The 144,179-nt window shown below is 41.8% G+C and overlaps 3 protein-coding genes across 6 annotated transcripts; all 3 read right to left on the bottom strand.

Moving 5' to 3' along the window:
- Positions 1-13,261: 13,261 nt before the first annotated feature.
- On the bottom strand, positions 13,262-31,133 carry Spetex2el3 (Spetex-2E protein like 3). 2 transcript variants are annotated; one of them, XM_063268028.1, is made up of 5 exons: positions 26,538-31,133; positions 20,561-20,720; positions 19,441-19,572; positions 18,590-18,773; positions 13,262-14,306 (listed from the first exon to the last, which is right to left on the bottom strand). In XM_063268028.1, exons 1-5 carry the CDS (start codon positions 26,626-26,628, stop codon positions 14,301-14,303), a joined length of 573 nt encoding a protein of 190 aa, XP_063124098.1. In that variant the 5' UTR covers positions 26,629-31,133; the 3' UTR covers positions 13,262-14,300. The 2 variants fall into 2 exon arrangements, with proteins under 2 accessions (XP_063124098.1, XP_038940370.2); XM_039084442.2 differs by lacking the exon at positions 26,538-31,133 and adding an exon at positions 21,543-22,934.
- Positions 31,134-46,035: 14,902 nt separating this feature from the next.
- On the bottom strand, positions 46,036-108,384 carry LOC134480522 (uncharacterized). Of its 3 annotated transcripts, none has more exons than XM_063268041.1 (5): positions 99,749-102,403; positions 98,861-99,020; positions 97,893-98,024; positions 51,298-51,481; positions 46,036-47,183 (listed from the first exon to the last, which is right to left on the bottom strand). In XM_063268041.1, exons 1-5 carry the CDS (start codon positions 99,876-99,878, stop codon positions 47,178-47,180), a joined length of 612 nt encoding a protein of 203 aa, XP_063124111.1. In that variant the 5' UTR covers positions 99,879-102,403; the 3' UTR covers positions 46,036-47,177. The 3 variants fall into 3 exon arrangements, with proteins under 3 accessions (XP_063124111.1, XP_063124113.1, XP_063124112.1); XM_063268043.1 differs by lacking the exons at positions 46,036-47,183; positions 51,298-51,481; positions 99,749-102,403 and adding exons at positions 92,146-92,933; positions 97,040-97,223; positions 103,118-108,384; XM_063268042.1 differs by lacking the exons at positions 46,036-47,183; positions 51,298-51,481 and adding exons at positions 92,146-92,933; positions 97,040-97,223 and having other exon boundaries at positions 99,749-102,412.
- A 3,746-nt stretch (positions 108,385-112,130) lies between these two features.
- LOC134480523 (uncharacterized) lies at positions 112,131-143,638 on the bottom strand. Its single transcript, XM_063268044.1, has 5 exons — positions 140,859-143,638; positions 139,985-140,144; positions 138,514-138,645; positions 137,662-137,845; positions 112,131-122,303 (listed from the first exon to the last, which is right to left on the bottom strand). The coding sequence occupies exons 1-5, from the start codon at positions 140,986-140,988 to the stop codon at positions 122,298-122,300; spliced, it is 612 nt and encodes a 203-aa protein (XP_063124114.1). The 5' UTR covers positions 140,989-143,638; the 3' UTR covers positions 112,131-122,297.
- Positions 143,639-144,179: the final 541 nt, after the last annotated feature.

Below are 144,179 nucleotides of genomic sequence, written 5' to 3'. Positions count from 1 at the left end.
AGAAGAGAGGGGTGGAGATTGTGGAGGCCTTAGAAGTTGAGGATCTTTTCTGATTAAGGCACATATTTTTTCCTGTATAATTTTTCCCTTGCTCTTTCACTAATGATGGTTGACTTCATTCCTGGCCTGAAGTAAACTGGATTCTAAGGTTTGGATTAGGGAAGCCCCTCTTTTTGAGATGATAGGCCCAGCAAGGGATCCCACTGCATACAGGTTCCTATTCCCAAGGAAGTTGTTGCTGCAGAATCACAGCATGGGGGCACCAGCACAGGATGTCTCCCAGCTTTCTCTCCTGCACTTGCTGCAAGTGTAATAAGGCTGTTTGTTTGTTTGTTTGTTTGTTTTTTTATTGGAAATTCCTACAAAGCTGGTCAGAATTAATACATGCCTTTAATACCAGCACCCACAAGGTATTTTTGTTTTTGCTTTTGTTTTTGTTTTATTTGATTTCATTATTTCTGTAATTGTTGTTAGGATTTTTATTGTTTTCTTTGGTAATTCCCTCTAGCTCTTCACTCTGTACCTAGAATGTGAAGCCTATGCTCTGCATGGTCCTATTATTCATGTTAAGAATTTTATTCTTACCACCAACACCACAGATGATCACATTATATACTTTCAAATCAGGAAAACAGGCATAAAGAAGAGAGCTATGTTGTTTGGTCTCAGGTAACCAGCCAATCAGGAGGGTAGGATGGCTTCCCATTGTTTTGGGTTAGGTAAGCTTCTGTTATTGAGATGAAAGGCCTCTGTTGAAACCTCCAGTTGAGTAACAGAGAGCCTGGAAAGACTGAAAGAGTGGTTGCACCTTGAAGGTGAAGGCTGGCCCTTCAGTGCCTCTGCAGCCTGAGGCAGAGTTCTGTTGTGAACACAAGAGCACTTGGCCAGAGATCATAGGGGACTGCATTTTGGTTGAGCCCTGAGACCTGGATGAGCAGAGGCCTCCACAGTCCTGATAAAGGGAAGCAGAGCCACATAGATGTGAAGGAACAATGGATCTTTGAACTGCATGTTCTCCACCTCATTTATCTTGTATACATAATATATGTAAATGACAAGGGCATCCTACTTTATCACATCTAGTCTCTCTATCTGTTAAAGCATGTGCAAATGTAAATACAGTAGAGTTAGTTCAGCAATACATTGTATCCCATTTTGTTAAAGAACTTTGTTTTATTTCTATTTATATATTTTTTCTTTTTCACTTTATGTTCTGCTCACTGACTACTGATACCTAATTACTCTCCCACAATCCTTCCCCAATTCTCCTGGCACAGTCTTCTCTGAGTGTATGAGGGCCAACTGTCTCAGTACCTCCCTTCTTTAACCAAAGCCTTTCCTGGGGGCATTGGTGAGGATGCTCGTTTTGAATGCCTTGGACTTGGCTTTCTTCATGTTCCAATTTGCTGGCTTTCGGAAGTTTGTGAAGAAATGTCTGTGAACTTGGCCCTTCATCCAGATGGTACACAAGAGGCAATGGTTTTGTTAATATTTTTGAGAGTATATTTCAGTCAAACCTATCCTACTAATATCCTAACAATGACAAAGGTAATGGGAGGCTACACATCTATTCCCTTAGTTTTCAGTTCTTCTCAGAGCAGCAGTGTGGAAGCCCACAAAGCTGGCAAAGTGAAGTGAGGTCAGGCAGGGGTCCTAAGAGCTCAGTCCTACATTCTTAGAGTAACTCCTAGGGATTTACCATATCCATACACCCGTAGCTCCATATGCACTGGACCCCAGGGAAGTGCTCAACATTCATTGCTTTTGCCACTCAGTTTGCCACAAACGTTAGAAATCTGAAAAGTTCAGGAAAATTGAAGGTGTGAATAAGTCCCAGTGACTGGAGTAAGCTCAAACAGTCTGTGACAACAAAGAACTGATTGAGCATCTAAGAGACAAGACCCTCACCAGGACCATAGTTTTATCCCAGTAAGAAAATTTGAATAATAAGTCTTCAGGTGAAAAGATAAATTAGGAGGTCATAGACCTAAAAGTTTTATCCTTTGCCCTCAGGGGAGCAGCCATTCTGTCAGCCTTTGCTGGCCCTCACACAGGATCAGAGTTCTCACCTGGAAGCAGGGTTATCTGGAAGGCACATAATACATATCCACAGACTCCTCTTTGGGTACAAACTGATAGGCAACTTCAAGGCTTAAAGTCATTCTCTCTCTCTCTCTCTCTCTCTCTCTCTCTCTCTCTCTCTCAGCTTGAGGCTGCACACACGCTGCATTCTTTTGTGCACTCCACTTTTTTTATTGCAGTTTTCTTTTCTCAAACTCCCACAATCATGCACACGTCTGTTCATTACCCTTTCATTCTCACACACACTCTTTATACACACCTCACACATATCTCACACACACCACATGCACTCTCCTGTCACGTACACACACAGTCTTCATACACACCTCATACATATCTCACACACACCACATGCACTCTCCTGTCATGCACACACACAATCTTCACACACACCTCACACATATCTCACACACACCACATGCACTCTCCTGTCATGCACACACACAGTCTTCACACACACCTCACATTTTCTCCTCACTCATTCTCAAATGCTCTCCTCATGCTCTCTCCCTGGCTCTCACATTTGTTCTCAGACTCGCTCCCTCATTAGCTCCCTCATTCCTTCTTCACATTCTCTTTCCACTCACTCTTCACATGCTCTTGTCATGCTCTCTCATTCGCTCTCACATTTGTTCTTACATTAGCTCTGTCATTTACTCTCTCATTCACTCCCTCATGCTCTCTCATTTAGTCTTCACATATTCTGTAGCCTTTCTCTTGCCCCAGTCCTTTATTAATAATCCAAAAGTGGGTAGAAAAAAGATATTTATAATCATTGCCAAATCAAATGCAAAGAATGACTACATTTCATCAAGAACTAAGAATTACAACTGTTCTCCAAAGTTTCAGGCTTGCCCTATACCCAGGCCTGTGGCCAATATAATAATAATAATTGTAAACTTATCATTATTTAAACTTTAACTCTTTACTTTTATACTTCAGAGTCCAAAGCTCTGTGTAGAGGGCTGCAATACGTTCGCCACCACTAGTTGGCGCTGTCTTCCACTGCGCCCCACGTGGTAGGTCAGGATAGACTCTGCCATTGCAAGATGGCTCCAACCTTCGCTGCGCCAGCCGGCCCCCCCTTTCAGGTAGTTAACTGTGCGCATGTGCAAGAGTGCCTTCCTGCCAGGTCTTTGCCCATTCCGGGGCGTGCCTGATGAGATCATGAGTAAGCAACCAATCAGGTGTGGATGCGTGCTCGAGGGTTAAATAGGCGTGCCTGGCCGGCGCGCGGGGCTTCTCCATGAGATAGGAATAAAGTATCACTCATAGCAAGAATTTCTATGTCTCGCGTGCTTCTTGCCGGCGGAAAGTCTCGCGTGGGACATTTGGTGCCGAGAAACCCGGGACAAAAACATCGCTGGTGCTACGAGAGGCCTCCGTTTCACGGAAGAAATTCAGAAGCTATGGAATACAGGTAAAAAACTCTGAGAGACCATGGCTAGCCTTGATCTGCTCCAACTCAGTCCCCTGCCGGACGCGGCAGGTGCCGCTGTGGTTGCTCTGGCAACCCTCGGGCTTTTTCTATTGACCTTTGAGTTTCTAGCTACCACCAAACGGCGTCAGAGGTCGCGTGGGAACTGCCCAGCTGTAACAGCAAAGCGGAGAGCGTTGGGGACAGGGAGAGACAGTGCGTCAGAAACAGAGTTAGAGAACGAATTAAAGAGTTTTAAGGGAAAAAGTGCACTTAAGAAAAGAGACCCTCTCGAGGACTTTAGATCCGAGGGAGAGAGAGAGTGGGGAAAAAACGCCCCGGGAGAGAACAAGGAAGGAGATAAACAGAACACAGTATTTTGGGAGAAAAACTTTGTCTTAGTGCTTATGAAATGTGTAATTAGGCTCCCGCGCCGACTCTGGGGACGCTGCGGCGTCCGGGCGCTGACGCGACAGCTTTACAGAGTCATACTGATCAGATTTGATAGAGGCAGACCGCCTGAAAATTTATTCAGGAGAATCAAACAAAAGGACATCTCAGTGCCCGTGCACAGCCTGATAGAGTTAATGTAATTGGGTTGTGAGTAAAGATACTCAGGGCTGTGTTTCACTTCCATACCATTGGCGAATATCGGTCGTACTGCTCAGATATCTCTCAGTGTCTTACAGAATTGGGTTTCAACACGTTGGTGGACTAGTCCAGGAATTGAGACAATCCATCGCCCATATCAGCTCCACTCGATGGATAGTCACCGTGAACACCATCTGGCTTTTTCCCCTCTTTCTCTATTGTTTGTCTCTGGTACACCAGGATGTCCCCATGTCTGTCAGTGTATGTATGTGGTTTTTGTTTCTCGTTGTCTAAAAGTTTTATGTTTCATGTTCAAAAGAAAAAAATGGTAAAAACTTTATCTGCTGGTCGTGCGCACCTTGACTTGATTTTAACTAGCTTCAAGAAGGGAACAATGAATAAAAAACAGTTTTAATCAGGTCTTTGAAGCCCTGTGCCTAGAGCCAGGTGTCTAGATTAGCTAGAGAAGCTGACCAGAAGCTAAGCGTCTACAGGAGCTGATCTTAAAAGCGCCAACAGCTTCTTCATACAAGAGTTGATAGCTGTTTCTCTTAGAAAAATCCCTGACTGATTAATTGACTCAACAGGTGACAAGGTGCTTCTCTTAAAATCATAACAAAAGGGTAAAAATGGTGTTTGGTCTATATATTAAAGATAGGTGTAGCCACTTCAATTTTGTTTCTCATTGGTTTTAAATGTATAAATATGTTCTACTTGCCTTGGTTATGGACTATTGGCTTTCAAGTTATTGGATACGGTTAAAAAGGTATAATATTGGTAACAGAAAGTTGACATAAAGCTGGTAATCTGGATGGAGTCATTCTAGATAACATGTGACATGAGCCAACCTAGGGAAACAGGTCTAAATTGAGGTAATATTTTTATGGAACTCTTATCCTAGAAACCAGGCTTCTAAAAGAATTTAGGACATTGTCCCTTGAGGTATTGGAGACCGCACCATTGTGCGTCCAAATGTAAGAATTGACAGTCAAACGTTGTAACATAATAGATAGACCTGGGGTGCCTTGGAGACTAGATTGTTTGTTGGAGGTTGAGTTTTGCTTTCCAAAGTTGTGGCTTGCCCTGAAGTTATCCGTATTCTAATGCTAATTTCCACTGCCCAGAGAACAGCTGCCTAGTCCCGTACTCAGAACTCAGGTGACCTCCTGGCTGTGTTCTGGTGTTACAAAGAGAACTTAAAGATTGTGATTTAAGATTGCCAGTGTTACATTGACTAACTCAAACATATTTTTAATTAAGGAAAAATCATACAGGTAGAGATTGTTACAAGATTTACGAAGGACTGATGAGGTTTTGGAACTTGTGAGAGCATTACAGCCAGTTTACTTACTCCAACTGCCATTTCAGGATAGATTTAGAGGATTGCTAACAGCCTCATGTTAGATAATTTTGTTGCTTCTTCAGTGTAAGAAGTTAGAACTTAAATCTTTCAATGTATATAGAAATTTTTACTACAAACCTTTGCTCTTAAAATGAGCTTTAATATTTGGGGAGTAGCTGTCACACTACTCCAGATAAGAATATTTGAAGCTAATTTTAAGCTTCTAAAGATATGTTAATTGGCTAAGTACCTCACCTTACCAGAGGACTTCGGTCTTTGTTATGCACATTGGAGATAAAGCTTCAGCTGTGTTAGTACAGAGTTGTGGAGAGTCATGGAAGTATTTTGAATAGAAACCTGGTAAAACATATCTTATTCCAAACAACAGTTAATTGGTTACTACTAAATACTGATATTTGGCCTATTACATATACAACTTTTTCAGGCAAAATTGATAATTTTACTCTTTACATGCTTTTGTACTTCCTGCATATTTGTGCGTACAACACATAGGAAATGCGCTTAGTGCATTTATAGGTGGTTCATCTAATGAAAAGGCTACATATATGATTAGATCACTTGTTTATTCTCTTGAGTTTCTGCTGCTTCAGCAAAGATTATTAAATTCCATGCTTTAGCCGCTGTTTTTAAAATGTTAAAAAATCAAGCTTTCAATTCATATACTGATAGCCAATGTGTGGTTTGTGGTTTACAATTGATTTCAATTACTTAATGCTTTATTAGAGACAAGTTTTCTACATGAAATCAGTGAGTGATTTCAGTGTAAATGTCTGACAACTCACTGTCCCTTCAGTGCTCTGGCTCAGACAACTAAACAAAACCATAGACCCAGCTCTTTAAAAATGGTAATAGAGTTGCTAACACACCCTCACGAAAAGAGGAAGACTACATTTGCTTACTTTCAACTCCCAGCTTCACCCTGCCAGCTCAGGGATTTCTAGTAAGACTGAATCTGGACAATATTTACAAGATTTGACATTTCTAATTAATGCTTATGTTTAGGTAAATAAAGTTTGTGAGGTGCTAGAGAAATGGCTTAGTGGTTAAGAGCACTAAATACTGTTCCTTTATAGGACATTTAAGAACTCAAACTGGATTGCCTGGGCTCTTTAGCAAGGGAGGACAGATACCAGACAGATTATAGTCCTTACATAAGAACAATTAGTAAAAAAATCTCATTCTTTATATATCCAATACAATTATGCTGGAGACAATAATTTGGTATACAGGTCAATTTATAAATACAAGTGCTCAGTGTCCTCAATTTAATCCTCGAGGACTTACCTTAATAAATAATATCTTTACTATATCTTAATAAATAAAAGAAGGAGTTATCCCTGTATGCTAAATAATGCTCCTTTTATTTCAATTTTAAAATTTTGGATGCCAAAGTTTATGGCACCCTACAACTAGGCATACTTCTGCCTAGGTGAAATAGAGAGATCCACTTATTGACATGTTCCTGTCCAGATATTTTATATGGGGAAGAGGGAATGTTTGTGTTTTTTCTACAGGATGCTACAAGAGTGTGCCAGCTGCCTGAGTGGTTGCTGAGACTTGCTGATCCTGGTTATTCAGGTCTCCTGGTTCGGGTCCCTGGAGTCATTCCTCTGCCCTGAGAGGAAGATAGAAGATTCCCCTTCATCCTTTGTCATCACAGAGATTTTGCCGTTGCTGCAGTCAGTGTTACCGCTGCGTGTGTTCCCGTCCCACTGTGGCCTACGCTCAGACTCTGTACACTGCTGCTTGCTGACTCCAACTGTTACCCCTGTCCCTTCATTTCTCTGGTGACTCTTGCTGCCTTAACTGGTAACTGGTGTTGTCATTTTACAGATTGTAGCTTCACAGAAAGCCACCTGTGTAAAGCTACAGTGACTGGAGAACTCTGTCCTGGAAAAGACCTTGACACTTTCGCTGCTATTGTAGCAGCCTTTACTGCTGCAGACATTGTGTCTGCAGTGTCTGGAGTTATCCTCCCCCAATCTATTGTTAGACAAGTACAGTGGGTGAACTTTCTGGAGTAGTTACTAACAATTGGGAGTTCTAAATTTTATAGGAGTGGCTTGACTACGGTCCTTGTTGGTAACAGCTGAGGAGGACCATATGAGGTGCCCACTACTTATCGGGAGTGGCTCTGTTTGATGCAGCCCTATGCTGTGGATCAGTATTCATACCATGGTTGGTTTGCAAACTCAGATCTCAACAGTAACGTGACAAGGCCGTTATCACTCAAGCACTTGTGGCCATTGTACAAAGGGCCTCACCTGGAATTTGGTTATCTTGTTCAGGATTTACTCTGTATCTGAGTTCCCTGCTCCTGCACCCCATGGATCTGTGGGTCCATTGCACTGGGAGAAGAGGGACTCTCACTGTATCTGAGTTCTCTGCTCCTGCACCCCATGGATCTGTGGATCCATTGCACTGGGATTGAGAGAGACTCAGTGTTCCTTTGATCAGCCCTTGCACATCGCTGAGGTTTCCTCATTGCACGCGATAGGGTGATCATGACTGCTATAAATTATATAAATTATAAGGGTGAGATGTAGAGGGCTGCAATAACATTCGCCAGCACTAGATGGCGCTGGCTTCCACTGCGCCCCACGTGGTAGGCTAGGATAGACTCTGCCATTGCAAGACGGCGCCAGCCTTCGCCGCACCAGCCGGCCCCCTTTCAGGAAGTTAACTGTGCGCATGTGCAAGAGTGCCTTTGTGCCAGGTCTTTGCCCACTCGGGGCGTGCCTTATGAGATCATGGGTAACAACCAACCAGGTGTGGGTGCGCCGCACTAGGGTTTTATAAGCGCGCCATGTTGGCGCGGCATGGTTTTTCCTCTTCTAAGATTAATAAAGTGGTCACAGTAAGGATTTCTAAATGTCCGCGTGCTCCTTGCTGGCGAAAAGTCGCACGCAGGACAGGTCCTAATAGCACAGTCCTACTTTCCTAGAGTAACTCATAGGGACTTACTATATCCATACACCCATAGCTCCATATGCACTGGACCCCAGCGAAGTGCTCAACATTCATTGCATTTGTCACTCAGTTTGCCACAAATGTTAGATATCTGAAAAGTTCACCAAATTTGAAGGTGTGAATAAGTCCCAGTGACTGGAGTAAGCTCAAACAGTCTGTGACAACAAATAACTGCTTGAGCATCCAAGAGACAAGACGCTCACCAGGATCATAGTCTTTTCCCAGTAAGAAAATTTTAATATTAAGGCTTCAGATGAAAAGATAAATTAGGAGGTCTAGGCCAAAAAGTTTTATCCTCTGGCCTCAGGGTTGCAGCCATTCTTTCAGCCCTTCCTGGCCTCTCACAGGATCAGATGTTCTCACCTGGAAGCAGGAATATCTGGAAGGCACATAATACATATCCACAGACTACTCTTTGGGTACAAAATGACAGGCAACTTCAAGGCTTAAAGTCATTCTCTCTCTCTCTCTGTTTCTGTCTCTCTCTCTGTCTCTCTGTCTTTCTCTCTGTCTCTCTCTCTGTCTCTCTCTCTCTCTCTCTCTCTCTCACACACACACACACACACACATTTTGTGGCTACACACACTTAACATTCTTTTGTGCACTCTGCCTTTTTAATTGCAATTTTCTTTTCTCATACTCCCACGATCATGCACACGTCTGTTCATTACCCTTTCATTCTCACACACACTCTTCATACACACCTCATACATATCTCACACATACCACATGCACTCTCCTGTCACGCACACACACAATCTTCATACACACCTCATACATATCTCACACACACCACATGCACTCTCCTGTCACGCACACACACAGTCTTCATACACACCTCACACATATCGCACACACACCACATGCACTCTCCTGTCACGCACACACACAATCTTCATACACACCTCATACATATCTCACACACACCACATGCACTCTCCTGTCACTTACACAAACACTCTTCATGCACACCTCATACATATCTCACACACACCACATGCACTCTCCTGTCACGCACACACAGAATCTTCATACACACCTCATACATATCTCACACACACCACATGCACTCTCCTGTCACGCACACACACAGTCTTCATACACACCTCACACATATCGCACACACACCACATGCACTCTCCTGTCACGCACACACACAATCTTCATACACACCTCATACATATCTCACACACACCACATGCACTCTCCTGTCACTTACACAAACACTCTTCATGCACACCTCATACATATCTCACACACACCACATGCACTCTCCTGTCACGCACACACAGAATCTTCATACACACCTCATACATATCTCACACACACCACATGCACTCTCCTGTCACGCACACACACAATCTTCACACACACCTCATACATATCTCACACATACCACATGCACTCTCCTGTCACGCACATACACAGTCTTCATACACACCTCACACATATCTCACACACACCACATGCACTCTCCTGTCACGCACACACACAATCTTCATACACACCTCATACATATCTCACACACAGCACATGCACTCTCCTGTCACGCACACACACAATCTTCATACACACCTCACACATATCTCACACACACCACATGCACTCTCCTGTCACGCACACACACAATCTTCATACACACCTCACATTCTCTCCTCACTCATTCTCACATGCTCTCCTCATGCTCTCTCCCTGGCTCTCACACTTGTTCTCAGACTTGCTCCCTCATTAGCTCCCTCATTAGCTCCCTCATTCACTCTTCACATTCTCACTCCACTCACTCTTCACATGCTCTTCTCATGCTCTCTCATTCGCTCTCACATTTGTTCTTACATTTGCTCTGTCATTTACTCTCTCATTCACTCCCGCATGCTCTCTCTCATTTACTCTTCACATGTTCTGTAGCCTTTCTCTTGCCCCAGTCCTTTATTCATGATGCAAAAGCGGGTAGAAAAATGACATTTTTTAATCATTGCCAAATCAGATGCAAAGAATGACTACATCCCACCAAGATCTAAGAATTGCAACTGTTCCCCAAAGTTTCAGGCTTCCCCTATACCCAGGCCTGTGGCCAATATAATAATAATTGTAAACTTATCATTATTTAAACTTTAATTCTTTACTTTTATACTTCAGAGTCCAAAGCTCCGAGGTCAGCTAATTGCATTTTCCTGAGACTCTCTAATGATAAATGACATGGGCAAAACTGCCAGGCAGTGGCCAGAAAGAATCAAGGTAACCCTTAGCACAGTAATTCCACTAGCTTTCTGTTCCTTGCACACAATGACTCTCATAAGAGTTCCAGTAGTTTGACTTAGTTTACTAGTATATAATTTTATATATTCTATATTTCCTTAACTAGTCTGTAATATTATATAAGACTTATTTCCTAACTTCAATAACCTTTTCCTTTCCTAGCGCCCGATTGTTGACTCTAATTCATTTTCTCTTATTTCCTTCAAGCTGTCTTTGCAAGTCAAACCTTAATCTGGAACTTCAATTGTGCAGTTATTACATATTTTCCAAGATGAGAATACACAATATGCACCTGGGCCGCTAGGGATATGCTGTGCTGTGCCCCTATGCATCAATTTCCAATTGTCTAAGAATCATAACCTCAAGAAACATCTAGTTTCACAGAATTCACCAGAGCAGAAGTAGAAAGACGTAGGAAAGTCAGACATAATAGAATAATTGTGCACACCAAGGCCACCTGATAGGCAGTCACACACAAATGAAATCTATACAGCCCTTGTCCAGGGATAAGGTTTGGAGAAATGGAAACAACCAGTTTTTAAAAAGAGCTACTGCGGGCTACTGAGATGTCTCCATCCCGGACTGCTGCAGGCAGCCTCTTATTTCAGATGGTGGGTTCATGGAGAGATGTGTCTCCTGCTTCTCAGGGTTCCAGAAGCCACCCTACTTTACAAGGAGCTGCTGCAGGCTTCTGAGATGTCTCCATCCCGGCCTACTGCCTGCAGTCCCTGTCATTGTATGTTGTCCCCAGCATTAGCTAGAGCAATCAGACAACAAGAGGAGGTCAAAGAGATACAGATTGGAAAGGAAGATGTCAAAATATCACTATTGCGGACGACAGAAGAGTACAATTGATTCACCCCAAAAGTTACACCAGAGAAATCCTAAGCCTGATAAACAACTTCAGCAAGTGCCTGGGTATAAAATTAACTCAAACAAATCAGTAGCCTTCCTCTACACAAAAGATAAAGAAGCTGAGAAAGAAATTAGGGAAATGACACTTTTCATAACAGTCCCAAATAATATAAAAATACCACAGTGTGACTTTTATCAAACAAGTGAAAGATCTGTGTGACAAGAACTTCATGATCTGAAGAAAGAAATTGAAGAAGATCTCAGAAAATGGAAAGATCTCCCATGCTGGATTGGCAGGATGAAAATGGAAAGATCAACCCATGCTGGGTTGGCAGGATGAAGATAGTAAAAATGGCCATTTTACCCAAAGTGACCTACAGATTCAATGCAATCCCCATCAAAATTCCAATCCAATTCTTCATAGGGTTAGACAGAACAATTTACAAATTCACTTGGAATAACAAAAGAACACAGGATCACTAAAACCATCCCCAACAATAAAGGACTTCCCTGGGAATCACCATCCCTGAACTCAAGCAGTTTACAGAGCATTAGTGATAAAAACTGTATGGTGTTGGTACAGAGACAGGAAGATAGACCAGTGGAATAGAATTGCAGACCCAGAAATGAACCCACACAGCTATGGGCACTTGATTTTCGACAAAGGAGACAAAACCATCCAGTAGAAAAAAGATAGCTTTTTCAGCAAATGGTGCTGGTTCCACTGGAGGTCAGCATATGGAGGAGTACAAATCATCATCTGTTCAGAACAGAGCCTGGAGGAATGGCCATTCAGAGTCTACTCCACGAGTGGCCTATACACATACAGTCTTCAAACTAGATAAGGTGGATGAAGCTGAGAGGTGCAGGCTGACAGGAACTGGATATAGATGTCTCCTGAGAGGCACAGCCAGAGCATGTCAAATACAGTGGAGAATGCTAGCAGCAAACCATTGAACTGAGAACTGGACCTCAGTTGGAGGAATTACAGAAAGATTGGAAGAGCTGAAGGGACTAACCACCCCATAAGAACAACCATGCCTGCCAAGCAGAGTTCCCAGAGACTAAACCACTACCCAATCACTATACAGGGACTGTGCCATGGCTCTATCTGCATGTGTATCAGAGGATGGTCCTCTTGGGCACAAATGGAATGAGCAGCCCTTGGTCCTGCCTAGGCTGGGAAAGTGGATGGATGGTGAACGGAACACCTTTATAGAAGAGGGGGAGGGCGATGGTATTCAGACTTATTTCTGGAAAACAAGGAAGGAATAACATTTGAATTCAAAATGAAAAATATCCAATTAAAATTCAAAAACAACAAAATGGTGTTTAGAACTTCAAATAAAAAAAAGCCACAATCAGGAAACAGAATTGTATGCCTCTGGTTTTCTTCAAATATGCTCAGGGCCTGGGTTGGTTCTGGGCCCAGGCTGAACCAAGCAGGTTCCTGCCACTGACTGCTCCTATATTCCTGTTTCCAGAGGCATCATGCAGATTAATATTGGGCAAGAGATGTGGGCAAAGTTGGGCAGAAATGGCTTTCTGTCCTGTGGCATCAGGAGTATCTGCATTCCTGGGTGTTCAGCACTCTCCACCACGGGATTTGGGTGCAGGCTTCCTGATTGCTTTAAACTCCCTTATGCCACGTTTATATGTCCTGGGAGATATTACAGAGAAATTAATGTTTATCCCATTAATTTGTTCAACACTCTCATCCACAGAGTATAATTTAGAGGTAACTATATATTTGACAGTAAGCATACACAGTGGGTAATATATGCAATATGAAGTTGAAATTCACAGAGTTTGGAACACAGTGAACAGTGACTGTATAATTGCCTTTGAATCTCAGTCTGACTGGGAAGTGATTTTGATGCCCAGTCCCCATGAGAATGCAGAGATCCATCCCTCCCTGATAGCTGTGGGACTTCAGATGTTGACACTAATGATCAATAAAGAAGGTTCTTAAGAGTGAAGAGTTTGAGATTACTCTTTTTTTTCACCAGGATACATCCAATTTACATGATAGTAACCAGATGCAGGTAGTCAATATATACAGTCTATATCCTTATCAAAATAGAAAACCAAATGAACAAAACAACAACACATAAATAACAAAACTTCAAATGAATAGGAGGAAAACCAAATAACCAAAATAATCAAAACTCAGCCACACTTTAAATAGAGGAATTGCGCTAAGCATTTTTTGCTGCTCCTTCTGCAGAATAGATTTATAGCCTGTGTCTTTCCTTGGAGACACAGTAGACAAGCAGTTACTGATGGTAATAATCTTTTCAAGAGGAGTGGAAGTAGGTCTGTTTTGTTGGAGTGGGGGTATTAAGAACAAAGCCATCCAATACTGAGTAGAAATGATATTACAGACTTTATCTCAAAGTCTTTCCAATGTTGTGAACTGATCTCCATGAAACTCTTCTGGATGACCCACCAGGACAAGTACACATTTACACGTGCACAGTCTTTCTGGATGACCAGCACCTCTTGATTGATGTGCATCAGCACTTCTCTGAGTCCCTCCAAAAGTTTACACTTGCTGGAGGGTGGGGAGGTGAAAGTACGGCCTATTCAATCCAAAGAAATAAAACTAAAGGAGGAAAATGCAGTCCACAATTGCTATGGACATTACAGATGAGATGCAATAGTGGTGTATTTGCTGTGCACACTTAGTTCTCCTCCTGTAGCACTTCTCTCCAAGGGAGATCTTGCCCTGGTTTGTGTCTTGTTCGAGTTTCTCCTGGAGAATTTCAGACCTAGCAGAGCAAGGGAATAAAGGTTTAGTGAGTGGTTTTCAATTCAGCTCTCCCTCTTTTTTTTTTTTTTTTATTAACTTGAGTATTTCTTATATACATTTCGAGTGTTATTCCCTTTCCCGGTTTCCGGGCAAACATCCCCCTCCCCCATCCCATTCCTTATGGGTGTTCCCCTCCCAACCCTCCCCCCATTGCTGCCCTCCCCCCCCACAGTCTAGTTCACTGGGGGTTCAGTCTTTCAACTCTCCCTCTTACATCAGCTCTATTCAGTTGGACAATCCAGCATGACCTGTCAGCTGAGGTCAGTCCCTGCATCCCCAAGTGTCATAGAGTACCTGCTCTTGGATTTGTATCTCAGCTTTTAAAACTGCTAGAATTTGAACTGTGGACTATACACTGTATTGGAATTTAGAGAAAAATGAGCGTATTTTTCCACTGGTCCAGATATATTATGTTGAATAATAACATTGTACCTATGTCTGAATCTGAGTTCAAGAGAGGGATGAGCAACCTAGAATACCATGTGGATGCCTTCTGGAGAAGATGCCTAGAATTGAGGTGAAAGTTCTGATTATGTTTGCAGTGAAGGAACCTGCCTAGGTTCCATTTTAAGCACTGTACCTGCAAATGCACAGAGAAGCCATCTCACATCAAATCCATGGGAATTGCATGGATCCTGTAATCACTGAGAATGTGCTCCATGCAAATCTTCCCAGCGTATACACGGACATTAAAGGTGATTGTGATGTAGAAACACACCAGCACCCCTGTAAGTCTATGGCTAGTGTAAGGCAATTTGTGAGAGGACAGAAGAGAAAATGTCCTCAATTTTTCCAGAGAGATCACAGGAAGAAAGAAGTAGAACATAGCAAGAAATCCAGAGGATCATATATATTGTTTCATGGGCAAAATTCACATGAACTGTACCAGAACTATACTCTGAGTAGCTCTTTAGCTGCCTGAGGCTGAAATCCATGTAGGTGGTCATTCACCCAAAACGGGTATTTATATAGGGAAGGATATTCAAATGGCTTCTTCCAGCCTGTGTTCCTACCTGAACATTAATGCTTAATGTAAAGACTCCCCAGTATACGCTGGAGGCATAAAAACAAATGTTGAGTGGGATATGTACATAGTGAATAGAGCCTATAGATAGCTCAGTCAGTGATGTGCTGTCCTCTCATTAACCAACATAGACTCAGGGTTCTTTCCCTATTAACAATCTTGCTTTGCAAGTTCCCAGGGCTGTGTAGAGCAGTCTTGTTCCCCAGCAAAGGATCATATGTTGGTGGTGTACTAGACTCTTGTTCTTGTTCACTGTTTCAGACTTTCCCCAAAGTGTGCAGCTTCTTCTAATCTGAGCTGTCTTTACCATAGCCTGAGTGACTTCATGCCCAAAGCTTGAATCATAGGAAATCTCCATAACCAGGATCCAAATCAACAATTTTTCTCCCCGTAATGTGATTGTGCCACAGATATTTTGAGTAAGTACGTAAAAGCTTGCATGGATTTTCTAAGACTGAATCAGAATCTATGCAAGGGCTCCACCCTATGGTACACTTTCACTCCTTGGCTGATGGATGTCTGGATAGATTCTCCTTCAGGGCTACTCTGGGACCACTACAACACTGATGCTCCCTAGTTGCAATGGCAACACCTACTCCTTGTTGTGGAATCACTGGGTTAACTAAACCTTCTGTTCCACTTTCTGAACATGGCTTCTCATAGGGCTACCTGTTCTTACACTCCCAGACCCATCTGAAATTCATCATTTCTCCTAACTCCATTGAGGCTGAAATTAAGGGAGAGAAAATGATGTTGATTGACAGCACTTGCAGAATGCTACACAGATAACATAGGGGAGCGCTTTAGATTATCTGTGCACCTAAAGGGGCTCCTGACACTGCCCTGTTCTTGCACCACAGCATAGCTATGGGGCTTTTGCTGGATGACAATACAACTCCAAGCAACTCAAATTCTCAATGAATAAAATCCAAGCCAAACTCCCAGCGGAAGCTGTAGTGTGCCAAGGTAGCTGGAGAGAAATGGTAGCAGGCCATGTGGAAAGCAACCTTGGAGAAGACACAGTGAGTGACACAGCCTTCCAGTGGGCTTTCACCATTCACAAAGAACAGAGAAGCCACATAAACTCATGGATTTTAGAGAGAAGCCCCCCTTACCTCCCTGTACTCCTTTCCTTTGATGTGCTCCAAAGGATTTCAATGCAGACCAGTAGTTTTACCCCTAATCACTTGAAAATCTAACTTTACAGGTGTTTTTGTGTCCTCTTTTTGGGGGGTTGCATTTCTACAGGACTTTATTGTCCTTCTTTTACACCATAACTAAAAGGGACCTGAAAGCTCCAGGCCTGTACCATTTGTTACCACTGTGAAACACGACTCACTTAAACATATTTCCCACTCCTCCCCCAGACTTCACGAGATAATTCTGTTACGGTATTTTTGAAAACAGAATAAATTAATACCTTAAGTGTCCTTTTGCTGTACAGAGCTGGATGGAGATGCCAAATGACTGGGCAGCTGTATTTCATGTTTCATGGATGTAACGTGAACTCTTAGAGTACTTTTCTCATGAAACTTGGAAATAGAGGGAAACACATTCACTACTGCAAACACAAACACACACAAACACACAGAAATACACAGATACTCACTTGCACGCACAAATGAAAACTTTGATCTTGTGCAGCACATTTCCTGTTGAGTGAGGAATTAGTGGGAGCTATGCTGTGTACAAGTCTCTTAGACTCAAGCAGGCTGTGCTGCCCTGGCCTGTACTCATTTCCACTTCAGGAAACCTTTCTATGCAGATACTTGTTGGTTTTACTAGTAAGTTACATGTTCTGCACAGATAGCCTAAACAATACAACATCAAATTCCCAAGAGAGAGATTCTAGGAAAAGACTCCATCAAGCTCTATGTTGACTCATCATAGGCCCCTCACTAAAACTACCCTGTTTCCTTCATAGAAGACCTTGGAACCATCAGAGAAGACAGGGACTCATGGTCATTTACCAGGAACTTTTCATCACATTAGAGTTCATGTGATGTTAAAACAACCTCAATGTCAGTCAGAAGGAGGCTAAAGAAATAACATACCCTGACTTTTCTGAAATGCAGCACTGTGTACAGTATTGAGAGGGAATCTATCCTTAAAGAATGCCATGCCCATGATATAGTCAGCAAAGCAATGTCAGCAGAGGGATGCACTCTAGGATTCCATGCAAGATCATGGTGAAGCCAATAAGACAATCAAGAATCTTCCCGGGGGATACCTCTGTTCAGGTAAAGTGAAGAAATCTAATCCTTATTTTGAAAATAGTTGAATGGTTTAAGAATGTGTTGAGACAAATAAGAGACAGGGCTCCACCTGGAACTGGACCGGTGATGCAAAGACTGCTGGACAGCACAAAAAAAGGAAGCTTCATGTTTGTTGAGAGACCTAGGCTTAAAGGACGAAGTTGGATAATGACTGGACAAAATTGCTTGTCATTAACTGGCCTCCCCACATGCTTCCTAAGATGCAGATCAGCACAGCAATGCACCTTTCTTGGTGAGAATTGGGGGTATATATGGGTAACTTTGTTCTTGAAGTCTCAAATCTCTCATGCCAACCCTCAGCCTTTGAGAAACCTTTTCCACATCCTTGGTCTTCTATCCAGCTTCAGATTGTAAGGCCCACATATGAACTCTCCAGGAGCACTCAAATAAGACAGGACTGACATGCTGCTCCTCAGGCTCTGTAGTTACCCAAGATCTATGAAGCATGAAGACACCATCTTCATATACAGGGAGAAGAGGGGAGGAAGAACAAAAGCCACCACAAATGACAATGAGAACCGGTTCTTTGCCATTTCCACCAGCCTCTCCTCCTTGAAAACTACTTACTTCCTGAGTCTCACAAGATCCCTGTAACGAAAATGAGCTCCAGGCTTTTGCTTCATCCCTCAAAGCCCTGTTCTAGTCTAAAGAGGGGCTCCCACATAGCACCCTCCACACACATGGCATGTAGTGCTGTGATATGTGATCAACCCATCTCCCTTAATAAACTGCAGATTCTCGAAGAGCAGGAACATTCGCTTTCCAAACATGCAGTTTCCTGAAGAGGGGCTATCTCCACAGAAAGCCTTGTAAACCATCACATGAATGAACACTTGGATGAGACCTAGGTCAGGACATGGATCAGTCAATAGACAGTTACATTGGTTTGTCTATGTTTATGGAAAGACCTGAGGACAACCTGACCTGGAGGCCTAATCCTACCTGCTGTTCCTTTGCACTGGGGACACAGATGTTCATTCCGGCCTCTTCACAGAGCCTCTTTGCCTCCACAGAGGATGCTGGCTGTTCAGTCTGCTCCACCAGCAGTTCTCTCTTCTCATTCAGCAAAATCTGTATATTGTTCTTCAATTGAGTTTGCTCACGCAGAAGCTGGGAGTTCCTGATGCTGAACCACAAACAAAAAATGGTAAACCCAGCCAGCTTCTATTTGCCTGTCACTCTTGCAAGTCAAATCATCCCTTAAAGGGTCCTCATCCCCAGACATCCCCAGAACAGAGCCACACTATACAAGTTAGCACCAATTAGAGGAGGTCAAATCCAGAATCCACATTCAACATGAATCAAAGTACTTCTGATAATCCTGACACTAAGACGGTTTATATAAATCCAGGAAGAAGAAATGGTCCATATGGGTGCTTATATGTCCATGATATGCTAAAACCATCTTCACGTAGTGGGTAAATCCCCTCTGAGGGGTAATTGAAGTCCCAATAGCTATACAATCTTTCCATGTGTTTCTCATGGATCACAGATCTTTAAATCTTCTGTCAGAGTCCTAGAGATTCAGAGTTGATTGATATTCCCATCACGGTACAAAACTTTCTATCTAGAGGATCCTTAATGGGGAAAATAACAATTGGAGGGTCTTCTATACCCTTCACATGTAGGACAACTGAGTCCAAGAGCTACAAACATAAGACCCTTGCCAGGAGGCAGGCTTCTTGTTAAAAGTCAGACACTACAGAACCAGTGCCCTGACTTTGGTTCAATGTCATACAGGACAGGAGCATTCCCTGCCTAGTGCTGGGTTCTCATCTCTGTCAGCGACTCACCGGTAGGAACTGTTCACTTGTATGAGCTCCTTGTACCTCTCCATGGCCTCACTTATTGAACTGGTCATCATTTGCATAGCCATCATTCTCATCTCATGTTCGGATTGAAGTATTGGCAATTCGACATCCAGCCTGTTGTGGGGCATGGCCCAAGAAAAATTAACCATCTGAACTCAGGATTTCAGAATTAAGTGAATTGTAAATTAAAAAAACCCAATAAAAAATTGAAATTTAAGAAATGTGGGGGGAGGGAAGAATGTGGCAAACACAAAGACCAGAGCAAAAACACAACAGTGAGACTCCAACAACAATTCTTTCAAGGAAATATTTCTACGCAAATCAGCAAAGAGTTATTTTGAAATATGGACATTTTCTAAGACTGTGGAGATATGGTTCCCCCAAGACCAACTGTACTGCAGTGGCTTGGGTCTAACAGATAGTTGTGATGATATTTCTTTTGTTTTGAAAACAGGGATTCTCAAACCTTGTTTCCTATTGTTCCATGAATTCCCAGAGGGAATAACTACTTTGACAGGGTAGAGGATTTGTAACCCCTCCTTCCCTCAGGAGGGTCCTATCTACCACCTAAGTAAACAGAAGATGCAAAGTGCTCAGTTGATCAATGTGGGCATCCCCACTATCATGACCTGCAAACTGTCCATCAGACATATCCTAAGATCCCATGAAACTCCCCAGACTCCCTGACCGAGAGCTTAATACCCACAAACACTTTCACATACTTACATACCAATCAATATACAAACACAAGCAGAATCCCAACTACATGCATGGAGGTGCCATAGAATCAGTGTATAATGAAAAAAATTAGAGGAAAAGAGGGATGACGTGCAGGCATTTCATCCCCTCACTTAGAGGCAGCAAGTGTGACCAGGTCCTTCTAGCTGTTGACAGAACCAATGCTAATCCAAGGAGCTCAGGGTCAAGTACAAAAGAGGTTGACCCTAAACACACAGCACCTAGCTTGTCTCACAAGCAAATGCCTTCCAAATCTCCTTAAAATCCAGGATGAGAGGTAAACCTCTCTTGTGCTAAGAGGAAATCTTGGGTTAGCAGACAGAAAGCACAAGACAGTGAACAGGTTACTGGCCATAATGACTACCTGTGGTCCCAATCATCATAGATATAAAGGTCCAGGATTTGATAAAATTCATCCCTCTCGAATTGACACTTCTGGATTTCAAATTTGAGTTCCTCCAGTTCCTTTAAACACTCCTCTTGCTTACTGATGACATTTTGGGATGATGCCTTCCTACCAAAACCTGTAAATAGATAAACCCAAGTGAATTTGCATATTTGGTGGCCCATGGGCAGAAAAGATCATTCTGAATCCGAAAAGGAGGTGAGGAAGGGGAAATGGTAGAGACTGGGTGAATCCCTTAAAGAACAGAAAAGCTTTCTTAAAGGTGGATTCTTTTTTTTTTTTTTTTTGGAGCTGGGGACCGAACCCAGGGCCTTGCGCTTCCTAGGCAAGCACTCTACCACTGAGCTAAATCCCCAACCCCCTTATAGGTGGATTCTTAAGCTATGTCCCTCTTCCCAACCTCTAATGGCATACACGTGCCACATTCACTATTACAGGACCCCTCACCCTGAATAGTATAACCTGACTGATACATAAACATCTGGGACGTTGTTATCTCATATCAGATGTGTTTCAGTTAATCCTGGAGTTCATACTGCTTAGCACCATCAGGCTCTAATCATGTGTGTTCCACCCAAAGTGTCTGAGAACTCAATTCATTTCTCGGGGTGCATCCTTCCTTGTTCTCACCATCAGAGACTTATGTAACCTACAGTAATCTAGAGGAAGAAATGCTTCAACTCCCACCATGGATGGTCACATTTTTAATCTCACTGTGCCTCCTCCTGCCATGCATTGACACTCACAATTAAAAAGCTTCCAGAAAAGAAACTGAAGGCTTACAACTTTATGGCTTTCTCTCAAATTAAAGATCAGGAACTCCTGACTCTTGGTTTGCCTTTGAGAAATCCCAAGGCTCCTGCTTGTAAGGCCTAATCTTAGAAGGCACATCTCAAACATACCTCCTTGAGGATGTTCCCCAACTCTGCCCAGGACTCACCAAGCCTTCCCCAGAATGATTTCCTTCCTTCCAAGGAAGATGAGAGGAGGTCATCTTCCTTCAGCCTTGGTGTGGTCTCTCCTTGATCAATACTTTCCTTCTGAAATAGCCTGAGCGGCTGGCGAAACATGCCTGTTTGTGAACCCAAAGGGAACTGAAGGAATATCCCAAAGGCAGTTGGTGTCACCACAACACTGGTGACATCACAGAAGATTCTAGGGATCTCTTAGATACAATAGATTGTCCAGTGAAGGGCTTACTGATGATGCCACTGGGAAGTTCTATGACCTACCTGCTAACTAGCTCTCCAAAAATTGATCAATTTCTGTGCGGACCCTTTCCTCCAGTCTCTCATACATCACTGGGAATAGCATTTGGCAACCTCTATTGCTAAGCTAGATGTTTCTCTGTGCATCATTAGAACTCAACAGTGCTTTTGCTGGGGAGGGCTGCTTACAACCTGAATGAGAGATCAGATTTTTCTTAGCACCCAAATCTCTAGGGACCAAGGAAGAGGGAGTTTTTTCTTAAAAGTAAATCTACTACTCGAGACAATGCATGTGACACACATTTCGATTCCTAAGGTTTTCCTTTTAATGGAGGCCAATATGTTTCTTCTAGACCTCTGAGTGTATAAAACCTGGAAATATTTGCTTACTGTGCAGTCCTTGACAGTTGACATTGTTTTTATTTACATATCCATGTATTTCACAAAATCAATGGTCTATTATCTTATTTTTTTAGAATAAAAACTCCTTTTTTCTTGAAACATAGGGATCAACTACAGGGCATATATAAAATAATAAATTTCTGTACCTTTTATATATTAAGTTGGACATCCTCCCTTTCTCAAATATAACAAGACAGTGAAATCGGACATCAGCGAGCAAACGTCAACCTGGACCTTGTGTTACCACATTGTAACCACATAGCCATCCCTTCTCCAATATCGTTCTTCCTGAATTTCCAAGTCCAATCCTGAGGATATTTGGGGCTACACGCTGATCTTTTACTCAGAGCAAACATAAAAATCAGGCGGATGGGCAGGGAGTGGAATGGCCTAAGGTTAGGCTAAACCTCAATTTTAATGGGTCCATACGTTCAGGAGGGAGTCCATTTGGCATTGTCATCTGTGGCTTCTGTGTCCTTATCCTGGGTGTGCTGACTCTGTGATATGATGCCACCTCACCTCACAGATGTCAGGGTGAAAATCATATATGAGTTTTCTGGGAAGAACTCTGCCTTTTACTACCATCTGGAGTTATACAACATCACTATGCACAGCTCAGAAGAGAGGGGTGGAGATTGTGGAGGCCTTAGAAGTTGAGGATCTTTTCTGATTAAGGCACATATTTTTTCCTATGTAATTTTTCCCTTGCTCTTTCCCTAATGATGGTTGACTTCATTCCTGGCCTGAAGTCAACTGGATTCCAAGGTTTGGATTAGGGAAGCCCCTCTTTTTGAGATGACAGGCCCAGCAAGGGATCCCACTGCATACAGGTTCCTATTCCCAAGGAAGTTGTTGCTGCAGAATCACAGCATGGGGGCAGCAGCACAGGACATCTCCCAGCTTTCTCTCCTGCACCTGCAGCACTTTTAAAGGCTGTTTGTTTGTTTGTTTGCTTTTTATTGGAAATACCTACAAAGCTGGTCAAAATTAATACGTGCCTTAAATTCCAGCACCCACAAAGTATTGTTGTTTTTGCTTTTGTTTTTGTTTTATTTCATTTCATTATTTCTGTAATTGTTGTTAGGATTCTTATTGTTTTCTTTGGTAATTCCATCTAGCTATTCAATTTGTACATAGAATGTAAAGCCATGCTCTGCATGGTCCTGTTATTCATGTTAAGGATTTTTTCTTACCACCAACACCACAGATGAACACAATATTTACTTTCAAATCAGGAAAACAGGCATACAGAAGAGAGCTATGTTGTTTGGTCTCAGGTAACCAGCCAATCAGGAGTGTAGGATGGCTTCCCAATGTTTTGGATCAGGTAAACTTCTGTTATTGAGATGAAAGGCCTCTGCTGAAGCCTCCAGTTGAGTAACAGAGAGCCTGGAAAGACTGAAAGAGTGGTTGTACCTTGAAGGTGAACCCTTCAGTGCCTCTGCAGCCTGAGGCAGAGTTCTACTGGGAACACAAGAGCACTTGGCCAGAGATCATAGGGGACTGCATTTTGGTTGAGCCCTGAGACCTGGATGAGCAGAGGCCTCCATAGTCCTGATAAAGGGAAGCAGAGCCACATAGATGTGAGGGAACAATGGATCTTTGATCTGCCTGTTCTCTGCTACATTAATCTTTGCTGTATACATAGTATATGTAAATGACTGTAGATGTTAAAGCATGTGCAAGTGTAAACAGAGTAGAGTTAGTTCAGCAATACATTATGTCCCATTTTGTTAAAGACCTTTATTTTATTTCTATTTATATTTTTTTCTTTTTCTTGACTACTGATACCTGATTACTCTCCCACAATCCTTCCCCAATTCTCCTGGCACAGTCCTCTCTGAGTGTATGAGGGCCAACTGTCTCAGTACCTCCCGTCTTTTACCAAAGCCTTTCCTGGGGGCATTGGTGAGGATGCTGGTTTTGAATGCCTTGGACTTGGCTTTCTTCGTACTCCAGTTTGCTGGCTTTTAGAAGTTTGTGAAGAACTGTCTGTGAACTTGGTACTTCATCCAGATGGTACACAAGAGGCAGTGGTTTTGTCAATGGGTCCATAAGTTCAGGAGGGTGTCCATTTGGCACTGTGATATGTGGATTCTGTCTTCTTATCCTAGGTGTTATAATTCCACCTGAATGTGTGCTATAATGCCACCCAACCTCACAGATGTAAGAGTGAAAATCATGTCTGACCTTTCTGGGAAGAACTCTGCCTTTTACTACCATCTGGAGTTATACAACATCACTATACAAAGCTCAGAAGAGAGGGGTGCAGATGTGCGGGCCTTAGAAGTTGAGGATCTTTTCTTCTGATTAGGGCACTTGTTTTTCCTATGTAATTTTTCCCTTGCTCTTTTACTAATGGTGGCTGACTTCTTTCCTAGCCTGAGGTAAACTGGAGTCCAATCTTTTGGATTACCGAACCTTCTAATTTTGAGATGACAGGCCCATCAAGGGTCCTACTGCATACAGAAGGTATGAGTAAGTCTCAGGGGCTGGAGTAAGTTAAAAAGGTCTGTGACAACAAAGAACTTATTAAGAAAACAAGAGCCCAGCTGCTCATCAAGATCACAGTTGTATGATAGTAAGAAAATGTGAATAGGCATCAGGTGAGAAGATAAATTAATTAGGAGTTCATAGGCCTAGAAGGGTTATCCTTTGCTCTCAGTGGAGCTGCCATTCTTTCTGCCATTCCTCGCCCTCTGCCACAGGACCAGAGACTTCCCCAAACAACTGGCTGGCCTTGCCAAAGACCTGGCAGGGTCTCCCTGTAGAATAAGACACTTAGAGTCCTTGAGGACTCACCAAGAGGTCTCCTCCACACAGGTTCCTTGTTGTCAAAGGGAAATGTTCCTGCAGAATCCTGCCATTGCATCAGGAATTTCAACCTGGCTGCTCTTGGTCCAGCTCACTGGGTGCAGGCCTGAGGCCCAGGGGTATCTGGGGAAAGAAGCAGCACGCACTACCTCACAGCTCTCTCTTTGTTGGATGCAACTGCTAGGACTGTGATGGGATTTTTGTTTCTTTGTGTGTTTATTAGAAATACCTACAAAGCTGATTAAAGTTGTAACATGCCTTCATACCCAGCATGCAGAATGTTTTTAAATCGTTGTGGTTCCTGTTTTATGTTTGGATTTTGTTTTTTAATCCCCTCAGGAAATTTCCCTGTGCTTAGAATGTTAAGCATATGCTCGGGAGGGATCGATTATTCAAGTTAGCCAAAGCTTTTGTTCTCACCATCCACTCCACAGATGATGCCATTTCTTACTTTGAAATAAGAAAAGTTATAGAGAAGTAAATTAACCTGTAAGCTATCACAGAATAAACACATCATGATTGTGGAATGGCACCCCAGCATTTTGTATTTCCTAAGTTATTTTTATTTTAAACTTTTTTATTGGATTTTTTGGGTACATTTCATTTTTTTTTAAATCCTTAAAGATATCTTTTATTCCTCTCCTCCCATTTACAAGGTGGAATTTCACCTGTGATTGTTAGTCCAGATAGTTTGGTCAATGGCTTAGATATCATCTTGGCCTAGTTTCCTTGGCATGAGCTGTGTTAGAAGCAGGCTCAAAGGTTCAGGACTCAACAAATAATGAATTCCACTACATCTGGATACCTAGACTCACACCCAGGAAGGGACTGGATTTCCATTCACTATTTAAAAAAAGATGCAGTTCATTAACATGTAAAAAATTACTCAAGTATATTAAAGTGTTTACCGTGGTCATACAGTTTTTCAAATACCTGGCATTCATCTTTTTCCAAATCCTAAAATTTCTTTCTTATTCACATTTTCTTTTTTTGATTATTTCTTAGTAGTATTATCATATTTTTAAATTTTAATAGATATATACTTTTTATTTACATTTCAAACCTTATTCCCTTTCCCAGCTTTTGGTCCATAAGCCCCCCTCACGTGCCCTCTCCCATATGTATGGTCCCCCAATCCATGCCCCTTAGAACCCCCTTCCCGGACATTCCCCTGCACTGAGTGTCCAACCTTGTTAAGAACAAGGGCTTCCCCTTCCACAGGTGCCCCAACAAGGATATTTTCTCCTACATATGCAGTTGGACGCCTGCGTCAGTCCATGTATAGTCTTTTGCTAGTGGTTTATTTGGTTGGCATGACTGTTCTTATGGGGTTGCAAGCCCTTCAGCTCTTTGAATCCTTCCTCTAATTCCCATAAAGGGGGTCCTGTTCTCAGTTCAGTAGTTTACTGCTAGCACTGACCTCTTTATTTGACATGCTCTGGATGTGTCTCTCAGGGGAGATGTATATCCGGTCCCTTTCAGTAAGCACTTTTTAGCTTCATCAATCTTACCTAGTTTTGGTGGCTGTATATATATGGGCCACATGTGGGGCAGGCTCTGAATGGCTGTTCCTTCAGTCTCTGCTTTAGATTTGGCCTCCATATCCCCTCTTATGGATATTTTTGTTCCCCATTTTAAGAAGGAGTGGGGGCATCTGCACTTTGGTCATCCTTTTCTTGAGTTTCCTGAGATCTGCAGATTGCATTGGGTAATTTGAGGTTTTGGTCAATATCCACTTATCAATGAGTGCATACTGTCAATGAGGGGTGCTGAGTACCTGGAAGAGAAAGGGGGACAAGAGTTGTGAAGAAGGACTCCAAGACAAGAGTCTGATCAAGGCGACAATTTTATTTTTCCCCAAGGCTGAATTTGTACCATAAAAAGGGTAACAGAGAGAGGAGGGAATTAAGACACATTTACGCAATCCAAGGACACAATATTCATGTGGTCAGGGAATCGGCTGATGGTGACAGGATGTCAGAAAGGTCACAGGTTTGTCATATCTATTAGAAAGCAGGATGTTGGTTTTTCAGAAAGGTTACAGGTCATGACATTGGGTATCTTAACGTCACACGTTATCATATGGTTATTCATATTGACCACCACATTTGTATTAGTCTTCTGCAGCTGGCTGGGGATTTTCCATGAACCCAGTCATACTTAATGCTAACCATAATAATAACATCAATAATGGAGGGCTTCAAGGCCATCGCTCCCAATAGCATACCAAGTGTGTTTTTCTGTGATTGGATTACCTCACTGTGTATGATATTTTCTAGTTCTTTCCATTTGCCTATGAATTGAACGTAGTCATTGTTTTTGATAGCTGAGTGGTGCTCCATTGTGTAGATGTACCACATTTTTCAAATCAATTCCTCTGTTGAAGGGCATCTGGGTTCATTCCAGCTTCTGGCTATTATGAATAAGGCTGCTATGAACTTAGTGCAGCATGTGTGTTGTTGTATGTTGGAGAATCTTTTGGGTACATGCCCAGGACAGGTATACCTGTGTGCTCAGGTAGTGGAATGTCCAATTTTCTGAGGAACCTTCAGACTGATTTCCAGAGTGCTTGTACCAGTTTGCCATCCCAGCAACAATGGACGAGTGTTCCTCTTTCTCCACATCCTCGCCAGCCTCTGTTGTCGCCTGAGTTTTTGATCTTAGCCATCCTGACTGGTCTGAGGTGAATTCTTAGGGTTGTTTTGATTTGCATTTCCCAGATGACTAAGGATGTTGAGCATTTCTTTAGGTGCTTTTCAGCTGTTCGATATTCCTCAGCTGAGAATGTTTGCTTTAGCTCCTTACCCCATTTATTAACAGGGGTGTTTGGCTCTCTGTACTCTAACTTCTTGTGTTTTGTGTATACTTTGGATATTAGCCCTCCATCAGATGCAGGATTGGGAAAGATTCTTTCCCAATCTGTTGGTTGCCTTTTTGTCTGAATGACACTGTCCTTTGCCTTACAGAAGCTTTTCAGTTTTATGAGGTTCCCCCATTTGTCGATTCTTGATCTTAAAGCATAAGCTATTGGTGTTTTGTTTAGGAAATTTCCTTAGTGCTCATGTCTTCGAGACTCTTCCCTACATTTTTTCTATTAATTTTAGTGTATCTGGTTTGATGTGGAGGCCCTTGATCCACTTGGACTTAAGCTTTGTACAGGGTAATAAGAATTGGTCAACTTGCATGCTTCTACTTGCTGACCTCCAGTTGAACTATTTGTTAAAACTGCTATCTTTCTTCCATTGGATGTTTTAACTCCTTTGTCAAAGATCAAATGACCATAGGTGTGTGGGTTCATTTCTGTGTCTTCAATTATGTTCCACTGATCTGCCTGTTTGTATGCCAATACCATACAGACTATTGCTCTGTAATACTGCTTGAGGTCAGAGATGGTGATTCCCCCAGAAGGTCTTTTATTGTTGAGTATAGTTTTGCTGTCCTGGGTTTTATGTTATACCAAATGACGGCAAATTGCACTTTATAAAGAATTGAGTAGGAATACTGATGGTGATGGCATTGAATCTGTAGATTGCTTTTTGCAAAATGGCCATTTTTTACCATATTCATCCTGCCAATCTATGAGCATGGGAGATCTTTCCATCTTCTGAGATCTTCTACAATTTCTTCAGAGATTTGAAGTTCTTGTCATACAGATTTTTTACTTGCTTGGTTCAAGTAACAGCAAGTTATTTTATATTATTTGGGACTATTGTGAAGGATGTCATTTCCTTAATTTCTTTCTCAGCCTGTTTACCCTTTGAGTAGAGGAAGGCTACTGAATTGTTTGAGTTAATTTTATACTCGGCCAGTTTGCTGAAGTTGTTGATCAGGTTAAGTAGTTCTCTGGTGGAATTTTGGTGTTGCTTAAGTAGACTATCATATCATCTTCAAATATTACTATTTTGACTTCATCCCTTCTAATTTTTATCGCTTTGACCTACTATCATTGTTTGATTGCTATGGCTAGGACCTTAAGTACCATATTGAAAAAGTAGGGAAAGAGTGGGCAGCCTTGTCTAGTCCCTGATTTTAGTGGGATTCCTTCAATTTTCTCAGTTTAGTTTGATGATACCTACTGGTTTGATGTATTTTGCATTTTCCTATATTTAGATATGGGCCTTGAATTCCTGATCTTTCCAGGACTTTATTAATGAAAGGGTATTGAATTTTGTCAAATGATTTCTCAGCATCTAATGAAGTGATCATGTGTTTTTTTTCCTTTGAGTTTGTTTATACGGTGAATTTCGTTCATGGATTTCTGTATATTAAACCATCCCTGCAGCCTTGCCATGAATCCTACTTGATCATGATGGATGATTGTTTGGATGTGTTCTTGGATTCAGTTTGCAAGAATTTTGCATCAATATTCATAAATCAAATAGGTCTGAATTACTCTTTCTTTGTTGTATCTTTGTGTGGCTTTGTGAATAATTTGTGAATAATTTGTGAATAATTGTGGCTTCATAGAAGGAATTTGGTAGTGCTCTCTCTGTTTCTATAACTGGTAAGCCTAAAACCCCTTGTTCCTGAAACTAACAGAACTTATAGAAAATACATACTTTCTTATCATTCCTCCTCCCCGATGGTCAGTGATTTATTGAGCACCTACTACGATCCTAGCACTGTGTATCTAAGGGTGTAATGGTGAATAAAAAACTTAATAAAAAGCTTCATTAAGGAATAAAGAAAAATGAAACATAATTTTGAAACTCAGAGTTAAATATAAGCAATACCACCATTTCTTTAACTCGTGATTTCTGAAAAACTCATCATTTTTTCCATGGGCTCCTACAGTAATGACACTAAGCCTTGATTTTGTAAGACACAAATAGGCAACTCACACTTCATTATTGGCTCTCAAAACTGTCAAAGGGAACAACACTGTTGCTGTCCATTGTGCTTCCCTATCAATCCTGCTATGGATGGTAAAACATTCCAGTCTTTTTAATGTGTAAACAGGCCACCACTTGAGGGGAAAGGTTATTACAATTACCCAAACCGGTATATTCTCTAAAATTTTCACATAGCATTTTACTGATATCACAATGCAAATTCACCACAGATATTTAACCAATGAAAACAGAAATATTGAATAGCTCTGCAAATAGGATCAATGATCATATACACTTGAAAACAACTATTATGGAAACAAATGATGTTATAGGAGAAAAGATACATCATTAAAAGGTACAGAAGCAGCAAAAAAGACACTACATTTCTTGGTTTAAAAGTTAGGTGATACACTTGATCTTTAAAGACAGGCAATGTACTTGATCTTTAAGCCCTTCAACTGTGCCCTGTCCACATAGAAAGTGCAGTAGATGACAATCTTTTGTAAGATTTATTTATTTATATGTGAGACAATGCAGCTGTCTTCAGACACACCAGAAGAGGGCATCAGTATTCCTTACAGATGGTTGTGAGCCATCATGTGGTTGCTGGCATTTGAACTCAGGACCTCTGGAAGAACACTTGGTGCTCTTACCCACTGAGCCATCTCTCCAGCCCTCACAATGGCCTCTTACACAGCATCACAGTGGTCTATTTCACTAGATGGCTCCAGGGTGATAACAGAGAAACTTTCACAGTTCCTGAGCACTTCTGAGTTCAAACACCACCAGTGCCAACTCTGTGCTGTTGGCACATTCTGACCTTCTCCTAAGGGTTGTCAGTCACAAAAGGGACTGGTTAGCACCAGACAGCATTCACTGCCCAACCCTAAAAACCCCTCGATTCTGAAAAAGCCACATTCCATGCTTGCTCCATATTTGAGGAAGCCAAATAGTTAATCTGTATCCAGGCTCTACTTTTCTTAGCTCATCAACTTTCTTTTTCCACTTCTTGTCACAAGAAGCATTTTTTTATGCTGCAACTACACTGCAGTGTTTGAAGGAAACCACCATAAACTCTGGATGTCACCCCTTGAAATTTAAAATTCACAAAACAATTCTTGGCTTTCTCATCAGCACCATGGAAAATAAACGAAAACAAGCAAAACCATTCCAAAGGAACTTGCTGATCTGGAGGCCTGCTCATAGCAGGCAGGAAAGAATTAAATTATGCAGAACTGTAATCTCTCAGAGCTTTGGAGGCTAAAAAAGAGGAAATCTCTGTTTATGTTCCCTTTCTCTGAGTAACTGAAGGAGGATATTTTACATCCTCCAAATACAATCTCTTGCAAGGGGCAACCAATTACAAAGTAGATCAGAAGAAATCTATTAAATAATACATTCATTGCCTGAGGTTTTAAGAAAATATTTTCCCATGATCCCCGTCCTTTAGCATACAATGGAAACATTACAGGGAGTGTGCCACCAGACTAAGCTGCCTCTGAAAAGCCTGTCCTGCCCTGGCAGGTACAGGCCATTTAATTCCAAGTCATCTGGAGAGAGGTGAGAGCCCCAAGTTGCTCTGGGGATGTCAGAGCACAGCTCTCATGCACACTCCAAAGCACCTCTACACTCTTTCCCAATGCCATAGGCTTTCCAATCCCTGCTTCAGCTCTCCATACATCTGTGAACACTCCCTTCCCCTACCCAATGGGCTCACTTTGCATTGCCTCCTTCTGCCACTGCTGTCCCTTGGCGTGGGAGGGGGGCCAGAAGGAGCCTAAGGAGGGACGCGGGTCTCCTACCTACCTTGATAATGCTGCTCTTAAGGTGCAGCCCGCCCTGCTTGAGGCTTGCTGTCCCTGGGGAGCAGACCGGAGGTCGGGCTAGGGGTCCGCGCGGGCGCCAGGCCTCCAGGTCCCCTGGCAGGACTAGCGTAGGCTTCTTCCCTGGAAACTGCAGGGTGGAGTCGCGGTTGGAAACCCCGCCGCTGTCTTAGCGCGCCCTCCCGTGGCCGAGGTGACCCCCAACGCCGTTACCGCCCCCTTCTCTGTCAGCTTCTTCTGATTTTTCTTTTCATTTTTTTCTTTTCTCTTTTTGTTCGCGACGTGGCGCCTGCGAAGAGCTCGTCTCCAGGAAGGAGGACATCGTGCAGGCAGAATCACCTCTGGGCCCTGCCGGGGTCGGAGAGGGAGAGAGAGGAGTCAGCTTGGGCGGCGGCGCCCTGACTGCCGGCACCCGCGGAAGGAAAACCCGCCAGGCACACGCGCTGCTGCGGGCGCCAAATATAACGCGCGCTCCCCGTCCCCTCAGGCCCCGCGCTCACCCACGAGCTCCGCGTGCCCTGAGGCCCGGCTCGGGCGCGGTCGAGCGGCGGGGTGGGAAGGACACGTGTGCCCACTCCGTGGCGCAGACAACACCGGGAGGCAGGACACGGGGAGGCGTGTGGTGCGGAACTCCGGGCTCCGCTCAGGTCCGTCAGTCCCCTCTCAGGGCTCGGCTGAGGCCGGGGCGGCTTCTTCGGGCCTCCAGGCCCACCGTGACCAACCCGCGGCCATCACCTCTGGAGCTTCCAGGTGCCCCAGGCTGGAGGCTTGGGCATGGCGATTGTGGTTGCCACTCTCCTAGGCTGGCTCAGCAGGGCACAAGCCACCACCTGCTGTCCTCCCCTGAAGGCATCTTGATGGGGCTGAGAGCCCACATCCAGCAGGCGAGCCTCAGGGCACGGGCCATGGTCTTGGCTCTGCACCTTGTTGCCAGCCCCTCGACACATATGGCAGCATCACACATATGGCTCCTTCTACCAACCGCCACTAATTACCATTTGGACATTCCATTACAGTGTTGTCAAGAAGAAAGATTGCAAACAAACACGAAAAGAATGAAATTTAAAATCTTTTTTATCAGGCTGGAGAGATGGCTTGGTGGTTAAGAGCGCTGCTTCTCCATTGCTCCCAAGTTCAATTCCCAGCAACCACATGGTGACCCACAACTATCTGTAGCGGGATCCAATGCCCTCTTCTGTCTGAAGCTCTCTTCTGACATGCAGGCACACTCTCAGAGTGCTCATGTACATAAATAAATAAATCTTTAAAAATAAAACCTTCTAATCAAATTAATGTATCTACCTCTAGAAGCTAGAAAATGGTCACAGCAATATTAAAAATAATTCAGAAATGGTAAAGGGATGTATGAGAGTCACAAAATTCACTGGGCAACATGGTGTATGCCTGGAATCCCAACACTCACAAGGCTGAGGTAGGTGGATTGCCTTGATTTCAAGACTAAAGTGTGAGACCTTATATTAGAAAACAAAACAGTTGTGGAGGGGATGAAGAGAGAGACAGAGAGACAGAAGAGACAGAGAGGGAGACAGAGACAGAGAGACAGAGATAGAGAGAGACAGAAACAGAGAGAGAGAGAGACCTCGATGTCATTTCCTGCACTGATGACAAGCTACTGAAGAATGTGAATGTCTCCTACCAAGCACAGAGAGTGCTAATGACAGAATGGGTTTCTTATTAAGATATCATAAACTATAGATGGAAAAGTAAAGGAATGTATAATAATTAAAAGAGAAATCAGACATTGGAAATCCTAAATTTAGAAGACTGTATATGTTGAAGTCATAGGGGAGGGGATGAGACGATGTGGGGGAGAAAATAATCAGAATAAATTATATATGCGTATAAAAATGTTAACTAAGAGCAACCAATTAAATAGAAAAGCAGGTTTATTTTACAATGAAATTGAGTTCCCATATGACACTATGTAACATTTTGTAAATTGATTATATGAATTATCTGCAATAAAAAATCAATTGTTATTAAAGATGTGGTTGTGTTCATATTAATTAGAAATGTTTTAAATTCTTTTTATTTATTTGCTTATTTATTGATTGATTTTTTTTTAAGATAGGGTTTTCCTATATAGACCAGGTTGACCTCAAAAAACAGATCCACCTGCTTATGCCTTCAAAGTGTTAGGATCAAAAGTGTATACTCACACATGAAAGTTACATTCTTAAAGTGATAAAAAAGAAAGTACAGTTATCAACTTGGTACAATTATTGAACAGTGATCAAGTGAATGGAAATATCAGAAACACATTTAAGGCAATAGGTCACTGTTGTTAAAAGGATCTTGAGCAGCATATATAACACATTTCAAAACAAAACAAGAAACTGGGTAAAGATGATTTAAATTTTTTAATCTATTAAAAATTTTAAAGTGCATTCGATATGAAAGTGTAAGTGATATACTTCATATTTTTGCTTATATACCATCTTCAATTTTATGTGCATTCTGCAAATATTGTCCATGTTTATTCAGGCTCTTAATATTTCCCCGTGACTGATAACATTCACAGAAATCATATTGAGCAAACTGTATATGTTGATGTATAATAGAATTGTATTCTACACAGTATAGCATAGAAATATGTATACATAACTTCCCATATATGTGTGTATATACATATGTAAATGGCTCAAGAAAATGAGTATCACTTTATCATTGTAGTATTATTTTCATCAAAATCCTGAGAACATTGAAATGGCATCAAATACTGACCAGATTGGCAAAAAAAAAAAAAAAAAAACCAAAAAACAAAAAGAAAAAAAACTCCAAAAAATAAAACTCTTATAAAGAATCTAACCGTACTAGCAAAAGATGCAAAAATATTAAAGTCTCAATGAAAAAAAAAAGCCCAGATGAAATACTGTATATTTTCTCAACTCTAGGATAATGTATTTTTGTACAACTATCAATAAAAGGCCTGAATTTTGAAGAATTCAAAAGTAGTGCAGTATAATTATGCAGTGGTCAATACTGTTGCATACCATTTTACATAACTGCATACACTCTCGTTCTTTTGTTCCATGGTCTAGCGACGAACTCGGGTAGATTTATGGGGAACTCGGGTAGATTTATGGGGAATCATTGCACTGTAGACTTAAACTGGATTAATTTGGGGATGAGTAAGTCGTATTTTGTTAAAATCGCTTTAAAAATAAACCTTTGGATATTAGTACAGCAAGTAATTCTCCCTGAAGGAAAAACCAGACACCAAGAACCTAGACCACTGCTATCCAGGAGAAATTTCTAGATGATAGAAATATTCTATATCTGCTGGGTTTCTGGCTATGGATTCTGGCTGGCTGTTTGCCTCCTGGTTTGCCTGCTGTGACTAAAGAGGCAGATTTTAGTTCTAAGTTCAGTTCATCTCAATTAGCCATGTGTGACCAGTGGGTGCCATTTGGACAGTGTAGCCACAGAAAACTGAAGCAGTGTAACCAAAGACTCACCTAGGAGTCAGTTGACCTCCTAGAAGTGACTTGGGAAAACGTTGGCAATGATAGCCTCTTGGGGAGCTCACCTTCACCAAAAGCAAACTGTGAATCCTTTACTCTTCTGCAATAGTCATAATGCAACTGGTCTCACACCCACCCCAACTCTCACCAAAGACACTTGAGAGGGAGTTGAACCCACTGTGTGCTTTAGATTTCAGTTTAGAAAGTACTTCCTTCAAAGTGGAGCAGACTGAGATTGCCAAGTCCTTTGTGTGGCTCCAGGGACTTGGGCCTGACCAGGGATGAGGAGGAAATGAAGAATGACATTGGACACACATACATGGGGAAGGCTGGGTCTGTGGGCTGGAGAAAATACAGCATCCCAGAAGCTCAGCATGTTTATTATATAGAGTTGGCCAGGAAGCAGGGCTGTTGCTCCAGGCAGCAAGGAGGTGGGCATTACATGCAGATAAACAAGGAGGGGAGGACTATGCATATGTAACTGACAAGGGGCAGATTTAGCTAATCTCAGTAGGAGCAGTCTCTGCAGGGAGCAGTCTTCAGGATGTAAATATCCAAATGGGGCCAGGGAGAAAGGTAGAGTAGACTTTTTCTGCACACACTATCAATGCCATCCTGAGAAGACTTTGTCATGTCACTGAGCCTCAAGGGGCATGGGGGCCTTTGCCATTTCCCCATGGATAAATGGCTTTGGTTCCATTGCATGGTTATATCATGTTTACAACACACATCCACTTAGGGCTGCAGTTCCTCAGGACTTCCTCTGTTCCCACAGTGAGATCTCAAAAGAAAAACAGAAACCAAACAAACAAAAAATGTGCTCAGTGAACTGGCTAATTCCCTAAAGTATACAGATCCAGTGTCCTAAGTCTAGGACTTCCTCAAATGCTACAGAAAATCCTGTGGACCTAAAATAAGCAAGAAAAAAAGAAAAAAAAAAAACAAAACAAAGACCCTTATCCCCAACACAAAAAATGAATGGGAGAAAAAATTATTAAAGGTTTTCATAGAAAATTGTTTAAGAAAAACACCCGGGAATTGTACTTAATAGAATTAGTGTGCTGAGATGTGAGGCCCACTCACAGCATGCAGCATTTGGAAGTCTCAGACAACTTATCAGAAGAGGACTCCTAATTATTCTTTGTGACCACTCTCCACATACTACTCACAGCTTAATACTAACCTTCATAATTGAGTTGGGTATACTATTCACCATAGCAGATAATTGAAGCATTTGTGCACACAGACACACACACACACACACACACACACACACATGCACACAAAACACATACATTCACACACACACTCACACACATACACACAGACACACACACATGCACACAAAACACACATACTCACACACACATTCACACACATACACACAGACATACACACATGCACACAAAACATACACTCACACACACACACTCACACATACACACACACTCACACATACACACACACAAAACACACACAAACACAAACAAACACACACACTCAGGAGCACACACAAGAGAAATGCATATTCTATGAAGTTTCTTGGCATATTTTTATTTGTAAGCCTCAATGCTGGAGTATTCTTGGTTTTGCATAAAGTGGGGGGAAAAGTGTGGCTTCATTTTCCCCCTTTGGAAATGACAGATATCTGTGTGCTAAACATACTCTGATGGCTGTCCAGGCTGCCTCGGCCTATTTGACACCATCCAGGTCACCTTGGTCAGGACACTGGTTGCTCTTCTTATTGGCAGCTGGTTTGCATCACAAGAGATTTTCACATCCTTACCAATGTTAGAAGTTTGGTGACACAAGCAGCTTGAGAAACAGTAAAATTATTGTGGTTTTGCCTTTCTGGAGGACATTAAAATTTACAAGTTTTGCATATGGCTTTTTTTCTTAGCATTTAGTCCTGCTTTAGTGCTGTTCAAATGTGGCCATGCAGCCAGCATCCCTTTGCTCCAGGCTCTCAGCACCCCATTCCTGTCACTGATCTGATGCATACTTGGTCCCAGAGATGGACAGCAGAGGGATTTGACACACAGCGTCCACTCTGCTCCACTGCTTTGCTTTTTGTAAATTCTTTACAATGGCTATTTCTTGATTTATTATTCCTACGAACATGACTTGTCTTGATATTTTGAGATACGATCTTATTATGCAGCCCAGGCTGGCCTTGATTTCCCAATTCTCTGGCCTTAGTCTTCCACCATTCCCTGATTCTCAATTTGTTATTAGATGTAGTTGTATGGCCCCATTTCCAAATCAAATGTTCTTCTGGCTTTATGACTTTGCCCTTTCCACAGACTTTTATTATTTTATGCAATTTAGATGATGTTTAATGTTTAAATACTAGATATATTAACTCATCAGTCCCCAAGACAACTCTGTGAGTTAACACTCGTTATCATCCTCACTGTGCAGATAAGGGAATTGAGTCACACAAAGGTAAAATAACTTCTCCATGGTTGAACATCCAATGGGTGTGAGAGCCAAGCTTTGAGTCCAACTACAAAGTAGATCGGCCTATAATGTGTCTACTTCTGCTGTACATTCAAATGGTAAATTCTGTACCCTAAGGTCTGGTTGCTCCAAGACAAGGAGATCCTCATGTATACCAGATTTTCTTTCTTTCTTTCTTTCTTTCTTTCTTTCTTTCTTTCTTTCTTTCTTTCTTTCTTTCTTTTTTTTCCCTCCTAAGTTATCCCTGATTGGTTAATAAAATCCCTACAACATGGGCTGGGCAGAAGAGAGGGGACAGAGCAAAGTTTCCCTGGGCCTGGGGACTCAGGCAGGGTCCACAAGGAGAGGGAAAAGACATGGAGGAGAAGGAAGGAGACAGCACCCCATAGGGTAGGTGGATTGTGAGTGTATTACCATGAGGGGCAGCCTGTCAGAACAGGAGTGACCCAGGCAGAGTATGGCAAGCAATACCTCGGGGTTATGGACAGGGAAGCAGAAAAAATGGCACAGAGGGTTGATGTCTGTCCAGCTCTAGTACTTTAAGGCTTATTCTAAATCTAAAAGTTTTGTGTCTTTTATTTGGGAACTAAATGATCTATGGTGGGGTAGAAACCCCCTAATAATATTTACTGTATCAATGGCCACTCAATTATTGTGGTATTTTAAATATAAAACACATTGAATTTCACAATTCAGATGTAAGGCTTTTTATCTTTCCAATGTGACTGTACACCTGAGGTCATGTCTAGGTATAGAGACAGAACATGGCAGAAATGCCTAGAATATTTTAAGGTCATCACACTGACCACATGAAAGCCACAGGCTATACAGACTATGATGGATGAGGAGAAGGCTTAGTGCTCTCTGGAGTCCCCTTCCCTAGTCTTGGGATAAGACTACCAGTAAGCCAAGACATATTCCTCTTTCATTTCTCAAGGAGCCAGGGGTAGACCCACATGTATGATTTCTTTGCCTGCAGGGTTTTTTTTCCAAGTGCTGCCCTGTTTGAGAACTTGGCAAAGGTAAGCACCATCAGAGGAAGGCCAGCATATGAATTCTGTATAACTCTGCTCTGACAGCATGTACCTATCAAGTACTGGAAGCCTTGCTGGAAATATTAATCAACCTCTAGGATCAAAAGGAAACAACCCGAGGGCCATATGGCTGTAAAGCAAGACTGAAACCATAGCCCAGTATGGAAGTTCAGGCTTGGATCTTACATCAAACAGCGATAGCATCCAAAAGAAAAACGAAACTGAAATGGCAAGGTGACTGGTAATGACCTCATGGCAAGGATATCTAAGTCATGTGGAAAGATCCCAGTGCAAAGACACATGTCCACGAAGCTTTCACCAAGAATCCCTATTCTGTGTTCTACAACATTATATATACACACACACAAAGAATACTCATTTATGGTCAGCTATGGGGATTGATTCTCTGGTAATCTGACTTTGAGATTGACATAGATGTATAAAGGTGTTTGACAAGTGCTCTTGCGGACCATGGCTGTGACAAAGAGGAGAGAAAAGGATGGGGCAGAGAACACTCTGGCTCTAATGCAGTCAGAAGGGTATGCAGGCAGCCCTGTGTGGGGCTCAGGAGGTGGCCTGACCCTGAAGTCTTAGCCTGCACTGGAACAAGCAGGAGGCCCGGCCTTAAAGTCTCCATTGGCTAAGGACGAGGTTCCTGGTCAGAACCCAGTTACCACATTGTAACCACATAGCCATCCCTTCTCCATTATCATTCTTCCTGAATTTCCAAGTCCTATCATGAGGATATTTGGGGCTCCACTCTGATCTTTTACTCATAGCAAACATAAAAATCAGGTGGATGGGCAGGGAGTGCAATTGCCTAAAGTTAGGCTAAACCTCAATTTTAATGTGTCCATAAGTTGAGGAGGGAGTCCATTGGCATTGTCATCTGTGGCTTCTGTGTCCTTATCCCCGGTGAGCTGACTCTGTGATACGATGCCACCTCACCTCACAGATGTCAGGGTGAAAATCATGTATGACTTTTCTGGGAAGAACTCTGCCTTTTCCTACCATCTGGAGTTATACAACATCTCTATGCACAGCTCAGAAGAGAGGGGTGGAGATTGTGGAGGCCTTAGAAGTTGAGGATCTTTTCTGATTAAGACACATATTTTTTCCTATGTAATTTTCCCCTTGGTCTTTCCCTAATGATGGTTGACTTCATTCCTGGCCTGAAGTAAACTGGATTCCAAGGTTTTGGATTAGGGAAGTCCCTATTTTTGAGATGACAGGCCCAGCAAGGGATCCCACTGCATACAGGTTCCTATTCCCAAGGAAGTTGTTGCTGCAGAATCATAGCATGGGGGCAGCAGCACAGGATATCTCCCAGCTTTCTCTCCTACACCTGCTGCAACTGTAATAAGGCTGTTTGTTTGTTTGTTTGTTTGCTTTTTATTGGAAATACCTAAAAGCTGGTCAGAGTTAATACATGCCTTTAATACCAGCACCCACAAGGTATTTTTGTTTTTGCTTTTGTTTTTGTTTTATTTCATTTCATAATTTCTGTAATTGTTGTTAGGATTCTTATTGTTTTCTTTGGTAATTCCCTCTAGCTATTCACTCTGTACCTAGAATGTGAAGCCCATGCTCTGCATGGTCTTGTTATTCATGTTAAGGATTTTATTCTTACCACCGATGCCACAGATGAATACAATATTTTCTTTCAAATCAGGGAAACAGGCATAAAGAGGAGAGCTATGTAGTTTGGTCTCAGGTAAGCAGGCAATCAGGAGTGTAGGATGGCTTCCCAATGTTTTGGATTAGGTAAGCATCTGTTATTGAGATGAAAGGCCTCTGCTGAAACCTTCAGTTGAGTAACAGAGAGCCTGTAAAGACTGAAAGAGTGGTTGCACCTTGAAGGTGAAGGCTGGCCCTTCAGTGCCTCTGCAGCCTGAGGCAGAGTAATTTTGGGAACACAAGAGCACTTGGCCAGAGATCATAGGGGACTGCATTTTGCTTGAGCCCTGAGACCTGGATGAGAGGAGGCCTCCACAGTCCTGATAAAGGGAAGCAGAGTCACATAGATGCGAGGGAACAATGGATCTGTGATCTGCATGTTATCCACTTCATTTATCTTTGCTGTGTACATAGTATATGTAAACGACAAGGGCATCCTACTTTATCACATCTAGTCTCTCTAGATGTTAAAGCATGTGCAAGTGTAAACACAGTAGAGTTAGTTCAGCAATACATTGTGTCCCATTTCGTTAAAGACCTTTATTTTATTTCTATTTATATATTTTTTCTTTTTCACTTTACGTTCTGCTCACTGACTACTGATACTTAATTACTCTCTCCCACAATCCTTCCCCAATTCTCCTGGCACAGTCTTCTCTGAGTGTATGAGGGCCAACTGTCTCAGTACCTCCCTTCTTTAACCAAAGCCTTTCCTGGGGGCATTGGTGAGGATGCTGGTTTTGAATGCCTTGGACTTGGCTTTCTTCATGCTCCAGTTTGCTGGCTTTGAGAAGTTTGTGAAGAACTGTCTGTGAACTTGGTACTTCATCCAGATGGTACACAAGAGGCAGTGGTTTTGTTAATATTTTTGAGAGTATATTTCAATCAAACCTCTCCTACTAATATCCTAACAATGACAAAGGTAATGGGAGGCTACACATCTATTTCATTAGTTTTCAGTTCTTCTCAGAGCAGCAGTGTAGAAGCCCACAAAGCTGGCAAAGTGAAGTGAGGTCACGCAGGGGTCTTAAGAGCACAGTCCTACTTTCTTAGAGTAACTCCTAGGGACTTACCATATCCATACACCCGTAGCTCCATATGCACTGGACCCCAGTGAAGTGCTCAACATTCATTGCTTTTGTCACTCAGTTTGCCACAAATGTTAGAAATCTGAAAAGTTCAGCAAATTTGAAGGTGTGAATAACTCCCAGTGACTGGAGTAAGCTCAAACAGTCTGTGACAACAAAGAAGTGATTAAGTATCCAAGAGAGAAGACGCTCACCAGGATCGTAGTCCTATTCCAGTAAGAAAATTTAATAATAAGGCTTCAGGTGAAAAGATAAATTAGGAGGTCTAGGCCAAATATTTTATCCTCTGCCCTCAGGGTTGCAGCCATTCTGTCAGCCTTTCCTGGCCTCTCACAGGATCAGAGTTCTCACCTGGAAGCAGGAATATCTGGAAGGCACATAATACATATCCACAGACGACTCTTTGGGTACAAACTGACAGGCAACTTCAAGGCTTAAAGTTATTCTCTCTCTCTCTCTCTCTCTCTCTCTCTCTCTCTCTCTCTCTCTCTCTCTCTCAGCTTGAGGCTGCACACACTCTGCATTCTTTTGTGCACTCTGCCTTATTTATTGCAGTTTTCTTTTCTCAAACTCCCACAATCATGCACACATCTGTTCATTACCCTTTCATTCTCACACACACTCTTAATACACACCTCATACATATCTCACACACACCACATGCACTCTCCTGTCACGCACACACAGTCTTCATACACACCTCATACATATTTCACACAAAGCACATGCACTCTCCTGTCACGCACACACACAATCTTCATACACACCTCACATTATCTCCTCACTCATTTTCAAATTCTCCTCTTATGCTCTCTCCCTGGCTCTCATATTTGTTCTTAAATTGCTCTGTGATTTACTCTCTCATTCACTCCCTCATGTACTCTCTCATTTACTCTTCACATGTTCTGTAGTTATTAATAATCCAAAAGCGGGTAGAAAAAAGAGCTTTTATAATCATTGCCAAATCAAATGCAAAGAATGACTACATCCCACCAAGAACTAAGAATTACAACTGTTCCCCAAAGTTTCAGGCTTGCCCTATACCCAGGCCTGTGGCCAATATAATAATAATAATTGTAAACTTATCATTATTTAAACTTTAATTCTTTACTTTTATACTTCAGAGTCCAAAGCTCCGAGATCAGCTAATTGCATTTTCCTGTGACACTCTAATGATAAATGACATAGGCAAAACTGCCAGGCAGTGGCCAGAAAGAATCAAGGTAACCCTTAGCACACTAATTCCACTAGCGTTCTGTTCCTTGCACACAATGACTCTCATAAGGGTTCCAGTAGTTAGACTTAGTTTACTAGTATATTATTTTATATATTCTATACTTCCTTAACCAGTCTATAATATTATGTAAAACTTACTTCCTAACTTCAATAACTTTTTCCTTTCTTAGGGTCCCAATGTTGGCTCTAATTCATTTTCTCTTATTTTCTTCAAGCTGTCTTTGCAAGTCAAACCCTAATCTACAACTACAATTCTGCAGTTATTACATTTTTTCCAAGATGAGAACACACAGTATCCACCTGGGCCACTTGGGCTGTGCTGTGCCCCTATGCATCAATTTCCAATTGTCTAAGAATCATAACATCAAGCAACATCTAGTTTCACAGAATTCACCAGAGCAGAAGGAGAAAGAAGTAGGAAAGTCAGATATAATACAATAATTGTGCACACCAAGGCCAACTGATAGGCAGTCACACACAAATGAAATCTATACAGCCGTTGTCCAGGGGTAAGGTTTTGAGAAATGGAAACAACCAGTTTTTACAAAAAGCTACTGCGGGCTACTGCGATGTCTCCATTGTATGTTGTCCCCAGCATTAGCCAGAACTCAGACAACAAAGGGAGGTTAAAAGGATTCAGATTGGAAAGGAAGAAGTCAAAATATCACTGTTGCAGAGGATAGGGTAGTATACATGGGACACCCCAAAAGTTACAACAGAGAACTCCTAAGCCTGATAAACAACTTCAGCAAAGTGGCTGGGTATAAAATTAACTCAAACAAGTCAGTAGCCTTCCTCTACACAAAAGATAAACAAGCTGAGAAAGAAATTAGGGAAATGACACCTTTCATAATAGTCCCAAATCATATAAAAATACCTCAGTGTGACTTTTATCAAACCAGTGAAAGATCTGTGTGACAAGAACTTCATGATCTGAAGAAAGAAATTGAAGAAGATCTCAGAAAATGCAAAGATCTCCCATGTTCATGGCTTGGCAGCATGAAGATAGTAAAAATGGCCATTTTCCCAAAGTGACCTATAGTTGCAATGCACTGTCCATCAAAATTCGATTGCAATTCTTCATAGGGTTAGACAGAACAATTTGCAAATTCATTTGGAATAACAAGTAACGCAGGATAGCTAAAACAATCCTCAACAATAAAAGGACTTCCCTGGGAATCACCATCCCTGAACTCAAGCAGTTTACAGAGCATTAGTGATAAAACTGTATGGTATCGGTACAGAGACAGGAAGATAGACCAGTGGAATAGAACTGCAGACCCAGAAATGAACGAGCACACCTATGGTCCCTTGATTTTTGACAAAGGATACAAAAGCATCCAGTGGAAAAAGGATAGCATTTTTAGCAAAGGGTGCTGGTTCAAATGGAGGTCAGCATATGGAGGAGTACAAATCATCCTCTTCTTATTGTCCTGTGTAAAGCTTAAGTCCAGGTGGATCAAGGACCTCTACATCAAACCAGATCACTCAAACTAATAGAAGCAAAAGCGGGGAAGAATCTTGAACACAAGGACACTGGAAAAAATTTCCTGAACAAAACATGAATGGCTTATGCTCTATGATCAAGAATAGACAAATGGGACCTCATAAAGCTACAAAGCTTCTGTAAGGCAAAGGACACTGTGGTTAGGACAAACCAGCAACCAACAGATTGGGAAAAGACTTTTACTAATCCTACAACTGATAGAGGGCTAATATCCAAAATATACAAGAACTCATGAAGTTGGACTGCAGGGAGACTAATAACCCTATTAAAAATTGCAGTTCAGAGCTAAACAAAGAATTCATAGCTGAGGAATATGGAGTGGCTGAGAAGCACCAAAAGAAATGTTCAACATCTTTAGTTGTGTGGGAAATACAAATCAAAACAACCCTGAGATTCCACCTCACACCACTCTGAATGGCTAAGATCAAACACTCAGGCTATAGAAGACCCTTGCACGGATGTGAGAAAGAGGAACAATCCTCCATTGTTGGTGAGATTGCAGACTGGTACAACCATTCTGGATATCAGTCTAGAGGTTCCTCAGAAAATTAGACATTGCACTAGCGGAGGACCCAGCTATACCTCTCTTGCACATATACCCAAAAGATGCTCCAACATACAACAGGGCACATGCTCCACCATGTTCATAGCCGCCTTATTTATAATAGTCAGAAAATGAAATATCCCAGATGCCCTTCAACAGAGGAATGGAAACAGAAAGTGTGGTACATCTACACAATGGACTACTACAGATATATCAAAAACAATGACTTCATGAAATTCATAGGCAAAGAGAATGAACTAAAACATATCATCCTGAATTAGTTAACCCAATCACAGAAGCACACACATGGTATGCACTCATTGATAAGTAGATATTAGCCCAAATGCTCAAATTCTCCAAGATTCACAGACCAAATGAAACTCGGGAAGGATGACCAAAATGCTGATTCTTCACTCCTTCCTTTAAAGGAGAAGAAGAATCCCTATTGAAGGGATAGGGATGCAAAGTTTAAAACAGAGCCTAGAGGAATGTCCATTCAGAGTCTACCCCACATGTGGCCTATACATATACAGCCTTCAAACTAGATAAGGTGGATGAAGCTAAGAAGTGCAGGCTGATAGGAACTGGATATAGATGTCTCCTGAGAGGCACAGCCAGATCATGTCAAATACAGCGGTGAATGCTAGCAGCAAACCATTGAACTGAGAACTGGACCTCAGTTGGAGGAATTACAGAAAGACTGAAAGAGCTGAAGGGACTTGCAACCCCATAAGAACAACCATGGCTGCCAAGCAGAGTTCCCAGAGACTAAACCAGTACCCAACCACGATACAGGGACTGTGCCATGGCTCCATCTGCATGTGTATCAGAGGATGGTCTTCTTGGGCACAAATGGAATGAGCAGCCCTTGGTCCTGCTTAGGCTGGGAAAGTGGATGGCTGGTGAAGGGAATACTTTTATAGCAGAGGTGGAGGGCAATGGTATTCGGACTTATTTCTGGAAAACAAGGAAGGAATAACATTTGAATTCGAAATGAAAAATATCCAACTAAAAATCAACAACAACAAAATGGTATTTTGAGCTTTGAATCAAAAAAAGCCACAGTCAGGAAACAGAGAATTGTATGCCTCTGGTTTTCTTCAAATATGCTTGGGGCCCAGGTAGGTTCTGGGCCTAGGCTGAACCAAGCAGGTTCCTGCCACTGACTGCTCCTCTATTCCTGTTTCCAGAGGCACCATGCAGATTAATATTGGGCCAGAGATGTGGGAAGAGCTGGTCAGAAGTGGCTTTCTTTCCTGTGGTCTCAGGATTATCTGCATTCCAGGGTGTTCAGCATTTTCTGACCCAGGATTTGGGTGCAGGGTTCCCAATGGCTTTAAACTCCCTTATACCATGTTTATATGTCCTGGGAGGTACTACCGAAAAATTAATGTTTATCCTATTAATTTGGTCAAAACTCTCATCGACAGTGTATAATTTAGAGGTAACTATATATTTGACAGCAAGCATACACAGTGGGTAATGTATGCATGATGAAGTTGAAATTCAGAGTTGGAAACACAGTGCACACTGACTGTATAAATGCCTGTGAATCTCAGTCTGACTGGGAAGTGATTTGATGCCCAGTCCCCATGAGAAAGCAGAGATCCATCCCTCCCTGATAGCTGTGGGACTTCAGATGTTAACACTAATGATCAATAAAGAAGGTTCTTAAGAGTGAAGAGTTTGAGATTACCCCTTTATTCACCAGAATACATCCAATTTACTGGATAGTAACCAGATGCAGGTAGTCAATATATACAGTCTATATCCTTATCAAAATAGAAAAGCAAATGAATAAAACAACAACAGATAAATAACAAATCTTCAAATGAATAGAAGGAAAACCAAATAACCAAAACAATTAAAAATTAACCAAACTTTAAATAGAGGAATTGCACTAAGCATTTTTTGCTGCTCCTTTTGCAGAATAGACTTATAGACTGTGGCTTGCCTTGGAGATATAGTAGACAAGCAGTTAGTGATGGTAATAATCTTTTCAAGAGGAGTGGAAGTAGGTCTGTTTTGTTGTAGTGGGGTATTAAGGAAAAAGCCTACCAATACTGAGTATAAATGATATTACAGACTTTGTCACAAAGTCTTTCCAATATTGTGAACTGATCTCCATGAAACTCTTCTGGGTGACCCATCAGGACAAGTACAAATTTACACGTGCACGGTCTTTCTGGATGACCAGCAGCTCTTGATTGATGTGCAGCAGCACTTCTCTGAGTCCCTCAAAAAGTGCACACTTGCTGGAGAGAGGCAAGGTGAAAATACAGCGTATTCAATCCAAAGAAATCAAACTAAAGGAGGAAAATGCAGTCAACAATTGCTATGGACATTACAGATGAGATGTTATAGTGGTGTATTGCTGTGCAAACTTAGTTCTCCTCCTGTAGTTCTTCTCTCCAAGGGAGATCTTGTCCTGGACTGTGTCATGTTCGAGTTTCTGCTGGAGAATTTCAGACCTAGCAGAGCAAGGGAATAAAGATTTAGTGAGTGGTTGTCAATTCAGCTCTCCCTCTTACATCAGCTCTATTCAGTTGGATAATCCACCATGACCTGTCAGCTGAGGTCAGTCCCTGCATCCCCAAGTGTCCTAGAGTACCTGCGCTTGGATTTATATCTCACCTTTCAAACTGCTAGAATTTGAACTGTGGACTATGCACTGTACTGGGATTAAGAGAAAAATGAGCATTTTTCCCACTGGTCCAGGTATATGACATTGAATAATAACATTGTAGCTATGTCTGAATCTGAGTTCAAGAGAGGTATGAGCAACGTAGAATACCATGTGGATTCCTTCTGGAGAACATGCCCAGAATTGAGGTGAAATTTCTGATTATGTCAGCACTGAAGGAACCCGTCTAGTTTCCATTTGTAACCACTGAATTTGCAAATACACAGAGAAGCCATCTCACTTCAAATTCATGCTCACCGCACAGATCTTGTAATCACTGAGAATGTGCTCCATGCAAATCTTCCCAGCGTACACATGGACATTCAAGGTGATTGTGATGTAGAAACAGAACAGCACCCCTGTAAGTCTATGGCTAGTGTAAGGCAGTTTGTGAGAGGACAGAAGAGAAAATGTCCTCAGATCTTTCCGGAGAGATCACAGGAAGAAAGGAGTAGAACATAGCAAGAAATACAGAGGATCATATATATATTGTTTCATGGGCAAAATTCACATGAACTGTACCAGAACAATACTCTGAGTAGCTCTTTAACTGCCTGAGGCTGAAATCCATGTGGGGTGGTCATCCACCCAAAAAGGATATTTATATAGGGAAGGATATTCAAATGGCCTCTTCCAGCCTATGTTCCTACCTGAACATTAATGCTTAATGTAAAGATTCCCCAGGATTCGCTGGAGGCATAAAAACAAATGTTGAGTGGGATATGTACATAGTGGCCAGAGCCTATAGACAGCTCAGTCAGTGATGTGCTGTCCTCCCATAAACCGTCATAGACTCAGGGTTCTTTCCCCATTAACAGTCTGGCTTAGCAAGTCCCAAAGGCTGTGTAGAGCTGTCTTGTTGCTCAGCAAAGGATCATATGTTGGTGGTGGACTAGACTCTTGTTCTTGTTCACTCTTTCAGACTTTCCCCAAAGTGTGCAACTTCTTCTAATCGGAGCTGTCTTTACCATAGCCTGAGTGACTTCATGCCCAAAGCTAGAATCATAGGAAATCTCCATAACCAGGATCCAAATCAACAATTTTTCTCCCCGTAATGTGATTGTTCCACAGATAATTTGAATAAGTAAGTAAAAGCTTGCATGGATTATCTCACACTGAATCAGAATCTATGGAAGGGCTCCATCGTATGGTACACTTTTACTCCTTGGATAGTGGACGTCTGGATAGATTCTCCTTCAAGGTTACTCTGGGACCACTACGACACTGATGCTCCCTAGTTGCAATGGCAATACCTACTCCTTGTTGTGGAATCACTGGGTTAACTAAAACTTCTGTTCCACTTTCTGAACATGGCTTCTCATAGGGCTACCTGTTCTTACACTGTCAGACCCATTTGAAGCTCATCATTTCTCCTAACCCATTGAGGATGAAATTAACTGAGAGAAAATGATGTTGATCGACAGCACTTGCAGAATGCTACACAGATAACATAGAGGAGCGCTTTGGATTATCTGTGCACCTAAAGGGGTTCCTGAAACTGCCCTGTTCTTGCACCACAGCATAGCTATGGGACTTTTTCTGGATGACGATACAATTCCAAGCAACTCAAATTCTCAATGAATAAAATCCAAGCCAAACTCCCAGGGGAAGTTGTAGTGTGCCAAGGTAGCTCGAAAGAAATGGTAGCAGGCAATGTGGAAAGCAACCTTGGAGAAGACACAGTGAGTGACACAACCTTCCAGTGGGCTTTCAAAATTCACAAAGAACAGAGAAGCAACATAAACTCATGGATTTTATAGAGAAGCCTTGCCCTTACCTCCCAGTACTCCATTCCTTTGATGTGCTCCAAAGGATTTCAATGCAGATCAGTAGTTTTGCCCCTAATCACTTGAAAATCTAACTTTACAGGTGTTTTTCTGTCCTGGTTTTGGGGGCTGCATTTCTAAAGGATTTTATTGTCCTGCTTCTACACCATAACAAAAAGGGACCTGCAAGCCCTAGGCCTGTACCATTTGTTACCCCTGTGAAACAGGACTCTCTTGAACATATTTCCACTCCTCCTTCCAGACTTCACAAGATAATTCTGTTCTGAAATTTTTGGAAACAGAATAAATTAGTAATTTAAGTGTCCTTTTGCTGTACAGAGCTAGATGGAGATGCCAAATGACTGGGCAGCTCTATTTCATGTTTCACGGATGTAAAGTGAATGCTTAGAGTACTTTTCTCATGAAATTTGGAATTGAGGGAAACACACGTTCACTACTGCAAACACACACACACACACACACACATACCCACACACACACACAAACACAGACACACAGATACACACTCGCATGCACAAATGAAAACTTTGCTCTTATGCAGCTCATTTCCTGTTGAGTGATGAATTAGTGGAAACAATGCTGTGTACAAGTCTCTTAGACTCAAGCAGGCTGTGCTGCCCTGCCCTGTACTCATTTCCACTTCAGGAAACCTTTCTATGCAGATACTCGCTGGTCCGACAAGTAAGTTACATGTTCTGCACAGATAGCCTAAACAACACAACATCAAATCCCCAAGAGAGAGATTTCTAGGAAAAGACTCCATCAAGCTCTATGCTGACTCATCATAGGCCCCTCACTAAAGCTACCCTGTTTCCTTCATAGAAGACTTTGGAAGCATCAGAGAAGACAGTAACTCACGGTCAGTTACCAGGAACATTTGATCACATTAGAGTTCCTGTGATATTAAAACAACCTCAATGTCAGTCAGAAAAAGGCTAAATAAATAACATACAGTGAATTTTCTGAAATGCAGCACTGTGTACAATATTGAGAGGGAATCTATCCTGAAAGAATGCAGTGCCCATGATATAGTCAGCAAAGCAATGTCAGCAGAGAGTTGCACTCTAGGATTCCATGCAAGATCATGGTGAAGCCAATAAGACAATCCATAATCTTCCCGGGGGATAACTCTGTTCAGGTAAAGTGAAGAAATCTAATCCTTATTTTTAAAATAGCTGAATGGTTTAAGAATGTGTTGAGACAAATAAGAGAGGGGGCTCCACTTGGAACTGGACGAATGATGCAAAGACTGCTGGCCAGCACAAAACAGGAAGCTTCATGTTTGTTGAGAGACCTAGGCTTAAAGGACTAAGTTAGATAATGACTGGACAAAACTGCATGTCATGAACTGGCCTCCCCACATGCTCCCTAAGATGCAGGTCAGCACAGCAATGCAACTTTCTTGGTGAGAATTGGGGGTACATACGGATAACTTTGTTCTTGAAGTCTCAAGTCTCTCATGCCAACCCTCAGCCTTTGAGAAACCGTTTCCACATCCTTGCTCTTCTAACCAGCTTCAGACTGTAAGGCCCAGTTATGAACTCTGCAGGAGCACTCAAATAAGACAGGACTGACATGCTGATACACAGGCTCTGTAGTTACCCAAGATCTATGAAGCATGAAGTCACCATCTTCATATACAGGGACATGAGGGGAGGAAGAACAAAAGCCACCACAAATGACAATGAGAACCATTTCTTTGGCATTTCTACCAGGCTCTCCTCCTTGAAAACTACTTACTTCCTGAGTCTCACACAATCCCTGTAAAGAAAATGAGCTCCAGGCTTTTGCTTCATCCCTCAAAGCCCTGCTCTAGTCTAAAGAGGGGCTCCCACATAGCACCCTCCATACATAATGGCATGTAGTGCTGTGCTGTGTGATCAACCTATCTCCCTTAATGAAGTGCAGATCTCGAAGAGCAGGAGCATTTGCTTTCCAAACATGCAGTTTCTTGAAAAGGGGCTATCTCCACAGAAAGCCTTGTAAACCATCACATGAATGAACACTTGGATGAGACCTAGGTCAGGACATGGATCAGTCAATGGACAGTTACATTGGTTTGTCTATGTTTATGGTAAGACCTGAGGACAACCTGACCCTGAGCCCTAACCCTACCTGCTGTTGCTTGGCTCTGGGGTCACAGATGTTCATTCCGGCCTCTTCACAGAGCCTCTTTGTCTCCACAGAGGATGCTGGCAGTTCAGTCTGCTCCACCAGCAGTTCTCTCTTCTCATTCAGCAAAATCTGTATATTGTTCTTCAATTGAGCTTGTTCACGCAGGAGCTGGGAGTGCCTGATGCTGAAGCACAAACAAAAAATGGTAAATCCCAGCCAGCTTCTATTTGCCTGTCACTCCTGCAAGTCCAATCATCCCTTCAAGGGTCCTCATCCTCAGAAATCCCCAGAATAGAGCCACACTATACAGGTTAGCACCAATTAGAGGAGGTCAAATCCAGAATCCACATTCCACAAAATCAAAGTACTTCTGAAAATCCTGACACTAAGACGGTTTATATAAATCAAGGAAGAAGAGATGGTCCATAAGGGAGCTCGTATGTCCATGGTATGGTGAAACCATCTTCACGTTGTGGGGAAAGCCCCTCTGAGGGGTAGTTGAAGACCCAATAGCTATAGACTTTTTCCATGTGTTTCTCATGGATCACAGATCTTTAAATCTCCTGTCAGAGTCCTAGAGATTCAGAGTTGATTGCTATTCCCATCATGGTGCAAAACTTTTCTATCTAGAGGAACTTTAACTGGGAAAATAACAATTGGAGGGTCTTCTACACCCCTCACATGTACGACAACTGAGTCCAAGAGCTACAAATCTAAGACCCTTGCCAGGAGGCAGCCTTCTTGTTAAGAGTCAGACACTACAGAACCAGAGCCCTGACTTTTGTTCAAAGTCATACAGGACAGAAGCATTCCCTGCCTAGTGCTGGGTTCTCATCTCTGTCAGCGACTCACCGGTAGGAACTGTTCACTTGTATGAGCTCCTTGTACCTCTCCATGGCATCACTTATTGAGTTGGTCATCATTTCCATAGCCATCATTCTCATCTCATGTTCAGATTGAAGGACTGGCAATTCGACATGCAGCCTGGGTTAGGTCATGGCCAAAGGAACAAATAATGTTTTGAACTCACGATTTCAGAATTAGGTGAAATGTAAATAAAAATATATAATAAAAAATTTCAAATTCAAGGAATGGTGGAAGGGAAGAAAATGGCAAACTCAAAAACCAGACCAAAACACAACAATGAGACTCAACCACAGAAAATATTTCTATGTAAATAAGCAAACATTTGTTTTGTAATAAGGACTCCTTGGAATCCTGAGAGATATGGTTCTGCAAAGACTCACTATATAGGAGGGGGCAGAGCCTGAGAGCTCCCTGTTTGGGAATAACAACTGTCAAGACCACAGTGACCATTTCTAGGTCACAATAAACAATCCCTGGATAGTTAAAAAAATAAAAAAACTAAAGATCAAAGCAGGTGAAACAAATTAGGTGAAATCAGACTGTTCTCTCTATTACTTAAACTCAGTATGTTCCACATACTTGCTCCTTCAAAGTATTTGTACTGGTTAAGTTTATTATCCTGGGCACAGGAAAACAGAGTCACGGTACCAGTTGGCGGGACCTGACCTTCAAGAGCTGGCCAGGTGAGCATGATGGAATTGACTAGTTCAGGAAGAAGATTCCTCCAGTCTGTGCCACAGCTTTGGGCCCAAGAGAGAGCTGTGATGACATTTCTCTTGTTTTGAAAGCAGGTATACTCAATCCTTGGTTTCTATCATTACATGAATTCCCAGAGGGCATAACTAAGTTTGACAGGGAAGAGGATTTATAGCACCTCCTCCCCTCAGGAGAGTTCTGTGTGCCACCAACGTATACAGAAGGAGCAAAGTGCTCTGTTGATCAATGTGGGCTTCCATGTACTCATCACTATCATGACCTGCAAACTGTTGATCAAACAAATCCTGAGACCCAATCAAAGGTCCCAGACGTCCTGATCCAGAGTAAACCACCAACAAATACTGCCACATATATACACACCAACCCATATCCAAACACATTTAGAATGCCAACTACATCCATGGAGGTGCCATAGAATCAGTGTATAATGAACAAATTCAGAGGAAAGAGTGATAACGTGCAGGCATTTCATTCACACACACAGCTGCAGCAAGTGTGACAAGGTCCTTCTAGCTGTTGACAGAACCAATGCTAATCCAAGAGGCTCAGGGTCAAGTACAAAAGTGGTTGACCCTAAACACACAGCACCTAGCTCATCTCACAAGCAAATGCCTGCCAAATCTCCTTAAAATCCAGGATGAGAGGTGAAACTCTCTCGTGCTATGAGTAAATCTTGAGGTAGCAGAGAGAGAGCGCAAGACAGTGAACAGGTTACTGGGCATAATGACTACCTGTGGTCCCACTCATCATAGATATAAAGATCCAGGATTTGATAAAGTTCATCCCTCTCGAATTGACACTTCTGGATTTCAAATTTGAGTTCCTCCAGTTCCTTTAGACACTCCTCTTCCTTAGTGATGACATTTTGGGATGATGCCTTCCTACCAAAACCTGTAGACAGATAAACCCAAGTGAATTTGCATATTTGAACCAATGGGCAGAATAGATCATTCTGAATCCGAAAAGGAGGTGGAGGAAGGGGAAATGGTAGAGACTGGGTGAATCCCTGAAAGAGCAGAAAAGCTTTCTTAAAGGTTGATTCTTAAGCTATGTCCCTCTTCCCAACCTCTAATGCCATACACGTGCCACACTCACTATTACACAACCCCCGGCACTGAAAGTTATAATCTGACTGAGACATAAACATCTGCGACATTGTTATATCAGATGTGGTGCAGATAATCCTGGAGTTCATAATGACTTCATAATGTTTAGCACCATCAAGCTCTAACCAAGTGTGGTCCAGCCCAAAGTGTCTGAGAACTCAATTCATGACTAGGGGTGCATCCTTCCTTGTTCTCGCCATCAAGACTTATGTAACCTACAGTAATCTAGAGGATGAAGTGCTTCAACTCCCAACCATGGATGGTCACATTGTTAATCTCACAGTGCCTCCTCCTGCCAATCATTGACACTCATAGTTAAAAAGCTTCAAGAAAAGACACTGAAGTCTTACAACTTTATGGCTTTCTCTCAAATTAAAGATCAGTAACTCCTGACTCTTGGTTTGCCTTTGAAAAATCCCAAGGCTCCTGCTTGTAAGGCCTAGTCTTAGAAGGCACATCTCAAACCTACCTCCTTGAGGATGTTCCCCAACTCTGCCCACGACTCACCAAGCCTTCCCAAGAATGATTTCCTCCTTCCTGTTTCACTAGAGAGGGGGTCAGCTTCCCTCTGACCTGGTGCGGTCTCTCCTTGATCAACACTTTCCTTCCGAATTAGCCTGAGCAGCTGGCGAAACATGCCTGCTTGTGAACCCAAAGGGAACTGAAGTAATATCCCAAAGGCAGTTGGTGTCACCACAACACTGGTGACATCACAGAAGATTCTAGGGAGCTCTTAGATACAATAGAGTGTCCAGTGAACGGCTTACTGGTGATGTCACTGGAAAATTCTATGGCCTACCTACTAACCAGCTCCTCCCACACTGATGAATTTCTGTGGGGACCCTTTCCTCCAGTCTCCCATGAGTCACTGGGAATACCATTTGGCAACCTCTATTTCAAAGCTAGATATGTCTTCCTGCTTCATTAGAAGTCAACAATGCTTTTGCTGCGGAGGGTTTCTTACAACCCTGAATTGGAGAACAGATTTTTCTTAGCACCCAAATCTCTAGGGACCAAGGAGGAGGGAGATTTTTCTTAAAAGTAAATCTACTACTGGAGACAATGCATGTGACATGTATTTCGATTTCTAAGCTTTTCCCTTTTTCTGGAGGCCAATATATTTCTTCTATACCTCTGAGTGTATAAAACCTGGAAATATTTGCTTACTGTGCAGTCCTTGAAAGCCGACATTGTTTCCATTTACATATCCATGTATTTCACAAAATCAATGGTCTATAATCCTATTTTTTTGCAATAATAACTCCTTTTACTTGGGAACAGAGGGATCAACAACAGGGCATATATAAAATAATAAATTTCTGTCTGTTTTATATATTACGTAGGACATCCTCCCTTTCTCAAATATAACAAGACAATTAAATTGGACATCAGTGAGCAAATGTCAACCTGGACCTTGTGTTACTACATTGTAACTATATAGCCATCACTTCTCCAATATCCTTCTCTGTGAATAGACAAGTCTAGGCATGAGAATATTGGGGACTACAACATGATCTTTTACTTGTAGCAAACATAAGAATCAGGAGGACCGGAAGGGAGTAGAATGGCCTGAGTTCAGGTTGAACCTCAATTTTAATGGGTCCATACGTTCAGGAGGGAGTCTATTTGGCATTGTGATATATGGATTCTGTCTTCTTATCATAGGTGTTATAATAATTCAACATGAATGTGTGCTATAATGCCAGCCCACCTCAGAGATGTAAGAGTGAAAATCATGTCTGACATTTCTGGGAAGAACTCTGCCTTTTACTACCATCTGGAGTTATACAACATCACTATACAAAGCTCAGAAGAGAGGGGTGCAGATGTGCGTGCCTTAGAAATTGAGGATCTTTTCTTCTGATTAGGGCACTTGTTTTTCCTATGTAATTTTCCCTTGCTCTTTTACTACTGATGGCTGACTTCTTTCCTGGCCTGAGGTAAACTGGAGTCCAAACTTTTGGATTACCGAAGCTTCTATTTTTGAGATGACAGTCCCACCAAGGGTCCTACTGCATACAGAAGGTATGAATAAGTCTCAGGGCCTGGAGTAAGTTAAAAAGGTCTGTGACAACAAAGAACTGATTAAGAAAACAAGAGCCCAGCTGCTCATCAAGATCAAGGTTGTATGATAGTAAGAAAATGTGAATAGGGCATCAGGTGAAAAGATAAATTAATTAGGAGGTCATAGGCCTAGAAGAGGTAGCCTTTGCTCTCAGTGGAGCTGCCATTCTTTCTGCCATTCCTCACCCTCTGCCACAGAACCAGAGACTTCCCCAAACAACTGGTTGGCCTTGCCAAAGACCTGGCAGGGCTTCTCCCTGTAGAATAGGACACATAGAGTCCTTGAGGACTCACCAAGAGGTCTCCTCCACAGAGGTTCCTTGTTGTCAAAGGGAAATGTTCCTGCAGAATCCTGCCATGGCAGCAGGAATTTCAACCTGGCTGCTCTTGGTCCAGCTCACTGGGTGCAGGCATGAGGCCCAGGGGTATCTGGGGAAAGAAGCAGCAGGCACTACCTCACAGCTCTCTCTTTCTTGGATGCAAGTGCTAGGACTGTGATGTGATTTTTGTTTCTTTATGTGTTTTATCAGAAATACCTACAAAGCTGATTAAAGTTGCAACATGCCTTCATACCCAGATTGCAGAATGTTTTTACATCGTTGTTGTTCCTGTTTTATGTTTGGATTTTGTTCTTTAATCCCCTCAGGAAATTTCCCTGTGCTTAGAATGTTAAGCACATGCTCGGGAGGGATCGATTATTCAAGTTCGGCAAAGCTTTTGTTCTCACCATCACTCCACAGATGATGCCATTACTTAATTTGAAATAAGAAAACAGTTATAGAGAAGTAAATTAACCTGCAAGCTATCAAAGAAGAAACACATCATGATTGTGGAATGGTACCCCAGTATTTTGTATTTCCTAAGTTATTTTTATTTTAAACTTTTTTATTGGATTTTTTGGGTACATTTCATCGTTTTTAAATCCTTAAAGGTATCTTTTATTCCTCTCCTCCCATTTACAAGGTGGAATTTCACCTGTGATTGTTAGTCCAGATGGTTTGGTCAATGGCTTAGATATCACCTTGGCCTAGTTTCCTTGGCATAAGCTGAGTTAGAAGCCGGCTCAAAGATTCAGGACCAACAAATAATGAATTCCACTACATCTGGATACCTAGCCTCACAGCCAGGAAGGGACTGTATTTCCATTCACTATTTAAAAAAAAGATGCAGTTCATTAACATATAAAAACTTTCTCAAGTGTATTAAAGTATTTACCATCGTCATACAGTTTTTCAAATACCTGGCATTCATCTTTTTCCAAAACCTAAAATATCTTTCTTATTCACATTTTTTTGATTATTTTTGTTATTAGTATCATTTTTTAAAATTTCAGTTTTTTTCATAGATATATATGTTTTATTCAAACGTTATTCCCTTTCCCAGCTTTTGGTCCATAACCCCCCTGCCATGCCCTCTCCCATATGTATGGTCCCCCAATCCATGCCACTTAGAAACCCCTTCCCGGACATTTCCCTGCACTCAGGGTCCAACCTTGTTAAGAACAAGGGCTTCCCCTTCCACAGGTGCCCCAACAAGGATATTCTCTCCTATATATGCAGTTGGACCCCTGGGTCAGTCCACGTATAGTCTTTTGCTAGTGGTTTATTTGGTTGGCATTGCTGTTCTTATGGGGTTGCAAGCCCTTCAGCTCTTTGAATCCTTCCTCTAATTCCCATAAAGGGTTTCCTGTTCTCAGTTCAGTAGTTTACTGCCAGCACTGACCTCTTTATTTGACATGCTCTGGATGTGTCTCTCAGGGGAGATGTATATCCGGTCCCTTTCAGTAAGCACTTTTTAGCTTCATCAATCTTACCTAGTTTTGCTGGATGTATATATATGGGCCACATGTGGGGCAGATTCTGAATGGCTGTTCCTTCGGTCTCTGCCTTAGTTTTGGCCTCCATATCCCCTCCTATGGATATTTTTGTTCCCCCTTTTAAGAAGGAGTGGGAACATCTGCACTTTGGTCATCCTTCTTCTTGAGTTTCCTGAGATCTGTGGATTGCATCTTGGGTAATTTGAGGTTTTGGTCAATATCCACTTATCAATGAGTGCATACTGTCAATGAGGGGTGCTGAGTACCTGGAAGAGAATGGGGGACAAGAGACGTGAAGAAGGACGCCAAGACAAGAGTCTGATCAAGGTGACAATTTTATTTTTCCCCAAGGCTGAATTTGTACCATAAAATGGGTAACAGAGAGAGGAGAGAAGTAAGAAACATTTACCCACGCCAAGGACACAATATTCATGTGGTCAGGGAATCGGCTGATGTTGACAGGTTGTCAGAAAGGTCACAGGTTTGTCATATCTATTAGTCAGCAGGATGTTGGTTTTTCAGAAAGGTTACAGGTCATCACATTGGGTATCTTAACGTCACACGTTATCATATGATTATTCATCTTGACCACCATATTTGTATTAGTCTTCTGCAGCTGGCTGGGGATTTTCCATGAACCCCGTCATACTTAATTCTAACCATAATAATAACATCAATAATGGAGGGCTTCAAGGCCATCGCTCCCAAGAGCATACCAAGTGTGTTTTTCTGTGATTGGATTACCTCACTGTGGATGATATTTTCTAGTTCTTTCCATTTGCCTATGAATTGAACGTAGCATTGTTTTTGATAGCTGAGTGGTACTCCATTGTGTAGATGTACCACATTTTTTGAATCCATTCCTCTGTTGAAGGGCATCTGGGTTCATTCCAGCTTCTGGCTATTATGAATAAGCCTGCTATGAACTTAGTGCAGCATGTGTGTTGTTGTATGAGGGAGTATCTTTTGGGTATATGCCCAGGACAGGTATAGCTGTGTGCTCAGGTAGTGCAATGTCCAATTTTCTGAGGAACCTTCAGACTGATTTCTAGAGTGCTTGTACCAGTTTGCCATCCCAGCAACAATGGACGAGTGTTCCTCTTTCTCCACATCCTCACCAGCATTTGTTGTCACCTGAGTTTTTGATCTTAGACATCCTGACTGGTGTGAGGTGGATTCTTAGGGTTGTTTTGATTTGCATTTCCCTGATGACTAAGGATGTTGAGCATTTCTTTAGGTGCTTTTCAGCTGTTCGATATTCCTCAGCTGAGAATGTTTTCTTTACCTCTGAACCCCATTTATTAACAGGGATGTTTGGCTCTCTGTACTCTAACTTCTTGTGTTTTGTGTACACTTTGGATATTACCCTCCATCAGATGCAGGATTGGTAAAGATTCTTTCCCAATCTGTTTGTTGCCTTTTTGTCCTAATGACACTGTCCTTTGCCTTACAGAAGCTTTTCAGTTTTATGCGGTCCCCCCATTTGTCAATTTTTGATCTTAAAGCATAAGCCATTGGTATTTTGTTCAGGAAATTTTCCTTAGTGCTCATGTCTTCAAGACTCTTTCCTACTTTTTTTTTCTATTAATTTTAGTGTTCTGGTTTGATGTGGAGGCCCTTGATCCCCTTGGACTTAAGCTTTGTCCAGGGCAATAAGAATGGGTCAACTTGCATTCTTCTACATGCTGACCTCCAGTTGATCCCGCACCATTTGTTAAAAATGCTATGTTTCTACCATTGGATGTTTTAACTCCTTTGTCAAAGATCAAATGACCATAGGTGTGTGGGTTCATTTCTGTGTCTTCAATTATGTTCCACTGATCTGCCGGTCTGTATGCAAATACCATACAAACTATTGCTCTGTAATACTGCTTGAGGTCAGAGATGGTGATTCCCCCAGAAGTTCTTTTATTGTTGAGTATAGTTTTTGCTATCCTGAGTTTTATGTTATACCAAATGAGGGCAAATTGCCCTTTCTACCTTTAAAAAGAATAGAGTAGGAATACTGATGCTGATGGCATTGAATCTGTAGATTCCTTTTGGCAAAAAGGCCATTTTTTTTTACCATATTCATCCTGCCAATCTATGAGCATGAGAGATCTTTCCATCTTCTGAGATCTTCTTCAGTTTCTTCAGAGAGTTGAAGTTCGTGTCGTACAGATTTTTTTACTGGCTTGGTTCAAGTAACAGCAAGTTATATTATAGTATTTGGGAGTATTGTGAAGGGTGTCATTTCCTTAATTTCTTTCTCAGCCTTTTTACCCTTTGAGTAGAGGAAGACTACTGAATTGTTTGAGTTAGTTTTATGCTTGGACAGTTTGCTGAAGTTGTTGATCAGGTTAAGTAGTTCTCTGGTGGAATTTTGGTGTTGCTTAAGTATACTATCATATCATCTTCAAATATTAGTGTTTTGACTTCATCCCTTCTAATATTTATCCCTTTGACCTACTTTCATTGTTTGATTGCTATGGCTAGGACCTTAAGTACCATATTGAAAAAGTAGGGAAAGAGTGTGCAGCCTTGTCTAGTCCCTGATTTTAGTGGGATTCCTTCAATTTTCTCAGTTTAGTTTGATATTAGCTACTGGTTGGATATATTTTGCATTTTCCTATATTTAGATATGGGCCTTGAATTCCTGATCTTGACAGGACTTTATTAGTGAAAGGGTATTGAATTTTGTAAAATGATTTCTCAGCTTCTAAGGAAATGATCATGTGTGTCTTTTTTCCTTTGAGTTTGTTTATATGGTTATTTCATTGATGGATTTCTGTATATTAAACCATCCCTGCATCCTTGCCATGAATCCTACTTGATCATGATGGATGATTGTTTGGATGTGTTCTTGGACTCAGTTTGCAAGAATTTTATTGAGCATTTTTGCATCAATATTCATAAAGCAAATAGGTCTGAATTACGCTATCTTTGTTGTATCTTTGTGTGGTTTAGGTATAAGAGTAATTGTGGATTCGTAGAAGGAATTTGGTAGTGCTCTGTCTGTTTCCTTTTTGCGGAATAGTTTGGGCAGTATTGGTATGAAGTCTTCTATGAAGGTCTGATAGAATTCTGCACTAAATCCATCTGGTCCTGGGCTCTTTTTGGATGGGAGATGTTTAATAACAGTTTCTATTTCTTTATGAGTTATGGGGTTGTTTAGATGGTTTATTTGTTCCTGATTTAACTGTGGTACCTGGTATCTGTATAGAAAATTGTCCATTTCCTTCACATTTTACAGTTTTGTTGAATATGTTTTTGTAGTAGGATCTGATGATCTTCTTAATTTCTTCAGATTTTATTGTTATGTCTCCCTTTTATTTCTGATTTTATTAATTTGGATACACTCTCTGTGACCTCTGGTTAGTATGGCTAAGTGTTTATTTATCTTGTTGATTTTTTCAAAGAACCAACTCCGGGGTTACTGATTCTTTTGATACTTGGTTTTGTATCTTCTTGTTTGATTTCAGCCCTGAATTTGATTATTTCCTGCCTTCTACTCCTCTAGGGTTTATTTAATTTTTTCTAGAGCTTTGAGGTGTGCTGTCAAGCTCCTGTTTCTTTTTGCAGGCACTCAGAGCTATGAGTTTTCCTCTTAGCGCTGCTTTTATTGTGTCCTATAAGTTTGGGTATGTTGTATCTTCATTTTCATTAAATTCGAAGAAATCTTTAATTTCTTTCTTATGTCTCCAAAGACCAAGTTTTCATTGACTTCAACTTCCATGTATATGTGGGCTTGCTGTCTTATTTGTTGTTATTGATCAGCAGCCTTAGTCCGTGGCTTTTTTAAAGGATGCATGGGATTATTTCTATCTTCCTATACCTGTTGAGGCTTGTTTTGTGACCGATTATATGGTCAATTTTGGAGAAGGTACCATGAGATGCTGAGAAGAAGGTATATCCTTTTGTTTTAGGGTGGAATGATCTATAAATATATGTTAAATCCATTTGGTTCATAACTTCTGTTAGTCTTTCTATGTCTATGTTTAATTTCTGTTTCCCTGATCTGTCCATTGATGAAAGTGGGGTGTTTAAATCTCCTACTATTATTGTTTGGTGCAATGTATGATTTTTTTGAGCTTTAGAAAGGTTTCTCATTGTTTAGGGACACAACTGCTATATACTTGACAAATATAGCAATAACCCAGAACATCCGCAGGAAGCCTGTGACCGTTGGCCACATGAATATGAGTGTCTTTCAAAATTCATCACGATTTTGGTAAGACCTTTCGCGTAATTGGTGGCTTGGCTTCCCACAAACATGGTCCAGTTGTCTAGAATGTCCTCCTTGGTTAGCATCTCATCCTTGTTTTTCTCTTACTTATACACAAGATGCCAGGCCTCAGCCTTCACATGGTCATAGTCCTGAGGGAGGATCCAGTGGAGAATCACATCCTAGTCCAACTTCCCATCCTTGTTCAGATCTGGGAAATCACTGAACTGCTCCCCAGACAAAATCCAGTCTGTCTCAGGGCAATTGTCCTCGTGAGGAAAAGATGTCCACAATGTACTCATCCTGGTCCACAAACCCATCCCCGTTCTTGTCGATATTCTCCAGCGTTTCCAGAACTACAATCTCCTTCATATGTTCTAAATGCTCTTAGTGTAGAAAAGCAATGAACCCGTCCTGAGTAGCTGTCAGGTCACCGTCAAGGCCTTAAACCTCCTCTCATCTCGTGGAGGCATCTTTTTAAAGTTGTGATGATCAGAGCCATCTTGGAAATCAGCAAGGTTAACCAGGTAGTAGCCATAGGTGGCCTGCTTGTATTCTTCCCAGGAGATCTTTTCGTTTATGTCCCTGTCATAATCCTTCCAGAGTTTAGCCACATTATGGTAGATGTATCTTTTCTGTACATGTTTGATCCAACATTTCAGGTCCTCAGTAGTAACAGGGCCGCCTCCATCACTGTCAATTGGATCAACAATTTTCCCCAGCCTCTCCTGCTCTCGTCCAGGCTTAGCTATCAAATGTCTTGGAGTCCTCCATGCCCAGGAAGACCTCATGATCGTACAGGAAGCTGTGCTTGTCCTTTGGTGGCCATTCGCCCAGCTCTGAATCGGGACAAACCATGTGCTCCTTGCTCATCATGCTTTTGGCCCTGAACGCCAGGACCAGTGCCAGCAGCAGCCCATGGAGTGTCCCAGGCTGACACCATGCACCAGAGTTGCAATCAAAGGGAGGCATCAGGGAAGTAGGGGCTCAGAGCACCTTAGCAGCTGTCCATCCCCAGAGAGGGCTTTTGTTACATTTCAAATGTTAACCGTTTTCCTGTTTTCCCATCTACAAAACCCCTTATAAAACCACCTCATCCTTCTACTATGAGGGTGTTACCACACCCACCCCACTACCCAGGCCTACCTGCCTCCCTGTTCTGGTTTCTCCTACACTGGGGCATCAAGCCTTGACAAGACCAAGGGCTTCTCCTCCCATTTGTGCCCAAGAAGGCCATCCTCTTCTACATATGCAGCTGTAGCCATGGGTCGGTCCATGTGTACTCTTTGGATGGTGGTTTCAGCCCTGGGAGCTATGGGTGTTTCTTACTGTTTTTCTTATGGGGCTGCAAACCCCTTCAGCTCCCTCAATCCTTTCTCTTACTCCCCCATTGGGGACCATGATCTCAGCTAAATGGTTGGCTGCAAGTATCTGCCTCTGTAATTGTCATGCACTTTACCCTACTCTTTTGAGCAGATCACCACAGAGCAACGAAGATGTATTGTCTTGGCATGATGATATACAGACAAATAGATGATGTCTTAATTCCTATAATTCTTTTTTTTTATTAACTTGAGTATTTCTTTTTTTTTTATTATTAACTTGAGTATTTCTTATATACATTTCGAGTGTTATTCCCTTTCCCAGTTTCCGGGCAAACATCCCCCTCCCCCCCTCCCCTTTCTTATCGGTGTTCCCCTCCCCACCCTCCCCCCATTGTGCCCCTCCCCCCAAAAGTCTAGTTCACTGGGGGTTCAGTCTTAGCAGGACCCAGGGCTTCCCCTTCCACTGGTGCTCTTACTAGGATATTCATTGCTACCTATGGGGTCAGAGTCCAGGGTCAGTCCATGTATAGTCTTTAGGTAGTGGCTTAGTCCCTGGAAGCTCTGGTTGCTTGACATTGTTGTACTTTTGGGGTCTCGAGCCCCTTCAAGCTCTTCCAGTTCTTTCTCTGATTCCTTCAACGGGGGACCTATTCTCAGTTCAGTGGTTTGCTGCTGGCATTCGCCTCTGTATTTGCTGTATTCTGGCTGTGTCTCTCAGGAGCGATCTACATCCGGTTCCTGTAGGCCTGCACTTCTTTGCTTCGTCCATCTTCTCTAATTGGGTGGCTGTATATGTATGGGTCATATGTGGGGCAGGCTCTGAATGGGTGTTCCTTCAGTCTCTGTTTTAATCTTTGCCTCTCCCTTCCCTGCCAAGGGTATTCTTTTTCCTCATTTAAAGAAGGAGTGAAGCATTCCCATTTTGATCATCCGTCTTGAGTTTCGTTTGTTCTAGGGATCTAGGGTAATTCAAGCATTTGGGCTAATAGCCACTTATCAATGAGTGCATACCATGTATGTCTTTCTGTGAATGGGTTAGCTCACTCAGGATGATATTTTCCAGTTCCAACCATTTGCCTACGAATTTCATAAACTCGTTGTTTTTGATAGCTGAGTAATATTCCATTGTGTAGATGTACCACATTTTCTGTATCCATTCCTCTGTTGAAGGGCATCTGGGTTCTTTCCAGTTTCTGGGTATTATAAATAAGGCTGCGATGAACATAGTGGAGCACGTGTCTCTTTTGTATGTTGAGGAATCTTGTGGGTATATGCCCAAGAGAGGTATAGCTGGATCCTCAGGCAGTTCAATGTCCAATTTTCTGAGGAACCTCCAGACTGATTTCCAGAATGGTTTTACCAGTCTGCAATCCCACCAACAATGGGGGAGTGTTCCTCTTTCTCCACATCCTCGCCAGCATCTGCTGTCACCTGAGTTTTTGATCTTAGCCATTCTCACTGGTGTGAGGTGAAATCTCAGGGTTGTTTTGATTTGCATTTCCCTTATGACTAAAGATGTTGAACATTTCTTTAGTTGTTTCTCAGCCATTCGGCATTCCTCAGCTGTGAATTCTTTGTTTAGCTCTGAACCCCATTTTTTAATAGGGTTATTTGTTTCCCTGCGGTCTAACTTCTTGAGTTCTTTGTATATTTTGGATATGAGGCCTCTATCTGTTGTAGGATTGGTAAAGATCTTTTCCCAATCTGTTGGTTGCCGTTTTGTCCTAACCACAGCGTCCTTTGCCTTACAGAAGCTTTGCAGTTTTATGAGATCCCATTTGTCGATTCTTGATCTTAGAGCGTAAGCTTCATTGGTGTTTTGTTCAGGAAATTTTTTCCAGTGCCCATGTGTTGCAGATGCTTCCCTAGTTTTTCTTCTATTAGTTTGAGTGTGTCTGGTTTGATGTGGAGGTCCTTGATCCACTTGGACTTAAGCTTTGTACAGGGTGATAAGGATGGATCGATCTGCATTCTTCTACATGTTGCCCTCCAGTTGAACCAGCACCATTTGCTGAAAATGCTATCTTTTTTCCATTGGATGGTTTTGGCTCCTTTGTCAAAAATCAAGTGACCATAGGTGTGTGGGTTCATTTCTGGGTCTTCAATTCTATTCCATTGGTCTATCTGTCTGGCTCTGTACCAATACCATGCAGTTTTTATCACTATTGCTCTGTAATACTGCTTGAGTTCAGGGATAGTGATTCCCCTGAAGTCCTTTTATTGTTGAGGATAGCTTTAGCTATCCTGGGTATTTTGTTATTCCAGATGAATTTGCAAATTGTTCTGTCTAACTCTTTGAAGAATTGGATTGGTATTTTGATGGGGATTGCATTGAATCTGTAGATTGCTTTTGGTAAAATGGCCATTTTTACTATATTAATCCTGCCAATCCAAGAGCATGGGATATCTTTCCATCTTCTGAGGTCTTCTTCAATTTCTTTCCTCATGTCTTGAAGTTCTTATTGTACAGATCTTTTACTTGCTTGGTTAAAGTCACACTGAGGTACTTTATATTATTTGGGTCTATTATGAAGGGTGTCGTTTCCCTAATTTCTTTCTCGGCTTGTTTCTCTTTTGTATAGAGGAAGGCAACTGATTTAGTTGAGTTAATTTTATACCCAGCCACTTTGCTGAAGTTGTTTATCAGCTTTAGTAGTTCTCTGGTGGAACGTTTGGGATCACTTAAATATACTATCATGTCATCTGATGAATTCCACTACATCTGGATACCTAGACTCACAGCCAGGAAGGGACTGTATTTCCATTCACTATTTAAAAAAAAGATGCAGTTCATTAACATGTAAAAAATTTCTCAAGTATATTAAAGTGTTTACCATGGTCATACAGTTTTTCAAATACCTGGCATTCATCTTTTTCCAAAACCTAAAAAATCTTACTTATTCACATTTTTTTGATTATTTTTTGGTACTAGTATCATTTTTTTAAATTTCAGTTTTTTTAATAGATATATATGTTTTATTCAAACGTTATTCCCTTTCCCAGCTTTTGGTACATAAGCCCCCCTGCCGTGCCCTCTCCCATATGTATGCTCCCCCAATCCATGCCACTTAGAAACCCCTTCCCGGACATTTCCCTGCACTCAGGGTCCAACCTTGTTAAGAACAAGGGCTTCCCCTTCCACAGGTGCCCCAGCAAGGCTATTCTCTCCTACATATGCGGTTGGACCCCTGGGTCAGTCCATGTATAGTCTTTTGCTAGTGGTTTATTTGGTTGGCATTGCTGTTCTTATGGGGTTGCAAGCCCTTCAGCTCTTTGAATCCTTCCTCTAATTCCCATAAAGGGTGTCCTGTTCTCAGTTCAGCAGTTTACTGCCAGCACTGACCTCTTTATTTGACATGCCCTGTATGTGTCTCTCAGGGGAGATGTATATCCGGTCCCTTTCAGTAAGCACTTTTTAGCTTCATCAGTCTTACCTAGTTTTGGTGACTGTATATATATGGGCCACATATGGGGCAGACTCTGAATGGCTGTTCCTTTGGTCTCTGCTTTAGATTTGGCCTCCATATCCCCTCCTATGGATATTTTTGTTCCCCATTTTAAGAAGGAGTAGGAGCATCTGCACTTTGGTCATCCTTCTTCTTGAGTTTCCTGAGATCTGTTGATTGCATCTTGGGTAATTTGAGGTTTTGGTCAATATCCACTTATCAATGAGTGCATACTGTCAATGAGGGGTGCTGAGTACCTGGAAGAGAATGGGGGACAAGAGACGCGAAGAAGGACGCCAAGACAAGAGTCTTATCAAGGTGACAATTTTATTTTTCCCCAAGGCTGAATTTGTACCATAAAAAGGGTAACAGAGAGGAGAGAAGTAAGAAAATTTACCCACGCCAAGGACACAATATTCGTGTGGTCAGGGAATCGGCTGATGTTGACAGGTTGTCAGAAAACTCACAGGTTTGTAATATCTATTAGTCAACAGGATGTTGTTTTTTTCAGAAAGGTTACAGGTCATCACATTGGGTATCTTAACATCACACGTTATCATATGATTATTCATATTGACCACCACATTTGTATTAGTCTTCTGTAGCTGGCTGGGGATTTTCCATGAACCCAGTCATACTTAATGCTAACCATAATAATAACATCAATAATGGAGGGCTTCAAGGCCATCGCTCCCAAGAGCATATCATGTGTGCTTTTCTGTGATTGGATTACCTCACTGTGGATGATATTTTCTAGTTCTTTCCATTTGCCTATGAATTGAACGTAGTCATTGTTTTTGATAGCTGAGTGGTACTCCATTGTGTAGATGTACCACATTTTTCGAATAAATTCCTCTGTTGAAGGGCATCTGGGTTCATTCCAGCTTCTGGCTATTATGAATAAGGCTGCTATGAACATAGTGGATCATATGTGTTGTTGTATGTTGCAGCATCTTTTGAGTATATGCCCAGGACAGGTATAGCTGTGTGCTCAGGTAGTGCAATGTCCAATTTTCCAGGAACGTTCAGACTGATTTCCAGAGTTCTTGTACCAGTTTGCAATCCCAGCGACAATGGACGAGTGTTCCTCTTTCTCCACATCCTCGCCAGTGTCTGCTGTCACCTGAGTTTTTGATCTTAGACAACCTGACTGTTGTGAGGTGGATTCTTAGGGTTGTTTTGATTTGCATTTCTCTGATGACTAAGGATACTGAGCATTTCTTTAGGTGCTTTTCAGCTATTCTATATTCCTCAGCTGAGAATGTTTTCTTTAGCTCCGAACCCCATTTATTAACAGGGGTGTTTGGCTCTCTGTACTCTAACTTCTTCTGTTTTGTGTATACTTTGGATATTAGCCCTCCATCCGATGCAGGATTGGTAAAGAGTTTTTCCCAATCTCTGGGTTGCCTTTTTGTCCTAATGACACTGTCCTTTGCCTTACAGAAGCTTTTCAGTTTTATGAGGTCCCATTTGTCGATTCTTGATCCTAAAGCATAAGCCATTGGTATTTTGTTCAGGAAATTTTCCTTAGTGCTCATGTCTTCTAGACTCTTCCCTACTTCTTATCCATTACTTTTAGTGTATCTGGTTTGATGTGGAGGTCCTTGATCCACTTGGACTTAAGCTTTTTACAGGGTAATAAGAATGGGTCAACTTGCATTCTTCTACATGTTGACCTCCAGTTGAATCAGCACCATTTGTTAAAAATACTATCTTTCTTCCATTGGATGTTTTACCTCCTTTGTCAAAGATCAAATGACCATAGGTGTGTGGGTTCTTTTCTGTGTCTTCAATTATGTTCCACTGAGCTGCCTGTCTGTATGCCAATACCATACAAACTATTGCTCTGTAATACTGCTTGAGGTCAGAGATGGTGATTCCCCCAGAAGTTCTTTTATTGTTGAGTATAGTTTTGCTATCCTGGGTTTTATGTTAACCAAATGACGGCAAATTGCACTTTCTACCTTTATAAAGAATTATGTAAGAATATTGTTGGTGATGGCATTGAATCTGTAGATTGCCTTTGACAAAATGGTCATTTTTTACCATATTCATCCTGCCAATCTATGAGCATGGGAGATCTTTCAATCTTCTGAGACCTTCTTCAATTTCTTCAGAGATTTGAAGTTCTTGTCATACAGATTTTTTACTTGCTTGGTTCAAGTAACAGCAAGTTATTTTTTATTATTTGGGACTATTGTGAAGGGTGTCATTTCCCTAATTTCTTTCTCAGCCTGTTTACCCTTTGAATAGAGGAAGACTACTGAATTGTTTGGGTTAATTTTATACTCGGACAGTTTGCTGAAGTTGTTGATCACGTTAAGTAGTTCTCTGGTAAAATTTTGGTGTTGCTTAAGTAGACTATCATATCATCTTCAAATATTAGTGTTTTGACTTCATTCCTTCTAATTTTTTCCCTTTGACCTACTTTCACTGTTTGATTGCTATGGCTAGGACGTTAAGTACCATATTGTACTTAAGTAGGGAAAGAGTGGGCAGCCTAGTCTAGTCCCTGATTTTAGTGGGATTCCTTCAATACTCTAAGTTTAGTTTGATGTTAGGTACAGGTTTGATGTATTTTGCATTGTCCTATATTTAGATTCAGGCCTTCAATTCCTGATCTTTCCAGGACTTTATTAATGAAAGGGTAATGAATTTTGTCAAATGATTTCTCAGCATCTAATGAAATGATCATGTGGTTTTGACTTTGTTTATATGATGAATTTCGTTGATGGACTTCCGTATATTAAACCATCCCTGCATCCTTGCCATGAGGCCTACTTGACCATGATGGATGATTGTTTGGATGTGTTCTTGGATTCAGTTTGCAAGAATTTTATTGAGCATTTTTGATCAATATTCATAAATCAAATAGGTCTGAATTTCTCTATCTTTGTTGTATCCTTGTGTGGTTTAGGTATAAGAGTAATTGTGGCTTCATAGAGGGAGTTTGGTAGTGCTCAGTCTGTTTCCATATTGCGGAATAGTTTGGACAGTATTGGTATGAAGTCTTCTATGAAGGTCTGATAGAATTCTGCACTAAATCCATCTGGTCCTGGGCTCTTTTTGGATGGGAGATGTTTAATAGCAGTTTCTATGTCTTTATGAGTTATGGGGTTGTTTCGATGGTTTACTTGTTCCTGATTTAACTGTGGTACCTGGTATCTGTATAGAAAATTGTCCATTTCCTCCACATTTTCCAGTTTTGTTGAATATATGTTTTTGTAGTAGGATCTGATGATCTTTTTAATTTCTTCAGATTTTGTTGTTATGTCTCCCTTTTATTTCTGATTTTATTAATTTGGATACACTCTCTGTGACCTCTGGTTAATATGGCTAAGCGTTTATGTATCTTGTTGATTTTCTCAAAGAACCAGCTCCTGGGTTTGCTGATTCTTTTGATACTTGGTTTTGTTTCTTCTTATTTGATTTCAGCCCTGTGTTTCATTATTTCCTGCCTTCTACTCCTCTAGGGTTTATTTAATTTTTTCTAGAGCTTTTAGGTGTGCTGTCAAGCTGCTGACATATGCTCTCTCCTGTTTCTTTTTGCAGGCATACAGAGCTATGAGTTTTCCTCTTAGCGCTGCTTTTATGTGTCCCATAAGTTTGGGTATGTTGTATCTTCATTTTCATTAAATTCTAAGAAGTCTTTAATTTCTTTCTTATGTCTGCCATGACCAAGTTGTCATTGACTTCAACTTCCATGTATATGTGGGCTTTCTGTCCTATTTGTTGTTATTGATCAGCAGCCTTCGTCCGTGGTTTTTTGATATGAGGCATGGGATTATTTCTACCTTCCTGTATCTGTTGAGGCCGGTTTTGTGACCGATTATATGGTCAATTTTGGAGAAGGTACAATGGGATGCTGAGAAGAAGGTATATCCTTTGGTTTTAGGGTGGAGTGTTCTATAAATATATGTTAAATCCATTTGTTTCATAACCTGTTAGTCTTTCTGTGTCTCTGTTTAATCTCTATTTCCCTGATCTGTCCATTGATGAAAGTGGCGTGTTTAAATCTCCTACTATTATTGTTTGTGGTGTAATGCATGATTTTTTGAGCTTTAGAAAGGTTTCTTATTGTTTAGAGACACAACTGCTATATACTTGACAAATATAGCAATCGGCCAGAATAGAAAGCATGTGACTGTTGGCCACATGAGGATGAGTTTCTTTCAAAGATCATCATGATTTTTGGTAAGATCTTCCCTGTAATTGGTGGCATGGCTTCTCACAAACATGGTCCAGTTGTCTAGAATCTCCTCCTTGGTCAGCATCTCATCCTTCTTTTTATCTGACTCATACACCAGATGCTGGGCCTCAGCCTGTGCATGGTCATAGTCCTGAGGGAGGATCCAATGGTGAATCTCATCCTAATCCAGTTTCCCATCCTTGTTCAGATCTGGGAAATCATTGAACTGCTCCCCAGACAAAACCCAGTCGGTCTCAGGGCAATTGTCCTCGTGAGAAAAAGATGTCCACAATGTACTCATACTCGTCCACAAAACCATCCCCGTTCTTGTCGATATTCTCCAGTGTTTCCAGAACTACAATCTCCTTCATATGTTTTAAATCCTCTTAGTGCAGAAAAGCAATGAACCCGTCCTGAGTAGCTGTCAGGTCACCGTCAAGGCCTTAAACCTCCTCTCATCTCGTGGAGGCAACTTTTTAAAGTTGTGATGATCAGAGCTATCTTGGAATTCAGCAAGGTTTCCCAGGTAGTAGCCATAGGTAGCCTGCTTGTAATCTTCCCAGGAGATTTTTCATCTATGTCCCTATCATAATCCTTCCAGAGTTTTGCCACATTTTGGTTGATGTATCTTTTCTGTACCTGTTTGATCCACACTTTCAGATCCTCAGTAGTAACAAGGCTGCCTTCATCACTGTCAATTGGATCAACAATTTTCCCCAGCCTCTCCTGCTCTCGTCCAGGATTAGCTATCAAAGGTCTTGGAGTCCTCCTTGCCCAGGAAGACCTCATGATCGTACAGGAAGCTGTGCTTATTCTCTGGTGGCCACTCGCCCTGCTCTGAATCGGGACAAACCATGTGCTCCTTGCTCATCATGCTCTTGGCATGAACGCCAGGACCAGTGCCAGCAGCAGCCCATGGAGAGTCCCAGGCTGACACCATGCACCACAGTCGCGATCAAAGGGAGGCAGCAGGGAAGTAGGGGCTCAGAGCAGCTTATCCGCTGTCCCTTCCCCAGAGAGGGCTTTTGTTACATTTCGAATGTTATCCATTTTCCTGGTTTCCACAAAACCCCTTATAAAACCCCCTCCCCCTTCTACTGTGAGGGTGTTACCACACCCACCCAAACACCCAGGCCTATCTGCCTCCCTGTTCTGGTTTCCTCTACACTGGGGCATCAAGCCTTGACAAGACCAAGGGCTTCTCCTCCCATTTGTGCCCAAGAAGGCCATCCTCTTCTACATATGCAGCTGTAGCCATGGGTCTGTCCATGTGTACTCTTTGGATGGTGGTTTCGGTCCTGGGAACTCTGGGTGTTTCTTAGTGTTGTTCTTATGGCACTGTAAACCCCTTCAGCTCCCTCAATCCTTTCTCTTACTCCTCCATTGGGGACCCTGCTCTCAGCTGAATGGTTGGCTGCAAATATCTGCCTCTGTATTTGTCATCCTCTTTACCCCACTCTTTTGAGCAGATCACCACAGAGCAGCGAAGATGTATTGTCTTGGCCTGATGATGTACAGACAAAGAGATGATTTCTTAATTCTTATGATGGTTCTATAAGAATTCCTAAAATTAGATTAGTAATTTTAAGCTCCTTTATAATGGGACAGCTATTATGTTTTTTCTGGTAATCAAAATTGCATTGAGAACTCTTCCTTCTTAAACTTTCACGAGTGAATTGCTTCTGCAATACCAAGCAGGCATCTACAAATTAGAACCCAATCTAAGAGGGTATAAAGCAATTAACAAAAGTTCATTAAAAGAGAACTAATGATTTACTATAGGTGCAAGGACTGAACGTAAATAATTGACTGGATTTGCCTATAGGCAATTTCACTTATTCTTTTCTCATAAAAATTACAGCTTTTAACTCTCCATGAACATGCAGAGCCAGTGACAGATGGTGACAGTTTATCCTGATGATTACTCTTCATGGATATGCATGTAAACATTCTCTGTCGTAAACTGATTATCCAACTTATGATTTGAATTCCTGTGCAAACTTGTGGTGAACTTTTCACCATGTGATGCTGTGTTCAGAAAGATATACAAATGCTGAGGACAAAGAGAGAGAAAGCTTTTTAGACAGAACTGAACTGAAGAGAACAGAACTCAAGAAGAACTTAGAAGTAAAGGCATAGCGTTGAGAGTAAGGCATTGAGAGTAAGGGAATTATTGTGTCATAAGAGCAAGAGGAAAGGAGATAAGAAGAAGAGAGCAAGGAGAACCTTATAAGTCAAACTTTATGGCGGCAAACCTTTGCAGAAATTCTAGGAAAACGGAAGAACTTATAAATAAAGGTTAAAATCACTACTCTTCAGTCTTCAGCCTGGCTCACTGGCTAGCCTGTGCTCTTCAGTCAGGCTCACTGGCTAGCCTCTGCTCTTCAGTCAGGCTCACTGTCTAGCCTGTGCTCTTCAGCCTGGCTCACTGGCTAGCCTCTGCTCTTCAGTCAGACTCACTGGCTAGCCTCTGCTCTTCAGTCAGGGTCACTGGCTAGCCTCTGCTCTTCAGCCTGGCTCACTGGCTAACCTGTGCTCTTCAGTCAGGCTCACTGGCTACCCTCTGTTCTTCAGTCAGCCTCACTGGCTAGCCTCTGCTCTTCAGTCAGGCTCACTGGCTAGCCTGTTCTCTTCAGTCAGGCTCACTGTCTACCCTGTGCTCTTCAGTCAGGTTCCCGGCTAGCCTCTGCTCTTCAGTCAGGCTCACTGGCTAGCCTCTGCTCTTCAGTTAGGCTCACTGACTAGCCTCTGCTCTTCAGTCAGGCTCACTGGCTAGCCTCTGCTCTTCAGCCTGGCTCACTGGCTAGCCTCTGCTCTTCAGTCAGACTCACAGGCTAGCCTGTGCTCTTCAGCCTGGCTCACTGCCTAGACTCTGCTTTTCAGCTGGGATCACTGGCTAGCCTCTGCTCTTCAGTAAGGCTCACTGGCTAGCCTCTGCTCTTCAGCTAGGCTCACTGGCTAGCCTCTGCTCTTCAGCTTGGCTCACTGGCTAGCCTCTGCTCTTCAGTCAGGTTCACTGTCTAGCCTCTGCTATTCAGTTAGGCTCACTGGCTAGATTCTGCTTCTCAGCTGGGCTCACTGGCCTATGGGGCCCTAGCACATCGCTTAACCATCTGCTCATGACTGCCTGACCACACTGACCACCTGACCGGTCGCCCTGACTTCTTAAAGTCATTCTCTAGAAAGAGCACAAGAAACCAAAGAGAAACACCACAGCAAACTTTTCCCATGGGCTCCTCTTTAACCTTAAGTGCTTTCATTATTTCTTTAAAAGAGTGAAATATAATTTCGGCTATTCATATGGCCAAGAGAGCTGTGCAGTAGTCATTGCTTTAGGGAATTTGGTGGTAAATCAAAAGATTACTTTATTCTATCACGATGTTATCTGTATGCTGTAAGATGTATGTTTGAAAACACAACACCAAATTCCTAAAATCTAGATGTTTTAAGACATCAGCTCATGGAGAAACATACCTGCTTCCTATCTAGACTGGGCTTTTTTGCTATACTGCAGGTACAATCAATTTTCCACACTACTTCCATGATTTTCAAGAATGATTAAGAGAAAAATAAGTTGAACATAATGACCAGAAAGGGGGTTCTGTCAAGTTGTCTTATGTGGGACAAGATACCAAAGTATGATGGTAAACCTAAAACCACCTGTTCCCAAAACTAACAGAACTTACAGAAAATACATACTTTCTTATCATTCCTCCTCCCCAATGATCAGTGATTTAATGAGCACCTACTACCATCCTAGCACTGTGCATCTAAGTGTGTAATGGTGATTAAAAAACTTAATAAAAAGCCTCATTAAGGAATAAAGAAAAATGAAACATAACTTTGAAACTCAGAATTCAATATAAGCAAAACCACCACCATTTCTTCAACTGGTGATTTCTGAAAACTTCATCATTTTTTCCATGGGCTTCTATAGTAATGATACTGAGTCTTGATTTGGTAAATCACAAAAAGCAAGTCACACTTCTTTCTGGCTCCCACAACTGTCAAAGGGAACAACACTGTTGCTGTCCATTGTGCTTCCCTATCAATCCTTTTATGGATGGTAATGAATTCCAGTCTTTTCAATGTGAAAACAGGCCACCACTTGAGGGCAAAGGTTATTAAAATTACCCAAACCGGTATATTCTGTAAAATTTTCACATAGCATTTTACTGATATCACAATGTAAATTCACCACAAATATTTAACCAATGAAAATATTGAATAGCTCTGCAAATAGGAGCGATAATCATATATACTTGAAAACAACTATCATGGAAACAAAGGTCGTACTAGGAGAAAAGATACATCACTAAAAGCTACACAAGCAGCAAAAAAGACACTACATTTCTTGGTTTAAAAGTTAGATGATACACTTGATCTTTAAAGACAGGCAATGTACTTGATCTTTAATCCCTTCAACTGTGCCCTGTCCACATAGAAACTGCAGTAGATGAGAATCTTTTGTAAGATTTATTTATTTATATGTGAGACAATGCAGCTGTCTTCAGACACAACCGAAGAGGGCATCAGTACTCCTTACAGATGGTTGTGAGCCACCATGTGGTTGCTGGCATTTGAACTCAGGACCTCTGGAAGAACACTTGGTGCTCTTACCCACTGAGCCATCTCTGCAGCCCTCACAATGGCCTCTTACACAGCATCACAGTGGTCTATTTCACTAGATGGCTCCAGGGTGATAACAGAGAAACTTTCACAGTTCCTGAGCACTTCTGAGTTCAAACACCACCAGTGCCCACTCTGTGCTGTTGGCACATTCTGACCTTCTCCTAAGGGTTGTCAGCCACAAAAGGGAAGGTTAGCCCCAGACAGCATTCACTGCCCTATCCTAAAAACCCCCTCGATTCTGAAAAAGCCACATTGCATGCTTGCTCCATATTTGAGGAAGCCAAATGGTTGATCTGGCTCAAGGCTCTACTTTTCTTAGCTCATCAACTTTCTTTTTCCACTTCTTGTCACAAGAAGCATTTTTTTATGCTGCAACTACACTGCAATGTGTGAAGGAAACCACCATAAACTCTGGGTGCCACCTCTTGAAATTTAAAATTCACAAAACAATTCATGACTTTCTAATCAGCACCATGGAAAATAAACAAAAACAAGCAAAACCATTCCAAAGGAACTTGCTGATCTGGAGGCCTGCTCATAGCAGGTAGGAGAGAATTAAATTATGCAGAACTGTAATCTCTCAGAGCTTTGGAGGCTAAAAAAGAGGAAATCTCGGTTTATGTTCCCTTTCTCCGAGTAATTGAAGGAGGGTATTTTACATCCTCCAAATACAATCTCTTGCAAGGGGCAACCAATTACAAAGTAGAACAGAAGAAATCTATTAAATAATACATTCACTGCCTGAGGTTTTAAGGAAATATTTTCCCATGATCCCTGTCCTTTAACATACAATGGAAACATTACAGGGAGTGTGCCACCAGGCTAAGCTGCCTCTGAAATGCCTGTCCTGCCCTGGCAGGTAGAGGCCATTTAATTCCAAGTCATCTGGAGAGGTGTGACAGCCCCAAGTTGCTCTGGGGATGTCAGAGCACAGCTCTCATGCACACTCCAGAGCACCTCTCCATTCTTTCCCAATGCCATAGGCTTTCCAATCCCTGCTTCAGCTCTCCATCCATGCCTGAACCCTCCCTTCCCCTACCCAATGGGCTCACTTTGCATTGCCTCCTTCTGCCACTGCTTTCCCAGGGCGGGGGTGGGGGGCCCAGAAGGAGCCTAAGGACGGGCGCTGGTCTCCTACCTACCTTGATGATGCTGCTCTTAAGGTGCAGCCCGCCCTCCTTGAGGCTTGCTGTCTCTGGGGACCAGACCGGAGGTCGGGCAGGGGTCCGCGCGGGCGCCAGGCCTCCAGGTCCCCTGGCAGGACTAGCCTCGGCTTCTTCCCTGGAAACTGCAGGGTGGAGTCGCCCTTGGAAACACCGCCACTGTCTTAGCGCGCCCTCCCGTGGCCGAGGTGACCCCCAACGCGGTTACCGCCCCCTTCTCTGTCAGCTTCTTCTGATTTTTCTTTTCTTTTTTTTTCTTTTCTCTTTTTGTTCGCGACGTGGCGCCTGGGAAGAGCTCGTCTCCAGGAAGGAGGACATCGTGCAGGCAGAATCACCTCTGGGCCCTACCGGGGTCGGAGCGGGAGAGAGAGAGGAGTCAGCTTGGGCGGCGGCGCCCTGGCTGCCGGCACCCGCGGAAGGAAAACTCGCCCAGGCACACGCGCTGCTGCGTGCGCCAAATATAACGCGCGCGCCCGGGCCCCTCAGTCCCCGCGCTCACCCACGAGCTCCGCGTGCCCTGAGGCCGGGCTCGGGCACGGTCCTACGGCGGGGTGGGAAGGACACGTGTGCCCACTCCGCGGTGCAGGAACACCAGGAGGCGCGACACGGGGAGGCGCGTGGTGCGGACCTCCCGGCTCCGCTCAGGCCAGTCAGTCCCATCTCAGGGCTCGGCGGAGGCCAGGGCGCCGTCTGCGGCCCCCAGGCACACCGTGACCTAACCGAGGCCATCGCCTCCGGAGCTTCCAGCTGCCCCAGGCTTGAGGCTTGGACATGGCGATTGTGGTTGCCACTCTCCTAGGCCGGTTCAGCAGGGCACAAGCCACCACCTGCTGTCCTCACCTGAAGGCATCCTGATGGGGCTGAGAGCCCACATCCAGCAGGCGAGACTCAGGGCAGGGGGCCATGGTCTTGGCTCTGCACCTTGTTGCCAGCCCCTCACACATATGGCAGCATCACACATATGGCTCCTTCTACCAACTGCCACTAATTACCATTTGGACATTCCATCACAGTGTTCTCAAGAAGAAAGATTGCAAACAATCACGAAAAGAATGAAATTTAAAATCTTTTTTATCAGGCTGGAGAGATGGCTTGGTGGTTAAGAGCGCTGCTTCTCCATTGCTTCCAAGTTCAATTCCCAGCAACCACATTGTGACCGACAACTATCTGTAGTGGGATCCATTGCCCTCTTCTGTCTGAAGCTCTCTTCTGACATGCAGGCACACTCGCAAACAGAGTGCTCATGTACATAAATAAATAAATCTTTAAAAATAAAACCTTCTAATCAGTTAATGTATCTACATCTAGAAGCTAGAAAAAGGTCACCGCAATATTAAAAATAATTCAGAAATGGTAAAGGGATGTACGAGAGTCACAAAATTCACTGGGCAACATGGTGTATGCCTGGAATCCCAAAACTCACAAGGCTGAGGTAGGTTGATTGCCTTGATTTCAAGACTAAAGTGTGAGACCTTATATTAGAAAACAAAACAGTTGTGGAGGGGATGGAGAGAGAGACAGAGAGACAGAGAGACAGAAGAGACAGAGAGAGACAGAAGAGACAGTGAGACAGAGAGAGACAGAGAGGGAGACAGAGACAGAGAGAGACCTCGATGTCATTTCCTGCACTGATGACAAGCTACTGAAGAATATGAATGTCTCCTACCAACACTGAGATAATGCTAATGACAGAATGGGTTTCTTATTAAGATATCGTAAAATGTAGATGGAAAAGTAAAGGAATGTATAATAAATAAAAGAGAAATCCTAAATTTGGAAAGCCTAAATTTAGAAGACTGTATCAGTTTAAGTCATAGGGGAGGGGATGAGAAGATGTGGGGGAGAGAATAATCAGAATAAATTATATATGTGTATGAAAATGTTAACTAAGAGCAACCAATTAAAAGAGAAGAGCAGGTTTATTTTACGATGAAATTGAGTTCCCATATGATACTATATAACATTTTTAAATTGATTATATGAATTATCTGCAATAAAAAATCAATTGTTATTAAAGATGTGGTTGTGTTCATATTAATTTCAAGTGTTTTAAATTCTTTTTATTTATTTGCTTATTTATTGATTGATTTTTTTAAGATAGGGTTTTCCTATGTAGACCAGGTAGACCTCAAAGAAGAGATCCACCTGCCTATGCCTCCAAAGAGTTAGGATCAAAAGTATACATACACATGAAATTTACATTCTTAAAGTGATAAAAATTACAGCTATCAACTTGGTATAATTATTGAACAGTAATCAAGTGAATAGAAATATCAGAAACACATGTAAGGCATTAGGTTACTGTTGTTAAAAGGATCTTGAGCAGCGTATATAATTCAAATCATCCAGGAGACACATTGTGAACAAAAAAAGAAACTGGGTAAAGATGATTTAATTTTTTTTAATCTATTAAAAATTGTAAAGTACATTCGATATGAAAGCTCTAAGTGATATATTTCACAATTTTGCTTATATACCATCTTCAGTTTTATGTGCATTCTGCAAATATTGTGCATGTTTATTCAGGCTCTTAATATTTCCCCATGACTGATAACATTCACAGAAATCATATTGAGTACACTGTATATGTTGACGTATAATAGAATTGTATTCTACACAGTATAGCATAGAAATATGTATACATAACTTCCCATATGTGTGTATATACATGTGTAAATGGCTCAAGAAAATGAATATCACTTTATCATTGTGGTATTATTTTCCTCAAAATCCTGAGAACATTGAAATGGCATCAAATACTGACCAGATTGGAAGAAAAAAACAAAACTCCACAAGATAAAACTCTTACAAAGAATCTAACGATACTAGCAAAAGATGCAGAAATATTAAAGTCTCAATGAAATATAAAGCCCAGAAGAAATACTGTATAATATTTTCTCAACTCTAGGATAATGTATTTTTGTACAACTATCAATAAAAGGCCTGAATTTGAAGAATTCAAAAGTAGTGCAGTATAACTATGCAGTGGTCAATACTGTTGCATACCATTTTACATAACTGCAAACACTCTCGTTCTTTTGGTCCGTGGTCTAGAGATGAAGTAGATTTATTGGGAACCATTACATTGTAGACTTAAACTGGATTAATTTGGGGGTGAGTAAGTCATATTTTGGTAAAGTTGCTTTAAAAATAAACCTTTGGATATTAGTGTGTCAAGTAATTCTCCCTGAAGGAAAAACCAGACACCAAGAACCTAGACCACTGCTGTCCATGAGAAATTTCTAGATGATAGAAATATTCTATATCTGCAGTGTTTCTGGGTATGTATTCTGGCTGGCTGTTTGCCTCCTGGTTTGCCTGCTGTGACTAAAGAGGCAGATTTTAGGTCTAAGTTTAGTTCATCTCAAATAGCCATGTGTGACCAGTGGGTGCCATTTGGACAGTGTAGCCACAGAAAACTGAAGCAGTGTAACCAAAGACTCACCTAGGAGTCAGTTGACCTCCTAGAAGGTGACTTGGGAAGACATTGGCAATGATAGCCTCTTGGGGAGCTCACCTTCACCAAAAGCAAACTGTGAATCCTTTACTCTTCTGCAATAGTCATAATGCAACTGGTCTCACACCCACCCCAACCCTCACCAAAGACACTTGAGAGGGAGCTGAACCCACTGTGTGCTTTAGATTTCAGTTTAGAAAGCACTTCCTTCAAAGTGGAGCAGACTGAGATTGCCAAGTCCTTTGTGTGGCTCCAGGGACTTGGGCCTGACCAGGGGTGAGGAGGAAATGAAGAATGACATTGGACACACATACATGGGGAAGGCTGGGTCCCTGAGCTGGAGAAAATGCAGCATACCAGAAGCTCAACACGTTTATTATATAGAGTTGGCAGGAAGCAGGGCTGTTGCACAGGGAAGCAAGGAGGTGGGCATTACATGCAGATAAACAAGGAGGGGAGGACTATGCATATGCAACTGACAAGGGGCTGATTTAGCTAATCTCAGTAGGAGCAGTCTCTGCAGGGAGCAGTCTTCAGGCTGTAAATATCCAGATGGGGCCAGGGAGAAAGGTAGAGTAGACTTTATCTGCACACACTATCAACACCATCCTGAGAAGGCTTTGTCATGTCTCTGAGCCTCAAGGGGCATGGGCGCCTTTCCCTTTTCCCCGTGGATAAATGGCTTTGGGTCCTTGGCATAGTCATATCATGTTTACAGCACACATCCACTCAGGGCTGCACTTCCTCAGGGCTTTCTCTGTTCCCACAGTGAGATCTCAAAAGAAAAACAGAAACCAAACAAACAAAAAATGTGCTTAGTGAACTGGTTAATTCCCTAAACTGTACAGATCCAGTGTCCTAAGTCTAGGACTTCCTCAAAGGCTACAGAAAATCCTGTGGACCTAAAATAAGCAAAAACAAACAAACAAAAAAACCCAAAAAAACAAAAACCAAACAAAGACCCTTGCCCCCCACAAAAAAATGAATGGGAGAAAAAATTATTAAAGGTTTTCATAAAAATTGTTTAAGAAAAACACATGGGAATTGTACTTAATAGAGTTAGTGTGCTGAGATGTGAGGCCCACTCACAGCATGCAGCATTTGGAAGTCTCAGACAACTTAACAGAAGAGCACACCTAATTATTCTTTGTGACCACTCTCCACATACTACTCACAGCTTAATACTAACCTTCATAATTGAGTTGGGGACAGTATTCACCATAGCGGATAATTGAAGCATTAGTGCACACAGACACAGACACACAGACACACACACACACACACACACACACACACACACTCATACACACACACTCACACACACACACACAAAACACACACACTCACATGCATACACACACACACTCACACACATACACACATAGACACACACACACAAGCACACACACATACACACACACTCACACATACACACAAAACATATACAAAACACACACACTCAGTAGCACACACAAGAGAAATGTATATTCTATGAAGTTTCTTGGCATATTTTTATTTGTAAGCCTCAATGCTGGAGTATTCTTGGTTTTGCATAAAGTGGGGGGAAAAGTGAGGCTTCATTTTCCCCCTTTTGAAATGACAGATATCTGTGTGTTAAACATACTCTGATGGCTGTCCAGGCTGCCTCGGCCTGTTTGACAGCATCCAGGTCACCTTGGTCAGGACACTGGTTGCTCTTCTTATTGGCAGCTGGTTTGCATCACAAGAGATTTTCACATCCTTACAAATATTAGAAGTTTGGTGACACAAGCAGCTTGACAAACAGTAAAATTATTGTGGTTTTGCCTTTCTGGAGGACATTAAAATTTACATGTTTTGCATATGGCTTTTTTTCTTAGCATTTAGTTCTGCTTTAGCACTGTTCAAATGTGGCCATGCAGCCAGCATCCCTTTGCTCCAGGCTCTCAGCACCCCATTCCTGTCACTGATCTGATGCATACTTGGTCCTAGAGATGGACAGCAGAGGGATTTGACACACAGCATCCACTCTGCTTCACTGCTTTGCTTTTTGTAAATTCTTTACAATGGCTATTTCTTGATTTATTATTACTATGAACCTGACTTGTCTTGATATTTTGTGATAGGATCTTATTACGCAGCCCAGGCTGGCCTTGATTTCACAATTCTCTGGACTTAGTCTTCCACCATTCCCTGATTCTCAGTTTGTTATTAGAGGTAGTTGTATGGCCCCATTTCCAAATCAAATGTTCTTCTGGCTTTATTACTTTGCCCTTTCCACAGACTTTTATTAATTATGCAAAGTAGGTGGTTTTTCATGTTTAAATACTAGATATATTGACTCATCAGTTCCCAAGACAACTCTGTGAATTAAACACTCGTTATCATCCTCACTGTGCAGATAAGGGAATTGAGTCACACAAAGGTAAAATAACTTCTCCACAGTTGAACATCTGACCAGTGTGAGAGCCAAGCTTTGAGTCCAGCTACAAAGTAGATCGGCCTATAATGTGTCTGGTGCTGCTCTATATTCAAATGCTAAATTCTGTACCTTAAGGTCTGGTTGCTCCAAGACAAGGAGATCCTCAAGTATACCAGATTTTTTTTTTTTTGCCTCCTAAGTTATCCCTGATTGGTTAATAAAATCCCTACAACATGGGCTGGGCAGAAGAGAGGGGACAGAACAAAGTTTCCCTGGGCCTGGGGGCTCAGGCAGGGTCCACAAGGAGAGGGAAAGGACATGGGAGGAGAAGGAAGGAGTCACCACCCCATAGGGTAGGTGGATCGTGAGTGTATTGCCATGAGGGGCAGCCTGTCAGAACAGGAGTGACCCAGGCAGAGCATGGCAAGCAATACCTCAGGGTTATTGACAGGGAAGCAGAAAAAATAGCACAGAGGGTTGATGTCTGCCCAGCTCGAGTACTTTAAGGCTTATTATAAATCTAAAAGTTTTGTGTCTTTTATTTGGGAACTAAATGATCTATGGTGGGGTAGAAACCCCCTAATAATATTTACTGTAGCAATGGCCACTCATTTATTGTGGTATTTTAAATATAACACACATTGAATTTCACAATTCAGATGCTAGGCTTTTTATGTTTCCAATGTGACTGTACACCTGAGGTCATGTCTAGGTATAGAGACAAAACATGGCAGAAATGCCTAGAACATTTTAAGGTCATCACACTGACCACATGAAAGCCACAGGCTATACAGACTATGATGGATGAGGAGAAGGCTTAGTGCTCTCTGGGAGTCCCCTTCCCTAGTCTTGGGATAAGACTTCCAGTAAGTCAAGACCATATTCCTCTTTCATTTCTCAAGGAGCCAGGGGTAGACCCACATATATGATTTCTTTGCCTGCAGGGTTTTTTTTCCAAGAGCTGCCCTGTTTGAGGACTTGGCAAAAGTAAGCACCATCAGAGGAAGGCCAGCATATGAATTCTGTATAACTCTGCTCTGACAGCATGTAGCACAATCCTATCAAGTACTGGAAGCCTTACTGGAAAGATTAATCAACCTCTAGGTTTAAAAGGAAGCAACCCGCGGGGCACCTGGCTGTAAATCAAGTCTGAAACCATAGCCCATTATGGAAGTTTATCCTTGGATCTTACATCAAACAGCATTAGCATCCAAAAGAAAAACGAAACTGAAATGGCAAGGTGACTGGTAATGACCTCATGGCAAGCATATCTAAGTCATGTGGAAAGATCCCAGTGCAAAGATACATGTCCACGAAGCTGTCACCAAGAATCCCTATTCTGTGTTCTACAACATTATATATACACACACACAGTGAATCCTCATTTATGGTCAGTTATGGGGATTGATTCTCTGGGAACCTGACTTTGAGATTGACATAGATGTATAAAGGTGTTTGACAAGTGCTCTTGGGGACCATGGCTGTGACAAAGAGGAGAGAAGAGGATGGGGCGGAGAGCACTCTGGCTCTAATGCAGTCACAAGGGTATGCAGGCGGCCCTGTGTAGGGCTCAGGAACTGGCCTGACCCTGAAGTCTTAGCCTGCACTGGAACAAGCAGGAGGCCCGGCCTTAAAGTCCCCATTGGCTAAGGACGAAGTTCCTGGTCAGAACCCAGTTACCACATTGTAACCACATAGCCATCCCTTCTCCATTATCATTCTTCCTAAATTTCCAAGTCCTATCATGAGGATATTTGGGGCTACTCGCTGATCTTTAACTCAGAACAAACATAAAAATCAGGCAGATGGGCAGGGAGTGGAATGGCCTAAGGTTAGGCTAAACCTCAATTTTAATGGGTCCATATGTTCAGGAGGGAGTCCATTTGGCATTGTCTTCTGTGGCTTCTGTGTCCTTATCCTGGGTGTGCTGACTCTGTGATACGATGCCACCTCACCTCACAGATATCAGGGTGAAAATCATGTATGACTTTTCTGGGAAGAACTCTGCCTTTTACTACCATCTGGAGTTATACATCATCTCTATGCAATGCTCAGAAGAGAGGGGTGGAGATTGTGGATGCCTTAGAAGTTGAGGATCTTTTCTGATTAAGGCACATATTTTTTCCTATGTAATTTTTCCCTTGCTCTTTCACTAATGATGGTTGACTTCATTCCTGGCCTGAAGTCAACTGGATTCCAAGGTTTTGGATTAGGGAAGCCCATATTTTTGAGATGACAGGCCCAGCAAGGGATCCCACTGCATACAGGTTCCTATTCCCAAGGAAGTTGTTGCTGCAGAATCACAGCATGGGGGCAGCAGCACAGGATATCTCCCAGCTTTCTCTCCTGCACCTGTTGCAACTGTAATAAGGCTGTTTGTTTGTTTGTTTGTTTGCTTTTTATTGGAAATACCTAAAAGCTGGTCAGAGTTAATACATGCCTTTAATACCAGCACCCACAAGGTATTTTTGTTTTTGCTTTTGTTTTTGTTTTATTTCATTTCATAATTTCTGTAATTGTTGTTAGGATTCTTATTGTTTTCTTTGGTAATTCCCTCTAGCTATTCAATATGTATATAGAATGTAAAGCCATGCATTGCATGGTCCTGTTATTCATGTTAAGGATTTTATTCTTACCACCGATGCCACAGATGAACACAATATTTACTTTCAAATCAGGGAAACAGGCATAAAGAAGAGAGCTATGTTGTTTGGTCTCAGGTAAGCAGGCAATCAGGAGTGTAGGATGGCTTCCCAATGTTTTGGATTAGGTAAGCTTCTGTTATTGAGATGAAAGGCCTCTGCTGAAACCTTCAGTTGAGTAACAGAGGGCCTGGAAAGACTGAAAGAGTGGTTGCACCTTGAAGGTGAAGGCTGGCCCTTCAGTGCCTCTGCAGCCTGAGGCAGAGTAATTTTGGGAACACAAGAGCACTTGGCAGAGATCATAGGGGACTTCATTTTCCTTGAGCCCTGAGAACTGGATGAGCAGAGGCTTCCACAGTTTTGAAAAGGGAAGCAGAGTCACATAATGCGAGGGAACAATGGATCTGTGATCTGCATGTTATCCACTTCATTTATCTTTGCTGTGTACATAGTAAATATAAACGACAAGGGCATCCTATTTTATCACATCTAGTCTCTCTAGATGTTAAAGAATGTGCAAGTGTAAACACAGTAGAGTTAGTTCAGCAATACATTGTGTCCCATTTTGTTAAAGACCTTTATTTTATTTCTATTTATATATTTTTTTTTTCACTTTACGTTCTGCTCACTGACTACTGATACCTAATTACTCTCTCCCACAATCCTTCCCCAATCCTCCTGGCACAGTCTTCTCTGAGTGTATGAGGGCCAACTGTCTCAGTACCTCCCTTCTTTTACCAAAGCCTTTCCTGGGGGCATTGTTGAGGATGCTGGTTTTGAATGCCTTGGACTTGGCTTTCTTCATGCTCCAGTTTGCTGGCTTTGAGAAGTTTGTGAAGAACTGTCTGTGAACTTGGTACTTCCTCCAGATGGTACTCAAGAGGCAGTGATTTTGTTAATATTCCTGAGAGTATATTTCAATCAAACCGCTCCTACTAATATCCTAACAATGACAAAGGTAATGGGAGGCTACACATCTATTTCATTAGTTTTCAGTTCTTCTCAGACCAGCAGTGTAGAAGCCCACAAAGCTGGCAAAGTGAAGTGAGGTCTCGCAGGGGTCCTAAGAGCACAGTCCTACTTTCTTAGAGGAACTCCTAGGGACTTACCATATCCATACACCCGTAGCTCCATATGCACTGGACCCCAGGGAAGTGCTCAACATTCATTGCTTTTGTCACTCAGTTTGCCACAAATGGTAGAAATCTGAAAAGTTCAGCAAATTTGAAAGTGTGAATGACTCCCAGTGACTGGAGTAAGCTCAAACAGTCTGTGACAAGGAAGAACTGATTGAGCATCCAAGAGACAAGACGCTCACCAGGATCGTAGTCCTATCCCAGTAAGAAAATTTAATAACAAGTCTTCAGGTGAAAATATAAATTAGGAGGTCATAGACCTAAAAGTTTTATCCTCTGCCCTCAGGGTTGCAGCCATTCTTTCAGACTTTCCTGGCCCTCGGTCACAGGATCAGAGTTCTCACCTGGAAGCAGGAATATCTGGAAGGCGCATAATACATATCCACAGACTCCTCTTTGGGTTCAAACTGACAGGCAACTTCAAGGCTTGAAGTTATTCTCTCTCTCTCTCTATCTCTCTCTGTCTCTCTTTGTCTCTCTCTGTCTCTCTGTCTCTCTCTCTCTCTCTCTCTCTCTCTCTCTCACTCTCTCAGTTTGAGGCTGCACACACTCTGCATTCTTTTGTGCACCCTGCCTTTTTTATTGCAGTTTTCTTTTCTCAAACTCCCACAATCATGCACACGTCTGTTTATTACCCTTTCACTCACACACACAATCTTCATACCCAGCTCATACATATCTCACACACACCACATGCACTCTCCTGTCATGCACACACACAGTCTTCATACACACCTCACACATATCTCACACACACCACATGCACTCTCCTATCGCTCACACACACAGTCTTCACACACACCTCATACATATCTCACACACACACAACATGCACTCTCCTGTCACGCACACACACAGTCTTCATACACACCTCACACATATTTCACTCACACCACATGCACTCTCCTGTCACACACACACACAGTCTTCACACACACCTCACACATATCTCATACACACCACATGCACTCTCTTGTCACTCACACACACAGTCTTCATACACACCTCACACATATCTCATACACACCACATGCACTCTCCTGTCACGCACACACACAGTCTTCACACACACCTCACACATATCTCACACACAGCACAAGCACTCTCCTGTCACGCACACACACACTCTTCATACACACCTTACACATATCTCACACACACCACATGCACTCTCTTGTCACACACACACACAGTCTTCACACACACCTCACACATATCTCACACACACCACATGCACTCACCTGTCACGCACACACACAGTCTTCATATACACCTCACACATATCTCACACACACCACATGCACTCTCTTGTCACTCACACACACAGTCTTCACACACACCTCACATTCTCTCCTCACTCATTCTCACATGCTCTCCTCATGCTCTCTCCCTGGCTCTCACGTTTGTTCTCAGACTCGCTCTCTCATTAGCTCGCTCATTCACTATCACGTTCTTTCTCCACTCACTCTTCACATGCTCTCCTCATGCTGTCTCATTCGCTCTCACATTTGTCCTTACATTAGCTCTGTCATGTACTCTCTCCTTCACTCCCTCATGCTCTCTCTCATTTACTCCTCACATGTTCTGTAGCCTTTCTCTTGCCCCAGTCCTTTATTAATAATCCAAAAGCAGGTAGAAAAAAGACATTTTATAATCATTGCCAAATCAAATGCAAAGAATGACTACATCCCATCAAGAACTAAGAATTGCAATTGTTCCCCAAAGTTTCAGGCTTCCCCTATACTCAGGCCTGTGGCCAATATAATAATAATAATTGTAAACTTATCATTATTTAAACTTTAACCATTTACTTTTATACTTCAGAGTCCAAAGCTCTGAGATCAGCTAATTGCATTTTCCTGTGACACTCTAATGATAAATGACATAGGCAAAACTGCCAGGCAGTGGCCAGAAAGAATCAACGTAACCCTTAGCACACTAATTCCACTAGCGTTCTGCTCCTTGCACACAATGACACTCATAAGGGTTCCAGTAGTTAGACTTAGTTTACTAGTATATTATTTTATATATTCTATACTTCTTTAACCAGTCTATAATATTATGTAAAACTTACTTCCTAACTTCAATAACTCTTTCCTTTCTTAGGGTCCCAATGTTGGCACTAATTCATTTTCTCTTATTTTCTTCAAGCTGTCTTTGCAAGTCAAACCCTAATCTGGAACTACAATTTTGCAGTTACTACATTTTTTCCAAGATGAGAACACACAGTATGCACCTGGGCCACTAGGGCTGTGTTGTTCTGTGCCCCTATGCATCAATTTCCAATTGTCTAAGAATCATAACCTCAAGGAACATCTAGTTTCACAGAATTCACCAGAGCAGAAGGACAAAGACGTGGGAAAGTCAGACATAATAGAATACTTGTGCACACCATGGCCAACTGATAGGCAGTCACACACAAATGAAATCTATACAGCCGTTGTCCAGGGCTAAGGTTTGGAGAAATGGAAACAACCACTTTTTACAAAAAGCTACTGCGGGCTACTGAGATGTCTCCATTGTATGTTGTCCCCAGCATTAGCCAGAACTCAGACAACAAGAGGAGGTCAAGGGATACAGATTGGAAAGGAAGAAGTCAAAATATCACTGTTGCAGAGGATAGGGTAGTATACATGGGACACCCCAAAAGTTACACCAGAGAACTCCTAAGCCAGATAAACAACGTTGGCAAAGTGGCTGGGTATAAAATTAACTCAAACAAATCAGTACCCTTCCTCTACACAAAAGATAAACAATCTGAGAAAGAAATTCGGGAAATGACACCTTTCATAATAGTCCCAAATCATATAAAAATACCTCAGTGTGACTTTTGTCAAGCAAGTGAAACATCTGTGTGACAAGAACTTCAAGTGTCTGAAGAAAGAAATTGAAGAAGGTCTCAGAAGATGGAAAGATCTCCCATGCTCATGGGTCGGCAGGATGAAGAGAGTAAAAATGGCCATTTTCCCCAAAGTGACCTACAGATTCAATGCAATCCCCATCAAAATTCCAATCCAATTATTCATAAAGTTAGACAGAACAATTTGCAAATTAATTTGGAATAACAAGTAACGCAGGATAGCTAAAACTATCCTCAACAATAAAAGGACTTCCCTGGAAATCACCATCCCTGAACTCAAGCAGTTTACAGAGCATTAGTGATAAAACTGTATGGTATTGGTACAGAGACAGGAAGATAGACCAGTGGAATAGAACTGCAGACCCAGAAATGAACCCACACACCTATGGTCACTTTATTTTTGACAAAGGGCACAAAACCATCCAATGGAAAAAGGATAGCATTTTCAGCAAATGGTGCTGGTTCAACTGGAGGGCAGCATATGGAGGACTACAAATCATCTCCTTCTTATTGCCCTGTGTAAAGCTTAAGTCCAGGTGGATCAAGGACCTCTACATCAAACCAGATACTCTCAAACTAATAAAAGCAAAAGCGGGGAAGAATCTTGAACACATGGACACTGGAAAAAATTTCCTGAACAAAACACGAATGGCTTATGCTCTAAGATCAAGAATAGACAAATGGGACCTCATAAAGCTACAAAGCTTCTGTAAGACAAAGGACACTGTGGTTAGGACAAAACAGCAACCAACAGATTGGGAAAAGACCTTTACTAATCCTACAACTGATAGAGGGCTAATATCCAAAATATACAAAGAACTCATGAAGTTGGACTGCAGGGAGACTAATAATCCTATTAAAAATTGCAGAACAGAGCTAAACAAAGAATTCATAGCTGAGGAATATGGAGTGGCTGAGAAGCACCAAAAGAAATGTTTAACATCTTTAGTTATAAGGGAAATGGAAATCAAAACAACCCTGAGATTCCACCTCACAACAGTCTGAATGGCTAAGATCAAACACTCAGGCTATAGAAGATCCTTGCACAGATGTGAGAAAGAGGAACACTCCTCCATTGTTGGTGAGATTGCAGACTGGTACAACCATTCTGGATATCAGTCTGGAGGTTCCTCAGAAAATTAGACATTGCACTAGCTGAGGACCCAGCTATACCTCTCTTGCACATATACCCAAATGATGCTCCAACATACAACAGGGCACACGCTCCTCTATGTTCATAGCAGCCTTATTTATAATATTCAGAAAATGAAAATATCCCAGATGCCCTTCAAAAGAGGAATGGAAACAGAAAGTGTGGTATATCTACACAATGGAGTACTACAGAGATATAAAAAAAAATGACTTCATGAATTTCATAGGCAAATAGAATGAACTAGAAAATATCCTCCTGAGTGAGTTATCCCAATCACAAAAACACACACATGGTATGCACTCATTGATAAGTGGATATTAGCACAAATGCTCGATTCCTCCAAGATTCACAGACCAAATGAAATTGAGGAAGGATGACCAAAATGCTGATGCTTCACTCCTTCCTTTAAAGGAGAAGAAGAATCTCTATTGAAGGGATAGGGAGGCAAAATTTAGAACAGAGCCTGGAGGAATGGCCATTTAGAGTCTACCCCACGAGTGGCCTATACACATATTCAGCCTTCAAACTAGATAAGGTGGATGAAGCTAAGAGGTGCATTGCTGACAGGAACTGAAAATAGATGTCTCCTGAGAGGCACAGCCAGATCATGTCAAATATCTGGTGAATGCTAGCAGCAAACCATTGAACTGAGAACTGGACCTCAGTTGGAGGAATTAGAGAAAGATTGAAAGAGCTGAAGGGACTTGCAACCCCATAAGAACAACCATGCCTGCCAAGCAGAGTTCCCAGAGACTAAACCACTACCCAATCACTATACAGGGACTGTGCCATGGCTCCATCTGCATGTGTATCAGAGGATGGTCTTCTTGGGCACAAATGGAATGTGCAGCTCTTGGTCCTGCCTAGGCTGGGAAAGTGGATGGATGGTGAAGGGAATACTTTGATAGCAGAGGTGGAGGGCGATGGTATTTGGACTTATTTCTGGAAAACAAGGAATGAATAACATTTGAATTCGAAATGAAAAATATCCAACTAAAAATCAACAACAACAAAATGGTATTTTGAGCTTCGAATCAAAAAAAGCCACAGTCAGGAAACAGAGAATTGTATGCCTCTGGTTTTCTTCAAATATGCTCACGGCCCCGGTAGGTTCTGGGCCCAGGCTGAACCAAGCAGGTCCCTGCCACTGACTGCTCCTCTATTCCTGTTTCCAGAGGCATCATGCAGATTAATATTGGGCCAGAGATGTGGGCAGAGCTGGTCAGAAGTGGCTTTCTGTCCTGTGGTCTCAGGATTATCTGCATTCCTGGGTGTTCAGCATTTTCTGCCCCGGGATTTGGGTGCAGGATTCCCGATGGCTTTAAACTCCCTTATACCATGTTTATATGTCCTGGGAGGTATTACAGAAAAATTAATGTTTATCCTATTAATTTGGTCAAAACTCTCATCGACAGAGTATAATTTAGAGGTAACTATATATTTGACAGCAAGCATGCACCTTGGGTAATGTATGCATGGTGAAGTTGAAATTCAGAGTTGGAAACACAGTGCACAGTGACTGTATAAATGCCTGTGAATCTCAGTCTGACTGGGAAGTGATTTGATGCCCAGTCCCCATGAGAATGCAGAGATCCATCCCTCCCTGATAGCTGTGGGACTTCAGATGTTGACACTAATGATCAATAAAGAAGGTTCTTAAGAGTGAAGAGTTTGAGATTACTCCTTTATTGACCAGAATACATCCAATTTACTTGATAGTAACCAGATGCAGGTAGTCAATATATACAGTCTATATCCTTATCAAAATAGAAAAGCAAATGAACAAAACAACAACACATAAATAACAAATCTTCAAATGAATAGAAGGAAAACCAAATAACCAAAACAATTAAAAATTAACCAAACTTTAAATAGAGGAATTGCACTAAGCATTTTTTGCTGCTCCTTTTGCAGAATAGACTTATAGCCTGTGGCTTGCCTTGGAGACATAGTAGACAAGCAGTTAGTGATGGTAATGATCTTTTCAAGAGGAGTGGAAGTAGGTCTGTTTTGTTGGAGTGGGGGTATTAAGGAAAACGCCTACCAATACTGAGTATAAATGATATTACAGACTTTGTCACAAAGTCTTTCCAATATTGTGAACTGATCTCCATGAAACTCTTCTGAATGACTCATCAGGACAAGTACAAATTTAAACGTGCACAGTCTTTCTGGATGACCAGCAGCTCTTGATTGATGTGCATCAGCACTTCTCTGGGTCCCTCCAAAAGTGTACACTTGCTGGAGAGAGGCAAGGTGAAAATACAGCGTATTCAATGCAAAGAAATCAAACTAAAGGAGGAAAATGCAGTCCACAATTGCTATAGACATTACAGATGAGATGCAATAGTGGTGTATTTGCTGTGCACACTTAGTTCTCCTCCTGTAGTTCTTCTCTCCAAGGGAGATCTTGTCCTGGTCTGTGTCATGTTCGAATTTCTGCTGGAGAATTTCAGACCTAGCAGAGCAAGGGAATAAAGGTTTAGTGAGTGGTTGTCAATTCAGCTCTCCCTCTTACATCAGCTCTGTTCAGTTGGATAATCCAGCATGACCTGTCAGCTGAGGTCAGTCCCTGCATCCCCAAGTGACATAGAGTACCTGCGCTTGGATTTATATCTCACCTTTCAAACTGCTAGAATTTGAACTGTGGACTATGCACTGTGCTGGGATTAAGATAAAAATGAGCATTTTTCCCCACTGGTCCAGGTATATGACATTGAATAATAACATTGTAGCTATGTCTGAATCTGAGTTCAAGAGAGGTATGAGCAACCTAGAATACCATGTGGATTCCTTCTGGAGAACATGCCCAGAATTGAGGTGAAATTTCTGATTATGTTAGCACTGAAGGAACCCGTCTAGTTTCCATTTGTAACCACTGTATCTGCAAATACACAGAGAAGCCATCTCACTTCAAATTCATGCTTACCGCACAGATCCTGTAATCACTGAGAATGTGCTCCATGCAAATCTTCCCAGCATACACATGGACATTAAAGGTGATTGTGATGTAGAAACAGAACAGCACCCCTGTAAGTCTATGGCTAGTGTAAGGCAATTTGTGAGAGGACAGAAGAGAAAATGTCCTCAGATCTTTCCGGAGAGATCACAGGAAGAAAGGAGTAGAACATAGCAAGAAATCCAGAGGATCATATATATTGTTTCATGGGCAAAATTCACATGAACTGTACCAGAACAATACTCTGAGTAGCTCCTTAGCTGCCTGAGGCTGAAATCCAGGTGGGGTGGTCATCCACCCAAAAAGGGTATTTATATAGGGAAGGATATTCAAATGGCCTCTTCCAGCCTGTGTTCCTACCTGAACATTAATGCTTAATGTAAAGATTCCCCAGGATTCGCTGGAGGCATAAAAACAAATGTTGAGTGGGATATGTACATAGTGGCCAGAGCCAATAGACAGCTCAGTCAGTGATGTGCTGTCCTCCCATAAACCGTCATAGACTCAGGGTTCTTTCTCCATTAACAGTCTGGCTTAGCAAGTCCCAAAGGCTGTGTAGAGCTGTCTTGTTGCTCAGCAAAGGATCATATATTGGTGGTGGACTAGACTCTTGTTCTTGTTCACTCTTTCAGACTTTCCCCAAAGTGTGCAACTTCTTCTAATCGGAGCTGTCTTTACCATAGCCTGAGTGACTTCATGCCCAAAGCTAGAATCACAGGAAATCTCCATAACCAGGATCCAAATCAACAAATTTTCTCCCCGTAATGTGATTGTTCCACAGATAATTTGAATAAGTAAGTAAAAGCTTGCATGGATTATCTCACACTGAATCAGAATGCATGGAAGGGCTCCATCGTATGGTACACTTTTACTCCTTGGCTGATGGACGTCTGGATAGATTCTCCTTCAAGGTTACTCTGGGACCACTACAACACTGATGCTCCCTAGTTGCAATGGCAATACCTACTCCTTGTTGTGGAATCACTGGGTTAACTAAAACTTCTGTTGCACTTTCTGAACATGGCTTCTCATAGGGCTACCTGTTCTTACACTGTCAGACCCATTTGAAGCTCATCATTTCTCCTAACCCATTGAGGCTGAAATTAACTGAGAGAAAATGATGTTGATCGACAGCACTTGCAGAATGCTACACAGATAACATAGAGGAGCGCTTTGGATTATCTGTGCACCTAAAGCGGTTCCTGAAACTGCCTGTTCTTGCACCACAGCATAGCCATGGGACTTTTTCTGGATGACGATACAATTCCAAGCAACTCAAATTCTCAATGAATAAAATCCAAGCCAACTCCCACGGGAAGTTGTAGTGTGCCAAGGTAGCTGGAAAGAAATGGTAGCAGGCAATGTGGAAGGCAACCTTGGAGAAGACACAGTGAGTGACACAACCTTCCAGTGGGCTTTCACAATTCACAAAGAACAGAGAAGCAACATAAACTCATGGATTTTATAGAGAAGCCTTGCCCTTACCTCCCAGTACTCCATTCCTTTGATGTGCTCCAAAGGATTTCAATGCAGATCAGTAGTTTTGCCCGTAATCACTTGAATATCTAACTTTACAGGTGTTTTTGTGTCCTCTTTTTGGGGGTTGCATTTCTAAAGGATTTTATTGTCCTGCTTCTACACCATAACAAAAAGGGACCTGCAAGCTCTAGGCCTGTACCATTTGTTACCCCTGTGAAACACGACTCACTTGAACATATTTCCACTCCTCCCCCAGACTTCACAAGATAATTCTCTTCTGAAATTTTTGGAAACAGAATAAATTAGTAATTTAAGTGTCCTTTTGCTGTACAGAGCTAGATGGAGATGCCAAATGACTGGGCAGCTCTATTTCATGTTTCATGGATGTAAAGTGAACGCTTAGAGTACTTTTCTCATGAAACTTGGAAAATCAGGGAAACACACGTTCACTACTGCAAACACACACACACACACACACACACACAAACACACACACAAACACAGACACACAGATACACAATCGCATGCACAAATGAAAACTTTGCTCTTATGCAGCACATTTCCTGTTGAGTGAGGAATTAGTGGGAACAATGCTGTGTACAAGTCTCTTAGACTCAAGCAATATGTGCTGCCCTGACCTGTACTCATTTCCACTTCAGGAAACCTTTCTATGCAGATACTTGCTGGTCCGACAAGTAAGTTACATGTTCTGCACAGATAGCCTAAACAACACAACATCAAATCCCCAAGAGAGAAATTTCTAGGAAAAGACTCCATCAAGTTCTATGCTGACTCATCATAGGCCCCTCACTAAACCTACCCTGTTTCCTTCATAGAAGACTTTGGAAGCACCACAGAAGACAGTAACTCATGGTCAGTTCCGAGGAACATTTGGTCACGTTAGAGTTCCTGTGATATAAAAACAACCTCAATGTCAGTCAGAAAAAGGCTAAATAAATAACATACAGTGAATTTTCTGAAATGCAGCACTGTGTACAATATTGAGAGGGAATCTATCCTGAAAGAATGCAGTGCCCATGATATAGTCAGCAAAGCAATGTCAGCAGAGGGTTGCACTCTAGGATTCAATGCAAGATCATGGTGAAGCCAATAAGACAATCCAGAATCTTCCCGGGGGATAACTCTGTTCAGGTAAAGTGAAGAAATCTAATCCTTATTTTTAAAATAGGTGAATGGTTTAAGAATGTGTTGAGACAAATAAGAGAGGGGGCTCCACTTGGAACTGGACGAATGATGCAAAGACTGCTGGCCACCATAAAACAGGAAGCTTCATGTTTGTTGAGACCTAGGCTTAAAGGACTAAGTTAGATAATGACTGGACAAAACTGCATGTCATGAACTGGCCTCCCCGCATGCTCCCTAAGATGCAGGTCAGCACAGCAATGCACCTTTCTTGGTGAGAATTGGGGGTATATACGGATAACTTTGTTCTTGAATTCTCAAATCTCTCATGCCTACCCTCAGCCTTTGAGAAACCTTTTCCACATCCTTGCTCTTCTAACCAGCTTCAGGTTGTAAGGCCCAGTTATGAACTCTCAGGGGCACTCAAATAAGACAGGACTGACATACTGATACACAGGCTCTGTAGTTACCCAAGATCTATGAAGCATGAAGTCACCATCTTCATATACAGGGACATGAGGGGAGGAAGAACAAAAGCCACCACAAATGACAATGAGAACCATTTCTTTGGCATTTCCACCAGGCTCTCCTCCTTGAAAACTACTTACTTCCTGAGTCTCACACGATCCTGAAAATAAAATGAGCTCCAGGCTTTTGCTTCATCCCTCAAAGCCCTGTTCTAGTCTAAAGAGGGGCTCCCACATAGCACCCTACATACATAATGGCATGTAGTGCTGTGATGTGTGATCAACCTATCTCCCTTAATGAAGTGCAGATTCTCGAAGAGCAGGAGCATTTTCTTTCCAAACATGCAGTTTCTTGAAAAGGGGCTATCTCCTCAAAAAGCCTTGTAAACCATTACATGAATGAACACTTGGATGAGACCTAGGTCAGGACATGGATCAGTCAATAGACAGTTACATTGGTTTGTCTATGATTATGGTAAGACATGAGGACAACCTGACCCTGAGGCCTAACCCTACCTGCTGTTGCTTGGCTCTGGGGTCACAGATGTTCATTCCGGCCTCTTCACAGAGCTTCTTTGCCTCCACAGAGGATGCTGGCAGTTCAGTCTGCTCCACCAGCAGTTTTCTCTTCTCATTCAGCAAAATCTGTATATTGTTCTCCAATTGAGCTTGTTCACGCAGGAGCTGGGATTGCCTGATGCTGAACCACAAACAAAAAATGGTAAATCCCAGCCAGCTTCTATTTGCCTGTCACTCCTGCAAGTACAATCATCCCTTCAAGGGTCCTCATCCTCAGAAATCCCCAGAATAGAGCCACACTATTCAAGTTAGCACCAATTAGAGGAGGTCAAATCCAGAATCCACATTCCACATGAATCAACGTACTTCTGAAAATCCTGACACTAAGACGGTTTATATAAATCAAGGAAGAAGAGATGGTCCATAAGGGAGCTCGTATGTCCATGGTATGGTGAAACCATCTTCACGTTGTGGGGAAAGCCCCTCTGAGGGGTAGTTGAAGACCCAATAGCTATACAATCTTTCCATGTGTTTCTCATGGATCACAGATCTTTAAATCTCCTGTCAGAGTCCTAGAGATTCAGAGTTGATTGATATTCCCATCATGGTGCAAACCTTTTCTATCTAGAGGATCTTTAACGGGGAAAATAACAATTGGAGTGTCTTCTACACCCTTCACATGTACGACAACTGAGTCCAAGAGCTACAAATCCAAGACCCTTGACAGGAGGCAGGCTTCTTGTTAAGAGTCAGACACTACAGAACCAGAGCCCTGACTTTTGTTCAAAGTCATACAGGACAGAAGCATTCCGTGCCTAGTGCTGGGTTCTCATCTCTGTCAGCGACTCACTGGTAGGAACTGTTCACTTGTATGAGCTCCTTGTACCTCTCCATGGCATCACTTACTGAGTTGGTCATCATTTGCATAGCCATCATTCTCATCTCATGTTCGGATTGAAGGACTGGCAATTCGACATGCAGCCTGGGTTAGGTCATGGCCAAAGGAACAAATAATGTTTTGAACTCACGATTTCAGAATTAGGTGAAATGTAAATAAAAATATATAATAAAATATATAATATATAATAATATATAAATATAATATAAAAATATATAATAAAAAATTTCAAAAAGATGACATATCTCTTGTTTTGAAAGCAGGTATACTCAATCCTTGGTTTCTATCATTACATGAATTCTCAGAGGGCATAACTAAGTTTGACCAGGAAGAGGATTTATAGCACCTCCTCCCCTCGGGAGAGTCCTGGGTGCCACCAAGGTATACAGAAGGAGCAAAGTGCTCTTTTGATCAGTGTGGGCCTCCACGTACTCATCACTATCATGACCTGCAAAGTGTTGATCAAACAAATCCTCAGACCCCATCAAAGGTCCCAGACGTCCTGATCCTGAGTAAACACCACATATACTTCCACATACATACATAGCAACCCATATCCAAACACGTTTAGAATGCCAACTACATCCATGGAGGTGCCATAGAATCAGTGTATAATGAACAAATTCAGAGGAAAGAGTGATGACGTGCAGGCATTTCATTCACACACACACAGTTGCAGCAAGTGTGACCAGGTCCTTCTAGCTGATGACAGAACCAATGCTAATCCAAGAGGCTCAGGGTCAAGTACAAAAGAGGTTGACCCTAAACACACAGCACCTAGCTTATCTCACAAGCAAATGCCTGCCAAATCTCCTTAAAATCCAGGATGAGATGTGAAACTTTCTCGTGCTATGAGTAAATCTTGAGGTAGAAGAGAGAGAGCGCAAGACAGTGAACAGGTTACTGGGCATAATGACTACCTGTGGTCCCACTCATCATAGATATAAAGATCCAGGATTTGATAAAGTTCATCCCTCTCGAATTGACACTTCTGGATTTCAAATTTGAGTTCCTCCAGTTCCTTTAGACACTCCTCTTGCTTAATGATGACATTTTGGGATGATGCCTCCCTACCAAAACCTGTAGACAGATAAACCCAAGTGAATTTGCATATTTGAACCAATGGACAGAATAGATCATTCTGAATCCGAAAAGGAGGTTGAGGAAGGGGAAATGGTAGAGACTGGGTTAATCCCTGAAAGAGCAGAAAAGCTTTCTTAAAGGTTGATTCTTAAGCTATGTCCCTCTTCCCAACCTCTAATGCCATACACGTGCCACACGCACTATTACACAACCCCCGGCAGTGACAGTTATAATCTGACTGAGACATAAACATCTGCGACATTGTTATCTCATATCAGATGTGGTGCAGATAATCCTGAAGTTCATAATGACTTCATAATGCTTAGCACCATCAAGCTCTAACCAAGTGTGGTCCAGCCCAAAGTGTCTGAGTACTCAATTCATGACTAGGTGTGCATCCTTCTTTGTTCTTGCCATCAGAGACTTATGTAACCTACAGTAATCTAGAGGATGAAGTGCTTCAACTCCCAAACATGGATGGTCACATTGTTAATCTCACAGTGCCTCTTCCTGCCAATCATTGACACTCACAGTTAAAAAGCTTCAAGAAAAGACACTGAAGTCTTACAACTTTCTGGCTTTCTCTCAATTTAAAGATCAGGAACTCCTGACTCTTGGTTTGCCTTTGAAAAATCCCAAGGCTCCTGATTGTAAGGCCTAGTCTTAGAAGGCACATCTCAAACCTACCTCCTTGAGGATGTTCCCCAACTCTGCCCACGACTCACCAAGCCTTCCCCAGAATGATTTCCTCCTTCCTGTTTCACTAGAGAGGGGGTCAGCTTCCCTCTGACCTGGTGCGGTCTCTCCTTGATCAACACTTTCCTTCCGAAATAGCCTGAGCAGCTGGCGAAACATGCCTGCTTGTGAACCCAAAGGGAACTGAAGTAATATCCCAAAGGCAGTTGGTGTCACCACAACACTGGCGACATCACAGAAGATTCTAGGGATCTCTTAGATACAATAGAGTGTCCAGTGAAGGGCTTACTGGTGATGTCACTGGAAAATTCTATGGCCTACCTACTAACCAGCTCTCCCCACACTGATGAATTTATGTGGGGACCCTTTCCTCCAGTCTCCCATGTGTCACTGGGAATACCATTTGGCAACCTCTATTTCAAAGCTAGATATGTCTCTCTGCTTCATTAGAAGTCAACAATGCTTTTGCTGGGGAGGGTTGCTTACAACCCTGAATTGGAGAACAGATTTTTCTTAGCACCCAAATCTCTAGGGACCAAGGAGGAGGGAGATTTTTCTTAAAAGTAAATCTACTACTCGAGAGAATGCATGTTACACACATTTCGATTCCTAAGCTTTTCCCTTTTTCTAGAGGCCAATATATTTCTTCTATACCTCTGAGTGTATAAAACCTGGAAATATGTGCTTACTGTGCAGTCCTTGAAAGCCGACATTGTTTCCATTTACATATCCATGTATTTCACAAAATCAATGGTCTATAATCCTATTTTTTTGCAATAAAAACTCCTTTTACTTGGGAACATAGGGTCCAACTACAGGGCATATATAAAATAATAAATTTCTGTGCGTTTTATATATTATGTAGGACATCCTCCCTTTCTCAAATATAACAAGACAATTAAATTGGACATCAGTGAGCAAAGGTCAACCTGGACCTTGTGTTACTACATTGTAACTATATAGCCATCACTTCTCCAATATCATTATTCGTGAATAGACAAGTCTAGGCATGAGAATGTTGGGGACTACACCATGATCTTTTACTTGTAGCAAACATAAGAATCAGGAGGATGGGAAGGGAGTGGAATGGCCTGAGTTCAGGTTGAACCTCAATTTTAATGGGTCCATACGTTCAGGCGGGAGTCTATTTGGCATTGTGATATATGGATTCTGTCTTCTTATCATAGGTGTTATAATAATTCAACATGAATGTGTGCTATAATGCCAGCCCACCTCAGAGATGTAAGAGTGAAAATCATGTCTGACCTTTCTGGAAAGAACTCTGCCTTTTACTACCATCTGGAGTTATACAACATCACTATACAACGCTCAGAAGAGAGGGGTGCAGATGTGCAGGCCTTAGAAGTTGAGGATCTTTTCTTCTAATTAAGGCACTTGTTTTTGCTATGTAATTTTTCCCTTGCTCTTTTACTAATGGTGGCTGACTTCTTTCCTGGCCTGAGGTAAACTGGAGTCCAATCTTTGGATTACCGAACCTTCTATTTTTGAGATGACAGGCCCACCAAGGGTCCTACTGCATACAGAAGGTATGAATAAGTCTCAGGGGCTGGAGTAAGTTAAAAACGTCTGTGACAACAAAGAACTGATTAAGAAAACAAGAGCCCAGCTGCTCCTCAAGATCACAGTTGTATGATAGTAAGAAAATGTGAATAGGGCATCGGGTGAAAAGATAAATTAATTAGGAGGTCATAGGCCTAGAAGGGGTAGCCTTTGCTCTCAGTGGAGCTGCTATTCTTTCTGCCATTCCTCGCCCTCTGCCACAGGACCAGAGACTTCCCCAAACAACTGGCTGGTCTTGCCAAAGACCTGGCAGGGCTTCTCCCTGTAGAATAGGAACGTAGAGTCCTTGATGAGTCACCAAGAGGTCTCCTCCACACAGGTTCCTTGTTGTCAAAGGGAAATGTTCCTGCAGAATCCTGCCATGGCAGCAGGAATTTCAACCTGGCTGCTCTTGGTCCAGCTCACTGGGTGCAGACCTGTGGCCCAGGGGTATCTGGGGAAAGAAGCAGCACGCACTACCTCACAGCTCTCTCTTTGTTGGATGCAACTGCTAGGACTGTGATAGGATTTTTGTTTCTTTGTGTGTTTATTAGAAATACCTACAAAGCTGATTAAAGTTGCAACATGCCTTCATACCCAGAGTGCAGAATGTTTTTACATCGTTGTTGTTCCTGTTTTATGTTTGGATTTTGATTTTTAATCCCCTCAGGAAATTTCCCTGTGCTTAGAATGTTAAGCACATGCTCGGGAGGGATCGATTATTCAAGTTAGGCAAAGCTTTTGTTCTCACCATCACTCCAGAGATGATGCCATTACTTACTTTGAAATAAGAAAACAGTTATAGAGAAGTAAATTAACCTGTAAGCTATCAAAGAAGAAACACATCATGATTGTGGAATGGCACCCCAGTATTTTGTATTTCCTAAGTTATTTTTATTTTAAACTTTTTTATTGGATTTTTTTGGGTACATTTCATCTTTTTCAAATCCTCAAAGGTATCTTTTATTCCTCTCCTCCCATTTACAAGGTGGGATTTCACATGTAATTGTTAGTCCAGATAGTTTGGTCAATGGCTTAGACATCACCTTGGCCTAGTTTCCTTGGCATAAGCTGTGTTAGAAGGAGACTCAAAGATTCAGGACCAACAAATAATAAATTCCACTACATGTGGATACCTAGCCTCACAGCCAGGAAGGGACTGTATTTCCATTCACTATTTAAAAAAAAGATGCAGTTCATTAACATGTAAAAAATTTCTCAAGTATATTAAAGTGTTTACCATGGTCATACAGTTTTTCAAATACCTGGCATTCATCTTTTTCCAAAACCTAAAATTTCTGTCTTATTCACATTTTTTGATTATTTTTTGGTATTAGTATCATTTTTTTAAATTTCAGTTTTTTAATAGATATATATGTTTTATTCAAACGTTATTCCCTTTCCCAGCTTTTGGTCCATAAGCCCCCCTGCCATGCCCTCTCCCATATGTATGGTCCCCCAATCCATGCCACTTAGAAACCCCTTCCCGGACATTTCCCTGCAGTCAGCGTCCAACCTTGTTAAGAACAAGGGCTTCCCCTTCCACAGGTGCCCCAACAAGGGTATTCTCTCCTACATATGCAGTTGGACCCCTGGGTCAGTCCACGTATAGTCTTTTGCTAGTGGTTTATTTGGTTGGCATTGCTGTTCTTATGGGGTTGCAAGCCCTTCAGCTCTTTGAATCCTTCTTCTAATTCCCATAAAGGGCGTCCTGTTCTCAGGTCAGTAGTTTACTGCCAGCACTGACCTCTTTATTTGACATGCCTTGGATGTGTCTCTCAGGGGAGATGCATATTCTGTCCCTTTCAGTAAGCACTTTTTAGCTTCATCAAACTTACCTAGTTTTGGTGGATGTATATATATGGGCCCCATGTGGGGCAGACTCTGAATGGCTGTTCTTTCGGTCTCTGCTTTAGATTTGGCCTCCATATACCCTCCTATGGATATTTTTGTTCCCCATTTTAAGAAGGAGTGGGAGCATCTGCACTTTGGTCATCCTTCTTCTTGAGTTTCCTGAGATCTGTAGATTGCATCTTGGGTAATTTGAGGTTTTGGTCAATATCCACTTATCAATGAGTACATACTGTCAACGAGGGGTGCTGAGAATCTGGAAGAGAATGAGGGATAAGAGATATGAAGAAGGATGCCAAGAGAAGAGTCTGATCAAGGTGACAATTTTATTTTTCCCCAATGCTGAATTTGTACCATAAAAAGGGTAACAGAGAGGGGAGAGAAGTAAGAAACATTTACCCACGCCAAGGACACAATATTCATGTGGTCAGGGAATCCGCTGATGTTGACAGGTAGTCAAAAAGGTCACAGGTTTGTCATATCTATTAGACAGCATGATGTTGGTTTTTCAGAAAGGTTACAGGTCATGACTTTGGGTATCTTAACATCACACGTTATCATATGATTATTCATCTTGACCACCACATTTGTATTAGTCTTCTGCAGCTGGCTGGGTTTTTCCATGAACCCAGTCATACTTAATGCTAACCATAATAATAACATCAATAATGGAGTGATTCGAGGCCATTGCTCCCAAGAACATACCAAGTGTGTTTTTCTGTGATTGGATTGCCTCCCTGTGGATGATATTTTCTAGTTCTTTCCATTTGCCTATGAATTGAATGTAGTCATTGTTTTTGATAGCTGAGTGGTACTCCTTTGTGTAGATGTACCACATTTTTCGAATCCATTCCTCTGTTGAAGGGCATCTGGGTTCATTCCAGCTTCTGGCTATTATGAATAAGGCTGCTATGAACATAGTGGATCATATGTGTTTGTTGTATGTTGGAGAATCTTTTGGGTATATGCCCAGGACAGGTATAGCTGTGTGCTCAGGTAGTGCAATATCCAATTTTCTGAGGAACCTTCAGACTGATTTCCAGAGTGCTTGTACCAGTTTGCAATCCCAGCAACAATGGACAAGTGTTTCTCTTTCTCCACGTCCTCCCCAGCCTCTGTTGTCACCTGAGTTTTTGATCTTAGCCATCCTGACTGGTGTGAGGTGGATTCTTAGGGTTGTTTTGATTTGCACTTCCCTGATGACTAAGGATGTTGAGCATTTCTTTAGGTGCTTTTCAGCTATTCGATATTCCTCAGCTGAGAATGTTTTCTTTAGCTCCGTACCCCATTTATTAACAGGGGTGTTTGGCCCACTGTACTCTAACTTCTTGTGTTTTCTGTATACTTTGGATATTAGCCCTCTATCAGATGCAGGAATGGTAAAAATACTTTCCCAATCTGTTGGTTGCCTTTTTGTGTGAATGACACTCTCCTTTGCCTTACAGAAGCTTTTCAGTTTTATGAGGTTCCCCCCATTTGTCGATTCTTGATCTTAAAGCATAAGCCATTGGTATTTTGTTTAGGAAATTTTCCTTAGTCCTCATGTCTTCGAGACTCTTCCCTACTTTTTTTCTATTAATTTTAGTGTATCTGGTTTGATGTGGAGGCCCTTGATCCACTTGGACTTAAGCTTTGTACAGGGTAATAAGAATGGGTCAACTTGCATTCTTCTACATGCTGACCTCCAGTTGAACTATTTGTTAAAACTGCTACCTTTCTTCCACTGGATGTCTTAACTCCTTTGTCAAAGATCAAATGACCATAGGTGTGTGGGTTCATTTCTGTGTCTTCAATTATGTTCCACTGAGCTGCCTGTCTGTATGCCAATACCATACAAACTATTGCTCTGTAATACTGCTTGAGGTCAGAGATGGTGATTCCCCCAGAAGGTCTTTTATTGTTGAGTATAGTTTTGCTATCCTGGGTTTTATGTTATACCAAATGACGGCAAATTGCACTTTCTACCTTTATAAAGAATTGAGTAGGAATATTGTTGGTGATGGCATTGAATCTGTAGATTGTGTTTGGCAAAATGGCCATTTTTTACCATATTCATCCTGCCAATCTATGAGCATGGGAGATCTTTCCATCTTCTGAGATCTTCTTCAATTTCTTCAGAGATTTGAAGTTCTTGTCATACAGATTTTTTACTTGCTTGGTTCAAGTAACAGCAAGTTATTTTATATTATTTGGGACTGTTGTGAAGGGTGTCATTTCCCTAATTTCTTTCTCAGCCTGTTTACCCTTTGAGTAGAGGAAGACTACTGAATTGTTTGGGTTAATTTTATACTCGGCCAGTTTGCTGAAGTTGTTGATCAGGTTAAGTAGTTCTCTGGTGGAATTTTGGTGTTGCTTAAGTAGACTATCATATCATCTTCAAATATTAGTGTTTTGACTTCATCCCTTCTAATTTTTTCCCTTTGACCTACTTTCATTGTTTGATTGCTATGGCTAGGACGTTAAGTACCATATTGTACTTAAGTAGGGAAAGAGTGGGCAGCCTTGTCTAGTCCCTGATTTTAGTGGGATTCCTTCAATATTCTAAGTTTAGTTTGATGTTAGGTACAGGTTTGATGTATTTTGCATTTTCCTATATTTCGATTCAGGCCTTCAATTCCTGATCTTTCCAGGACTTTATTAATGAAAGGGTAATGAATTTTGTCAAATGATTTCTCAGCATCTAATGAAATGATCATGTGGTTTTGACTTTGTTTATATGATGAATTTCGTTGATGGACTTCCGTATATTAAACCATCCCTGCATCCTTGCCATGAGGCCTAGTTGACCATGATGGATGATTGTTTGGATGTGTTCTTGGATTCAGTTTGCAAGAATTTTATTGAGCATTTTTGCATCAATATTCATAAATAAAATAGGTCTGAATTTCTCTATCTTTGTTGTATCTTTGTGTGGTTTAGGTATAAGAGTAATTGTGGCTTCATAGAGGGAGTTTGGTAGTGCTCTGTCTGTTTCTATTTTGCGGAATAGTTTGGACAGTATTGGTATGAAGTCTTCTATGAAGGTCTGATAGAATTCTGCACTAAATCCATCTGGTCCTGGGCTCTTTTTGGATGGGAGATGTTTTTTTTTTGGTTCTTTTTTTCGGAGCTAGGGACCGAACCCAGGGCCTGCCTAGCGCTTCCTAGGTAAGCGCTCTACCACTGAGCTAAATCCCCAGCCCCTGGATGGGAGATGTTTAATAGCAGTTTCTATGTCTTTATGAGTTATGGGGTTGTTTCGATGGTTTATTTGTTCCTGATTTAACTGTGGTACCTGGTATCTGTATAGAAAATTGTCCATTTCCTCCACATTTTCCAGTTTTGTTGAATATATGTTTTTGTAGTAGGATCTGATGATCTTTTTAATTTCTTCAGATTTTGTTGTTATGTCTCCCTTTTATTTCTGACTTCATTAATTTGGATACACTCTCTGTGACCTCTGGTTAACATGGCTAAGCGTTTATGTACCTTGTTGATTTTCTCAAATAACCAGCTCCTGGGTTTGCTGATTCTTTTGATACTCGGTTTTGTTTCTTCTTGTTTGATTTCAGCCCTGAGTTTGATTATTTCCTGCCTTCTACTCCTCTAGGGTTTATTTAATTTTTTCTAGAGCTTTTAGGTGTGCTGTCAAGCTGCTGACATATGCTCTCTCCTGTTTCTTTTTGCAGGCATACAGAGCTATGAGTTTTCCTCTTAGCGCTGCTTTTATTGTGTCCCATAAGTTTGGGTATGTTGTATCTTCATTTTCATTAAATTCTAAGAAGTCTTTAATTTCTTTCTTATGTCTCCAATGACCAAGTTGTCATTGACTTCAACTTCCATGTATATGTGGGCTTTCTGTCTTATTTGTTGTTATTGATCAGCAGCCTTAGTCCGTGGTTTTTTGAAAGGATGCATGGGATTATTTCTAACTTCCTGTATCTGTTGAGGCTGGTTTTGTGACCGATTATATGGTCAATTTTGGAGAAGGTACAATGGGATGCTGAGAAGAAGGTATATCCTTTGGTTTTAGGGTGGAGTGTTCTATAAATATATGTTAAATCCATTTGTTTCATAACCTGTTAGTCTTTCTGTGTCTCTGTTTAATTTCTGTTTCCCTGATCTGTCCATTGATGAAAGTGGCGTGTTTAAGTCTCCTAATATTATTGTTTGTGGTGTAATGCATGATTTTTTTGAGCTTTAGAAAGGTTTCTTATTGTTTAGGGACACAACTGCTATATACTTGACAAATATAGCAATCAGCCAGAATAGAAAGCATGTGACTGTTGGCCACATGAGGATGAGTTTCTTTCAAAGATCATCATGATTTTTGGTAAGATCTTCCCTGTAATTGGTGGCATGGCTTCTCACAAACATGGTCCAGTTGTCTAGAATCTCCTCCTTGGTCAGCATCTCATCCTTCTTTTTATCTGACTCATACACCAGATGCTGGGCCTCAGCCTGTGCATGGTCATAGTCCTGAGGGAGGATCCAATGGTGAATCTCATCCTAATCCAGTTTCCCATCCTTGTTCAGATCTGGGAAATCATTGAACTGCTCCCCAGACAAAACCCAGTCGGTCTCAGGGCAATTGTCCTCGTGAGAAAAAGATGTCCAAAATGTACTCATACTAGTCCACAAAACCATCCCCGTTCTTGTCGATATTCTCCAGCGTTTCCAGAACTACAATCTCCTTCATATGTTTTAAATCCTCTTAGTGCAGAAAAGCAATGAACCCGTCCTGAGTAGCTGTCAGGTCACCGTCAAGGCCTTAAACCTCCTCTCATCTCGTGGAGGCAACTTTTTAAAGTTGTGATGATCAGAGCTATCTTGGAATTCAGCAAGGTTTCCCAGGTAGTAGCCATAGGTAGCCTGCTTGTATTCTTCCCAGGAGATTTTTCATCTATGTCCCTATCATAATCCTTCCAGAGTTTAGCCACATTTTGGTTGATGTATCTTTTCTGTACCTGTTTGATCCAAACTTTCAGGTCCTCAGCAGTAACAAGGCTGCCTTCATCACTGTCAATTGGATCAACAATTTTCCCCAGCCTCTCCTGCTCTCGTCCAGGATTAGCTATCAAAGGTCTTGGAGCCCTCCTTGCCCAGGAAGACCTCATGATCGGACAGGAAGCTGTGCTTATTCTCTGGGGGCCACTCGCCCTGCTCTGAATCGGGACAAACAATGTGCTCCTTGCTCATCATGCTCTTGGCATGAACGCCAGGACCAGTGCCAGCAGCAGCCCATGGAGAGTCCCAGGCTGACACCATGCACCACAGTCGCGATCAAAGGGAGGCAGCAGGGAAGTAGGGGCTCAGAGCACCTTATCCGCTGTCCCTTCCCCAGAGAGGGCTTTTGTTACATTTCGAATGTTATCCATTTTCCTGGTTTCCACAAAGCCCCTTATAAAACCCCCTCCCCCTTCTACTGTGAGGGTGTTACCACACCCACCCAAACACCCAGGCCTATCTGCCTCCCTGTTCTGGTTTCCTCTACACTGGGACATCAAGCCTTGACAAGACCAAGGGCTTCTCCTCCCATTTGTGCCCAAGAAGGCCATCCTCTTCTACATATGCAGCTGTAGCCATGGGTCTGTCCATGTGTACTCTTTGGATGGTGGTTTCGGTCCTGGGAGCTCTGGGTGTTTCTTAGTGTTGTTCTTATGGCACTGTAAACCCCTTCAGCTCCCTCAATCCTTTCTCTTACTCCTCCATTGGGGACCCTGCTCTCAGCTGAATGGTTGGCTGCAATTATCTGCCTCTGTATTTGTCATGCTCATTACCCCACTCTTTTGAGCAGATCACCACAGAGCAACGAAGATGTATTGTCTTGGCCTGATGATGTACAGACAAATAGATGATTTCTTAATTCTTATGATGGTTCTATAAGTATTCCTAAAATTAGATTAGTAATTTTAAGCTCCTTTATAATGGGACAGCTATTATGTTTTCTCTGGTAATGAAAATTGCATTGAGAACTCTTCCTTCTTAAACTTTCACGAGTGAATTGCTTCTGCAATACCAAGCAGGCATCTACAAATTAGAACCCATTCTAAGAGGGTATAAACCAATTAACAAAAGTTCATAAAAAGAGAACTAATGATTTACTATAGGTGCAAGGACTGAACGTAAATAATTGACTGGATTTGCCTATAGGCAATTTCACTTATTCTTTTCTCATAAAAATTACAGCTTTTAACTCTCCATGAACATGCAGAGCCAGTGACAGATGGTGACAGTTTATCCTGATGATTACTCTTCATGGATATGCATGTAAACATTCTCTGTCGTAAACTGATTACCCAACTTATGATTTGAATTCCTGTGCAAACTTGGGGTGAACTTTTCACCATGTGATGCTGTGTTCAGAAAGATATACAAATGCTGAGGACAAAGAGAGAGAAAGCTTTTTAGACAGAACTGAACTGAAGAGAACAGAACTCAAGAAGAACTTAGAAGTAAAGGCATAGCGTTGAGAGTAAGGCATTGAGAGTAAGGAAATTATTGTGTCATAAGAGCAAGAGGAAAGGAGATAAGAAGAAGAGAGCAAGGAGAACCTTATAAGTCAAATTTTATGGAGGCAAACCTTTGTAGAAATTCTAGGAAAATGGAAGAACTTATAAATAAAGGTTAAAATCACTACTCTTCAGTCTTCAGCCTGGCTCACTGGCTAGCCTGTGCTCTTCAGTCAGGCTCACTGGCTAGCCTCTGCTCTTCAGTCAGGCTCACTGTCTAGCCTGTGCTCTTCAGCCTGGCTTACTGGCTAGCCTCTGCTCTTCAGTCAGACTCACTGGCTAGCCTCTGCTCTTCAGTCAGGGTCACTGGCTAGCCTCTGCTCTTCAGCCTGGCTCACTGGCTAACCTGTGCTCTTCAGTCAGGCTCACTGGCTACCCTCTGTTCTTCAGTCAGCCTCCCTGGCTAGCCTCTGCTCTTCAGTCAGGCTCACTGGCTAGCCTCTGCTCTTCACTCAGGCTCACTGGCTAGCCTGTGCTCTTCAGTCAGGTTCCCTGGCTAGCCTCTGCTCTTCAGTCAGGCTCACTGGCTAGCCTCTGCTCTTAAGTTAGGCTCACTGACTAGCCTCTGCTCTTCAGTCAGGCTCACTGGCTAGCCTCTGCTCTTCAGCCTGGCTCACTGGCTAGCCTCTGCTCTTCAGTCAGACTCACAGGCTAGCCTGTGCTCTTCAGCCTGGCTCACTGCCTAGACTCTGCTTCTCAGCTGGGCTCACTGGCCTATGGGGCCCTAGCACATCGCTTAAACATCTGCTCATGACTGCCTGACCACACTGACCACCTGACCGGTCGCCCTGACTTCCTAAAGTCATTCTCTAGAAAGAGCACAAGAAACCAAAGAGAAACACCACAGCAAACTTTTCCCATGGGCTCTGCTTTAACCTTAAGTGCTTTTATTATTTCTTTAAAAGAGTGAAATATAATTTCGGCTATTCATATGGCCAAGAGAGCTGTGCAGTAGTCATTGCTTTAGGGAATTTGGTGCTAAATCAAAAGCTTCCTTTATTCTATCACGATATTATCTGTATGCTGTAAGATGTATGTTTGAAAACACAACACCAAATTCCTAAAATCTAGATGTTTTAATACATCAGCTCATGGAGAAACATAACTGCTTCCTATCTAGACTGGCCTTTTTTGAGATACTGCAGGTACAATCAATTTTCCACACTACTTCCATGATTTTCAAGAATGATTAAGAGAAAAATAAGTTGAACATAATGGCTAGAAAGGGGGTTCTGTCAAGTTGTCTTTGTGGGACAAGATACCAAAGTATGATGGTCAACCTAAAACCACCTGTTCCCAAAACTAACAGAACTTACAGAAAATACATACTTTCTTATCATTCCTCCTCCCCAATGGTCAGTGATTTAATGAGCACCTACTACGATCCTAGCACTGTGCATCTAAGTGTGTAATGGTGATTAAAAAACTTAATAAAAAGCCTCATTAAGGAATAAAGAAAAATGAAACATAACTTTGAAACTCAGAATTCAATATAAGCAAAACCACCAAGCCATCTCTCCAGCCTGATAAAAAAGATTTTAAATTTCATTCTTTTCGTGATTGTTTGCAATCTTTCTTCTTGAGAACACTGTGATGGAATGTCCAAATGGTGATTAGTGGCGGTTGGTAGAAGGAGCCATATGTGTGATGCCACCATATGTGTGAGGGGCTGGCAACAAGGTGCAGAGCCAAGACCATGGCCCTGTGCCCTGAGGCTCGCCTGCTGGATGTGGGCTCTCATTAAGATATCATAAACTATAGATGGAAAAGTAAAGGAATGTATAATAAATGAAAGAGAAATGAGACATCGGAAACCTAAATTTAGAAGACTGTATATGTTTAAGTCACAGGGGAGGGAATGGGACGATGTGGGGGAGAGAATAATCAGAATAAATTATATATGTGTATGAAAATGTTAACTAAGAGCAATCAATGAAAAGAGAAAAGCAGGTTTATTTTACGATGAAATTGAGTTCCCATATGACACTATGTAACATTTTGGATTATATGAATTATCTGCAATAAAAAAATCAATTGTTATTAAAGATGTGGTTGTGTTCATATTAATTTCAAGTGTTTTAAATTCTTTTTTTATTTGCTTATTCATTGATTGATTTTTTTAAGATAGGGTTTTCCTATGTAGACCAGGTTGACTCAAAAAAGAAATGCACCTGCCTATGCCTCCAAAGAGTTAGGATCAAAAGTATATGCACACACATGAAATTTACATTCTTAAAGTGATAAAAAATTACAGCTATCAACTTGGTACAATTATTGAACAGTGATCAAGTGAATAGAAATATCAGAAACACATTTAAGGCATTAGGTTACTGTTGTTTAAAGGATCTTGAGCAGCATATATAATTCAAATCATCCAGGAGATACATTGTGAAAAAAAATGAAACTTGGTAAAGATGATTTAAATTTTTTTAATCTATTAAAAATTGTAAAGTGCATTCGATATGAAAGCTCTAAGTGATATACTTCACACTTTTGCTTATATACCATCTTCAATTTTATGTGCATTCTGCAAATATTGTCCATGTTTATTCAGGCTCTTATTATTTCCCCATGACTGATAACATTCACAGAAATCATATTGAGCAAACTGTATATGTTGACGTATAATAGAATTGTATTCTACACAGTATAGCATAGAAATATGTATACATAACTTCCCATATGTGTGTATATACATATGTAAATGGCTCAAGAAAATGAGTATCACTTTATCATTGTGGTATTATTTTCATCAAAATCCTGAGAACATTGAAATGGCATCAAATAGTGACCAGATCGGCAAAAAAATCCACAAAATAAACTCTTACAAAGAATCTAAAGATACTGGCAAAAGATGCAAAAATATTAAAGTCTCAATGAAATATAAAGTCCAGATGAAATTCTGTATAATATTTTCTCAACTCTAGGATAATGTATTTTTGTACAACTATCAATAAAAGGCCTGAATTTTGAAGAATTCAAAAGTAGTGCACTATAATTATGCAGTGGTCAATACTGTTGCATACCATTTTACATAACTGCATACACTCTCGTTCTTTTGTTCCGTGGTCTAGCGACGAACTCGGGTAGATTTATGGGGAACCATTGCATTGTAGACTTGAACTGGATTAATTTGGGGGTGAGTAAGTCATATTTTGGTAACGTTGCTTTAAAAATAAACCGTTGGATATTAGTACAGCAAGTAATTCTCCCTGAAGGAAAAACCAGACACCAAGAACCTAGACCACTGCTGTCCATGAGAAATTTGTAGATGATAGAAATATTCTATATCTGCAGTGTTTCTGGCTATGGATTCTGGCTGGCTGTTTGCCTCCTGGTTTGCCTGATGTGACTAAAGATGCAGATTTTAGTTCTAAGTTTAGTTCATCTCAAATAGCCACGTGTGACCAGTGGGTGCCATTTGGACAGTGTAGCAACAGAAAACTGAAGCAGTGTAACCAAAGACTCACCTAGGAGTCAGTTGACCTCCTAGACGTGACTTGGGAAAACCTTGGCAATGATAGCCACTACTTAACTACTAAATATATTGACTCATCAGTCCCAAAGACAACTCTGTGAATTAAACACTCGTTATCATCCTCACTGTGCAGATAAGGGAATTGAGTCACACAAAGGTAAAATAACTTCTCCAGGGTTGAATATCTAACGGGTGTGAGAGCCAAGCTTTGAGTCCAACTACAAAGTAGATCGGCATATAATGGGTTGGTCTGTGCTGCTGTATATTCAAATGCTAAATTCTGTACCCTAACGCCTGGTTGCTCCAAGACAAGGAGATCCTCATGTATACCAGATTTTTTTTTTTGCCTCCTATGTTATCCCTGATTGGTTAATAAAATCCCTACAACATGGGCTGGGCAGAAGAGAGGGGACAGGGCAAAGTTTCCCTGGGCCTGGGGACTCAGGCAGGGTCCACGAGGAGAGAGAAAGGACATGGGAGGACAAGGAAGGAGACACCACCCCATAGGGTAGGTGGATCGTGAGTGTATTGCCATGAGGGCCAGCCTGTCAGAACAGGAGTGGTCCAGGCAGAGCATGGCAAGCAATACCTCCGGGTTATGGACAGGGAAGCAGAAAAAATAGCACAGAGGGTTGATGTCTGCCCAGTTCTAGTACTTTAAGGCTTATTCTAAATCTAAAAGTTTTGTGTCTTTTATTTGGGAACTAAATGATCTACAGTGGGGTAGATACCCCCTAATAATATTTACTGTAGCAATGGCCACTCAATTATTGTGGTATTTTAAATATAACACACATTGAATTTCACAATTCAGATGCAAGGCTTTTTATGTTTCCAATGTGACTGTACACCTGAGGTCATGTCTAGGTATAGAGACAGAACATGGCAGAATTACCTAGAACATTATGAGGTCATCACACTGACCACATGAAAGCCACAGGCTATACAGACTATGATGGATGAGGAGAAGGCTTAGTGCTCTCTGGAGTCCCCTTCCCTAGTCTTGGGATAAGACTTCCAGTAAGCCAAGACCATATTCCTCTTACATTTCTCAAGGAGCCAGGGGTAGACCCACATATATCATTTCTTAGCCTGCAGTGGTTTTTTCCAAGCGCTGCCCTGTTTGTGGACTTGGCAAAGGTAAGCACTGTCAGAGGAAGGCCAACATATGAATTCTGTATAACTCTGCTCTGACAGCATGTAGCACAATCCTATCAAGTACTGGAAGCCTTGCTGGAAAGATTAATCAACCTCTAGGATCAAAAGGAAACAACCCGAGGGCCACAGGGCTGTAAATCACGTCTGAAACCATAGCCCAGTATGGAAGTTCATCCTTGGATCTTATGTCAAAGAGCATTAGCATCCAAAAGAAAAACGAAACTGAAATGGCAAAGTGGTGGGTAATGACCTCATGTCAAGGATATCTAAGTCATGTGGAAAGATCCCAGTGCAAAGACATCTAGCAAAGCCACATGTCCACGAAGCTTTCACCAAGAATCCCCATTCTGTGTTCTAAAACATTATATATATACACACACACAGTGAATACTCATTTATGGTCAGCTATGGGGATTGATTCTCTGGGAATCTGACTTTGAGATTGACATAGATGTATAAAGGTGTTTGACAAGTGCTCTTGGGGACCATGGCTGTGACAAAGAGGAGAGAAGGGGATTGGGCAGAGAGCACTCTAGCTCTAATGCAGTCACAAGGGTATGCAGGCAGCCCTGTGTGGGGCTCAGGAGCTGGCCTGACCCTGAAGTCTTAGCCTGCACTGGAACAAGCAGGAGGCCCGGCCTTAAAGTCCCCATTGGCTAAGGACGAGGTTCCTGGTCAGAAACTAGTTACCACATTGTAACCACATAGCCATCCCTTCTCCAATATCGTTTCTCCTGAATTTCCAAGCCCAATCATGAGGATATTTGGGGCTCCACTCTGATCTTTTACTCAGAGCAAACATAAAAATCAGGCGGATGGGCAGGGAGTGGGTTGGCCTAAGGTTAGGCTAAACCTCAATTTTAATGGGTCCCTGAGATCAGGAGGGAGTCCATTTGGCATTGTCATCTGTGGCTTCTGTGTCCTTATCCTGGGTATGCTGACTCTGTGATAAGATGCCACCTCACCTCACAGATGTCAGGGTGAAAATCATGTATGACTTTTCTGGGAAGAACTCTGCCTTTTCCTACCATCTGGAGTTACACAACATCACCAAGCCAAGCTCAGAAGAGAGGGGTGGAGATTGTGGAGGCCTTAGAAGTTGAGGATCTTTTCTGATTAAGGCCCATATTTTTTCCTATGTAATTTTTCCCTTGCTCTTTCACTAATGATGGTTGACTTCATTCCTTGCCTGAAGCAAACTGGATTCCAAGGTTTGCATTAGGGAAGCCCCTCTTTTTGAGATGACAGGCCCCGCAAGGGATCCCACTGCATACAGGTTCCTATTCCCAAGGAAGTTGTTACTCCAGAATCACAGCATGCAGGCAGCAGCACAGGATATCTCCCAGCTTTCTCTCCTGCACATGCAGCACTTTTAATAAGGCTGTTTGTTTGTTTGTTTGCTTTTTATTGGAAATACCTACAAAGCTGAGCAGAGTCAATACATGCCTTTAATTCCAGCACCCACAAGGTATTTTTGTTTTTGATTTTTTTTATTTCATTTCATTATTTCTGTAATTGTTTTAGGATTCTTATTGTTTTCTTTGGTAATTCCCTCTAGCTCTTCACTCTGTACCTAGAATGTGAAGGCCATGCTCTGCATGGTCCTGTTATTCATGTTAATGATTTTATTCTTTCCACCAACACCACAGATGGTCATATTATTTACGTTCGAATCAGGAAAAAAGGCATAAAGAAGAGAGCTATGTTGTTTGGTCTCAGGTAACCAGCCAATCAGGAGTGTAGGATGGCTTCCCAACGTTTTGGATTAGGTAAGCTTCTGTTATTGAGATGAAAGGCCTCTGCTGAAACCTCCAGTTGAGTAACAGAGAGCCTGTAAAGACTGAAAGAGTGGTTGCTCCTTGAAGGTGAAGGCTGGCCCTTCAGTGCCTCTGCAGCCTGGGCAGAGCTGGCAAAGTGAAGTGATGTCACACAGGGGTCCTAATAACACAGTCCTACTTTCTTAGAGTAACTCCTAGGGACTTACCATATCCATACACCCATAGCTCCATATGCACTGGACCCCAGCCAAGTGCTCAACATTCATTGTTTTTGTCACTCAGTTTACCACAAATGTTAGAAATCTGAAAAGTTCAGGAAACTTGAAGGTGTGAATAAGTCCCAGTGACTGGAGTAAGCTCAAACAGTCTGTGACAACAAAGAACTGATTGAGCATCCAAGAGACAAGACGCTCACCAGGACCATAGTTGTATCCCAGTAAGAAAATTTGAATAATAAGGCTTCAGGTGAAAAGATAAATTAGGAGGTCTAGGCCTAAAAGTTTTATCCTTTGCCCTCAGGGTTGCAGCCATTCTTTCAGCCTTTCCTGGCCTCTGTCACAGGATCAGAGTTCTCACCTGGAAACAGTGTTATCTGGAAGGCGCATAATACATATCCACAGACTACTCTTTGGGTACAAACTGACAGGCAACTTCAACGCTTAAAGTCTCTCTCTCTCTCTCTCTCTCTCTCTCTCTCTCTCTCTCTCTCTCTCTCAGCTTGAGACTGCACACACACTGCATTTTTTTGTGCACTCTGCTTTTTTATTGCAGTTTTCTTTTCTCAAACTCCCACAATCATGCACACGTCTGTTCATTATCCTTTCATTCTCACACACACTCTTCATACACACCTCATACATATCTCACACACACCACATGCACTCTCCTGTCACACACACACACAGTCTTCATACACACCTCATACATATCTCACACACACCACATGCACTCTCCTGTCACACACACACACAGTCTTCACACACACCTCATATTCTCTCCTCACTCATTCTCACATGCTCTCCTCATGCTCTCTCCCTGGCTCTCACATTTGTTCTCAGACTCGCGCTCTCATTCGCTCCCTCATTCACTATCACATTCTCTCTCCACTCACTCTTCACATGCTCTTCTCATGCTCTCTCATTCGCTCTCACATTTTTTCTTACATTAGCTCTGTCATTTCCTCTCTCATTCACTCCCACATGCTCTGTCTCATTTACTCTTCACATGTTCTGTAGCCTTTCTCTTGCCCCAGTCCTTTATTAATAATCCAAAAGCAGGTAGAAAAAAGACATTGTGTAATCATTTCCAAATCAAATTCAGAGAATAACTACATCCCATCAAGAACTAAGAATTGCAATTGTTCCCCACAGTTTCAAGTGTTCCCTATCCCCATGCCAGTGGCCAAAATAATAATAATTGTAAACTTATCCTTATTTAAACTTTAACTCTTTACTTTTATACTTCAGAGTCCAAAGCTCCGAGGTCAGCTACTTGCATTTTCCTGTGAAGCTCTACTGATAAATGACATAGGCAAAACTGCCAGGCAGTGGCCAGAAAGAATCAAGTTAACCCTTAGCTCATTAATTCAGCTAGCTTTCTGTTCCTTGCACACAATGACACTCATAAGAGTCCGACTATTTTGACTTAGTATTCTAGTATATGATTTAATATACTTTATACTTCCTTATCCAGAAATCACTCTTATATGTTATGTAAACTTATTTCCTAACTTCAATACCTTTTTCCTTTATTATGGTCCCAATGTTGGCTCTAATTCATTTTCTAATAATGTTTAAAGGTTCTTTTCAAGTCAAACCTTAATCTGGAATTGCAATTGTGCAGTTATTACATTTTTTTCCAAGATGAGAATACACAGTATCCACCTGGGCCACTAGGGCTGTGCTGTGCTGTGCCCCTGTGCATCACTTTCCAATTGTCTAAGAATCATAACATCAAGGATCATCTAGTTTCACAGAATTCACCAGAGCAGAAGAAGAAAGAAGTAAGAAAGTCAGATATAATAGAATAATTATGCACACCAAGGCCAACTGATAGGCAGTCACACACAAATGAAATCTATACAGCCCTTGTCCAGTAATAAGGTTAGGGAAATGGAAACAACCAGTTTTTACAAAGAGATACTGCGGGCTACTGAGATGTCTCCATCCCGGACTGCTGCACGCAGCCTCTTATTTAAGATGGTGGGTCCCGTGGAGAGATGTGTCTCCTGCTTCTCAGGTTTCCAGAAGCCACCCTACTTTACAAGGAGCTGCTGCAGGCTTCAGAGATGTCTCCCTCCCGGCAGTCCCTGTCATTGTATGTTGTCCCCAGCATTAGCCAGAGCAATCAGACAACAAGAGGAGGTCAAAGGGATACAGATTGGAAAGGAAGAAGTCAAAATATCACTATCACAGAGGATAGGATAATATACATGAGACACCCCAAAATTTACACCAGAGAACTCCTAAGCCTGATAAACAACTTCAGCAAAGTGGCTGGGTATAAAATTAACTCAAACAAATCAGTTGCCTTCATCTACCCAAAAGATAAACAGGCTGAGAAAGAAATTAGGGAAATGACACCTTTCATAATAGTCTCAAATTATATAAAAATACCTCAGTGAGACTTTTATCAAACAAGTGTAAGATCTGTGTCACAAGAACATCCAGTGTCTGAAGAAAGAAATTGAAGATCTCAGAAAATGGAAAGATCTCCCATGCTCATGGCTTTGCAGGATTAAGATAGTAAAAATGGCCATTTTCTCCAAAGTGACCTAGAGATTCAATGCAATCCCCATCAAAATTCCAATCCGGTTGTTCATAGGGTTAGAAGGAATAATTTGCAAATTTATTTGGAATAACAAAAAACCCGGGATAGCTAAAATTATCCTCAACAATAAAAGGACTTCCCTGGGAATCACTATCCCTGAACTAAAGCAGTATTACAGAGCATTAGTGATAAAAACTGTATGCTATTGGTACAGAGACAGGAGGATAGACCAGTGGAATAGAATTGCAGACCCAGAAATGAACCCACACACCTATGGGCACTTGATTTTTGACAAGGGAGACAAAACCATTTGGTGGAAAAAAGATAGCATATTCAGCAAATGGTGCTGGTTCAACTGGAGATCCGCATATGGAGGAGTACAAATCATCCTCTTCTTATTGCCCTGGACAAAGCTTAAGTCCAGGTGGATCAAGGACCTATACATCAAATCAGATACTCTCAAACTAATAGAAGCAAAAGTGGGAAAGCATCTTGAACACAAGGACACTGGAAAAAATTTCCTGAACAAAACACGAATGGCTTATGCTCTAAGATCAAGAGTAGAGAAATGGGACCTCATAAAGGTACAAAGCTTCCATAACCCAAAGAACACTGGTTAGGATAAAACAGCAATCAACAGATTAGGAAAAGACCTTTACTAATCCTACAACTGATAGAGAGCTAATATCCAAAATATACAAAGAACTCATGACGTTGGACTGTAGGGAGACTAATACCCTATTAAAAATTGCAGTTCAGAGCTAAACAAAGAATTCATAGCTGAGGAATATGGAGTGGCTGAGAAGGACCAAAAGAAATGTTCAACATCTTTAGTTATAAGGGGAATGCAAATCAAAACAACTCTGAGATTCCACCTCACACCAGACTGAAAGGCTAAGATCAAATACTGAGGCGACAGAAGATGCTTGCACAGATGTGAGAAAGAGGAACACTCCTCCATTGTTGGTGAGATTGCAGACTGGTACAACTATTCTGGATATCAGTCTGGAGGTTTCTCAGAAAATTAGACATTGCACTAGCTTAGGACCCAGCTATACCTCTCTTGCACATATACCCAGTAGATGCTCCAACATACAACAAGGCACACGCTCCACCATGTTCATAGCAGCCTTATTTGTAATAGTCAGAAAATGAAAAGATCCCAGATGCCCTTCAACAGAGGAATGGAAACAGAAATTGTGGTACATCTACACAATGGAGCACTACAGAGATATAAAAAAAAATGACTTCACGACATTCATAGGCAAATAGAATGAACTAAAACATATCATCCTGAGTGACTTAATCCAATCACAAAAACACACACATGGTATGCACTCATTGATAAGTGGATATTAGCCCAAATGCTGGAATTCACCAATATTCACAGACAACATGAAACTCAAGAAAGATGACCAAAATGCTGATGCTTCACTCCTTCTTTCAAAGGGGATACCCATAGAAGGGATAGGGAGGCAAAGTTTAGAACAGAGCCTGGAGGAATGTCCATTCAGAGTCTACCCCATGAGTGGCCTATACATATACAGTCTCCAAACTAGATAAGGTGGATGAAGCTAAGAAGTTCATTGCTGACAGGAACTGGATATAGATGTCTCTTGAGAGGCACAGCCAGATCATGTCAAATACAGTGGCTAATGCTAGCAGCAAACCATTGAACTGAGAACTGGACCTCAGTTGGAGGAATTATAGAAAGACTGAAAGAGCTGAATGGACTTGCAACCCCATAAGAACAACCATGCCTGCCAAGTAGAATTCCCAGAGACTGAACCACTACCCAAACACTATACAGGGACTGTGCCATGGCTCCTTCTGCATGTGTATCAGAGGATGGTCTTCTTGGGCACAAATGGAATGAACAGCCCTTGGTCCTTCCTAGGCTGGGAAAGTGGATGGCTGGTGAAGGGAATACCTTATAGAAGAGGGGGAGGGCGATGGTATTTGGACTTCCTTCTGGAAAACAAGGAACGAAGAACATTTGAATTCAAAATGAAAAATATCCTATTAAAATTCAACAACAACAACATGGTGTTTAGAGCTTCAAATAAAAAATGCTACAATCAGGAAACAGAGAATTGTATGCCTCTGGTTTTCTTCAAATATGCTCAGGGCACGGGGCGGTTCTGGGCGCAGGCTGGACCAAGCAGGTTCCTACCGTTGAAAGCTCCTCTATTCCTGTTTCCAGAGGAATCATGCAGATTAATATTGGGCCAGAGATGTGGGCAGAGCTGGGCAGAAGTGGCTTTCTGTCCTGTGGTCTCAGGATTATCTGCATTCCTGAGTGTTCAGTACTCTCTGCCACGGGATTTGGTTGCAGGCTTCCCGATTGCTTTAAACTCAATTATACCATGTTTATATGTCCTGGGAGATATTACAGAAAAATTAATGTTTATCCCATTAATTTGTTCAACACTCTCATCCACAGCGTATAATTTAGAGGTAACTATATACTTGACAGCAAGCATACACAGTCGGTAATATATGCATGATGAAGTTGCAATTCACAGAGTTGGAAACACAGTGAACAGTGACTGTGAAACTGCCTTTGAATCTCAGTCTTACTGGGAAGTAATTTTGATGCCCAGTCCCGATGAGAATGCAGAGATCGATCCCTCCCTGATAGCTGTGGAACTTCAGATGTTGACACTGATTATCAATAAAGAAGGTTCTTAGGAGTGAAGAGTTTGAGATTATTACTCTTTTATTCAACAGAATACATCCAATTTACTGGATAGTAACCAGATGCAGGTAGTCAATATATACAGTCTATATCCTTATCAAAATATCAAAATAGAAAAGCAAATGAACAAAACAACAACACATAAATAACAAAACTTCAAATGAATAGAAGGAAAACCAAATAACCAAGATAATCAAAACTCAACGAAACTTTAAATAGAGGAATTGTGTTAAGCATTCTTTTGGTGCTCCTTTTGCAGAATGGATTCATAGCCTGTGGCTTGCCTTGGAGACATAGTAGACAAGCAGTTACTGATGATAATAATCTTTGCAAGAGGAGTGGAAGTAGGTTGTTTTGTTGGAGTGGGGCTATTAAGGAAAAAGCCATGCAATAATGAGTATAAAATACATGAATGATTTGTTTCAAAGTCCTTCCAATGTTGTGAACTGATCTCCATGAAACTCTTCTGGAAGACCTATCAGGACAAGTACAAATTTACAAATGCACACTCTTTCTGGATGACCAGCAGCTCTTGATTGATGTGCATCAGCACTTCTCTGAGTCCCTCCAAATGTATACACTTGCTGGATAGAGCCGAGATGAAAGTAAGGCCTATTCAATCCAAAGAAGTTAAACTAAAGGAGGAAAATGCAGTCCACAATTGCTATGGACATTACAGATGAGATGCAGTAGTGGTGTATTTGCTGTGCACACTTAGTCCACCTCCTGTAGCACTTCTCTCCAAGGGAGATCTTGTCCTGGTCTGTGTCATGTTCAAGTTTCTGCTGGAGAATTTCAGACCTAGCAGAGCAAGGGAATAAAGGTTTAGTGAGGGGTTGTCAATTCAGCTCTCCCCCTTACATCAGCTCTATTCAGTTGGACAATCCAGCATGACCTGTCAGCTGAGGTCAGTACCTGCATCTCCAAGTGTCCAAGTGTTGGAGAAGGTACCATGAGATGCTGAGAAGAAGGTATATCCTTTGGTTTTAGGGTGGAATGTTCTATAAATATATGTTAAATCCATTTGTTTCATAACTTCTGTTAGTCTTTCTATGTCTCTGTTTAATTTCTGTTTCCCTGATCTGTCCACTGATGAAAGTGGGGTGTTTAAATCTCCTACTATTATTGTTTGGTGCAATGTATGATTTTTTTGAGCTTTAGAAAGGTTTCTCATTGTTTAGGGACACAACTGCTATATACTTGACAAATATAGCAATAACCCAGAACATCCGCAGGAAGCTGTGACCATTGGCCACATGAGGATGAGTGTCTTTCAAAATTCATCATGATTTTTGAAAAGACCTTCCACATAATTGGTGGCTTGGCTTCCCACAAACATGTTCCATTTGTCTAGAATCTCCTCCTTGGACAGTATCTCATGCTTGTTTTGTCTGACTCATACACCAGATGCCGGGCTTCAGCCTGTGCATGGTCATAGGCCTGAGGGAGGATCCAGTGGTGAATCTCATCCTAGTCCAGCTTCCCATCCTTCTTCAGATCTGGCAAATCATTGAACTGCTCCCCAGACAAAACCCAGTCGGTCTCAGGGCAATTGTCCTCATGGGAAAAAGATGTCCACAATGTACTCATCCTAGTCCACAAAACCATCCCCGTTCTTGTCGATATCCTCCAGGGTTTCCAGAACTACAATCTCCTTCATATGTTCTAAATCCTCTTAGTGTAGAAAAGCAATGAACCCGACCTGAGTAGCTGTCAGGTCACCGTCAAGGCCTTAAACCTCCTCTCATCTCATGGAGGCATCTTTTTAAAGTTGTGATGATCAGAGCATTCTTGGAATTCAGCAAGGTTTCCCAGGTAGTAGCCATAGGTAGCCTGCTTGTATTCTTCCCAGGAGATTTTTCATCTATGTCCCTATCATAATCCTTCCAGAGTTTAGCCACATTTTGGTTGATGTATCTTTTCTGTACCAGTTTGATCCAAACTTTCAGGTCTTCAGTAGTAACAAGGCTGCCTTCATCATGGTCAAGTGGATCAACAATTTTCCCCAGCCTCTCCTGCTCTCGTCCAGGCTTAGCTATCAAAGGTCTTGGAGTCCTCCTTGCCCAGGAAGACCTCATGATTGTACAGGAAGCTGTGCTTGTCCTCTGGTGGCCACTGGCCCTGCTCTGAATCGGGACAAACCATGTGCTCCTTGCTCATCATGCTCTTGGTCCTGAACGCCAGGACCAGTGCCAGCAGCAGCCCATGGAGTGTCCCAGGCTGACACCATGCACCACAGTCCAGATCAAAGGGAGGCAGCAGGGAAGTAGGGACTCAGAGCAACTTAGCCGCTGTCCATCCAGAGAGGGCTTTTGTTACATTTCCAATGTTATCCCTTTTACTGGTTTCCCATCCAAAAAACCCCTTATAACACGCCTCCCCCTTCTACTATAAGGGTCTTACCACACCCACCCAAACATCCAGGTTTACCTGCCTCCCTGTTCTGGTTTCCCCTACACTGGGGCATCAAGCCTTGACAAGACCAAGGGCGTCTCCTCCCATTTGTACCCAAGAAGGCCATCCTCTTCTACATATGCAGCTGTAGCCAAGGGTCTGTCCATGTGTACGCTTTGGATGGTGGTTTTGGCCCTGGGAGCTCTGGGTGTTTCTTAGTGTTGTTCTGATGGGGCTGTAAACCCCTTCAGCTCCCTCAATCCTTTCTCTTACTCCTCCATTGGGGACCCTGTTCCCAGCTGAATGGTTGGCCTCAAGCATCTGCCTCTGTATTTGTCATGCTCTTTACCCCACTCTTTTGAGCAGATCACCACAGAGCAACGAAGATGTATTGTCTTGGAGTGATGATGTATAGACAAATAGATGATTTCTTAATTCCTAATGATGGTTGTATAAGAATTCTTAAAATTAGATTAGTAATTTTAAGCTTTTATAATAGGACTGCTATTATGTTCTTTCTGGTAATCAAAATTGCATTGAGAACCCTGCCATTCTTAAAGTGTCATGAGTGAATTGCTTCTGCAATACCAAGCAGGCATCTACAAATTAGAGCCCATTCTAAGAGGGTATTAACCAAATAACCAAGGTTCATAAAAAGAGAACTAATGATTTACTATAGGTGCAAGGACTGAACATAAATAATTGACTGGATTTGCCTATAGGTAATTTCACTTATTCTTTTCTCATAAAAATTACAGCTTTTACTCTCCATGAACGTGCAGAGCCAGTAACAGATGGTGACAGTTTATGCTGATGATTACTCTTCACAGATATGCATGTAAACATTCTCTGTCGTAAACTGATTATCCAACTTATGATTTGAATTCCTGTGCAAACTTGTGGTGAACTTTTCACCATGTGATGCTGTGTTCAGAAAGATATACAAATGCTGCGGACAAAGAGAGAGAAAGCTTTTTAGACAGAACTGAACAGAACAGAACAGAACTGAAGAACTACTTAGAAGTAAAGGCATAGCGTTGAGAGTAAGGCATTGAGAGTAAGGAAATCATTGTGTGGTAAGAGCAAGAGGAAAGGAGATAAGAAGAAGAGAGCAAGGAGAACCTTTAAAGCTAAACTTTATGGAGGCAAACTTTTGTAGAAATTTTAGGAAAACGGAAGAACTTAGAAATAAAGGTTAAAATCACTGCTCTTCAGCCTTCAGCCTGGCTCACTGGCTAGCCTCTGCTCTTCAGTCAGTCTCACTGGCTAGCCTCTGCTCTTCAGTCAGGCTCACTGTCTAGCCTGTCCTCTTCAGCTTGGCTCATTGGCCTATGGGGCCCTAGCACATCGCTTAACCATCTGCTCATGACTGCCTGACCACAATGACAACCTGACTGCCCTGACTTCTTAAAGTTGTCCTCTAGAAAGAGCACAAGAAACCAAAGAGAAAAACCACAGGGACCTTTTCCAATGGGCTTTTTTCAACCTTAAGTACTTTCGTTATTTCTTTAAAAAAGTGAAATATAAACTAAATGGATAGAAACTTGAAGCAATCCCACTAAAATCAGGGACTAGACAAGGCTGCCCACTCTCTCCCTACTTATTCAATATAGTTCTTGAAGTTCTAGCCAGAGCAATCAGACAACAAAAGGAGATCAAAGGGATACAGATCGGAAAAGAAGAGGTCAAAATATCACTATTTGCAGATGACATGATAGTATATTTAAGTGATCCCAAAAGTTCCACCAGAGAACTACTAAAGCTGATAAACAACTTCAGCAAAGTGGCTGGGTATAAAATTAACTCAAATAAATCAGTTGCCTTCCTCTATACAAAAGAGAAACAAGCCGAGAAAGAAATTACGGAAACGACACCCTTCATAATAGACCCAAATAATATAAAGTACCTCGGTGTGACTTTAACCAAGCAAGTAAAAGATCTGTACAATAAGAACTTCAAGACACTGAGGAAAGAAATTGAAGAAGACCTCAGAAGATGGAAAGATCTCCCATGCTCATGGATTGGCAGGATTAATATAGTAAAAATGGCCATTTTACCAAAAGCAATCTACAGATTCAATGCAATCCCCATCAAAATACCAATCCAATTCTTCAAAGAGTTAGACAGAACAATTTGCAAATTCATCTGGAATAACAAAAAACCCAGGATAGCTAAAGCTATCCTCAACAATAAAAGGACTTCAGGGGGAATCACTATCCCTGAACTCAAGCAGTATTACAGAGCAATAGTGATAAAAACTGCATGGTATTGGTACAGAGACAGACAGATAGACCAATGGAATAGAATTGAAGACCCAGAAATGAACGCACACACCTATGGTCACTTGATTTTTGACAAAGGAGCCAAAACCATCCAATGGAAAAAAGATAGCATTTTCAGCAAATGGTGCTGGTTCAACTGGAGGGCAACATGTAGAAGAATGCAGATCGATCCATGCTTATCACCCTGTACAAAGCTTAAGTCCAAGTGGATCAAGGTCCTCCACATCAAACCAGACACACTCAAACTAATAGAAGAAAAACTAGGGAAGCATCTGGAACACATGGGCACTGGAAAAAATTTCCTGAACAAAACACCAATGGCTTATGCTCTAAGATCAAGAATCGACAAATGGGATCTCATAAAACTGCAAAGCTTCTGTAAGGCAAAGGACACTGTGGTTAGGACAAAACGGCAAGCAACAGATTGGGAAAAGATCTTTACCAATCCTACAACAGATAGAGGCCTTATATCCAAAATATACAAAGAACTCAAGAAGTTAGACCGCAGGGAAACAAATAACCCTATTAAAAAATTGGCTTCAGACCTAAACAAAGAATTCACAGCTGAGGAATGCCGAATGGCTGAGAAACACCTAAAGAAATGTTCAACATCTTTAGTCATAAGGGAAATGCAAATCAAAACAACCCTGAGATTTCACCTCACACCAGTGAGAATGGCTAAGATCAAAAACTCAGATGCTGGCGAGGATGTGGAGAAAGAGGAACACTCCTCCATTGTTGGTGGGATTGCAGACTGGTAAAACCATTCTGGAAATCAGTCTGGAGGTTCCTCAGAAAATTGGACATTGAACTGCCTGAGGATCCAGCTATACCTCTCTTGGGCATATACCCAAAAGATGCCTCAACATATAAAAGAGACACGTGCTCCACTATGTTCATCGCAGCCTTATTTATAATAGCCAGAAAATGGAAAGAACCCAGATGCCCTTCAAAAGAGGAATGGATACAGAAAATGTGGTACATCTACACAATGGAATATTACTCAGCGATCAAAAACAACGAGTTTATGAAATTCGTAGGCAAATGGTTGGAACTGGAAAATATCATCCTGAGTGAGCTAACCCAATCACAGAAAGACATACATGGTATGCACTCATTGATAAGTGGCTATTAGCCCAAATGCTTGAATTACCCTAGATCCCTAGAACAAACGAAACTCAAGACGGATGATCAAAATGGGAATGCTTCACTCCTTCTTTAAATGAGGAAAAAGAATACCCTTGGCAGGAAAGGGAGAGGCAAAGATTAAAACAGAGACTGAAGGAACACCCATTCAGAGCCTGCCCCACATGTGGCCCATACATATACAGCCACCCAATTAGACAAGATGGATGAAGCAAAGAAGTGCAGACCGACAGGAGCCGGATGTAGATCGCTCCTGAGAGACACAGCCAGAATACAGCAAATACAGAGGCGAAGGCCAGCAGCAAACCACTGAACTGAGAATAGGTCCCCTATTGAAGGAATCAGAGAAGGAACTGGAAGAGCTTGAAGGGGCTCGAGACCCCAAAAGTACAACAATGCCAAGCAACCAGAGCTTCCAGGGACTAAGCCACTACCTAAAGACTATACATGGACTGACCCTGGACTCTGACCCCATAGGTAGCAATGAATATCCTAGTAAGAGCACCAGTGGAAGGGGAAGCCCTGGGTCCTGCTAAGACTGAACCCCCAGTGAACTAGTCTATGGGGGGAGGGCGGCAATGGGGGGAGGGTTGGGAGGGGAACACCCATAAGGAAGGGGAGGGGGGAGGGGGATGTTTGCCCGGAAACCGGGAAAGGGAATAACACTCGAAATGTATATAAGAAATACTCAAGTTAATAAAAAAAAAGTGAAATATAATTTCTGTAATTCATATGGCCAAGAGAGCTGTGCAGTAGTCATTGCTTTATGGAATTTGGTGCTAAATCAAAAGATTCCTTTATTCTATTACGACGTTATCTGTATGTTGTAAGATGTATCTTTGGAAAACACAACACCATATTCCTAAAATCTAGATGTTTTAAGACGTCAGCTCATGGACAAACATAACTGCTTACCTATCTAGACTGGCCTTTTTTGCTATACTGCAGGTACAATCAATTTTCCACATTACTTCCATGATTTTCAAGAATGATTAAGAGAAAAATAAGTTGAACATAATGGCCAGAAAGGGGATTCTGTCAAGTTGTCTTGTGTGGGACCAGATACCAAGCTATGACTGGTAAGCCTAAAATCACCTGTTCCCGAAACTGACAGAACTTACAGAAAATACATACTTTCTTATCATTCCTCTGCCCCGATGGTCAGAGATTTATTGAGCACCTACTACGATCCTAGCACTGTGCATCTAAGGGTGTAATGGTTAATCAAAAACTTAATAAAAAGCTTAATTAAGGAATAAAGAAAAATGAACCATAATTTTGAAACTCAGAATTTAATATAGGCAAAACCACCATTTCTTTTTTTTTTTATTAACTTGAGTATTTCTTATATACATTTTGAGTGTTATTCCCTTTCCCGGTTTCCGGGCATACTTCCCCCTCCCCCCTCCCCTTCTTAATGGGTGTTCCCCTCCCCATCCTCCCCCCTTGCTGCCCTACCCCCAACAATCTAGTTCACTGGTGGTTCAGTCTTAGCAGGACCCAGGGCTTCCCCTTCCACTGGTGCTCTTACTAGGATATTCATTGCTACCTATGAGGTCAGTGTCCAGGGTCAGTCCATGTATATAGTCTTTAGGTAGTGGCTTAGTCCCTGGAAGCTCTGGTTGCTTGGCATTGTTGTACATATGGGGTCTCGAGCCCCTTCAAGCTCTTCCACTTCTTTCTCCGATTCCTTCAACGGGCGTACTATTCTCAATTCAGTGGTTTGTTGCTGGCATTCGCCTCTGTGTTTGCTGTATTCTGGCTGTGTCTCTCGGGAGAGATCTACATCCCGCTCCTGTCGGCCTGCACTTCTTTGCTTCATCCATCTTGTCTAATTGGATGGCTGTATATGTATGGGCCACATGTGGGGCAGGCTCTTAATGGGTGTTCCTTCTGTGTCTGTTTTAATCTTTGCCTCTCTATTCCCTGCAAAGGGTATTCTTGTTCCACTTTTAAAGAAGGAGTGAAGCATTCACATTTTGATCATCCGTCTTCAGTTTCTTTGTTCTAGGCATCTAGGGTAATTCGAGCATTTGGGCTAATAGCCACTTATCAATGAGTGCATACCATGTGTGTTTTTCTGTGATTGGGTTACCTCACTCAGGATGATATTTTCCAGTTCCGAACATTTGCCTACGAATTTCATAAAGTCATTGTTTTTGATAGCTGAGTAATATTCCATTGTGTAGATGTACCACATTTTCTGTATCCATTCCTCTGTTGAAGGGCATCTGGGTTCTTTCCAGCTTCTGGCTATTATAAATAAGGCTGCTATGAACATAGTGGAGCATGTGACTTTTTTATATGTTGGGGCATCTTGTGGGTAGATGCCCAAGAGAGGTATAGCTGGATCCTCAGGCAGTTCAATGTCCAATTTTCTGAGGAACCTCCAGACTGATTTCCAGAATGGTTGTACCAGTCTGCAATCCCACCAACAATGGAGGAGTGTTCCTCTTTCTCTGCATCCTCGCCAGCATCTGCTGTCACCTGAGTTTTTGATCTTAGCCATTCTCACTGGTGTGAGGTGAAATCTCAGGGTTGTTTTGATTTGCATTTCCCTTATGACTAAAGATGTTGAACATTTCTTTAGGTGTTTCTCAGCCATTCGGCATTCCTCAGCTGTGAATTTTTGTTTAGCTCTGAACCTGCTTTTTTTGAACCGGCTTTTGAGATGTCTCCATCCCGGCCCTCTGCTGGCAATCCCTATCATTGTATGTTGTCCCCAGCATTAGGCAGAGCAATCAGACAACAAGAGGAGGTCAAAGGGATACAGATTGGAAAGGAAGAAGTCAAAATATAACTATTGCAGAGGATAGGATAGTATACATGAGACTCCCCAAAAGTTACACCAGAGAACTCCTAAGTCTGATAAACAACTTCAGCAAAGTGGCTGGGTATAAAATTAACTCAAACAAATCAGTAGACTTCCTCTACACAAAAGATAAACAAGCTGAGAAAGAAATTAGGGAAATTACACCTTTCATAATAGTCTCAAATTATATAAAAATACCTCAGTGTGACTTTTATGAAGCAAGTGAAAGATCTGTGTTACAAGAACTTCCAGTATCTGAAGAAAGAAATTGAAGGTCTCAGAAGATGGAAAGATCTCCCATGCCCATGGCTTGACAGGATGAAGATAGTAAAAATGGCCATTTTTCCAAAAGTGACCTACAGATTGAAAGCAACCCCCATCAAAATGCCAAATCAATTGTTCATAGGGTTAGAAGAAATAATTTGCAAATTCATTTCGAATAACAAGTAAGGCAGGATAGCTAAAACTATCCTCAACAATAGAGGACTTCCCTGGGAATCACCATCCATGAACTCAAGCAGTTTACAGAGCATTAGTGATAAAAACTGTATGGTATTGGTACAGAGAAAGGAAGATAGACCAGTGGAATAGAACTGCAGATACAGAAAGGAACCAGCACACCTATGGTCACTTGGTTTTCGACAAAGGAGACAAAACCATCCAGTGGAAAAAGGATAGCATTTTCAGCAAATGGTGCTGGTTCCACTGGAGGTCAGCATATGGAAGAGTCCAAATCATCCCCTTCTTATTGCCCTGGACAAAGCTTAAGTCCAGGTGGATCAAGGACCTCTAAATCAAACCAGATACACTCAATCTATAGAAGCAAAAGTGGGGAAGCATCTTGAACACAAGGACACTGGAAAAAATTTCCTGAGCAAAACATGAATGGCTTATGCTCTACGATCAAGAGTAGTCAAATGGGACCTCATAAAGGTACAAAGCTTCTGTAAGGCAAAGGACACTGTGGTTAGGACAAAACATAAACCAACAGATTGAGAAAAGACCTTTACCAATCCTACAACTGATCGAGGGTTAATATCCAAAATTTAGAAAGAAATCATGAAGTTGGACAGTTGGACTGTAGGGAGACTAATAACCCTATTAAAAATTGTGGTTCAGAGCGGAACAAAGAATTCACAGCTGAGGAATATGGAGTTGCTGAGAAGCACCAAAAGAAATGTTTAACATCTTTAGTTATAAGGGAAATGGAAATCAAAAAAACCCCGAAATTCCTCCTCACACCAGTCTGAATGGCTAAGATAAAACACTCAGGTGACAGAAGATACTTGCAGGGATTTGAGAAGGAGGAACACTCCTCCATTGTTGGTGAGATTGCAGACTGGTACAACCATTCTGGATATCAGTCTGGAGGTTCCTCAGAAAATTAGACATTGCACTAGCTGAGGCCCAGCTATACCTCTCTTGCACATATACCCAAAAGATGCTCCAACATACAACAACGCACACCCTCCACCATGTTCATAGCAGCCTTATTAATAATAGTCATAAAATGAAAAGATCCCAGATGCCCTTCAACAGAGGAATGGAAACAGAAAGTGTGGTACATCTACACAATGGAGTACTACAGAGATATCAAAAACAATGACTTCATGAAATTCATAGGCAAAGAGAATGAACTAAGACATATCATCCTGAGTGAGTTAACCCAATCACAGAAACACACACATGGTATGCACTCATTGACAAGTGGATATTAGCCCAAATGCTCAAATTCTCCAAGATTCACAGACCAAATCAAATTCAGGAAGGATGACCAAAATGCTGATTCTTCACTCCTTCCTTTAAAGGAGAAGAAGAATCCCTATTGAAGGGATAGGGATGCAAAGTTTAAAACAGAGCCTAGAGGAATGTCCATTCAGAGTCTACCCCACATGTGTCCTATATATATACAGCCTTCAAACTAGATAAGGTGGATGAAGCTAAGAGGTGCAGGTTGACAGGAACTGGATATTGATGTCTCCTGAGAGGCACAGCCAGATCATGTCAAATACAGAAGCGAATGCTAGCAGCAAACCTTTAAACTGAGAACTGGATCTCAGTTGGAGGAATTACAGAAAGATTGAAAGAGCTGAAGGGACTTGCAACCCCATAAGGACAACCATGGCTGCCAAGCAGAGTTCCCAGAGACTAAGCCAGTACCAATCACTATACAGGGACTGTGCCATGGCCTCATCTGCATGTGTATCAGAGGATGGTCTTCTTGGGCACAAATAGAATGAGCAGCCCTTGGTCCTGCCTGGGAAAGTGGATGGATGGTGAAGGGAACACCTTATAGAAGAGGGGGAGGGCGATGGTATTCAGACTTATTTCTGGAAAACAAGGAAGGAATAACATTTGACTTCGAAATGAAAGATATCCAATTAAAATTCAACAACAACAAAATGGTGTTTAGAGCTTCAAATAAAAAAAGTCACAATCAGGAAACACAGAATTGTATGCCTATGGTTTTCTTCAAATATGCTCAGGGCCCAGGTAGGTTCTGGGTCCAGGCTGAACCAAGCAGGTTCCTGCCGCTGACTGCTCCTCTATTCCTGTTTCCAGAGGCATCATGCAGATTAATATTGGGCCAGAGATGTGGGAAGAGCTAGGCAGAAGTGGCTTTCTGTCCTGTGGTCTCAGGATTATCTTCATTCCTGGGTGTTCAACACCCTCTGCCCCCGGATTTGGGTGCAGGATTTCCGATTGCTTTAAAATCCCTTATACCATGTTTATATGTCCTAGGAGATATTACAGAGAAATTAATGTTTATCCCATTAATTTGTTCAACATGCTCATCCACAGAGTATAATTTAGAGGTAACTATATATTTGACAGCAAGCATACACAGTGGGTACGATATGCATGATGAACTGGAAATTCACAGAGTTGGAAACACAGTGAACAGTGACTGTATAATTGCCTTTGAATCTCAGTAAGACTGATGCACAGTGCCCATGAGAATGCAGAGATCGATCCCTCCCTGATAGCTGTGGGACTTCAGATGTTGACATTAGTGATCAATAAAGAAGGTTCTTAAGAGTGAAGTGTTTGAGATTACTCTTTTATTCAACAGAATACATCCAATTTACTTGATAGTAACCAGATACAGGTAGTCAATATATATAGTCTAAATCCTTATCAAAATAGAAAAGCAAATGAACAAAACAACAACAACACATAAATAACAAATCTTCAAATGAATAGAATGAAAACCAAATAACCAAAATAATCAAAACTCAAGCAAACTTTAAATAGAGGAATTTCGCTAAGCATTCTTTTGCTGCTCCTTTTGCAGAACTGGCTTATAGCCTGTGGCTTGCCTTGGAGACATAGTAGACAAGCAGTTACTGATGGTAATAATGTTTTCAAGAGAAGTGGAAGTAGGTCTGTTTTGTTGGAGTGGGGGTATTAAGGAAAAAGCCTACGAATACTGAGTATAAATGATATTACAGACTTTGTTTCATAGTCTGTCCAATGTTGTGAACTGATCTCCATGAAACTCTTCTGGATGACCCATCAGGACAAGTACAAATTTACACGTGCACAGTCTTTCTGGATGACCAGCAGCTCTTGATTTTTGTGCATCAACACTTCTCTGAGTTCCTCCAAAAGTGTACACTTGCTGGAGAAAGCTGAGGTGAAAGTAAGGCCTATTCAATCCAAAGAAGTTAAACTAAAGGAGGAAAGTGCAGTCCACAATTGCTATGGACATTACAGATGAGATGCAATAGTGGTGTATTTGCTGTGCACACATAGTTCTCCTCCTGTAGCTCTTCTCTCCAAGGGAGATCTTGTCCTGGTCTGTGTCATGTTTGAGTTTCTGCTATAGAATTTCAGACCTAGCAGAGTGAGGGAATAAAGGTTTAGTGAGTGGTTGTCAATTCAGCTCTCCCTCTTACATCAGCTCTGTTCAGTTGGACAATCCAGCATGACCTGTCAGCTGAGGTCAGTCCCTGCATCCCCAAGTGTCATAGAGTACCTGGGCTTGGATTTATATCTCAGCTTTTCAAACTGCTAGAATTTGAACTGTGGAATATGCACTGTACTGGGATTAAGAGAAAAATGAGCATATTTTGTCACTGGTCCAGGTTTATTATATTGAATAATAACATTGTAGCTGGGTCTGAATCTGAGTTCAAGAATGGTATGAGCAACCTAGAATACCATGTGGATTCCTTCTGGAGAACATGTCCAGAAATGTGGTGAAAGTTCTGATTATGTTAGCACTGAAGGAACCTGCGTAGGTTCAATTTGTAACCACTGAATCTGCAAATACACAGAGAAGCCATCACACTTCAAATCCATGCTCACTGAACAGATCCTGTAATCACTGAGAATGTGCTCCATGCAAATCCTCACAGCATACACAAGGAACAGTAAAGTTTATTGTGATGGAGATACATAACAGCACCCCTGTAAGACTATGCTTATTGTAATGCAATTTGTGAGAGGACAGATGAGAAAATGTTCTCAGATCTTATCAGAGAGTTAACAGGAAGAAAGAAGTACAAAATACAAAGAAATCCTGAGGATTATACATATTGTGTCATGGACAAAATTGACATAAACTGTACCAGAACAATACTCTGGGTAGTTCTTTAGGTGACTGAAGGTGAAAACCTTGTTAGTGGTCAGCCATCCAAAAAGGATAGTTATATAGGGACAGGAAATCCAATTGGCTTCTGCCAGTCTGTGTTCCTGCCTGATCTCAAAAATATCAGAATGCTTCTACAATGTTCCTCCCATGCCACTTTCCTGGTTGATCAGTTCTTTCTGCTTCAGAATGTCCTGCATTCTTTCCTCTAATCCTTCCTTATTCTGGTCATCAGATGAGTGTACTGTCAATGGAAGCATGCAGGCATGTGTGCACACACAAACACACACACAGATACACAGACACACTAATACTAACTCGCAAACACACAAGCCATTTGTGTTTACACAATATAAACATAGTACATTGCAGTGTTTACTTTCCCTTTTAATGATTAATATAAAGATTCCCCAGGATACTCTGCAGGCCTAAAAACAAATGTTGAGTGGGTTATGAACATAGTGGTCATAGCCTATAGACAGCTCAGTCAGTGATGTGCTGTCCTCCCATAAACCGACATAGAATCAGGGTTCTTTCCCTATTACCAATCTGGCTTAGCAAGTTTCCAAGGCTGTGTAGAGCAGTCTTGTTTCCCAGCACATGATCATATGTTGGTGGTGGACTAGACTCCTGTTCTTGTTCACTGTTTCAGACTTTCCCCATAGAGTGCAGCTTCTTCTAATAGGAGCTCTCTTTACCATAGCCTGAGTGACTTCATGCCCAAAGCTATGCCCCCAGAATCATAGGAAATCTCCATAACCAGGATCCAAATGAACAATGTTTCTACCTATAATGTGATTGTGTCACAGATATTCGGAGTAAATAAACAAATGCTTACATGGATTATCTCACACTGAGTCATAATCCATTTAAAGGCTCCAACCTCTCATACAGTTTCCCTCCTTGGACCACTACAACCCAGATGTGCTCTAGTTGCACACCTATTCTTTTCTCTGGGATCTCCGGGTCAACTAAGACTTCTGTTCCACTTAAAGAACATGGCTTCTCACAGGCCTTTCTGATCGTCCACTAACAGACCCGTCTGAATTTCATCATTTCTCCTAACTCCATTATGGCTGAAATTAACTGAGAGAAAATGATGTTGATTGACAACACTTGCAGAATGCTACACAGATAACATAGAGGAGCGCTTTAGATTATCTGTGCACCTAAAGGGACTCCTGAAACTGCCCTGTTCTTGCACCACAGGATAGCTATGGGGCTTTTGCTGGATGACGATACAACTCCAAGCAACTCAAATTCTCAATGAATAAAATCCAAGCCAAACTCCCAGGGGAAGTTGTAGTGTGCCAAGGTAGCTGGAAAGAAATGGTAGCAGGCCATGTGGAAAGCAACCTTGGAGAAGACACAGTGAGTGACACAACCTTGCAGTGGCCTTTCACAATTCACAAAGAACAGAGAAGGATCATAAACTCATGGATTTTATAAAGCAGCCCCCCCTTACCTCCATGTACTCCATTCCTTTGATGTGCTCCAAAGGATTTCGATGCAGACCAGTCATTTTTCCCTAATCACTTGAAAATCTAACTTTACAAGTGTTTTGGGTTCTTTTGCTGTACAGAGATAGGTGGAGATACCAAGTGATTGGGGTGCTATATTTGATATTCATGGAGGCAAAGTGAACTCATGAAACATGGCAATAGAGACTCACTTGTGCAATTATGCACAGGGAAACACACACACACAAACACACACATTCACACACACACACACACACACACACACAAAAGAACCCATACTAGAAACACTTGGAAAATCATCCAGAATTAAACCCACAACATGAGCATAAACATGCTGAGCCACAGCTGGTACACACAAACACACACACACACACACACACACACATACACACACTCACACACACAGAGTCACATATAAACACCCTAACACACACTCACAGACACACTCACACACACTCACACACACATACACACATACACCCACTCACACACACATACTCTATCACACACCCATACAGACACACACACAAACAAGCACAAACATACATACACACACACACACACACACACACACACACACACACACACACACACCAAAAATCGCAAGTCGGCAGAAAACAATGAAGATCCCATCACACTGGAGGAACAACATAATATAGACTATTCAAAGCAGGTATTTTAAGAGAGAATCACTACTCAGCCATTTTTCCTGAGAGGAACAAAAAGGCCTAGATAGCACTCTTCTTGATGAGAATGGGGGTAGATAACTCTGTTCTTGAAGTCTCAAATCTCTCATGCCAATTGTCAGGTTTTGAGAACACCTTTCCACATCCCTGCTTTTCCAAGCATCTACAGAGTATAAGATCAAGATATGAACTCTCCAGCAACACTCGAACAAAACAGGACTGACATGCTGCTACTCTTTCTCTGTCAGGTACCATGATTTAGGAAGCATGAAGAGATGGTCTTGATATACAGGGAAAATGGTGGAGAAAGAACAAATCCACCAAAAGATGACAATGACAACCATTTCTTTGGCATTTCCACCAGGCTCTCCTCCTTCTAAACTATTTAGTTCCTGGAATCTCACAGGACCCCTGCAAAGAAAATGGGCTCTGGGCTTTTGCTTCATCCCTCAAAGCCCTGCTCTAGTCTAAAGAGGGGCTCCCACATAGCACCCTCCACACATATGGCATGTAGTGCTGTGATGTGTGATCAACCCATCTCCCTTAATAAACTGCAGATTCTCGAAGAGCAGGAGCATTTGCGTTCCAAACACGCAGTTTCTTGAAGAGGGGCTATCTCCACAGAAAGCCTTGTAAACCATCACATAAATGAACACTTGGACGAGACCTAGGTCAGGACATAGATCCCTCAATAGACAGCTACATTGGTTGTCTATGTTTATGGTAAGACATGAGGACAGCCTGACCCTGAGTCCTAACCCTACCTGCTGTTGCTTGGCACTGGGGTCACAGATGTTCATTCCGGCCTCTTCACAGAGCCTCTTTGCCTCCACAGAGGATGCTGGCAGTTCAGTCTGCTCCACCAGCAGTTTTCTCTTCTCATTCAGCAAAATTTGTATATTGTTCTTCAATTGAGCTTGTTCACGCAGGAGCTGGGAGTGCCTCACGCTGAACCACAAACAAAAAATGGTAAATCCCTGCCAGCTTCTATTTGCCTGTCACTCTTGCAAGTACAATCATCCCTTTAAGTGTCCTCATCCCCAGAAATCCCCAGACTAGAGCCACACTATACAAGTTAGCACCAATTAGAGGAGGTCAAATCCAGAGGACACATTCCCTGTGAATGAAAGTACTTCTGAAAATCCTGACACTAAGACGGTTTATATAAATCAAGGTAGAAGAAATGGTCCATAAGGGAGCTCATATTTCCATAGTATGCTGAAACCATCTGCAAGTAGAGGTCAAATCCCCTCTGAGGGAGGATAGAAGACCCAATAGCTATACAGTCTTTCCATGTGTTTCTCATGGATCACAGATCTTTAAATCTCCTGTCAGAGTGCTAGAGATTCAGAGTTGATTGATATTCCCATCATGGTGCAAACCTTTTCTATCTAGAGGATCCTTAATGGGGAAAATAACAATTGGAGGGTCTTCTACACCCTTCACATGTAGGACAACTGAGTCCAAGAGCTACAAATCTAAGACCCTTGCCAGGAGGCAGGCTTCTTGTTAAGAGTCAGACACCATGGAAACAGAGCCCTGACTTTTGTTAAAGTCATACAGGACAGAAGTATTCCCTGCCTAGTGCTGGGTTCTCATCTCTGTCAGCGACTCACCGGTAGGAACTGTTCACTTGTATGAGCTCCTTGTACCTCTCCATGGCATCACTTATTGAGTTGGTCATCATTTGCATAGCCATCATTCTCATCTCATGTTCGGATTGAAGGACTGGCAATTCGACATCCAGCCTGGGTTAGGTCAAGGCCAAAGGAACAAATAATGTTTTGAACTCACGATTTCAGAATTAGGAGAAATGTAAATAAAAAATATATAATAAAAAAGTTCAAATTCAAGGAATGGTGGAAGGGAAGAAATTGGCAAATTCAAAAACCAGACCAAAACCCAACAGTGAGACTCAATCCACAGAAAATATTTCCATGTAAATAAGCAAATTTTGTTTTGAAATAAGGACTCCTTAAAAGCTTGGGGAGAATGGTTCTGCAAAGACTTACTATATAGGAGTGGGCAGAGCCTGAGACCTGCCTGTTTGGAATAACAACTGTCAAGAATTCATTCCCACAGTGACCCTTTCTAGGTCACAATAAACCATCACTGGATAGTTAAAAAAATAAAAAACTAACGATCAAAGCAGGTAAAAAAAATTAGGTGAAATCAGACTGTTCTCTCAATTACTTAAACCCAGTATATTGCACATACTTGCTCCTTCAAAGTATTTGTACTGGTTAAGTTTATTATCCTGGGCACAGGAAAACAGAGCCACGGTACCAATTGGAGGGACCTGACCTTCAAGAGCTGGCCAGGTGAGCATGATGGAATTGACTAGTTCAGGAAGAATATTCCTCCAGTCTGTGCCACAGCTTTGGGCCCAAGAGAAAGCTGTGATGACATTTCTCTTGTTTTGAAAGCAGGTATACTCAATCCTTGGTTTCTATAGTTACATGAATTCTCAGAGGGCATAACTAAGTTTGACAGGGAAGAGGATTTATAGCACCTCCTCCCCTCGGGAGAGTCCTGGGTGCAACCAAGGTATACAGAAGGAGCAAAGTGCTCTGTTGATCAATGTGGGCCTCCACGTACTCATCACTATCATGACCTGCAGAGTGTGTATCAAACAAATCCTCAGACCCCATCAAAGGTCCCAGACGTCCTGATCCTGAGTAAAACACCACATGTACTTCCACATACATACATACCAACCCATATCCAAACACATTTAGAATGCCAACTACATTCATGGAGGTGCCATAGAATCAGTGTATAATGAACAAATTCAGAGGAAAGAGTGATGACGTGCAGGCATTTCATTCACACACACAGTTGCAGCAAGTGTGACCAGGTCCTTCTAGCTGCTGACAGAACCAATGCCTCTCCAACCACCTCAGGCTAAACTACAAAAAAGGTTAACCCGAAACACACACAGCACCTAGCTTATCTCACAAGGTAATGCCTGCCAAATCTCCTTAAAATCCAGGATGAGAGGTGAAACTCTCTCGTGCTATGAGGAAATCTCGGGTTAGCAGGAAGAGAGCACAAGAATGTGTACAGGTTACTGGGCATAATGACTACCTGTGGTCCCAATCATCATAGATATAAAGGTCCAGGATTTGATAAAGTTCATCCCTCTCGAATTGACACTTCTGGATTTCAAATTTGAATTCCTCCAGTTCCTTTAGACACTCCTCTTGCTTACTGATGACACTTTGGGATGATGCCTTCCTACCAAAACCTGTAGATAGATAAACCCAAGTGAATGTGCATATTTGATGGCCCATGGCAGAAAAGATCATTCTGAATCCCAAAAGGAGGTTGAGGAAGGGGAAATAGAAGAGACTGGGTGAATCCCTGAAAGAGCAGAAAAGCTTTCTTAAAGGTGGATTTTTAAGCTATGTCCCTCTTCCCAACCTCTAATGCCATACACGTGCCACACTCACTATTACAGGACCCCTCACCCTGAACAGTATAACCTGACTGATACATAAACGTCTGGGACATTGTTATCTCATATCAGATGTGGTGCAGTTAATCCTGGAGTTCATAATGCTTAGCACCATCAAGCTCTAATCATGTGTGTTGCAGCCCAAAGTGTCTGAGCACTCAATTCATGAGTAGGAGTGCATCCTTCCGTGTTCTCGCCATCAGAGACTTATGTAACCTACAGTAATCTAGAGGATGAAGTGCTTCAACTCCCAACCATGGATGGTCACATTGTTAATCTCACAGTGCCTCCTCCTGCCATTCATTGACACATTTATAAAGCTTCAAGAAAAGACACTAAAGGCTTACCACTTTCTGGCATTCTCTCAAAGTAAAGATTAGGAACTCCTGACTCTTGGTTTGCCTTTGTGAAATCCCAAGGCTCCTGCTTCTAAGGCCTAGTCTTAGAAGGCACATCTCAAACCTACCTCCTTGAGGATGTGTCCCAACTCTGCCTAGGACTCACCAAGCCTTCCCCAGAATGATTTCCTCCTTCCTGTTTCACTAGAGAAGGGGTCAGCTTCCCTCTGACCTGGTGTGCTCTCTCCTTGATCTCCCCTTTCCTTCCGAAATATCCTGAGCTGCTGGCGAAACATGCCTGCTTGTGAACCCAAAGGGAACTGAAGAAATATCCCAAAGGCAGTTGGTGTCACCACAACACTGGTGACATCACAGACGATTCTAGGGATCTCTTAGATACAAAAGATTGTCCAGTGAAGGGCTTACAGATGATGTCACTGGAAAGTTCTATGGCCTACCTACTAACCAACTCTCTCCAATGTGATGAATTGCTGTGGAGACCTTTCCTCCAGTCTCTCATGTGTCACTGGGAATACCATTTGGCAACCTCTATTTCAAAGCTAGATGTTTCTCTCTGCTTCATTAGAAGTCAACAATGCTTTTGCTGGGGAGAGTTCCTTACAACCCTCAATTGGAGAACAGATTTTTCTTAGCACCCAAATCTCTAGGGGCCAAGGAGGGAGATTTTTCTTAAAAGTAAATCTACTACTCGAGACAATGATGTGACATACATTTCGATTCCTAAGCTTTTCCCTTTTTCTGGAGGCCAATATGTTTCTTCTATACCTCTGAATATATAAAACCGAGAAATAGTTGATTATTGTGCAGTCCTTGACAGCTGACATTGTTTCCAATTACATATCCATGTATTTCACAAAATCAATGGTCTATAATCCTATTTTTTTTTTGCAATAAAAACTCCTTTTTCTTGGGAACATAGGGACCAACTACAGGGCATATATAAAATAATAAATTTCTTTCCCTTTTATATATTAAATAGGGCATCCTCCCTTTCTCAAATATAACAAGACAATTAAATTGGACGTCAGTGAGCAAATGTCAACTTGGAGCTTGTGTTACTACATTGTAACGACATAGCCCTCACTTCTCCAATATCATTCTTTCTGAATAGGCAAGTCTAGGCATGAGAATATTGGGGGCTGCACCATGATCCTTTACTCCTACCAAACATAAGAATCAGGAGGATGAGAAGGGAGTGGAATGGCCTGAGTTCAGGTTGAACCTCAATTTTAATGGGTCCATAAGTTCAGCAGGGAGTCCATTTGGCATTGTGATATATGGATTTTGTCTTCTTATCCTTGGTGTTATAATTCCACCTGAATGTGTGCTATAATGCCACCCCACCTCACAGATGTAAGAGTAAAAATCATGTTTGACCTTTCTGGGAAGAGCTCTGCCTTTTACTACCATCTAGAGTTATACAACATCACTTTACAAAGCTCAGAAGAGAGGGGTGCAATGTGCACCCCTTAGAAGTTGAGGATCTTTTCTTCTAATTAAGGACTTGTTTTTCCTATGTAAATTTTCCCTTGTTCTTTTACTAATGGTGGCTGACTTCTTTCCTGGACTGAGGTAAACTGGAGTCCAATCTTTTGGATTACCTAACCTTCTATTTTTGAGATGACAGTCCCACCAAGGGTCCTACTGCATACAGAAGGTATGAATAAGTCTCAGGGGCTGGAGTAAGTTAAAAAGGTCTGTGACAACAAAGAACTGATTAAGAAAACAAGAGCCCAGCTGCTCATCAAGATCACAGTTGTATGATAGTAAGAAAATGTGAATAGGGCATCGGGTGAGAAGATAAATTAATTAGGAGGTCATAGGCCTAGAAGGGTTAACCTTTGCTCTCAGTGGAGCTGCCATTCTTTCTGCCATTCCTCACCCTCTGCCACAGGACCAGAGACTTCCCCATACAACTGGCTGGCCTTGCCAAAGACCTGGCAGGGCTTCTCCCTGTAGAATAGGAAATGCAGAGTCCATGAGGACTCACCAAGAGGTCTCCTCCACACAGGTTCCTTGTTGTCAAAGGGAAATGTTCCTGCAGAATCCTGCCATGGCAGCAGGAATTTCAACCTGGCTGCTCTTGGTCCAGCTCACTGGGTGCAGGCCTGAGGCCCAGGGGTATCTGGGGAAAAGCAGTAGGCACTACCTCACAGCTCTCTCTTTGTTGCTAGGACTGTGATGGGATTTTTGTTTTTTTATGTGATTTATCAGAAATACCTAAAAAGGTGATTAAAGTTGCAACATGCCTTCATACCCAGACTGCAGAATGTTTTTACATCGTTGTTGTTCCTGTTTTATGTTTGGATTTTGTTTTTTAATCCCCTCAGGAAATTTCCCTGTGCTTAGAATGTTAAGCACATGCTCAGGAGGGATCGATTATTCAAGTTCGGAAAAGCTTTTGTTCTCACCATCACTCCACAGATGATGCCATTACATACTTTGAAATAAGAAAACAGTTACAGAGAAGTAAATTAACCTGTAAGCTATCACAGAAGAAACACATCATGATTGTGGAATGGCACCGCAGTATTTTGTATTTCCTAAGTTATTTTTATTTTAAACTTTTTTATTGGATATTTTGGGTACATTTCATCTTTTTTAAATCCTTAAAGGTATCTTTTATTCCTCTCCTCCCATTTACAAGGTGGAATTTCACATGTAATTGTTAGTCCAGATGGTTTGGTCAATAGCTTAGATATCACCTTGGCCTAGTTTCCTTGGCATAAGCTGAGTTAGAAGCAGACTCAAAGGTTCAGGACTCAACAAATAATGAATTCCAATACATCTGGATACCTAGCCTCACACCCAGGAAGGGACTGTATTTCCATTAACTATTTAAAAAAAAGATGCAGTTCATTAACATGTAAAAAATTTCTCAAGTATATTAAAGTGTTTACCATGATCATACAGTTTTTCAAATACCTGGCATTCATCTTTTTCCAAAACCTCAAATTTCTTTCTTATTCACATTTTTTTGATTATTTTTTGGTATTAGTATCATTTTTTTAAATTTCAGTTTTTTTAATAGATATATATGTTTTATTCAAACGTTATTCCCTTTCCCAGCTTTTGGTCCATAAGCCCCCCTGCCGTGCCCTCTCCCATATGTATGGTCCCCCAATCCATGCCACTTAGAAACCCCTTCCCGGACATTCCCCTGCACTCAGGGTCCAACCTTGTTAAGAACAAGGGCTTCCCCTTCCACACGTGCCCCAACAAGGCTATTCTCTCCTACATATGCAGTTGGACCCCTGGGTCAGTCCACGTATAGTCTTTTGCTAGTGGTTTATTTGGTTGGCATTGCTGTTCTTATGGGGTTGCAAGCCCTTCAGCTCTTTGAATCCTTCCTCTAATTCCCATAAAGGGTGTCCTGTTCTCAGTTCAGTAGTTTACTGCCAGCAATGACCTCTTTATTTGACATGCTCTGGATGTGTCTCTCAGGGGAGATGTATATCCGGTCCCT

Source organism: Rattus norvegicus, chromosome 9 (genome assembly GCF_036323735.1).
Source record: "Rattus norvegicus strain BN/NHsdMcwi chromosome 9, GRCr8, whole genome shotgun sequence".
NCBI classification, from domain to species: domain Eukaryota; kingdom Metazoa; phylum Chordata; class Mammalia; order Rodentia; family Muridae; genus Rattus; species Rattus norvegicus.
Note: the sequence above shows the minus strand (reverse complement) of the source record. Positions and strands in the feature narration are given on the sequence as shown.

Bases quoted from the DNA above. Each gene is read 5' to 3' on its own strand.
- Spetex2el3 (XM_039084442.2), bottom strand. From the start codon at position 21,672: ATGTTTCGCCAGCCGCTCAGGCTATTTCAGAAGGAAAGTATTGATCAA. The intron at 19,573-20,560 runs GTAGTCATTATG...GCCCCACAACAG, and splicing joins TATGATGATTGGGACCACAG to GCTGGATGTCGAATTGCCAA. The intron at 18,774-19,440 runs GTGAGTCGCTGA...TTTGTGGTTCAG, and splicing joins CAAGTGAACAGTTCCTACCG to CATCAGGAACTCCCAGCTTC.
- LOC134480522 (XM_063268042.1), bottom strand. From the start codon at position 99,878: ATGTTTCGCCAGCTGCTCAGGCTATTTCGGAAGGAAAGTGTTGATCAA. The intron at 99,021-99,748 runs GTGAGTCGTGGG...ATCTGTCTACAG, and splicing joins ATCATTCTGGGGAAGGCTTG to GTTTTGGTAGGGAGGCATCA. The intron at 98,025-98,860 runs GTAGTCATTATG...GACCTAACCCAG, and splicing joins TATGATGAGTGGGACCACAG to GCTGCATGTCGAATTGCCAG.
- LOC134480523 (XM_063268044.1), bottom strand. From the start codon at position 140,988: ATGTTTCGCCAGCAGCTCAGGATATTTCGGAAGGAAAGGGGAGATCAA. The intron at 140,145-140,858 runs GTGAGTCCTAGG...ATCTATCTACAG, and splicing joins ATCATTCTGGGGAAGGCTTG to GTTTTGGTAGGAAGGCATCA. The intron at 137,846-138,513 runs GTGAGTCGCTGA...TTTGTGGTTCAG, and splicing joins CAAGTGAACAGTTCCTACCG to CGTGAGGCACTCCCAGCTCC.